General features: G+C 40.2%; 4 long non-coding RNA genes across 5 annotated transcripts; 3 read left to right on the forward strand and 1 right to left on the reverse strand.

Annotated features, from left to right (window-relative positions):
• The first annotated feature begins 39,681 nt into the window (after window positions 1-39,681).
• Window positions 39,682-60,031, forward strand: LOC111771405 (uncharacterized). The gene is made up of 3 exons (XR_002805226.2): window positions 39,682-39,995; window positions 44,048-44,215; window positions 59,550-60,031. It is a non-coding gene; the product is annotated as an uncharacterized lncRNA (long non-coding RNA).
• A 4,106-nt stretch (window positions 60,032-64,137) lies between these two features.
• Window positions 64,138-100,823, reverse strand: LOC138921671 (uncharacterized). Of its 2 annotated transcripts, XR_011434446.1 has the most exons (4): window positions 100,195-100,823; window positions 99,115-99,674; window positions 86,924-94,242; window positions 64,138-66,419 (listed from the first exon to the last, which is right to left on the reverse strand). It is a non-coding gene; the product is annotated as an uncharacterized lncRNA (long non-coding RNA). The 2 variants fall into 2 exon arrangements; XR_011434445.1 differs by lacking the exon at window positions 64,138-66,419 and having other exon boundaries at window positions 71,491-94,242.
• LOC138921672 (uncharacterized) lies at window positions 89,814-99,123 on the forward strand. The gene is made up of 3 exons (XR_011434448.1): window positions 89,814-90,054; window positions 98,360-98,504; window positions 98,624-99,123. It is a non-coding gene; the product is annotated as an uncharacterized lncRNA (long non-coding RNA).
• Window positions 100,824-108,844: 8,021 nt separating the features above from the next.
• LOC111771408 (uncharacterized) lies at window positions 108,845-124,948 on the forward strand. The gene is made up of 3 exons (XR_002805229.2): window positions 108,845-110,842; window positions 119,084-119,176; window positions 123,982-124,948. It is a non-coding gene; the product is annotated as an uncharacterized lncRNA (long non-coding RNA).
• The last annotated feature ends 19,231 nt before the right edge of the window (window positions 124,949-144,179 follow it).

Raw genomic sequence — 144,179 nt, forward strand, 5'->3', positions numbered from 1 at the left:
TGACACATTTACCTGTCATGTGACCTCCAAGAGGGCAGAGATTGTTTTGTTCACTGATATGTGCCAAATCCCTAGAATAGGACATGGCGTATGGTAGACTCTCAGTAAATAGTTTTAAATTAAAAAACAAATGTGAACATTTTCCCAAAGAAGATATACAGATGGCCAATAGGCACACGAAAAGATGTTCAACATCACTAATTATTAGGGAAATGCAAATCAAAACTACAATGAGAGATCACCTCATGCCCATCAGAATGGCCATAATTCCAAAGACAAGAAATAACAAGTGTTGGAGAGGATGCGGAGAAAAGGGAACCCTCTCTATGCTGCTGGTGGGAAAGCAAACTGGTGCAGCCACTAAGGAAAACAGTAGAGAGCTTTCTCAAAAAATTAAGAATAGGAATACCATATTATCCAGCTATTTCACTTCCGGGGATTTATCCAAAGAACATGAAAACAGGAATGCCTAAAAATATTTGCACCCCTGTGTTCATTGCAGCATTATTCACAATATCCAAGACTTGGAAGCAACCTAAGTGCCCACTGACAAATAAATGGATAAAGAAGATGTGGTGTATATACAGAACGGAATACTACTCAGCCATAAAAAAGATGAAATCTTGCCATTTGTGAAAACATGGGTGGACCTTGATAGTATTATGCTAAAAAAGATAAGTTAGATGGAGAAAGTCAAATACCATATGATCTCACTCATAAGTAGATGATAAAAATAACAACAATAATCACATAGATATAGAGATAAGATTGGTGATTACCAGAGGGGAAGAGTGGAGGCACAAGGGAGAAAGGGGTGATAGGGCACATGTGTACAGTGATGGATGGTAATTAGTCTTTGGGTGGTGAGCATGACATAGTCTACACAGAAATCAAAATGTAATGATGTACACCTGAAATTTCTATAATGCTATAAACCAATGTTCCTTAATGAAAAGAAAAAGGAAAAAAGAATACTTTCTGGACCTTTTTAACAGCTTCCTCCCATTTCATACCACCAGGCAAAAAGCACTATCTAAAACACTAGACGTGGTAATTTCCAAATGAAGTCATAAAAAATGAAAAGTCTGTCTTTTTGTTTTATACTCAAATTAGAACACAAAAGGCAACATACATTTGGCCCAACAGTGTTCAGACCAACTCACGGCCACACATAATCCTAGAATCCACACCTTAAGTCAAATGGATAGGAGACAAAAATCTAAAAGAGATCCATTAATGTGGCTATAAGAAAGAAAATTGGACACAGGAAACAAATGGTTTTTAAAAATGAGAGGATTTAGTCTAGTTGAGAGCTGACCTAGTACATGCATTAAATCTACGTGTCATCTTTGCACAGAGGTGGCTGACGACCTGAGCTTCAGCTCCAGGGGAGACAGGATATGGAGTTCTAGACTGAAATGGTGCCAGATGAGAATGGAAAACATTGATTTAAGTTAGTTGGAAGCATATGTTTTGTTGTAGAAAGTGTGGTCTTACAGAGATTTAGGCTACTAAGGTAAATTTCGGAATTTTAAGAACAGCAGAAATGCTCTTTTTTGAATTGTTTAGACACCACACAAGTTAGAGGCAAGGACTAGAGGCAGCGATCTTTCAGGTCACTCACCAGCCCATGAAGCTAGGAATAAAGCCAAGTTTTAATGAAATCTCATACAGCTTTGTTCTTGTTTCCCTGGAATTAATATGCTAAATAAGTGAAAACCTGCATATGTGTGGTGTCTTATCAATACAGAGATCTGAAATAATTTCTCCAGGGAACAAATAGCATTTCACTGAGTTCCTGGGGCAACAGGAAGTGAATACACATAAAAACAATTACCAGATTGAGAAGCCATTCCCCTAACCTCTTGCAAATCCTAAATACTACTTATGATGAGAATGTTCCTGCAATTCTCTAAAACGATGTATTATTTACCTACCAGGGAAAAAAATTAACCATATGTGAGAACAGACTCTCAATTAAAGAATTCCAACTTTTTCTCAGTTTTGTCTTTCATCCTTTGCTACTCTATAGTTGTAAAGAAATTAGTAGAAAATACAACAATGTCATCAGGATAGACCCCTAGCGTGCTTCTGTACTCAGAGTGCCCTGCAATGGGTTGTAAAACTTGAGGTAAATCACAGTGAAAAAAACCTCTTTTCCAATGGTTTTGGTTGAAGATAAATTCGGGGAAACTGGTATAATGAAAAGAGCACTGGATCTGGAGTCAAACGTCGTAGGGTCAAATGAAGGTGCCTAACACACCAGCAGCATGACTTTGGGTGAGTCACAGTCTAGACTTAATCGTCTTCATCTGCGAAATTAAAGGAATATACCAACCAGAATAAAAAGTTATTGCAATAACTTTCAAATAGGTGCGTGGATGCGCCTAGCAGAGAGGGTACTCAATGTTGTTTGAGTATTGTTGCAAATTGGCTATTTTCTTACTTCGAAAAATCACAACCTCCTTTAGCGAGAAAAGTGATAAGCAATCTGTGGTGATTTTGTGGAAGTTTATAGTGATGAGGTCGAGGAAGGAGTCAGTTTTCCAGCTAAGTACTGTATATACCCAAGTTCATGGGCCCCAAGTTCCATGTCTGTCCCCAGGGCCCTCCTGACCATCACCCATCCACCCGGTCCAAGGCAGTCTGGGCTCAGAGAGCACCATCCTGCTGTCCCCACTCCTGGAAACAGCTCTAATCCAGTTCCACCAAGGAGGCCCTAAATTCTCCTGCCTTCCGATGTAACTTTTAATCTTCAAATAAAGTGACCCAAGCCCTGATTCCTGGTGTCTTCTGTCTTGCTCCCCTAAAAAACCTCCAGCACAAAGCTGTTTTGCATAACAGACTTTATGGAAAGTTTGGGGATATTAGGAATAATTACAGCACACAGAGCTGAAAACTTCTGCACATTGAATTTCAGCTACTTTTCCTAGAAATCTCTTGGTCTCTCCTCAGTCTATAAATTTCTCACTGACTATAAGAAGTTAGGTTCTAGTCTGCTGCCAGGTTTCTGGGACCTTTTCTTCCCAAACTTTCCTAGACTTTCTTCTCCTTTCATCTTTCCAGAGCCACATCAGAGAAGCCCTACCTTCCTGCCGAATTAGAGCAGTTGATACTCTATTTCATGCTCTCCCACCTGGACTGACATGAGGGCCTTGGGCCTACTTTTCAGTCAGGAGAGCCATTAAGAGATTTTCTTAGGGAAAAAAAAATCTCCCTAAGGGGAATTCTCCTGGAACAAACAGCTCAAGCAAGGGTGACGTAAAAAAACAAACTGCTTCTTCCTACTTCCTACACTTTAGAGTAATAGTGTCCTATTATCAGATTTAGGAGACAGGATTCACTGATCAGGCACATCTGCCAGGGGAAAACATCATTGGTGGGAAGAGGAGTAGAAAGGTTGTAGGTAAATGTTTTCTTTAGCTTTTGCTTTTCACAGAAAAGATAACATTTTCCAAGATTTTCCATCACCTCCATATACACTTCAGGTTTATAACTCACAACCTGAGCCTAATCTAGGCAGAATACAGCATTACAGATCCCAGAAAATGGAAGGAGCCATCAAGTGTCCCCAGATAGTAGGGTCCATGCAGCTTCTGAAAGAACCAGATAAGCTGAAGCAGCCCCAGCGCCCTTGGCTCAAAACCCCTCATGTTTAGAAGCCAAAGTAGAGAGGGGAAAAGCAACGAACAAGGAAAGTTGTGAAGAACTCATTTTATTTCCTACCCTATCAGAAGTCCCGACATGGGAAAGGGAAAGGTTCTACTAAAGTGTAGAATTTGTCAGTAAAGTTACCTTCATGAAATATACCTAAACCTTGCCAGGTACTTGCTAGGAAAATTTGATCACTTCCTCAGCCCTGGAAATCTGGCCCCTGCTTTTCACATCCACCACCACCTTCCTAGTCCAAGTTTTTATGAACTTTCTCCTGGAGTTCTGCAACCCTCTTCTATCTAATCTACCCACATCCAAACAGGTCTCCCTCCCATCTGTTCTCCAAAGAAGCTAGTGTGATTTTTCCAAATCTTAACTGTGATAATATCAACCCCCCCAACCCCCACCCTACAAGCCACTGCATAAAAACCTCAATGACTTAGTATTCCAGTTACGATAAAGACAAATCACCATAACGTGGAATACAAGTCCGTGGATGGTCTAGCCTTCACCCACCTCTCAGGCCTTGTGCCGCCATGCTCCCCCCAGTCTACTCAGGCTGCGGAGGCCCTTGTTTGGTTCCTCTGATTCTCAGTGCTTCCACCTGCCACAGAGCCCTCTGCTAAGAAACTCTCTTCCCTCGCTCTTTCCCTCGTTAACTCCTGCTCATCCCTCAGATGTCCGCTCGTGAATCACTTTCTCAGAGAAGCCTTCCTTATTCTCCTTGCAGGATCAGATGCTGCTAACATCACAGGTGCAATTTTATGTTTGTTTGAGTGTGTATTTGATAAATATCTAACCCTCCTAAAGACCGTAAGCTTCATGAAGATGAGACTATGTCTGAAAGTTTTACCAATGTGTTCTTCTGTGGAATGAATGAACATCAGCTCATTAATCAACAGACATTTTCTCTGTACCTGAGAAATTAAGAACCTTCTCAATCAATGATCACTTTTCAAATAGCCATAATGTTTTAAAGCTCTGTTATGAACGAGTGCTGTTAGTACAGAGATTTGTTATGATCATATTTATTACTATTATCATCATCATAACCAGTTTATTGTCAATATCATTGCCTTCATAACTCAGCATTTTGTAACTATTATTACGTTCATTAATTAGATTTTATACTTCCATTATTTATAAAATGTTTTTTGCTAAAACCAAACCCCATCAGAAGGAGCACATACGTACTAAGACCCCAGAAGCACCACGTTGGGGCTACAGGGTCACCTTAGAACTACAGGCTGCCGATGGATCACTTTATTAGTATCTCCAGGAGATATACACCATTTGGAAAATTAAGGCCTTGAGAAAGATCAAAGCAACATTTATAGCCACTTAAAGAGTAACCTTTTCTAATGATAAACTCATCGCAGTAGATGTGAATGGGACCTTAGAGGTCATTTACCCACATTCCTTATTTCATACACGATAAAGCTAAGCCTGTACCTCCATAAGGTCATATAGCCAAGGCAAGTCCTGGATCTATTTTTATTCAGCTCCCCTAAGACTGAATATATATTAAATTAACTCCAAACCTATTAAAACCACAGGTCCTAACTATTCATATCCCACTATCAAAGAGCTAGCTGGGAAGTGAATAATTTCCCAGGTTCTCAGGGCTGGAATTCCATATAAATGGAGGCCCATTTTTGTTATTTAATTACAGTCTACATTTAGAAACTAGTTCTGCTTTGTAATTCTATGCGTTAAGAAAAAGACACTTCAAGATCATTTCTATAAGTCACTTTCTCAAAAAAGCCTTCCACCTTGAATAAGAATGCTCTGCCACTATGAAAAGGGTTAAGTTCCCCTTGTGACCAAAGGTCAGCTGCACACCCACCACAGTTCCTGTATCTGCTGTTGTCATCCACATCCAGATGCAGAACTCAATACCTATTTTCTCTCACTCAGAAGAATGCATTCACTCTAATGTCAATGAGCAATGCAGCCTTTACTGAAGAAACTCAAGGGGGAAGAAGATGGTATTCATCCTTACTGATCTCAGCAAACAACTTAAAAACCTCAGCAGAAATGTCTCCTCCCTCTAAGCACCTCCCCAGCCAGCTGCGCCAGAGGTTTTGAGGTTTTATTTTCCCTTTATGGGGTATAACCTCCTGTCTCCTCTCCTCCCTTCCAGATTTGCCCTTTCCTCAGGGACACCTTACTCGCGTCCCATCCACGCATCCCGTATTCTTTTTGGAGCAATGTGTCTGTGTCTTAGCTACTATCTGTAAACTTCCACATCCAACTCACCAAAGTTCACCAAAGGGATGGCAGGATAACAGGACCAACTTTCCTAGAAGATCATTTAGGCCTTTTGTTACTTGAATATATATATTTTTTTCTTTTGTTCTTTTTTTCCCCAAATACATACCTAATTCTCCCCTGGAGAAATTCTGGCAACTGAAATTTTCCTCATCCTAAAGTAAAAAGAAATCTTCTCTAGTGATCTTATCTGATTGTGCTCAGGGCATCCAGCTGTCAGAAAGGAGTTTTCTACGGTATTTTTGCTTTTAATGAAAATTTTTAAAATTTAAAAATTCCTAAGAAGGGAGTCAAAAATAGCAAAAAGTTCTCCAATTTGTTTTTTCCAGGCCTTCAAATTCCTACTGGCCCTTAAAAAAATCCGCCAGGCCTCATAATTAAAGTATGAAAAAGCAATTGCCCCTCTCAGATATCTTAGTCTTAGGAAATGATCAGAGGTGAAAGTGTAGACACACAGTGCCTGTAATACAGAGGTAGATTCATGTCTCCTTCCCTTAACATGCTTTTTCCTTAATGAAATGATAGTGAAATGATGAGTCAGTGATCTAACACCCCTTTTGTCAAGGGCACAGGTACCAGCTACCTTTGCCCCATAACGAGGTGACTGTTGGATGCCGCTGTCACCAGTGACACCACCGTCAGGCCACCAGAGAGTTCCCCACCAAGCTCTGAGGGGAAAGAGCTCACAAGCAAATGGCACACAGGCCACCTTCTCAGCTCAGGAGTCTGCTCTCATAAATGCTTGTGGAACAAGCAGAGGGAAGAAAACAGATAATATCTAGAAAAAGCTGGAAAACATGTTGTTTCTAAGTCCTCCTCTGAAATATTTCTAAAGTATGAAATTTTTGCTAAAAACACAGGTACCTTGGGGAACTCCTTTCACAAAGATGTAAACGTTGGCAGCAGTGTTACTATTTTCAAAAGTACAGGACAGGTCTTAAGAAGTTGGAAAAACTGTGGGGGAAAAAATGAGTTAGATGAATAAAAGTCACAGATGTTGTTTTATGCTTCTCTTTTTCAAGTGTAATATTAGATTATAAGGGGAAATGAACAAATATTAATAATCTATGAAGTTAAGAATAAGGCTTGTTAATACTTTACCTTCTCGTAGAATAGAATTTTATATTGGACTATATACATGTGGCCAAATTTTCTTTTTAAGATTATTGAGATTTCAAGATATAAATTCTTTTGTGTGTGTCTGCTAATAATATTTTTATTATGGTACTTCAGACATAAATGAATCTTTTTCTTATTTTTCAATATAGAAAAATATTTTTAAAACTTGTGTTTACTCATTTCTTCAAAATGCATAAGAATAAAAAGTGTAATTTTGAAAATTACAAAAATTGAAATTCCAAATAAAGTAAATATATTGCATTTCTTTATTTACAACTCTCCAAAATAATAATTATATTTTGCATATTTTGAAAAACATTTGTTTCAGTAGTCCCTTATAGTATAACATTACTTCACAGCACTAAAAAACCTGAATGGGCCAAATTCATTAATCAAGCAGAATAGCTAATTGGAAATGAGTCTTAAAGGCTTCAATATTCCACCCTCTGTAGCAGCAGAGTCATTCCTATTTAATTAGGTAAGCCAATGTATTTGCAGAACAATTAAGAATGCAATTTAATGTGAGGGCCTAGTAAACATTTAGGAATTCATTCATCATGATCTCACATTGAGTGAGTTTGTAAAGCAGCATAGAACCAATCACTTTGAACTATAAAATGCAAGGCCTTTTTTTACCCATAGGCCTTATACATTATATGTGCCTTCCATGTTTACGTTGACTCTTTGTGTTTCACTGCCTTTCAAAGCTGGTTTGAGGGTTAGTAAGTTATAGTAGCAATGGCCAGGAGTGACTGACAAGTACTGAGTGGCCGTATGGAGGGAGGTGGAGAAGATAGCAGCAACCCTGGAGCGCAGCTATCTGCATGTCCCAGCATCACGCATCTGTAACCCACCTGCTGACCTGGGGCTGGGATTTTCCTTAGGAGAAACAACCACCATGTGACTTGAGTCAAACTATTTAAACTATGTGTTGTTTTAAACCAGGGGAGGGAGTGGGAAACCAGCCGGCTACAAACATCTAATGTGCTGGACTCATTTTGAGACAGATGTTTATGTAAACTCCCAGGCTGAGATGCTGACTCCTAGGGAATTAACCTGTGATGCCACCTAGCCACTCGTATTGATTAGTCATTATTTTTACCCAAGGAAATCTGAATATGGGTCCAGAGGCCACACACTTTCATACCCTGAGAAAACTCATGTCCCCTTGTTCTCAAATGCTTTCCTGACTCCTATTAGTGTCAGAACATTGTGAATAAGAGTTGTTTTCACATGACAACTGAAATGGACATTTGAAATCAGCTCATGTCTCTGAACCAGATAACAAAGTTAGAATGACAATCCATGAAGGTGGACTTTGAATTTCAATGCAAAATAACTTGATAATGCTGTTAGACAGTAAATACCACAAGTGTAGATTATAATGTAGTACCATTCTGGATGAACGGATGTGTTTTATTTTTTTGTTTCTTTATATTAAATTTAGAGGTAAATGACGACAAACTATTTTTAGAAATAAAGAACTAGCTAAGAGGAAGAGAATAAAGACCGAGTAGCTAAAACGTCCTACTTTACCCAACACCAGTGATTAATGACAAATATGTTTAGAGTGTGCTGAATCTTAACCACTAGACCACCAGGGCTGGCTCTGAAAAATATGTTTAGAGAAGAAAGTCTTACGCTTGCCCTTCTTAACACATGTCATACACCCCTAGAGGATCAGTTTATGACCGGAAACTCTGGGTGTCACTCCTGAAGTTTTGCAAGTCAATTTTAGAAACACTGCCTATTTTACATACTAATAACAGATATTGCTCTAGTATACTTGGAAAGAAACTTAAGGCCATCAAGGAAAGATAGCTTAAATTGTTTGCTTTACTTCCAACCATTGCTTGTTTGGTTAGGCTGTAGCAAACAATCTAGGACACCGCGTGTGTCCAATGGTACAACAGCATTGTACCTTCACATGACATCATTATCCAGTCTATCAGCAATTAATGACTCATTGTCTACGGTCACACACATAGAGCTGATGCCAACATGGCTACAGACTTTGTATTTCTACATGTATGCATTGGAATGTATGTGTTTGTGTTTACAGAAATGCCTCACTCACTCAAATTGGCCTTATGAAGCAGCCTTGTCTTCTTAGAATAAAGTCAGGAACCCAAATAGATGCCACTAGATGATAAGTTACCTAAGTTCACGGATTTTGTCTTATTGGCCATGGCTGTATCTCCAGAACCCAGGATAGAGTCTGGCGTGTGGTAGGAAAATGCTAAATGTTTGTCAAATAAATGAGTGTTATATTGCCTATGCGCGAAATGTCATGCCATCTGCTCGTAAGAGAGCGCCCTAGGCCCAAATCTAGAGATTACTTGTCTCATGCAAGACTCCAGTAAGCTTAGTTTTCTGGTTTCTCAGGCCACCAAAAACAAAAAGAACAAATTACAGGGGCATGAGGGAGTAGTGCTAGAAGCATACTCAACATAATGACAAATGAAAGCTGACGTCTTATATCCAGAGAAAGAGACAGAAAAACTATAAAACTTAGCTGCCAGTCCTCAAAAAACAAAAAACCAAACAAACAAAAAAGAATGTTTATTTAACATTTGAGTTCACTGTTTCAGCACCCATATAATTTTACCAAAAGTATATGTGTGCACACATAATATATATTTATTTTGGTGTGTTTCTGAACATTATATAAATGGAATCATATTTTATGAAGTCTTCTGAGACTGGCTTTATCATTCAAAATTATTTTTGAGATTCATCTATTTTGATATGTCTAGTTTGTTCATTTTTACTATATGTGAACAGACAACAATTTATCCATTCTAATGCCAATAGACATTTAACCATTTCCAATTATTTGCTTTTACAACCAATGTTCCAATGAACATTCTTATATATGTGTGATGCACAAAAATGGTGCAAGAGGTTCCCTAAGGTTTACACCCAGAAGTGGGCCAGCTGGATTGTAGGAAGTGTATGTTTTCAGCTCTCCTAGGTATGACAAAGTTGATTCTCTAAATTCTGATACCACTTTATAACCACACAAGCGGTTGAGAGTTCCCATAATTCCACATTCTTGTCAACATTTTGTATTTATCCAATTTTTAATTTACCAATCTTGTGGGTAAGGCATAGCATCTCATTGTTTTTTGAGTTTTATTTCCTAGGTTATTAAAGATGTTGGGCATCTTTTCATATACATATTAGCCATTTTTCTTCCCTCGTTGCAATATGCCTGTTTATGTACTATGTGTACTTTTATATTGAGTTTTTAAACTCACATTGATTGACTCATAGGAGTTCTTTAATATTAATCCTTGGTCACTGATATTGTTTTTACAAACTGTGGCCTTTATTTTCATTTTCAAACGCAGCATTTATTAACAGACGTTGTTAGTTTCTCTAAAGTACGATTTATCTTATGCCTACATTCATGGAATACAATCTTTGTGTCCTGTTTAAGAAATCATTACTTACCTAAAGTCAGTAGACAATTTTTTCTTCTAAATACTTTAGGGTTTTGCCTCTTACATTTAAGACGTTGACGATCTAGAGTTGATTTTGATATATGGTATGAGAGACATTTCATAGGACTTTTTAATAAACTTTTATTTTAGAATAGCTTTAAATCTACAGACAGGCTGCGAAGAGAATGCAGAATTCTTCAGTTTCCCCTATTGTTAAAATCTTCAATTTGTAGACTTTTGTCACAGCAAGTGAATCAATGTTGATATTTGTTATTAACTAGAGTTCATATTTCATTCAGACTTATTTATTTTTTATCTGCTGTCCTTTTTCTGTTCCAGAGTCCCCTCCAGGATGCGACATTAACATTGTCTTATTTTCCTCAGGCAACTCTGGACGATGACAGTTTCTCAGAATCTTTGCTTTTGATGAACTCAACAGTTTTGACGGATATTGGGCAAATATTTTGTAGAATGTCTCGGTTTGGATTGCTGTAATGTTTTGTTGTGATTAGTCTGGGGTCATGGGTTTTGGCAGGAAGATCACAGAGGTAAAGTGCCATTGTCGTCACATCGTATCGAGAGGACACACTGCTAACACGACTTCTCACTGCTGACAACTTCATCACCTGGCTGAGGTCGTGTTTGTCAGTCTTCTCCACTGGAAAGTTCCTCTTCCTTCATCCTTTCCATACCACACTCATCAGAAGAAAGTCATGGTGGGCAGCCCACACTCAGTAGTGAGCCACACCTCCTCAGTGGAGCAGTAGCTACACAAACTATTTGGATGGGAATGTGTCTACTGTCACCTATTTGTGTATTTATTCAATATTTATATCAGTATGGATTCATGGACATTTTGTTTTATACTTTGAGTGATAATGTAATACTACATTATTAATATTTTTGCTCAAATAATTCCATATTTGGCACTTGGGAGTGCTTTCAGTTAGCTGTGGGTTGGTGTCCGTCATTAATTTTTTTGAAAGTTCTCTGCCTTTATTACTTCAGGTATTTCTTCTGTTCTTTTTTCTCTTTCTGGTATTCCAATCATGCTTATGTCACACCTTCTGATACTGCCCATAGTTCTTGAGGCTTCTATTTTCTGGGGCTTCTTCCCTCATTTTCTCTCCTTATATTTCAGTCATAACCTCTCTCCAAGCTTACTTATTCTTTCCGTAGCTGTATCTTGTATTTCCCTTTGATTCTTCTTATAGTTTCCACCTCTTTGCTTGTATTATCCACCTGCTATTACAAAGTGGGGAGCAGAAGAGAGTTCCATAACCTTCCGACTAAGTCTCAATCCTTTAATGGGCTTGTGTCAGGCCTGTGGCCCTCATCAGTATTTCTGCCCCTCCTCTGGTGCTATCACTTTCTCCCTCAGCCTTACTCCCAGTATTCCCACTTCATTTCTTTGAAGCATTGTCCCTGCTGACTGTTTTCTTTTTTCCCTCATAGGCGACACAGGAAGGCTAGGGAGGTAGGAGTGGGGATGAATTCTTTCTTCCTGCTGGATCAGTTTCAGAACTGTGCTCTGGCCAAGTCTTTTCACCTGGAGAGGAGGCCTTTGGTGTGGAAGGATTGGGGCAAGTTGTATGATGGATCGTTTTCCCGTCCTTCTGCCAGGGCCATGAGGGGATCTTTCTCAGATAATTACTTTGAGAACCTTGTGGGGTTCCTGGAGGGAAAGTATGCCCATTGCCCCAAGACTGCAGCCACAAAGGAGGTTTTCACTCTCAAGTTAGTCCACACTCAGCCTCCAGCAATTCATCAAATCTACCATTTTAGTATTCCTGCTAGCTCTTGGCTCCTGTGACTTCCGCTCCAGGTGAGCAGATCTAAATGGCTGTGTCTCTTTGGATGCATCCTTGTCTCCAGTTTTCAGGGCAGCTGTTTGCCCAACAACCTCAGTGGTCCATTTCTTTCTTGTTCTAAGGATTGGAGTGACCAGCTCTAAGCACTTTACACATTATAGCTGAAACCACAAGTCCTCCATAGGTTTTCTTTTTTATTGTGGTAGAACACACATAACATAAAATTTACCGTTTTAGCATAAAATTCACTGCTTTTAAGTGTACAGTACAGTAGAGTTAACTATATGCACATTGATGTGCAACGGATTTCTAGAACTATTTCATCTCACAAAACTAAAGTTCTACAACCATTGAACAACAACTGCCCTTTTCCCTCACCCCAGCCCCTGACAAGCACCCTTCTACTTTATGTTTCTAGGAGTTTGACTACTTTAGAGACCTCATATAAGTGGAATCATGCAGTGTTTTTTTCTTTTTGTGACTGGCTTATTTCACTTAGCATAATGTCCTCAAGGTTCATCCACATTGCAGCATATGACAGGATTTCCTTCTTTCTTAGTGTTGAACAATATTCCACTGTATGTATAGACGACATTTTCTTTATCCATTCACCTGTCAATGGACAGTTAGGTTTCTTCTACCTGTTTGCTATTGTGAATAATGCCCACAGTGAACATAGGTGTGCAAGTGTCTCTTCAAGGTCTCATCTCCAATTCTTTTGGATATATACACAGAAATGGGATTACTGGACATACGGTAATTCAATTTTTAATTTTTTGAGGAAATTCTATACTGTTTACCATAGTGGCTGCATCATTTTACATTCTCACCACCAGTGCACAAGTGTTCCAATTTCTCCACGTCCTCACCAATACCTGTAAGTTTCTGTTTTTATGATTGTGGCCATCCTAACAGGTATGAGATGATATATCATTGTGGTTTTGATCTGCATTTCTCTGATGATTAGTGATTTGAGCATCTTTTCAAATGCTTATTGGCCATTTGTCTATCCTCTTTGGAGAAATGTGTATTCAAGTCCTTTGCCCATTTTTTAATTGGACTGTTAGGAATTTTTGTTGTTCTTGTTAAATTGAAGGAGTTCTTTCTATTTTCTGGATACTAACCCCTTATCAGATATATAGTTTGCAAATATTTTCTCCCAATCCATAGGTTGCTTTTTCACTCTGTTGATTGTTTCTTTTGCTGTGCAGAAGTTTCATAGTTTGAGGTAGTCTCATTTGTCTATTTTTACTTTTGTTGCTGGAGTTTTGGGTGTCATATCCATAAAATCATTGCCAAATCCAATGTCATGAAGTTTTCCCCTATGTGTTCTCCTAAGAGTTTTATAGTTTCGGGTCTTGTATTTAGATCTTTAATCCATTTTGAGTTAGTTTTTATTTCTGTTGTAACATAAGGGTCCAACTTTATTCTTTTGCATGTGGATATCCAGTTTTCCCAAAACCACTTGTTGAAGAGATTATCCTTTTCTCATTGAGTAGCCTTGGCACCCATGTCAAAGACCATTTGATTATACGTGTGAGAGTTTATTGCTGGGCTCTCTATTCTGTTCGATTCATCTGTATATCTGTCTTTATGCCAGTACCACATTGTTTTGATTACTATAGTTTTGTAATAACTTTTAAAATCAGGAAGTGTGAGTTGTGTCTATCTCTCTCAAGATTGTTTTCACTATTCAGGGTTTCTTGAAATTTCATATTAATTTTTGGATTTTTTTTTCTTCTATTTCTCAAAGAATGCTATTGGGATTTGAAAGGCATTGCTTAAATCTGTAGCTCACTTTGAGTAGTATGGACATTTTAACAATATTAAGTCTTCCAATCTATGAACATGAGATTTTTTTCCATTTATTTGTGTCTTCCTCAATTTCTTTCAGCAGCATTTTGTAGTTTTCAATGTGCAAGTCTTTTGCCTCTTTGGTTAAGTTTATTCCTAAGTATTTTAGTCTCTTTAATATTATTATAAATGAATAGTTTTCTTAATTTCCTTTTTGGATTCTTTATTGTTAGTATATGGAAGCACAACTGATTTTCGTGTGTTGGATTTATATCCTGCAACTTTGCTGAATTTGTTTACTAGTTCTAACAGTTTCTTTGTGTATGTGGAGTCTTTAGGGTTTTCTGCATACAAGATTACATTGTTTGCAAACAGAAATAATTTTACTTCTTCCTTTCCAATTTTGAGGCCTTTTATTTCTTTTCTTTGCCAGATTTCTCTGGCTAGGACTTACAGTACTATGTTGAATAGAAGTGGTGAGACTGGGCATCCCTGCCTTGCTTCTCATCTTAGAGGGAAATCTTTCAGTTTTTCACCATTGAGTATCATGTTAGCTGTGGGCTTTTCATATGTGACCTTTATCATATTGCGGTAATTCCTTTCTATTCCTAGTTTGTTGTGTTTTTCAATCATGAAAGATGTTGAATTTTGTCAACTGCCTTTTCTGCATCAATTGAGATGATCATGTGGTTTTTGTCCTTCATTCTGTTAATGTTCTGTATTGATCAAGTTTTGTATGTTGAACCATCCTTGCGTTCCAGTGATAAATCCTGCCTGGTCAACATATGATCCTTTCAATGTACTGTTGAATTTGGTTTGCTAATATTTTGATGAGGATTTTTACATCAATATTCATCAGGGATTTTGCTCTATAATTTTCTTTTCTTCTAATGTCTTTCTCTGACTTTGGTATCACAATAATGCTGGCCTCATGGAACGAGTTTAGAAGTGTTTTCTCCTCTTCAATTTTTGGAAGAGTTTGAAAAGGATTGGTGCTAATTCTTTAAATGTTTGGTAGAATTCTCCAGTGAAGCCGTCTGGCTCTGGGCTTTTATTTGTTGGGAAGTTTTTGATTGCTGATTCAATCTCCTTACCAGTTAAAGGTCAGTGCAGGTATTGTATTTCTTCATGATTCGGTCTTCATAGATTGTACGTTTCTAGAAATTTATCCATTTCTTCTAGGCTATTCAATTTCTTAGTTTACCTTCATAGGTTTTTAAAACTAATATTCTGCTACTGGCAATATATGAAACTGTTTTTACCATGGCTTTCTCATCACCATTTTATTTTTTTTATAATTTGATAAAATTAAATAGGTGAGATAATTGTACTTTGTGGTCCTGTTTGGAGTAAGCAATGAACAGATAGAAACTAAGTGGTGAGATCCTGGAAAAGAGATAACGATTTGCAGGCTAGATAGGCTCTTGACACCATCATGGTTGACTGGGAAACCATGGACACAAGAAGGGGAAACAGAGAGCCCAGCTAGAAATGAAAATTAATGAATGTGCACTACAAATAAGAGAGGCAGTTGGAAATTTGAGAATTGAAAATATAATAATCAAAATGAAAAATACCTAAGATGGGCTCAACAGCAGATTGGAGGTGACAGAACAAAAGATCAGCAAACTGGAAGATAGATTAACAGTTACTATTCAATCTAAAGAATAGATTAAAAAATTGACTGAAGAAAAATGAATAGAGCCTCAAAGACTGGTTGGTAATGCCAAGCATAACAGTATTCACGTAATGGAATTCTTACAAGCATAGGAGAGAAAGAAAAAGGCAGAGATCTCTATTAAAATTAAAGCTGGTTTATTGAAGAAATTGACAAGCTGATCCTAAAAATTATACGGAAGTGCAAAGAAGCTAGAATTACCAAATCAGTTTTTAAGAAAGCACAATTGGAGAACTTACATTTATTTTAAAACTTTCAGTAGAGCTACAGTAATCAAGACAGTGTAGTATTGGCCTAAGGACAGACGTGTCAATCAATGCAACTGATAGACAGTCCAGAAATAAACTCTTACTTTAATAGTCCACCTATCTAAGACAAAGATACCAAGACAACTCGATAAATAAGGGGCAGTCTTTTCAACAAATGCTGTTGCAACATATGGATATCCATGTTAAAAAATGAACATAGACTATTTACTCACCTGATGTACAAAAATTAACTCAAAATATAAGAGCTAAAACTATAAATCTCTTAGAATAAAACAGTAGGTAATCTTTGCGATCTTTTGTTAGACAAAGATTTTTTAGATGTGGCACCAAAAGCATGATCCGTAAAAGAAAAATATAATAAATTGTAACATTAACACTAAAAGCTTTGTTTTCAAAAGACACCACCAAGGAAATGAAAAAACAAGGCACAGACTATGAAAAAATATTTGTAAATCATGTACTCTATAAAAGATTTGTACACAGAATACATAGAGAACTCTTCCAACTCAATAATACAAAGAGAAAAAAATCAAAAAGAAAATTGAAAAAATTTGAATAGATATTTTAACAAAGAAGATATTCAAATGGATAATTGCTCATGAAAAGATGTCCAACATCATCAGTCATTAGGGAAATGCAAATTAAAACCACAATGGATTATACTACACATTTACTAGAATGGCTATTATCCAACAGACTGATAACATTGATAAGGACGTGAAAAAATAGGATTCCACATAGACTGAAAATGTAAAAAGGCATAGACACTTCAGAAAATAGTTTGGTATTTTCTTAAATAGTTAAACACACTTAAACAATCTAGCACTTCTACTCCTGGATAGATAGATATTAAAGGATATCAAAAACATGTGTCCACACCAATAATTGTATGTCAATGTTCATAGCAGCACTATTGGTAATAGCCCCAAACTAGAAACAATCCAAATGCTCATTGTTCTGTGAGTTATTGTTTACCTCAATAACACTATATGTGTATATAAGAATATTCATATTTTATTATTGACCTTTCTCATCACATTATCTCAAGGTCAATCAAAGAAATTCTCTCTTAGGTCCTCCAATTTTCAACATTTCCCACAGTCCTACAGTTCCAATTCTATCTCTCAAGCACCTTGAAAGAATCATAACATTATCACCATACCCCTTCATTTCTCTACTGGCTGATCCACGCATCCATTTTAAAGTTGAGGCATTTCTCTTTGCAGAAGAAAAAGAGGACTCAAACACCAATTTGAGTATTAATATTTTTTCATGTACTTCTGATATTTGTAGTGTAGGAGGCTATTATCGCAGATTTGATAAGGTCCTGAAGAAGGGTTACCTACTCTAACCTCAAACATAAACACTGTCAGTGAGTCTCCAGGGTTACATTAAACCTCCAGTCTAGCTGACTATGTACCTCTTGCCCTTAACTAATGCTGCCAACCCTCACTCCACTTCCTCCTTCTTATGTTTTGCTATTGTCCCACTTGTATTCTCCCACGTCACAAGGGAGATGACAGAGGAAATGTTTACCCAGAAACCTACACGTATATACCTTCAGAACCTGCAAATAATAGAAAATACCTCTGAGCTCTTATTTTTTTAAATACAATTACATTTAAGTATAAACTATAGCTGTTTTTCTCTTGGCCAAATATTAACCTACGTGGATGAATTAATGATTCAAAGTGCTTTCCAAACACCACAAACTGATCACAACTTCAGTGAGAATTAAGAAAGAATAGGATACAGACTGAGTGGTGAACACAACGTAGTTTACCCATAAATTGAAATATAATGATGTACACCTGAAATTTATATAATGTTATAAAGCAATGTTACCTCAATACAAAATTAAACAAAAAAAAGGACTAGGATGATATTTTACAAATTTACATATTTATAATATTTTATTACTTACAAAGCAATTTCTCATGTAATTTTATTAATTTTTATTGAGTCTTATGAAGTGGGTGTCATTAGCCCTGTTTTACAGATTCTAGGAATAATAAATTTAACTATCATTCAAAGATGCACAGAAGTAAATGGTAGACTTGTCCTCTAACTCCAAATTCACTCTTCTTCAAATAAAATCATTAAATTGATTCAGCGTTTCTCATTGGAAAATTGGGTAAATCATAATGGCGCACGTCTCGACTGTAAGTGGGAAGCAGGCTGAACTATTCCTGCTCTGCACCCAACGCCTGCTCTGAGGGCAGGGGGCCTCTGAGTCCTGGGACCTGGTGGAAGCTGTGTTTGTAATCAGGCACCACAGCGTGACCAACAGAGACCCAGTGGTACCTCATCACTCCAAGTCGGTAGTGTTAACCAAATAGTATTGTTTTGGTGGATCTGTGAATATTTTTTTCTAACATAAAAATAAAGCACTATTATAAACCCAAGAGGCCTTTTAGGAATGCTGTTTATCTCCAAACTAATGAATTTAAAGGTGAAATTTAGCATGTACTGTACCTTCTCATTAAAAACAAATACAAGTCACTCTTCTAACTGAGAAAATAATCAGCAAACTTAGTAATCACAACCTGCTATGGGCTATTATTTGTTTGTATTAATATTTTAGTGTTCTTTAGAAATGCTTCCCATCAATACATAAGTGATTATTTGATAAGTACATATAGTTTTATAGCTCTTCTTCAGGTGTACGGCCAGGACACTTCTCCAGCTGTGCTTTGCAAGGACCTGTAACAATCCAGTATTCAGTTTCATCCTTTTTTTTTCTTTTCTGATTTTGTTGTATTTATTTATTTATTTTTACGTTTACTTATTTTCAGACGTACATCATAATATATTTCAAATTCTGTGCAGATTACATCATGTTCACCACCCAAAAACTAACGGTTTCGTTCTTTCAATAGGAACGGCCACGTCAGAGCGCAGCCAGAGAGATAGACATTCTCTGTGATTAGGAAACTCTGGGTCAGGAAGTCAGTTATTTGCTAAGTGCTTATATTTCTCAGAAGAGGAATGGATTATTAAAGTTCTCACATGACAGTTAAAATTAAGGAATGATGCGTTACTTAAGCTAGCAAATGATTATTCTATCAAATAAAAATCAAAGTGAGCCCTTGAATAATGAAGTGAAAACCAGTTTTCCTTGCCCTGGACATTATTTTAATCATTTACTTTGTTTACTTATTGTTATTATTAATAGCTCTATTAATTGTGCAATTGATATGTGTCAAACATTTTACTATGCTTTTCACATGTATTATTTCACGTGAACTAATCTTTCTTATGAAAGGTTATGAAGGTGTGTTGATCTCCATTTTAAATATGTTACCTAAGTTTGAGGAGGGGAGGCTTGTCCAAAATTACATGACCAGTAAAGTCAGAATTGGAATTCAGGTGTTGCAGATTCCAAAAAACTCCTAGCTAATAACTTATAACAAACACAAGATTTTAAAACACCACACACACCTATGTGCACATGGATGCATGCGTGTCTCATACACATACATTTCTGCACAGTCTGTGCACACGTATCTAAACAACACATAAGCATCATTGTAATGTACGTGAAATGCCTTTTCTTCTTGGTGTTTTATTCCCCAAACAGGCATAGCTGTTTTAGAATTATAATGGCTTTGCTCTATGAGAGCCATGGTACAAGGGATTTCCAAACCTTGAGAGGAGTTGTTTCATCCCACAGAGACCATATGATGCCTGTTATGAATGTTTAAGATAGAGTGCACGGTCTATCGAGTCAACTCTCATCTACTTCAGTGACAGATTATTTTTCTTCCAGGACTAGTGGCTTGAATATATCAGCTACCAAAAGAAGGGACATTTTTCCTGGAGTTCAAACATACACAAAAAATCATGATGATACCACAAAACAGAATGTAAGTAGCATTAAAAGTCTAACTTGAACCCACAGAAGCAAAGAAATGTAGCATTTTGCCAAACAATCAGTGAGCATCAGAGTCATTAATTCACGCTAGATAATATCAGCTACATAAAACTCACACAAACTCACATTTATTGGGTATTACTATGTGTCAGAGACTATGTTAAATGTTTTACATGAATTATCACATTTGCTCTTCACCACAACTCTCTGAGATAGAAGTGATTATTTCCTTTTCCAATATGCTGAAACTGAAGCTAAGAAAGGTCAAATTAAGTTGCTCAAAGGCACTGAGCTTCAAAGAGACAGAGCTGGGATTCCAACTCTGATTCAGACACTGAGCTCACAACATCTACAGATATGTGCACGTATAATGTATTTGCATTAGATCTCAGAAAGCAAATTTAGCACCAGGGAAATTCAAATTTACAAGGGGGCAAACATCAGAACTTCCAGAAGTCAATTTGTTTGATAAAATATGCAAAAGATGATATCCATTCATCAGACATATTTAGGCCTCTAAAAAATCTTTTCTAGACTCTCACTTGGAATAACATTTCTCTATTTCTGCTTGAGGCTCTCGCTGAGATCAACACAGCAGGGGGAAACATTTGAAAAGGGTAAAAGAAGTGCATTTTCTAATACACTTTCACCCTTTTTTAATGGAAAGCCATTTGTGTCCTAGATTTGTTCTGGCAAACAGCTCTCTCCACTTGTGCCAACTCTAACTAACCCAGGCACCTTGAGAGCAATCCTGAGGTCTGCCCAGAGAGCAGTGACTGATTAGCATGGTCTGTCAGGGCAGGGGTGTGGCTGCTTGACTTGTATTTGACAACCCTCCCTGCCTTAGACAAATAAATCCACCCACCTGAAATACACTCCAAAGTACTTTACCTACAAGCAGGCAAGGTGCAAAGGAAGGAAGGAAAGGAGGGAGGAAGAGAGGATGGGAGAGAGAAGAGAGGGAGGAAGGGAGGCAAGGAGGGAGGGAGGAGGGGAGAGGGAAGGAGGAAGAGAGGAGGAAGAAGAGAGGAAGGAAAGTCTTGGGATGACTATCTTGACACTTGGAGCAGATTTTAACCTGAAATGTCCACACTGACTAAGCTACATGGATAAGATTGATTTAATAATTGTTGAACTGTCCGCACATTTTGTTTTTCTATCTACCTGACTATCGAAAGTCCCACTCCTGGCCCTTGCCATGATAACTTTGTTCAGGCTGTCTTTCTGCACTGTATTTCCCGTCGACCTTTCCTCCATCCAGCCGCAGTCTCCCCATTCAATCCTGCCTCCTCAGTGAATCCTGGCGCAGGTGCTCTGGGGGGAAATCGTGGAGGGTCTCTCTCAAGTGGCCCCGGAGGGGCTTCCTCCTTGTTGACTTCACCACAGTCCCCAGGGGGCCTTACAGCTCCACAGACTGAACTCAGAAGGTCAACTAGCTGGTTAGAGACAGAACTGGGTATTTAAACTCCACTTTCCCACATTTCAATTGTACCAGACTATTGTCTCCTAATCAGCCAAATATAATCCTTTACTAGCAACTGGAATACTGGCTTTCAGTCTCTAAACAAATCCCTTTAATTTCTCTCTCTTGGTATTCACTGGCTCTTTCATGTGAATACATCGTCTTCCTGGTGAGACTGGAAACGTCTGTGGGCTGAATTCTTGTAGGAACAGTGTGGAGTAAGGGAAGGAAAACAAGGTTAGCCATCATAAGATCTAGCTTCTGCTTCCAGCTCTGCCACATTCTAGCCGTGGAACCTCGGTTAAGTCATTTCTCTGAAACTGAGTTTCCTCATCCATAAAAAGGGATGAATAATTACCTTGTCTATTGCCCAGGACTGTTATAAGGACCAGTAAGGTGTTGTATTGGCAAACAGCTTGTAATGTATTAAATACTAGGCTCAGTCAGGCAATCTCACGTTCCCTTTCTGCCCTCCTCAGCCTCATTCTCACTGAAGGGGCAGACTGCAGCATCCTGGAGCTGCGCCCTTTCGACTCCTAAGGACTGTTCCCACACGTTAGCCCTGAGCAGCCTGGGCTTTGCCTGGGGCCCAGTCCCAGTGTCCTCACCCACCAAAACTCTTCACAACATAAATACGACCTTTGATGCAATATCTGCGAGGGGTTTATCTTGTTTTCTGGTCTTTGTCGATGTTTACGTTCAGAAAGAAGGATCGTTTTAACACTTACTTAATACCACGTGGCATGTGATGAAACTGCATCACTGCCGTTTATGAGTTTATTCCAAAGAAAATGCAGTTCTCTACCTGCCAACATCTGAAAGCTATAAATAGTGAGAAAAATAGAGAAGCCTTAAAAGTTCATTGAAACGTATTGGATTTGGAGAGTTTTTTGGATGACCAGAGTGGAAAAATATTTTGCTAAAAAATAGGGAGTGTTGCTCCTCCTGCCATGCAGGCAGACGGTTGAGTTCGTATTTACCCAGCCTGTGGCGAGGGAACACTCAGCTGTTTATTTCAGTGGAGGGGATGTTGGGAGACGCTGTTTGTCTAGTCAGAAATGCCCTTTGAAACTGCAAGGTTACCTGTGACCAATTTTCCACTAAATTATCTTTGGACTTTATGGAAGTGATCCAGCCTTAACCAAATCCACTCGGTCTCCTATATAACCACGTCACAGAATCCTTACCAAAAGTCTCCCTGCTTTGGTCCACGTGACAGCTTCTGATTATTCAGCCAAAGCTGAACTTGAGACTTAAATGTGAGTTCTGCATAAGTAGATTGAGTTTTATTTAATGTAGGAAATAACTATCACTTATTAAGTAAAATGGACTGATATTTAACCAGTCATTTTCAAACATCTCTTCCCCTCACTCTATGGTAGAATAAATAACACATACTACTGACCATTAATCGTTGTGGCTGCCTTTATTTCATGAAGCAATTTATGTCTTATTTCACTTCTTATTTGAAAACACAGCTAAGGTTTTTAATAACTACTCTCATTGCCAACTGCCATGGTGAATACTTGAAAGATGTATTATTTTTCAATCTCAAGCATTTCAAATTTTATGCTCTTTTGATAGAATGGTGGGAATAAAGTGCAAAAATATGTTTCCTAGATGGTGGTATGTCATGGTGACTATTTGTCTTTTATTTTTATTTTTTATTAAGGAAGATTAGCTCTGAGCTAACATCTACTGCCAATCCTCCTCTTTTTGCTGAGGAAGATTGGCCCTGAGCTAACATCCGTGCCCATCTGCCTCTACTTTTTATATGTGGGACGCCTGCCACAGCATGGCTTGATAAACGGGGCGTAGGTCTGCACCTGGGATCTGAACCGGCGAACCCCAGGCCAGCGAAGCAGAACATGGGAAGTTCACTACCGTGCCACCAGGCTGGTCCCATGATGACTATTTGTTAGTCAGCCTTGTTTATTTCCATTGGCTTTAATTTTCATGTGTAATCCCACAGCTTGTGGGGGTTTTATGGTCATTAGACCAGGCTGCTCACTTTGAAAGACAGCTCTTCTGAGCCTGGCAAGATGAAGAGCTAGGACTCTGTCTCCACAATAGTTCATAAATGTTTGACCAGCATAAAAATCAAGCATAAAGATTTGTGAAGCAGAGCCTTGATTTGGGGATTTTCACTCATTGTTTTGCTTCTTTCCCTATTTATTTCCACATCCTTGTTTCTGTGTCATTAACCATTCAATCTTCTCAAAAATCCTGTTAGCAGTTATCACGACACCATTTTATAGATGATAAAGTTGCAGTCAGGGGAAATAAGATCCTAGCATAGTAAGTTGCATGGCCAGGTTTTGCTTGCACAGAGTTCGCCTTCCATGCCCAGGCTGTGTCTGCTGGCCTCAGAGTCTCATGAGGGCTAGAATCTGCAGCCCAAGCCCCCTGTCAATCAACAAATAAATCAAAGATAAAGGCCCCCATGTTAGGCTGTCAAGAAGTCAGTTTGCCAAAACCTTAACATCCTCCTTAGCTTACCTGATCTCATACAGCAGTCCTTCTTGAGCTCACTGCTGCAGCAACATAATTTAAACATGCAAGAGTTCCAACTTCCACGATTTGACTGGGCTGAAGCCCATGTAGGATGGACTCTTTTTGTGCACGTCCCAAGAGCCGTGTCTAATTTACGCCATACCCAAGGATCAAGGCATCCTGACTAAGACTACTGCCTGGCAACTAACGCACAGGGAAACCACTACTTGGGATTAACCCAAGAGGAAGAATGAGAATCCACACAAAATGGAGATGGCGTGCAAATAAGTGAAATTTGGAGACCCTATTAGAACAGCACTGAATCATGTTTCTTTACTTCTAGTTTATTGTTCAATTGTCTCCCATTAGTTTCTTACTAAAACTTTCATACTATGTGTTTCAATATTAAAAAGAGTGATCTTTAAACACTTAATCTTAAGATTTTTCTAGACACTTCCTACTGGAAGTTTTTTAATTACAATTTCTCCAACTATGTCAAAATAATAATAATGATAAGTAATGGTACTACTATCCAGGTGTCAGCCACCTATTTCCTCGCCTTTGAATGTCAATGTGAGGAATTAAACAAAAGCCAAATGTACTACCAGAAGGCCATTGTTGCCTAAGTCATGGAAAGGAAAGGAAAGTGATGAAATGAGTACAGAATCACAGTTTTGGAAAGGAGCATCACCTAACAGAAAGTTTTGGACTTTGGGGCCAAATAGATCTAAGCTTAAGTCCCAGCTCAGAAACATAAGGTCTGGGTTGTTCAGCAAATTTCTTAACCTGTCTGAGCATTAGTTTCTTCATGAATAAAAAATAATAACCATCCCATGGAGATATTATGAGTAATGAACAAGTAGGGAAACTGACAGGTTTGATAACCACAACTTCTAGCCTAGAATGAAACACTAGACGTCATCTTGGCCGGCTCCCGACCCAGGGTAGGAATCCTCTCTCCAGCACCTCTGTCAGAGAAAGGCCACGTATGATTGAGAGCTTACAGTCTAACAAAATGGCCTTCTTTCTTGGCTATACTTATTAGAAATGCAATCTTAAAATTAAACCAAAGTCTATTTTACCCTAATTCCAAAATAAGCTTCTTAAAATGTGAGACTTTGTGCCTCCATTCTGGAGGCTGGGGTCCATGTCCCAGATGCCATTGTGCTGTGACCCACAGTCAGCTCAGCTCAGCTCCTGAGTCTCTCCTCACTTGAACAGCTCACAGACCATCCCTCTTGCATCCTGTAAGTGTGCAGCTGATTTGTATAATTTTATTTTCTACTTAGGAAAGCCATGTGTTATCAAGGCAGCATAGTTTGAAAAAAACAGGAAAAAAAGCCTAAAATTTCACTACCACTATTAACATTTTGGTGTATGTCCATCCACTACTTTTTGTCCATGCATGAATATATATTTTTCATTAAAATAGTACCATGCTACAGACATCATTTTGTACTTTCTTATTCTGTTCAATTAATTAAAATAGAGAGATATTAGAGCTCAGGGCCCTTCACTCTCCAGGACAATGTGACAGAGACTGACTGACTGGGAGTGAATGAATTAGACACCCCTGCATAATCAAATCTGATTATACAGACCTGTAAATTTAGCATTCAGTCTTCCAACGATGAATCTTCATTATAATTTGTAATCATAAGAGTGCTTTTGGATCTTAGAAAATATTGGGAGTTGTTTAGGTTTATCTAAATGAATAGTCAAAGAGGCATAATCCCATGTTTACCTATACCAGTCATTAGAAATCATAAAAGGCGGTCCTATTCTATACTGAAATCCATAGATACTGAGTCTCTATGCTATACCTAGAAATTCTTGTCTAATATCTCTATCCATAAAAGGGAATTAGGTTATCTTTGTAATCTCGGGGATTGTCAATACTCCTTGGCTGTTTGTTTATTCACAGTAAGACAAGGAAATGCGGATAATCAGGACCAAGAACACTACTCAACCTGGGGAGGGTCTGGCTGTCAGAAGAGGTTCAGCAGGGCAGAGGAGGTGTGGTGTCCAAGACATGCAACACCTCGAATCCTCGTTCAGACAAAGCCACTGAGCACTTTGGGAAAAAAGACTCTGAGAATCATCTCTGTGTTCTCATGGCCTTTCTCAGAGACTAGCATATCATAATAACCCCACCTAGGAGTTATTGTGTGGTTTTTCTATTTCCTGCTCTGCTCTAGACACTTTACCTATGAAATTTCATTCAACTCTCACAAAATCTCGATGAGATGGGAATTGCTAATCACATTGTAAAGATAAGGGACTAAAGCCCACGGAGGTAATTAATCCATGGCCATGTAGTCACTAAGTACAGAACAAAGATTCATTCATTCATTCATTCATTCAAACATTTATGGAGCATCTACCATACACCAGGAACTGTCCAGGTGCTGGGAATAGGGTCCCTGCTCTCATGCAGCTTACATTCTGAGGGGTCAAGGAAAGGGAAATAAACAAGAAAACCAAGTAAATACACAAGGTAATTATAGAGTATTACATGCCAGGTAGACGAAGCAGCGTGCTATCAACAGAGACTGACTGGAGGGCGGAAGAGGGCTGATTGTGTCAAGGAAGTCAGGAAAGCTTCTCCCGAAACTTGCATGAAGAGAAAGATCCAGAAACATGAAGATCTTAGGGAAGAGAGCAAGCACGTCAAAGCCCCCGAGGCAGGAACTAGCTTGGCTTGTTTAAGAACAAAGGTGGGCAGTGGCCAGATTATGTTGGTCTTTGCAGGCCATGATAAAGAGTTGAGATTTTATTCTAAGTGTGATGAAAAATCTACAAAATTTGAAGCAAGAGAAAGATATGATCTGATTTTCATTTTTTAGAGATAAAAATCTGAGTCAGTGTTACTCTGAAGCATGGGCTTCAGAGTTATGTGTTTCAAAGAGCTGTGTCTAATTAGTATAGAATAAAGGAGTAACAACGACATGGTTCAAGAAGCAGCAATGATCCTAATGGAGGAGAATGTGAGTATCCAAAACAGGTGTAGTCCATAAAGCAGTCTGAGGGTAGACAGCTGAGAGGCTTCCTGCTCCTACCCATCCATCAAGGACGCAGATCCTAAGAATCCACTGACAAAAGCAAGCCAGAAGTCAGTTCTTGGATGGACTAAAGCCCTAGGAAGATTCTCATAACAGGAACAAGGAAAAGTGGCTAACTCAGAAGACCAGGACTGATGGGTGCTGAGAGGAGAGAAAGCAAGGAAGGAGGCGTCAGGATGAGGAACTGAAGAGTAGAAAACACAACTCCAGGGCTGACAAGGAGCACAATGGCCTACCCTGCCTGCTCTCCAGGTAGGACCAGCTTCCAGGGAACAGTGTGTAGAACGTGGAGATTGTAACTTTCCATTTGGGGGTCCGGGGGTGCTGTACCTTTGGGTGGAATGAGAGCAGAGTTCACTCTGGGGAAATGAGAAAAGACAAAGCAAAGGAAATAAGGAAGGAAGGACGTTCCAAGCTCAGCACGATTTTTTTCTGAATTGGCTTTCTCTGGTTCTTATGAGTCACCTCCTTTTTTTGTCAAGGCATCCATCATGTTTACTTAATAGCCTGTCCCGAAATTTTGCAGGATTATGGAAGTTACAATTATAGACGAATTGAGCTGTGTGCACTCTGTAAACTTAAGATAATTTTCATAAATCTAATGAACGTCTTCTCCCTTCTCAGTCTTTTCTTCTCTATTCTTTCTCTCTCTTTCTCTGTCTCAAACTCTCTCCTTCCTTCATTTTCTCTGCGCCCTTTCCTCCCTCTTTTCAGCTTTGTATGTTTGGATGTGGATAGGTAAAATAATCAAAAGAGTTTGCAGGAATCCATATCAACTTGTGTTTTCTGTGAATTTATATTTTTTTTGAGTATGAGAACAATGTTTGCCTTACTCCAGGCTTCAGGCACATTTTATATTATCCAGAATTTCTAAAAAAAATTTTAAAACACCTGAAAATAATTTCTCCTCAGTGGTTCATTGGTCATTTCTGCAAATTCTTTCACTGTTTGGGTGTAATTCACTTGGATCTGAAGACATGAAATCATTTAAATCAGCCGGGGTTCCCTTACTATCTCTTCCATTGACACGTGTTTCAGTTTCTTCTTAATGATGTTTATTTTATGCTATTGAGTTCGAAGAGCCTGGATGGAGAATGTAAAAGGAAGATGGGAGCTGAAGAGTTCTGCTTTCTGTGTGTCCTCTGTTAACATTGCACCATCTGCCCCAGGCAACTGGCCGATTCCTTCCCTGTTCTTTTCTGGGTAGTAAACAGATTTACTCAAAGGAAAAAAGAAAAAGGAGGACAAAGGGTATGCTACAAAGGGGTGGGAGGTGAGAACGGAATGACACCCATTGGTGCCAGATCACAGGCTGTTTTCCCCAGGCTACTGTCAGGCTCCAAAGCCACCTGCTTGCTCCCATGTCTGCTACAGCCTCTCTGCACAGCTCTGCCAAAAGTCACTAAGAGGAAATGGGGGTAATACTGCACAGTAGTCGGCTTTATCTGTGAATGCCACAACCGCCGTAAAGAGAGGCCAATATAAATCATCCTTAGCTTTCAAAATCCAGCTCAAGCAACTCTTGCACTATGCGACCTTCCTTAACCAGCGCCGACTTGTATACAACTCCGAAAAACTCTCAGCCAGCCCCTCCCTTCTCTGTGCTGCACCTGAATCTTGCACAGATCTCTACTCTGTCTCATCACACTGTAACATACCATTTTTATGTCTGTCCTTAGTTGACTGAGATTACTATATTAGTTTGCTAGGGCTGTCATAACAAATTACTACAAACTGAGTGGCGTAAACCACAGAAACTTATTGTCTCACAGTTCTTGAAGCTACTAGTCTGAGATCAAAGTGTCAGCAGGGTTGATTCCTTCTGAAGGCTGTGAGAAAGACTCTCTTTCCGGCCTCTCTCCCAGCTTCTGGTGACTTGCTGGCAATCTTAGGCATTCCTTGGCTTGTAGATGATTCACCCCATCTCTCCCTATGTGTTCACACTCTCCCTGTATGCGTGTCTATCTCTTCACATGGCATTGCTTTTATATGGACACCAGTCATATTGAATTAAGAGCCCACCCTACTCCAGTATGACCTCATTTTAACTCATTACATCTGCAATGACCCTATTTCCAAATAAGGTCACATTCTGAGGTACTGAGGGTTAGGACTTTGACATGAATTTATGGGAACACAATTCAATCCATAACAATGAGTTTCCACGATTCGTTCATCTTCGCATATGTGATACCTAGCGCAGCCTTTAACAATATATTTTTAATTGGTTTAAATGTCTCTGCTACTTTCAGTGTAGATGCAGGCCAAATTGAACAGGGGAGCTATATTTTTTTCTGAAAGGTAGAACTATGAGGAAGCCAGAAAATTTTCGAAAATAGAATGGATGCCTCTGATCTCAATAGACCTCAATGTGGTCATCTGTGTCTTGGATAATAGCATCCACCCCAGTCCTCCTGTGAGAGGACCACCTGTGACAATGTATGTCAAGCCCATTATCTGGCACATAGAGGAGACCAACCTTTTGCCTGGCTCCCATGACCTAACACATAAAGAATGCGCCCTTGAAGCCTGCAGGCCATGTGCATTCTGCAGATCCCTGCAAAGGCGGGTCCCTTCCCCTCCTTCATTTCACCGTGTCTTGTACTAGAGTCCAAGAATGACGAGATGCAGAAATGAACAGGGCACAGGGCTTTCTTAAAGAGGCTCACAGTCTGGTGGGAAAATAGGATGTGGCAAATATTGCAACAGCGCGAGCCCAGGGTATAGTGGGAAGCCAGAGGTCATGAAGATTGGGCTGGATCTTCAAAGGTGAATAACAATGAGGCAATGAGGAGGTGGGTGAAGGCCTTTCCAGGCCGTGGGTATAGCTTTATAGAATCTCAGAGGCCAGAGAGCAGCAAGTCATACCATCAGCTGTATGGTTGCAGCTCTAGGAGTCTGGGTTCAGGGGTCAGATCAAGAGCATCAGGCAAGTCATGGTGAGAAGCTCAGACTTCAGGCTTTAACTGAAGGTCTAAGCACTAGGCCAGCACTACCAGATTTGCAGTTTAGGAAGATCCCTGACTACTACCAGGCTTTCTTGGAGGCGACTGCGTAGATCAGAGAATGTAGGTTAGGAACTCTTTACGTAATCCGGAAGGGAACTAATCATAGGAGCATGAGCTAGAGATGGACAATGGAGGGCAGAGAGAACCAGGAAGAGGTCGTGGACATTCCTTGGTCCACCCAGATCCCCTGGCAGCCTTGCTGACGTTTTCTGTGCACCCACCTCCGGCTGGGCTGAGGCTTGAAGGCCCACAGACCCCACCCCTGTACTTCTCCTTGGAGACACTGCTTGGCCACTGGAGGGGCTTTGCCCACAGGCACAAAGAGCTCAAAGTGACTAAAAGTCCACTCCCCACACACCATCCCACCACCACTAACCCTGCAAATCCCACCATCCTCAGCTAGTGGTTATAAAATTGAAAAGTCTGGTTGCTTTGATTCTGTTGGGACGAATTCCACGGCATGAGTTACGCTTCAAAGCTCTTCACAGGCTCAGCCTGAGACCCTTTGCTGTCCCGCTTCTCTTAGTCCTCTACCTGCTTTTCCTAGAAGCACTGCCTTAATAAATAACTTACACATCAATCCTTCCCCTGAGATGTCCTTCTGGTAGACTTGTCCTAAGACAGAAGATTTGACAACTATTGAAAAACATTTTAGGGGCCATCCTAGTGGTGTAGTGGTTGAGTTCACACTCTCCACTTCTACGGCCTGGGGTTTGCGGGTTTGGATCCTAGGCACAGACCTACATACCAGCCGTCAAGCCACACTGTGGAGGCATCCACATACGAAATAGAGGAAGATTGGCATAGATGTTAGCTCAGCAACAATCTTCCTCAAGCAAAAAGAGGAAGACTGGCAACAGATGTTAGCTCAGGGACAATCTTCCCCACCAAAAAAAAAAAAAATTAATGTACAGAGCTTGGTAAGTGGTTGGCTGTGGGAAGCTCTGATATTAACTAGAAGAAAGATATTCAGTGAAACTCTAACTATGTTTATAAACAAGCATTGGGTCACCAAGAAGACAAATGCTATTCAAATAGAACGTTAATTTTATAAGTCTAATTTTTACACTTCCTTTAACTCTCTGGGGGAAGAAAAGTCTTTGGATCATTAAATTGCTCAAGCATTGTTACTCCAAATTTAGGGCATGAATAGGATGACACAGAAATATATCTTTTTTAGTAGGATTTTAACGTAATTACTTTTGTATCAAGAAGGTGAGAATGGTCGGAGATGCCCAGCAGGCCCCCTGGTTCTCTTCCTCATTGCTCTCTTCTCACTGCTCCTCCTCCCCTTCCGTGTGGTCACGGGGTTTCTCCAAACATCTCCTATTCTTCACTCCCCAGGAATGGGCGCTGTACAATGTCGTGCACTGACCATTCATTCTGGCCACAACTGCCCTATCATTAGTTCTGAGCAATGTGCTTTCTCTTCTTCTTTATCTTTTTAAATTGGTGAATGAACAAATGTGGGACATGTGCTACATTCTTTGAAGGCTGAGCTCACAAGACATGACTATAAAGCATCTAGAAGGGCTCCTGTTGTTACTTGTGGATTAAGCCTCATATTCTGTAAATGTATTTTAAGCATATGTAGAGTAGGCTATTGCAATCAAATAAAATTTACAACAAAATTAATCTGATACAAATGTAATGACAAGTACAATCAGCATTATGTTGTAGGTGTTAACAAACCATAAACAGCTCACATAAATGTCATTTAATACTTAAATTTTACATGGGCAAAGTAAATACGTAGTTTTTAAGCTCCTTTTAGAGAGTCTGTAGTCAGCATTCAGGCAAATCAACAGTTTCCCAATCATACACAGTTTAGACAAAGTTCCTAATTTAACCCTCCAGTAATTATTATTCCACTACAGTTGAGGGCCGACTGCATGTCAAACACTGTGCCAAGTGCTGAAGACACAGGGAAAATGGCAGCATGGTTTCCGCCATCATGCCGCCTGGGTTCTCTAAGTTCCACTCCCAGTCCCCAGCACCTAGGACTGACATTTCTTGGGTTCCACTCCTACCCTCTGTCTCCTCAGTTCTCTCACTGCCAGTCTTTACCCTTCCTCAGAACAGTCCCTGCCCAAGCCTTCAGCTCTCTGTCCCCAATTGTCCATTAGCCCATGTCTTCTCTGATAAAATCAAGAGGGTGTCACTGTCTTGGTAGCAGGATGGTGGTTGTTAGTGCTGTCGAATGGATTCTGACTCCTAGCACCTCTGTGTCCAGCAGAGCAGAACCCTGCCCAGTCTTTCTGCTCCATCCTTGCATCTTCCAGCACTCTATCAGACAATGCTCTGCTGCTATTCATAGGGTTTTCATGGCCAATTTTTTGGAAGTGAGTGGCCAGGTCCTTCTTCCTAGTCTGAGTCTGGGAGCTCTGCTGAAACCTGTCTACCACGGGTGACACTGCTGGTATTTGAAATACTGGTGGTATAGCTTTCAGCATCAGCAACACACAGCAACCACAGTGTGACAACCCACAGACAGACAGACAGACAGATGGTGGAGTCCCCTGACCAGGAAACAAACCGGGCCATGGTAGAGAGAGGGCTGAATCTTAACCCCTAGATCACCAGAAGTGGATGCAAAAAGAGAGCTGAGGCACAGTGAACAGGGCTTCCGATCCTTAGAGGTGGGAAATACAGGCTGAGAGAGGGTAGGGCGGGAGAATAGCAAAGAGCAAGGACAGGAAGGTAGAAGGTCAGTTGATCGTGTAGACGTGGACTTTGGTCAGTCCCTCTGGGCCCAGAAGATGTCTTCACCAGCCAAGGGTTAGCAGGGTTCTTCCCTCTGAGGACTAAACGGAATCTAAAAGTGAGGACAGAGATGATAAAATGATAATAATGGTGTGTATTGGGGATTTGTTATGAGCCAGGGACCATGCTAAGCTCTAAATTCATTATTTTGTTTAATCTTTGCAACCACACTCTGAAGTAGTTATTAATACCACTTAGCAGATGGAAAAACTGAGGCTAAAAAAATGCCACAAATCAAACAGCTAGTGAGTGGCAAAACAAGACTTTGAAACCAGCTCTTCCCGAGCTCCAGCTGATATTCTTAACTGCTTCAGTGGATTGGCTTTATGAAAGGCTGCCAGACCTGCTATCCTGCTTAAACTTGTACCAAACCATAGCATGAATTCAGACACAAAGAAATGGTCTCCCTTTCCCCTTCCTTATTGCTTGCTTTCTGGTTCCTATAGCACAATTAAAGAAAACACTCTTTTAAATAAAAGGATTTAGGGAGAAGTAAGGCATCAGTGTGAATGAGACTTGACGAAAATGAACATGGCAAGGTGAGAGGTAGTTGAAATCAGGAGGGACACCATCTCTGGGGAAAGGGACTCAGAAAGCAGAGACTGGACATGCCAGAGACACATGTCACTGAGTTGACCTTTTTGCAAGTCTGGTCATATTTGGATGCATCCAAACACAGACAAACAGAGGCTAGGTCCAGAGGCTCTCCATGCTCCATCTGGGCTCCCGGCCTTGGCCTCAGAGCCCCTGCTAGGAACCTGACTGTGAACATCAAGGCAGGCAGTCAGAGTCCTCACTTAGCTGTAGGACAAGTGGAGGCATCCCATAGAGAGAAAAACATCACCCTTTTCCTTTTATTCTCCTGTTAAGGCCTGTCCCAGGGAGGGGATTTGAAAGGACTAATGAGCCTGAGACCTGCATTTCTGAATGTGTATCCCCCAGGTTCTTTACCCTTCTCTTGTGCTGAGCTATGGGGATGGCAACCCTAACTTCACAGATACTCATCCCTTTGGGATAGAAAGATTCAGAACTTTTCATGCAGTCAAGTAGCCAACCCAGTTGACAGCAGGTGGACATTAACTCAAAAATTCAAGTGAAATTTTTGATTCAGCACTTATGCCTCCCTCCCAAGGTCTCCACTCATCATCCAGGTGAATATCCCAGAGTCTAGATCATTGCTGGGAGCCCAGCCGGCTAAGATATATGAATTGTCAGCACATCTCTCAGGGACAACTCACATTTACCAAGCTCACAGGTAGATACATAAACCTGATGCTGATTTGTTAATTATGTGTGATGAGCTAGGTAGACACATAAACCCGATGCCAACTTATTATTTATGTGTGATGAGCAATGGCCGTCACAGGGACTGAAGGACCTCAAGTCTACACCACTAGTACACCTCTTGTGGCAGGCACACTTCTACGGAAAGCCAAATCACATTGCAAAGTTTGTTTGGGGCCTGGAGAGCAGAACAAGGTGAGTTAAAGACTCAAACATTTAAAGGCATCAGGCTGTGGTGGTCAGATGCGACCATCTTGCAGAAGAGAGATCTGTTACCGTGGTTCCCTTTCCCAGGATGCACAGCACTTGGATATGTGGACAAGCACCAGCAAGTTAGCCTGTGGGCCTCTTGTTTATGTTTTCACGCTAACCAATGCATTTACTTGTCTTTTTTTTTTTTTAGACACGGTAATACATTGTATCTGTTTCAATCAAATCTTACAGGCCTAGGAGCCATTCTGTCTTTTTAAGGTAACTTCCTTTCTCAGTTTTTATCTATTACTTGTTTATCTTAAAAGTAAATTCTCTGATAATCTTATTTCCCTCTTAGAGAAAGCTTTTCCAAGCTCATAGAAAAAGCCTCATGTAAACCTCCCACACTGGCACAGGATGCATTTTAACATTATTGGTGAACAGAAGGCAGAATATTAAGACCAAAAACTTTCCCTGGCAACCCAAGAATTCGATGTTGGCAGAATGTGTGTATATTGTATCGTTCATTCCTTTACCAATCCCTTCATCCCACAAGCATTCATTGAGGACCTACCATTGGCGTGACATATTCTAGGTGCAAGAAATAGCAATGAACCAGAAAGACGAGGTTCCCACTTCCACGGACCTCATTTTCAAGTAAGAGGCAGGGAGTCAGACCGCAAACCAAACACAAAATAAAAGAAAGAATAGCAGGCAGGGGCAAGTGCTCTGATCAAAATAAAACATGTCTTACGCAGTGGCTGGGTAGGGTGGTCAGAAAAGTCCTCTCTGAGGTGGTGACATATAAACTAAAACCTACAGAACAAGAAAGAAATAGCCACATGTAAATCTGGAAGAAAAGTATTCCACACCAAGTGTACATTTGGTACAAGTCAGACATCTACCTATTATGGGACACATCTCTCACTTATGAGAATTTCACAAAGATTTCCGTAGACAGCAATTGTACTGCAGATATTCTCTAGAACATTGAGGAGATGGAGACTAAATTTTAGACGCTTGTTGGTTCTAGGATACTGTCTCTGGAACTTGTAACCGTCAAGACAGAACAAGGTCCTCACTTTATTCACCCAACCATTACATACATGGTAGACGATGACGGTGATAAAAGAGAAGCGCACATGGGTTTGAATATTTCCCCGCTGCTCAACTCCTTCCCCCACCAACAGGCTTAAAAGCCTGGCAAGATGCCAGCACAGTGCCAATGCCTCTACTAAGTGTGATACTGACCTTCAATGCTCCCAGAGATGCATTTAATTTCCTGAGAGGAGAGACATGTTTGGTTAGGTTTGTAGTCTTTCAATAAGTCTTGCTCCTCGTGACAGCACCAAAAAGATAGCAAAAGCGCTCAGGCTTTAGCACCATCCTTTAATAGGTAGTCTTTATTCAGATGCTAGACTCCGATTTTCAATAATTGGGGTCACATTTAGTTCTCTTTTCTCACATAGAATTACAGCAGATGAGGAAGAAAAACAAAAACTAGGAAGAGACAGCAGATACATTTTTACAGCCTTGAATTTTTTTTTATGTCAATATTTAGTGTTAAGCTGAAACAGCCCTTGTGAGGGGAAAGGGAGTAAGCATTCTGTCGTGGTCAGTCCACATGGTAACAATGTCTTTGCTTGTGGTTTGTGGGTTTCCTTTGGCATATTCTGTCCCTCTAGATACTTTGCTGTTGTTTCCTAATTTAAAACTCACCATTTTAAAGTGCTCTAAATGTTCCAGTTTAACAGTAATTTGTTATAAAAACATGCAAACTCACAGTTTAAGAACCTACCTCACAAACATCCAGTATCCATGTCACTTGTAGTCAGTTTTTATGACCTTGTTCCCAAAATACAATCCTGTTGTATTCCTGTGTGACGGAATTCGCCTTACTAAGCATTTCCGAGTGTCTACATAAGTAACATTCCAACCGGAAATCAGCCATCACCTTAGAATGAGAAACACTTTGTGGACCTCTTGTGTTAGCAGAAACAGGCTATGGACTTCTCCGTCTTTCCTGACACTCCTCCTTTACTCTTTCGTAGCAAGTGTAACCTTTCTTACTCTTGATTAGACCTTCAACCACAGCGAACCGGAATTTTACTAGGACTACGCTTGCATTTCCTTCGGTTATGTAAGCCATCCCTCTCTATGTATGTGCCTCTCTGACTTCTCCCTTAATAGCTAGGAATGTGGTAAGCAGTGGCCAAGGGTTTCTAAACCTGCTCTGGAGTGCTTAGGCCTGGACTTTCTATAAGAAGTGAAATGTCTTGAACATTCTTTCCCAAGAACTTCAGAGAATGTTTGTAACACTTCTTGCATAACATTGAAATAATCAGACTGGTCACTCCAGTCAAATAATTCAATTGTATATCTAACAATTAAATAAAAATGTTTAAACCTAAAATCTCCAAATGTCCATCCTCAGTAAGTCATGCTTCATCCGAATCTTCAACAACTAAACTGCTTTATAAAATATACAGATTTTCCATATAGGGCACGGATGCAAAGATTTCAGGACTAGAGAATTTTGAAATCAATGACAGAATTTTTAATAAAATGTATAAAATGAATATCCAACTTAGAATTGCAGGCATCAATTTAGAGTATGAACATGGCTTCATTATCTCCACTTAAGAAATTTAAAAACTATTTGGGGATATTGCATTAACTTTCCTATGCTTCAACGGATTCACTAAGACCTTGGGCAAGTCCATTTCCTTCAGAATGCCTCAGCTTGTTTCCATTTTTGAAACAGGGGTGGAAACAGCTCTAAACAGATCTGTCTCTAAAGTTCTGAAATTGCTTCAAATGAGGGAGTTATGTAACCAGGAAGCACCTCTATTGTTGTTTTTATTGAGTAATTCCAGAGAAGCACTTTCAACGACCACAGTTCAGTCTCCTAGAAGACACTGGCAGATGCTGCCAACGTGACTGGGTGTCAAACACCAGTCCAAGCAAGTCTATCTCATTAGCTGCCAGTTATTAGCACATTACTTGGGAAGCTCATCCACTCTTTCAAAGGGAATGATATATTGAATGGAAATTTAGTAACCCATTTGTGTAACAAGACTCTTTCAAGCATCTCAGTGAATAAAAAAAAAAAAAAACATTGGGCAGCTTATACCTGAGCTTAAGGTCTTGCTTTTGATCCTAGCTACCTACTGTGGTTCCTGCCTGGACTTTCCCCGTAATTCAGATCTTCTTGCTCCTCCCCCAAGAATGGCTCAAAACCCCTAGATGTATGAAGCATCTTTACCTACCCCAGTCCTCCCTTGATGCTGCCTTCTGGAGTTCAAGTCCCCCTACCCAGAAACTTGACGATCAAACTACCCAAATTGTGAGTCAAAAGTATTTTCTTATTTGACTAATTTAGTTTATTCTGATTAAAACAGTTCAATACATTATTGTGCTCTCAGAATATATATATTTCCCACATGTTAACAAATACTGATTGAACATCTCCCATATGCTAAGCACATACAGTAAGTTTCTCTCTCCACTACTCTGAAACATTTTATATCTTTTTAATTGATCTTATTCTGCCTTATCCATTGAGTACTGAGGTAGGCAGAATGCTAAAATGACCCACATCCCACTTCCTTTGAGTGTGGGAAGGACCTGTGAATATGGTGGGATATCGTTTCCATGCTTAGGTCATATCCTATGTCACAGTTGACCTAATCTAACCTCATCAGGGAGACCATAAAATGGCTTTTACTGATGAAAGAGATTTGAAAGCTGAGAAGGATTTGACCCAAGGGGGATTCTCTGGTGCTGGCTTTGAAGATGGAGGATGGCACATGGCGAGGACCTGAGAGTGGCCTCTGCAAGCTGAGAACAGTCCCTGGCAGCCAGCAAGAAAACGGACTTTGGCCCTACAACAGCCTGGACCTGAGTGAGCTGGGAAGGGGACTCCCAGCCTCCAGATAAGAGCTCAGCTCAGCCCACACCTTGAGTGTGAGACTCTGAGCAGAAAACTACTGAGCCCAGCCCAGACTGCTGAATTGCGGAACTGGGAGCTGACAAATGGGTGATGTTTTAAGCTGTTAAATTTGCGGCTAATTTGTTACCCAGTAATAGAAAATAAATATAAGTGCCATATCCCACTGCTAGACTGCACACTATCTTAAAAGCAAGGTTTTGTATACTTCTGTTTACATCCTAGGTATCTTTGGAAAAAAATGTCCTATATTGGCCTTTCCAGTGAGAATCACTTCCTCCTTTTCTGTAACTAGCTTACATATGGAGCACATAAAAGTCCTACTAGTATAGACTCATTACTTTTAGGCCTAGATTCTTGTTTTGGTTTCAGAGAGACATGAGTCAACTTTTTCAAGAATAAAATAAGAGGTCATTAGTGTTTCCAAGCACCACATTAAAAAAGGGACTTAAGAGGCAAGGAATTGGAAGGTTTCCTGAATGTGTTATTTCGTCCCTATGATTGTTTTATTTGCTCCTCCTGCCAGTCGTGACATTCTGTAGGGAGAAGACCTAACAGTTTTCGAAGACTCAGGAGTCAGTTGGATGGAAGAGTCAGCCAAGGGGAAGTTAGCCAGAAGGAAAGAGGGGAAGATAAGGGACATTTTGTGAAATATCTAGGGAAAGAAAAGAGCAGACCTGTTCAAGAACTCCCAGTGTTTCAGCATGACTCAAGTCTAGTGTAGAAGGGGAGAGGGCAAGTTCTGGGGCAGCAGAAATAAACAGGAGCCACAAGACCTGACTTTTCCTCTGGCTCTAACACCACCTTTTAGTGTGGGGACCCAGGGGGCCAACAGCACTCCTCCAAGCTGATGGGGTCTCCCATCTGGTGTCAGAGAAGAGCTAAGAAGCCTGAGCCCCTCCAGGGTGGGCGGTCCATGCAGGAGGCTTTCGGTACTTTAGATGGCCTCAGGACACTATCTTACTTGGGTCTAAACAGGACTGGCTGAAACTGGAAAACTACTCCTCCAAGAGCATTCCTGCCACAAGCATCTTTTAGTCTTGGCAGCAACAGGGCACACACATGGATTTGGATTCCCCAGACCTGCCAGAAACTAGAGCAGTTTGAGCTTCCAAGTCCCCAGCCTTAGATGAGCAGGAGCAGGGTGGGAACGTGAAGAACCTTCTTCGTGTCTTCTGCCTTACCCGCTATTCTACAGGATCAAGACACAGTCTGTAGATACAAACTGAACCATGCTCACTCCCCTTTATAAATCCTTCTAAATTAGCCCGTGGATTTACCTAGCTGTGTCTAACAGTCTTAGCACTTGCATTTGTCTTAAGGAAAACCTACAACTTCACTAAAGAATGATTCTTACTTCTCTGTTTACTGCAAGAGAAGTAATCTTTCTTACAACAAGTTGACATCTTCAAGGGCAATTACACTTCTCTTATCCTTCACAGAAAGAAGCTGGTTTTTCCTGTGGTGTTGGTTTCTAAATAAGTTCTGCTCCCTGCTACTGCTAACTTGGAACAGGGCTGGGAAGGAGTGAGTTAAAGTGAGTCAGGACTCCAACAAAGCAGGGAGTGGAGGAAAAAGAGGCCTTCTCTCCAGAGAGCGCTTTGACATGGAAATGCACCTCCTAGGGATACTGGGCGGGGGAGGAACCCTGCTGGTGCAGGACTTGAGGAAGAGGATACCGAAAGACAAGAGCCTATACCTCCTCAACAGTGAGGATGAAAGAATTCACTGTGTGCTCCCCGCAACCTCCTTAAAGGACACAGAATGGGACTGGGCACTTGCTCCACAACAAGGCCCACTGAGAGGAGACCGGTGGCCACACTCCAAGGACGGCACCTCACACAATTAGCACAGTGTAAAGGGCAGGTAAGCAGGATTTCTGACTTTTCACATCCAGATTGTGAATAAAGGGGGCCTTGCCAGGGGGAAAAATAGGCTTCTATCATTTTACCAATGGATAATCAGTGAACTTCTAAAGAGAGTTTCCCACACTTCACTCCACCCCACTTAGCATTTTCTGACTTCCACCAGCGCCTCATCACTGTTGTTTAAATCATGCTGCAGCCTCCTGCTCCTTTCCTTCTTCAGAAGGAGCTCAAATAATGTCAGTTGATGAGCAAACACGGGAACCAGCCCCAAGTTTCCTCACCTTCTCTTGTGTAAGTGTAACTGTTAACTTTTTCGTCAGTGTAAACATCAGCCTTGCAAAGAAAAAGTTATCACAGAAGGTACACAGGCCCTTGGTCACAGAAAGCCAAGGAAGGGAAAAGCCTGGAAGCTGACCGGACTCTGACATTATTGCTTGAAAGTGGTTGGGACAGTACATGACACACAAGAAGGACAGATCCTTCCAGCATGCACCCCTCCACCCCCTCGGCCCGTCCGAGGAAATTATGGGCCCCTTGGCAGGGAATAGGATACTTCTCCAAGTGGTAAGGTTTCAGCCATTTGTCTCTTCCTGCTAAGGGGATGTTGGCTGGAAGCTGGGGGTGGTTTGTGCAGGAAACTGATTGGTGCATGGAAGTATGGGAGGGGGTCTCCTCAACCTCTCCTTTTCTGGATTGTTCAGTCACCTACACTCCAAGATCCTTGTCAGAGAAGGAGAGGGTTGGTACTCTGTGCTTTCTGTGCAAAAAATGAAGAGACTACAAACAGAAAGCAAAGGGAAATGAGGAGTACATTATTTCCCAGACAGCGTCACATTTATATGAGCCAGCTTCTAAGGGATATCTGTGGAGGCTTCACCACTTAGCTGCTGCAGAATCTGGGGCTACTGTCTTTCTTATTTTGAAAACGAAAAATGACTCATTGATAGGAAAGAAAAAGGTAAATACACACAGACACACACACATTTATACATATATAGCTAAACCCATATTTCCTCCCCACCAGAGGTGGCTATGGTTAAACGTGGTTAAGCCTTCTGATGCACGCGTGTGATGTGTATGGTTAATTTGGTTTGGCTCACAAGTAGAGCTCATACTGTACACAATGTTTGCTACCTGCTTTTGCACTTAACAGCATTTCATGAACAAATTTTCCTGCCAGTAAATATTCTTCTACATTTACTTTTAAAGGCCACCTGTGAGTTAATCTCTTTCCAATGCTGGACCATCCCCCCTCAGCAGAGTGGAGAAGGCAGCATCAGAGGCACGGCTGAAATCCCATAATTACTTTGCCTCTGCCCTTGACTCACTTGAGTCAAGAACGTGTTCAGGATGAGCTCTCAGCCAGGTCTCTGCTGTTTCCTTCTCACCATCTGTCAGAGGCGGGAAAGGAGACAGCAGGTGTCCATGCTGAGTAGGGCCCCTGAAACAGGAAGGCCAAAGGTGCCCAGAGAAAGAGCTGAGGAGACAGGAGCCACAAGAGAACCCCACGTTCCTGTTCTTCCCTTAGAGATGCTTTGGCTAGGCTGCCATCCCACTGACAGTTACTTATGGTTCCTTTCTCAAGTCCTGGATTATTATTAAAGCCCAAAGTTGATCAAGATAAGCATTTTACAGTTAGACGTTGACTGCAAATGTCTCTGCTATCGTGACCTTCACATTTTCAGTGTGGTCTAGACTGTAGATAAGCCCACTTCAGATTGCACAGGAAGCAGTAGGGAGAATTGCTCATCTCCCCTATTTTCCTCTTTCCTAGTCCTGAACAGAGAGAGCTGCCTCTGTTTCTCTCGCCAGCCTCTTTTCTCTTTGTCTTCTTCCCAAAGTCCTGGGGTGGGGGTGGGGGTGAGGGTGGGGGGAAACGTAAAGCAGCCTGCAGGGCAGCTAGAGATGGCCTGCTCCAGCCCCTCTCACTGCTTCTTGCTGACACCTCCAGGAGAGGCGCTCCCCCAGCTCTGTAGCAATGATTTAAGGGGTGGAGGTCGAGCAGCAGGGAAGAAAGAAAAGCAAGGCAGGGATTGGTGTGACCATCACTCTAAACTGTAGTCAATGTAGCTTTCTTTGCCTCAAAAAGGTTATGAACTTTACATGATTCTATCTGCAAAAGATCTCAGGATCTTTAACTTCTCATAGGTTAGATGCAATGTAAGAAAGCACAAATAAATAAATATATTTAAGATAGATGATAGATAGATAGATAGAGATGATGAAACATCAGTTACAATAACTCGGACCACATAGCTCAAATGGCCCTACTGTATTTTCAAGCTCCTTTTTAAAACTCCCGTATGTTAGGGGCAACTCATATGTTATTTCAAAGTCTGAGACATATTGTAGAAGAAATTAGTCACAAGAAATAAATAAGATGTAATAAGTGCTATAGTAACAACTTGAATTCTTGCTTTGCTTACTAAATGACAGAATTATGTCTAATAGGCAAATAGCTGAAAATAACTCCAATATAAATAATGACATAATTATATAGTACAATAATTTTCAAATCCACTCCTTATCGTCTCTTCTTACCAATGCTCTAGTAGTAATACATAACACTATTCTCTGTGTACTATTTGCCAGACACAGATCCGAGGGCTTTACACATATTAATTCATTTAATCTTTACAACTCTATGAAACAACTACTATTCTAATCCTTGATTTACCGAGGAGGAAACTGAAGCGTAGAGAAAGTAGGAAACTTGCCCCAGTCATGGCTTGTAAGTCCAGGACTCTAAGTCAGCTCATCTAGCTTCCCTCTTGCTCAGAATTGGCTGTCATTCCTTTTCCTCTTTCCTGATTGGTCTCCCTGCCTCTACTTTCCCTAGTCCATCATTACTCAGCCACCAATGTAGCTATCCATATGCAAAATTATGTCGCACCATCATGACTATTAAAGTCCATTGGTTGCCTTTTGCCTACAGAACAAAGTCCAGCCTGCTTCATGTGGATCCCACCATGTTTCATACTCTCACCTGAAATTTTCTTTCAATTCCATCATCTTCCCACCAGTTGTTTTGCAAATGTCTTCTGCATTTTCCTATCGCTATGCTTTTACATAACATTCTCCTCCTCAATCTTTGTCACTATTTAGAATCCAGATGAAATTTCAGGTCCTCCGTGAAGCCTCCCTGCATCGCATAGCAAGAAATGGCCTCTCAACTCTCTAGTTCCCACTGTACTTTATTCCTCTCATGATCTTTATTTTTATTTTTATCTTTTTTATCTTTTTATCTTTTTGCCATCTTCACTATGGCTTTTTTGTGCTTATCTGGATTGTAGCTCCTGAAAATTAAAGACCACGGCTTGTGCAACTTTCAATTCAACCATTTCTTACGCTGTCTTGTGTGTAGCAAGTGCTCAATAGATGTTTGTTAAATTAAAATTCTGTTTTGGTTGAGGATATCATGTTTTTGCCACTTGCATCTGCCTTTGCCTACAGAGAAGGGTGGGAGAAATTTGCTGTGGGCATGTGGGAAGGAAATTTCCCAAAGATGAGGGAGACCATGACTCAAAATATAAGGTCACCGAATTATCAATTGTGGTCTCATATTTCTGCTGCATGAGTAAGAAAGGGAAACTACTCTGCAGCAGGCACAGCTTTTTTTCTTCCACCTCCTGTTTACTATTCTTTTCAACAACCCCATCATGATGAGGCCTAACCAACCACCACTGAGATGTCTCCCCATTTCATGTGGTACATGTTGGTTGCTGCAGAAAAAGCAGATATTTTCATGGCCTATTTCCTCTTCTCCTTCTGCCTGTCCAAAAATCCTCTTTGCTCCAATAAAGACATTGCCTGCAAGGGTGGCAAGTAGAATGTTATTAGAAGGAGATGGACACCACAGGTAATGGAACATTTTTTTAAAAAATGAAAAAGAAAAGACAAAGGGAAAATAAAGAGACATAAAGTATTAAAAATATTGGGCACAGAAATGAAGACATAAAAATTACAAGAAGTAATTAAAAAGCCAAAAAAAATGAAAAGGAATGAGACAACATCTGAGGACAGAAAGAAATCCTTTTTTTCTTAAAACAGTACTCTGGTCTCTGCTGGAACCTGGAGCACTTCATCCACCTTCACTGCCTCATCCTGGCTTTCTCAGACGGAGCTACAATCAAAAGTGACCTCCCTCTCCCAAAGGGGTAAAAGGCTTGCCTCCAAATCACCAAACAACCTTAATAAAGACCCTCATCTGCCACTTAGGTGAGTCCCAACTTTAAACTCCTTGCTCATGGATCAACTTTGCATTAATATTGAGCAGATTAATGGAAAGAATGACACTGCTCTCATTAAGACCGTAGACCTGGATACTATCCTTTCTCCATCCCTCTTTACCAATGTAACACATTTCTCTAATTTTGTCCTCTGCCAACCATCATAAACAGTAACTTCAAATATACAAATAAATTTTAGTTCAGTTGAATAACACTGAGATAATCATCACAGATAAAATGGGAAAAAACTCAACTCCAGTCTTCACATTTATGCAGTCTTCCTGGCACAGATTCAAAACATCAGTGGTTCTTTCTAGCAATTCTTTTTCATCACTTCACTTTTAGCCCAAGGACTCTTAATTTCAAACCCTGCAGACTAGTACATCCCAGTTCCACAAACCATACCAAAAGTGAGGTATTCCTTTAGCTATTTGAATGCCCACATCAGCTAAGTCTCTACCAGTTGAAGGCTTTTGTTTCACTTTTCTTTTTCTTTTTTTTTTCTTTTTCCCAATTATAACCATCATATGTTCCCTCTATATCATCAGCTTGATTGATCTTTCATAAGGCCTGTTCCTAAGAATATGATTTTCTCTCTACACCTTCTTCCATCCCTTGATTCTAGGTACCTCCTAAAATCTGTTCTGCTGCAAATGAGTGAGTCCTGGCTGAAATCTAACCAAGTGAAATTCAATGTAAAAAATAAATTAAAATCTGGCAACTAGAAATAGAACTGTAAATAAGATAGGAAGCACAAACACGAGATAGGGAGCAGAGCTGACAGCTACATAAGTAAGGAATATTTGGATATTTTACTTCTTTGCATGCACATCGACAGCCCACAGTATAACGAGACTTATGGCGAGGAGTGTATTCTCGTGTGCACTCATGGGAATATCAAGAATAGATTATAAGAGGGAAAGTTCTACTTTCCTCTGCATTTTTCAGAATTGACCTGGAACATTGTCTTCTGGTATAGACAATATAATTGAAAAGACAAAAACACTCGCTAAAAAATTTCTATAGCAGAGAGTGATGAGTAAGAAATAAGATAAACTGTTCTGAACAAGATGGAGTAACAAGGAGCAGATTTACCATCCTGACTGAAAACAAAAAACAAAAAACTGGATAAAATATATGACACAACAGTTTTCAAGACACTGGACCTCAGGCAACAAAGGATAGTGATTCATGAGAGATAGTAAAAATAATAATAATAATAATAAGGTGAATTCCATGATTATTTTAGGTTACTGTCTTGAGGGAGATATCAGGTAGTGGCACAGGGCAAGGAAAGTCAGATGTAACTTGGTAGACTCCTTGAGTATGTATGAGGATACAGAGCTGAGAATCCATGGAGGTCAAGGTAGCTAGAGTTCACGGAGCACAGTACTAGAGAGGAAAGTGATACACAGAGAGAAACTCCAGAGACCTTCAGAGGATCTCCCTCAAGTACTCAGCAGAGTACTGACCACAGTGTAAGTGAAGAAAATACTCGATGTTGGAGGAAGAACCATCTGAAAGGATTAAAGCAAGCAGTTCCCAGGGCTCATACTGGGCTAGGAATAGTGCCTTTTCCCACAAACCAGACTAGAAAATCTAATTCTTGCGGCAAGGATAAAATCAGAGAGCCTTGACTTAACAATAGGGAGTAATTAACCCCAGAGTAAATGCTATTCTAGCTCTGACTAACAGAATCTTAAAAGAGAGACTAAAAAGATGCTGTTTTCACATTACTTAGCAGCATCCCAGAAGAAAGCTCAAGAATATTTTTAGTGGGGCCAGCCCGGTGGCACAGTGGTTGAGTGCACACGTTCTGCTTCTCGGTGGCCCTGCGTTCGCCAGTTTGGATCCCAGGTGCAGACATGGCACTGTTTGGCACACCATGCTGTGGTAGGCGTCCCACATATAAAGTAGAGGAAGATGGGCATGGATGTTAGCTCAGGGCCAGGCTTCCTCAGCAAAAAGAGGAGGACTGGCAGTAGTTAGCTCAGGGCTAATCTTCCTCAGAAAAAAAAAAAAGAATATTTTTAGGAATACAAAAATACCCAGCACCCAGGAGGGTAAAATTCACAATGTCTGGCATTCAATCAAAGATTAACAGACATGCAAAGAAGGAAAATATGACAAGACAAGGGGAAAAGTCCATTGAAACAGACTCAGAACTGATGCAGATGTTAGAATTAGCAGATATGGACATTTTATCAGTCATTATAAATGCATTCAATATGTTAACAAATTATGTAGCAGTATAATAAAACTTTAAGAGATAAGAACTATAATGTCTTAGATAAAAATACACTGTATGAGATTGGTAAACTTGTAGAAATAACAATAGAAACTTCCTAAAATGATGCACAGAGAAAAAAAAATTTTGAAAAAGAAAAAGACTATCAGTGAACTGCACGACAATTACAAGGGACCCATTTACATGTACCTGAAGCCTGCAAAGGAAGAAGAAGAAAGAACATTTGAAGAAATAAAGGCAAAACATTTCAAACTTGATAAAAGCAGTAAACCCACAGATCCAAGAAGCTCAACAAACTCCAAGCAAAAGAAACATGAAGAAAATTACACCAAGGCACATAATAATCAAGTTATTCAAAACCAGTGATAAAGGGAAAATCTTAAATGCAGCTAGGGAAAAAAAAACAGACGTGCTACATATATCCAAAATATAGATAATGATGAAAGATTTCTTATCAGAGAAAAATGCAAGCAAGAAAATAGTAGAGCAACATCTTTAAATTAATGAAAGAAAAAACTATTAACCTTGAATTCTACACCTAGCAAAAAAAAAATTAAAAAACAATAGTGATAAAAAGACTTGTTCAGACATACAAAAATTGAAAGAAATCACTACCAGCAGACCCACATTACAAAAAAATGCTAAAGGAACTCCTTTAGGCAGAAGGAAAATGATACTAAATGGAAATACACATCTACACAAAGGAATGAAAAACAATGGAAGCAGCAGCTCCATGGATAAATATACATGATTTTTTTTTCTTATTTAAATTTCTTTATAAGACAATTTACTGTTTAAACAAAAATAATAACCATGTACTATGAGGTTAAAAACACACATAAGAATCAAAAGTATAATAACAATAGCACAAAGGTCAGGAGGAGAGAAGTCGAAGTATACTCTCTCAGGGCCGGCTCCATGGCCAAGTGGTTGGGTTTGTGTGCTCTGCCTCAGCAGCCCAGGGCTTCACTGATTCAGATCCTGGGTGCAGACATGACACCACTCATCAGTCCATGCTGAGGCAGCATCCCACATGCCACAACTAGAAGGATCCACAACTAAAATACACAGCTATGTACTGGGGGGGTTGGGGTAGAAAAAGCAGGAAAAAAAAAAAGATTGGCAACAGTTAGCTTAGGTGCCAATCTTTAAGATAAAATAAAAGTATACTATCTTAAGGTCCTTATTCTATTTATAAAATCAAATAAAATCTCTTAAAGGTAGTTTGCAGTAAGTTAAATTGTATACTATATACTATTACACAACAACTAAAATAATAAAACAAACAGTTATACTAATAAGCCAACAGGTAAGATAAAGTGAATCATAAAGAAATAATTAATACAAAAGAAGGCAAAAAAGGGAAACAAATAGCAGATGACAATATAAAAAACAAATAACAAGGTAGTCTTAAACCCAATCATATCAATAATTATATTAAATGTAAATGACCTAAACATCCCAATTAAAAGGCAGATTGTGAGATTGTACCCAAAAAAAGTTAGTCACGTGCTACCTACAAGAAACGCTCTTTAAATATAAAGATACAAATAGGTTATAAATAAAAGAATGGGAAAAGGCATACATGGTAACACTAATCCAAATGAAAACTGAAGTGGCTATATTAACATCAGACAAAATAGATATCAAATCAAAGAACATATCTAGAGATAAAAATGATCATTTCATAACGGTTAGGGTAAATTCACCCAGGGGATATAAGAATGCTAAATGTTTATACATTTATTAACAGAGCTTCAAAATATATGAAGCCAAATCTAATAGAACGGCAGGGAGAAACAGGCAAATCTGCAATTATAGTTGACCTCTCTCGATATTTGACAGAACAAGTAGACAGAAAATTATCTAGGACACAGAATACTTGAACAATACTATCAATCAACTGACCTAGTTGAAGTCTATAGAACATACCTCTTAACAACAGTAGAATACACATTCTTTCTGTTGTTGTTGAGGAAGACTGGCCCTGAGCTAACATCTGTTGCCAATTTCCCTCTTTTTCCTTGAGGAAGATTCACCCTGAGCTAACATCTGTACCAATATTCCTCTATTTTGCATGCGGGTTACCATCACAGCATGGCTTGATGAGCAGTTTAGGCTGGCACCTAGGATCCAAGCACACGAACCCAGGCTGCCAATGTGGAGTGCGCCAAACTTAACCACCAAGCCAAGGGGCCAGCCCCAGAGTACATGTTCCTTTTAAGTGCACAGAGAACATTTATCAAAATAGACCATATTCTAGGCCATAAAACAAGTCAATAAATTTAAAAGGATTTAGGTTATACAAAGTGTTTTCTGACCACAGAGGAATTAAATTAGAAATCAATAAGAGAGATCTCTGGAAACTAAATAACAAACTTCTACAAAACCCAAAGATCAGAGAAGGCAAATTAGAAAGTATTTTAAACTGAATGAAAAGAAAAATACAACATACCAAAATGTATAAGATGCCACTAAATCAGTTCTTATGGGGAAATTTATAGTACTAAAGGTCTATACTAGAAAATAACGTTTCAAATCAATTATCTCAGCTTCAACTATATGAAATCAAACCAGGCTTGGCAAAGTATGACCCTTGGGCCAAATCAAGACTACTGCCTGTTTTTGCAGAATAAAGATTTATTGGAACACAGCCAGGCTCCTTCCTTTACATTCTATGGCATCATACATGCTACAAGGGCAGAGTTGAGTAGTTGCACAGAGACTGCATGGCTCATAAAACCTATTATATTGCCATTTGGTTCTTTGCATAAAAAGTCTGCTAACCTCCAAACTAGAAACAGAAGAGTAAATTAAACCCAAAGTAGACAGAAGGAAATAAATAATAAAGATCACAAAGAATTCAGTGAAATTTAGAAAATGTAAAAGGAACAGAGAAAAAATACAGTTCTTGGAGAATATCTATAAGAGTGACTATTAGCCAGATTGATAAGAAAAATGAGAAAAGACAAACTGTAAAATAAGAAGTGATAGAAGTTACATCACTCCAGAGTCTACAGACAAAAAGGGAAAATAAAATATTATGAACTTTGTGCTAATAAATTCAACAACAGATGAAACTGACAAATTTCTTAAAAGACATAAATAACTAAAGCTCCCTGAAGAGTAGGTAATCTGAATAATGCTATATTTATTAAAGAAAATGAATTTGTAATTAAAAATCTTCTCACAAAGAAAATTCCACGCCCACATGGCTTCACTAAAGAATTCTCCCTAAATTTAAGGAAAAAATAACAACAATTCTATACAAACTCATCCAGAAAACTGAAGCGGAGGGATTCTTCTGACCTCAATCTGTGAAGCTAGCATTAGCCTGAAACCAAAACAAAGACGTTAAGACCAGAAAACTCCTTACCAATATCCCTCATGAACAAAAATTCAAATATTCTTTTAAAAAATTTTAGCAAATCAAGTCTAACAATATATAAAAAGTTTAATACATCATGAAAGAGTAGAGTTTACCCCACAAAAGCAATGTTGATGAGCAATTTTGGTTTAACATTTGAAAATTATCAACTTTATTGTTTTAACGCACTGGAAAAGAAAAGCCATATGATCATCTCAATGGAAACAAAAAAAATTTTTGACAAAATCCAACATACATTTTTGATAAAAACTCTCAGCAAACTGTAAATAGAAGAGAACTTTCTCAACTTGATAAAAGGCATCTATGCAAATCTACAGCTAACATCTGACTTAACAATGAAAGACTGAATATTTTCCTCTTAAGGTCAGGAAAAATACGAGGATGTCTGAACTTGTCATATCTACTTTACATCGTACTGAAGGTTCTAACTAGTGCAGTTAGGACTGAAAAAGGAAGAAAAGAGACCAGAGTAGAGGAAGAAGTAAGTCGTCTCTTTATTGTCAAATGCAACTGTAATAAACCCCATGGAACCTACAAAAAAGCTGCTAGACCTAGCAGTCAGCTTACCAAGTTTGCAAAACACGAAATGGAAAATCAATTATGTCTCTACATACTGGCAAAGAACAACAGCAAATTAAAATTTTAAAAATTCCTTTTAAAATAATTTAAAAATACAAATTTCTTAGGAATAAATCTCAATAGATGTGCAAGATTGATATGTGGCTATCAAAACGAAACATCGATAATGGAAAATTGAAGAAGATGTAGGTAAATGGAATAATGCCAATCCTCACTAGAGCATCAATTCTCTCCACATTCACGTACAAACGCAATGCAATCCCAACCAAAATCCCAGCAGGCTGTTTTTGTAGATTTTGACAAGCTAATTCCAAAATCCATATGAAAAGGTAAAGGACCCAAAATAGCCAAGACAACTCGAAAAATGCAGAGTAAAGTTGGAGGACTAATTCTACCTGATTTCAAGACTTATAAAACTACAGTAATCAAGATAATGAGATAGCCGTGTAAAGATAGACAAGCAAATCAGTGAGATAGAGAGTTAAGAAATAGAGCTATCCGTACACAAATAACTGATTTTTAATCAAGTTGCAAGGGCAATTTAGTAGCAAAAGGAGATATTCTTTCAACAAATTGTGCTGGAATAATTGAATATCTATACACAAAATACATGAACTTTTGTCTTACCTAAAGGAATATACAAAAGCTAATTCAAAATCGATTATAGATATAAATGCAACATCTAAAAGTGTAAAACCTTTTAAAGAAATTATAGCAAAATTTCTTCGTGAGCTTAGATTAAGCAAAGATTTCATAGATACAATACCAAAACATGATCCATGAAAAAAATGATAAATTGAATTTCATTAAAATTAAAAATTACTTTCAAAAGACACTGTTACAAGGATGAAAAGACAGGCCACAGACTGAGAGAAAATATTTTCAAATCCTAAGTCTGATAATGGAATTGTGTCCAGAGGAGAAAAAGAACTCTGAAAACAAACAACCCCATTTAAAAAGATTGGAACAGATGTTCACCAAAGGAGGTGTACAAAATGGCAAATAAGCACATGAAAGATGCTCAACCCTATTAGTCATCAGAGAAATGTAAGTTAAAACCACAGTGAAATGCCACTAAATATCGATTACAATGAGCAAAGACTGATCCACTCCAGCGCCCGCGAGGATGCAGAGGAAGTGAAGCTTTCATCCACTGCGGCTCGGACTGTGAAAGGTGCCCCCACTTTGGAAAGTAGTTTGGCAGTTTGGCAGTTTGTTTTTTTAAGTTAAACGCATATCTACCATATGACCCAAACATTCCAATGCTAGTTATTTACCCAAGAAAAATTAACTCTTATGTCTAAATAAAGACCTGTACATGAATGTTCATAACAGCTTTATTTGCAATATCCCAAAACTGACAAAATCCAACATGTCATCAACAGATGAATGAATAAACATACTGAGGTATTTCCATACAATGAACATTGTTCAACAGTACAAGTGAATAAACTACTGATATACCCAACAACATGAATAGATCTCAAAATAATTATTCTGAGTGAAAGAAGCCAGAACTGCGCCCCCCCCCCCAAAAAATAGTATATACTGTATGATTCTACTTATATGAAACTCTAGAAAATACAAAGTAATCTCTAGTGATAGAAAGCAAATCAGGGAGAGAGTAGAAGGAAGGGGGAAGGTATCAACAAGAGTCACGAGGAAACTCTTGAGGGTGATGGATATGTCCACTACCTCGACTGTGCTGATGGTTTGTGGTGATATACATGCATCAAAACTAATCCAATTGTACACTTTAAATATGTTTGGTGTATTGTGTGTCAATTATACCTCAATAAACTGTTCTTTAAAAGGAAAAAAGAAATAACTGATAGAGTTAGAAATGTTTAATTAAAAAGAGAAAAGTTGGGGCCTGCCCAGTGGTGTAGTGGTCAAGTTCGCACGCTCCGCTTTGGCTTTGCAGGTTTGGATCCTGGGCACAGACCTAGCACCACTCATCAAGCCACACAGTGGCAGCATGCTACATTAAAAAATAGAGGAAGATTGGCACAGATATTAGCTCAGCAACAATCTTCCTCACCAAAAAAAATAAGAAGAAGAAAAGAGAGAGAGAGAAAATAAGAATAGCATTAGCATCTTTAAATACTTAGAAGGCTATCTCTAGGCCAGATGGCTCTAGAGAACTTAACAGGAAGAAAGATTTGGGTTATACACAAGTATATGTAACCCTGCTAAATCCGTTCTCCATGTAGTCCAGTGTTAGAATGGTGTGGTAATCAAGACACAACAACAAAAGTAGCATAAGGATAATGGAGTCTCGTCCCTTGCATTTCTTGCATGCCATGAACTTGATAATCTCTAGTGATGCTTCTTAAAATTTCCTTTTTCCAACATTTTTCTCATACTATGTTGGCACCATGCCACATTTCCCAGAAATGTCTTCCCCCGGCCCATCTGCTTTTTAGTCTTTTCCTAATTCTTCCTGATTCTGCATCAGAAAAGTCTAAACAAATAATGTGTCGAGAGCGGATCTGTCCATGGAAGTCAAAGAAGGGAAAAAACGGAGTGGGTAACACTCGATTCTTCTTGATGGATCGAAAGGTGAGGAAAGTCTTGAAACATTCATGCAGTGAAAGGAAGAACACTGATGTGGTTGAAAGCATGGGCTCCTGAGCTAGGATTTTGGAGTGCTATGTCTTGCTCTATTACTTACTAGCCGTGAGACAGTGATAAATTTATCTAGCCTCTCTGAGCTTCATTCGGCTCATCTATAAAATGAGGAAAATAATAACTTCCTAAGATGACTCTTCGAACATTAAATGATTTAATATACGTAAGATACTTAGAGCTATACCTGGAACATAGAAAGTTCTCTATAAGTACTAGCTATTCATATTGTACATTAATAATTTTGCCCCTTTCACACAACGATATTTTGGGGGATCAGAGTTTACCCAAAATGGAATGGGCAGTGAGATTCCTATCTCTAGAAGTAATCAAACCAATGCTAAACGAGTGCTCCACAGGGAAGTTGCACATCGGATTAATTCATTGGGTATGGATTAGACCAGGAACCATTGAAGACTCTTTTATATATGAGAATATAGGTTTCTATGTGTATTTTTCTGTCTTGGTTATTTTTTTCCTGCTTCTCCAATTCATCTGCCCCAGGTCATAGCATCTTGAATTCTCTTGATCCTTGATATATTTTTTTTAGCTTGAAGGTGTTTCATAAAAAGCCTTCTTTCAGATGACAAAACTGACAATCCATAAAAGTGGAAAATAAAAATATGAAAAACGTTAACCTCACAGGAAATCAAATATTTGATAATATGAAGAATGTCTCTACCTTGTGTATACACAAGTTTTTAAACTACTTAGAATTTTATAAAAAATGTAAAATGGTTTCCAGCAACTGACACCGACACAAACAAATTTTTCTGCAAGACAGATGAAAAAGGAAAACTAACCTGGTTAATATCTTCCAAATAGAGAATTAACAGAGGTTTAACTATAAAATTCATTTCCATGTTTTGTTTCTTCTCTACTTCTTTTGCATTCAGGAAAATTCTAAGTAAACAAATAGTTTTTTACCCTTATATTCGAAGGAAAATCCATTTTCTAATCAAAGTGAAATCAATCATATTTATCAGAGTTTGTCCCCACAAGATGACCTCTTCTCTAGCCTCAGAATGTGGGGTGTTCTACCTTCAATTAAAGTCCAGCACCACCTCCTCTGAGAACTTGTACCTCTTCTCTTACACCTGTAACCTTTCTCTCCGATTTTCCTCCTTCAACCTGCAAACATTCCCACATTCCTCACATTCACTAAAAACTCTCCTTTGACCTTGGATCCATCCCCAGCTGCCAACCAATCTATCACTTCTGTATCTTTGCACATCTCGTTCTCTCTACTACCTCTCTCCTCTCCCCTTTAACTCTGTTGATACTTACCCTTCTTTCTAGAATTAGCTCAGATGTGATTTCCTAGCTGTGATGCCAGCCACCACCACCACCTCACCAAGAGTGGCAACTGTCCCCTAGGGGCTCCCATATTACCCCAAAATACTCTATGAGAATTATCAGTTTACTTCAATGGCTTGAAAGTAGGGCTACTAAGCTTGACCCACAGTAAATAAAGAGATATACATTGACTCTATATGGAATGAATGAATGTCCTAATTCTAGACAAAATGCATATGAAAAGGAACTGATATGGACATACTCTATACCTTTGATAGATACACTTGGTCATTGAAGTTGTCCACTTTTTTGGATCGTAGGGTAAGTAGTCAGTAGTCTCTTCGGCCATGAATGCTATCTCTAAATGCAGCAATGTGTAAGCTCTAATGTGGAAACACTCATCATTTTCTCGATGTCCTCCAATCGGTAATACAGTAGTGTGTACGTATTTTTCCCTGGGCCATTTGGTCTAATCTCTCTATGATCTACATAACTTCTCTTGACCTTTCCTCCACATTCATAGACCAGCATATGCCATGGGCATCCCAAGCTCGTCAGTTACTCCCTAGCTGGCGTAGATAGACCAGACTTTGCTAATACACACTTTCATACTCAATAGCATAGAATTTGAGACATAGAACAATCTGGAGAAATAATTTAAGCTTTATTTATCCAATGTCATAGTTTGGCATTTTTTTCTTTTTCTTTTCTTTTTTTTATTACTTTCGGGATTTTTTGAAAGTTAACATGTTTTTGTTCTGTATATCTTATTTTTTAAACTCCCCTCCACTGAAGCTTATTGTGGGATAGAAGTATATTAAGGGCTTCACTTATATTTTCTCCTTCAATCTTTATAACAACCTTACCAAATTTACATTATAATGTAAATTTTACCCCCCATTTTACAGTTAAGAAAACTGAGGAATAGAGAGATTAGGAAAATTAATCTAAGCCAGATAGCTCGTCAGGTCTGGAGTCAGGACAGGCTGTTTCCAGAGCCCACACTCCTAACCAATGCTCTACACTGTCTCACGGCAAATCTGGAAGAGGTGCTCGGAGGAAAACCTGACCATGAGACTCAAGTGTGTAGCTAAAAAGAGGGTGAAGATTGGGAGTATATTTCTTTATTATTAATAGAGTGGATAAGTTTTTTAAAAGGTAGAATGACGTGGGGAAAGGAAGAAAATAACCTAAAGATTTCAAAAATAACACTTTGGTCTAAAGAGACTCCTCTACGCAAGCAGGAAACTCGGGGCCATTAGTCGTGGGTTTAGATTTTCTTTTTATTGATAGTGAAATGGCACTTTACAGATTTAGTTAATCATTGTTCTCTTGGTGAGCAAATTTTCCAATCTGTTCTAAAAATAGTCACGTAATAGAACTAAAACATATTAAGCCAACTTGGACGGAAGAGGAGAGAAGTAAAACATTTGCACTGACATCATTGCTTACCTAGAGACCCTCCTAACATTCTAGGAAAAATAATTCCTTGAGGAAAGATTTCTGTTCTCAGAAAACATTCCACAACCCTTTATAATTAAGGAGAAAATGCAAGGCCTAAGAGATTTTTCCCTACCAAAGAAAATCATCCTAAAAGCACATAAATTTATTATCTAAAATAATGGATAAAAATAAGATAGTTTAAATATAAATAAATAGAGGGGAATTTTGAGTTGTTTGTTTTCTTATTCCGTGAACCCATCTCTGTCTTCTCTTTGAGTTAATCATCATGAAATTGCTCTAAACCGGAGGCGGCAGGGGCTGCGGCTGGCTGGACACCAATGCTTCTCATTGTTTGGTTACACTGGAAATGTCTTTGGAACGAGCTTAATCTGAAAGACCTTTAACCAGCAATTCTCTTAGACTTCCGAACAGCAGAAGTTTGGTTTTCTTGTTTGTTTTGTTCCATTTTTTCTTTTTTTGGGTGGAGGGGAGATGAAGGGAGGAGTGTGTATGTGTGCAATATATTTTTTTAAATTATAAATAAGACAATATCAAGCCTCTTTCTCTCCCTCCGACCCCCCACCTCCCCCTGTACACACACTCTCCTCTCCTCACAGAATTTCTGTTCTTAGGAAGTCCGAGAGAATTGGGGAACGGTGAGGGTGTGGAGACGGAGACATTTGATTTTATTTCATACATTTCTGTATTGTTTGCTTTTTTAGCCACATTCGTGTGATGTCTTCAGTTGAAATCATAACTCTTCTGAACCCTGAGCAAAGAGAAAAAGCAAAGCAACACAACACACACTTACACACACACACATCTGCGTAGTAAAGAAGACGGAAAGGAAGCACAAGCAAAATACTCCAACACGGCCGTGTCGTGTGGAGCCTTCTTCTTCGGCTGAAAGGCAGCTTCTCCTGAGGGTTTAGGCTGTTCTCCTGAGCTAAGGGTGGAGTGAGGGAGAAGGAAGGCAGATCTGCGTCTGTGGCTGATTGGCAAGTTCTGTGAGAAGTTATCCACTCCCATAAGTTTTGTTACTGTGGCAATTTCTTTCTCAGCGTTGATGGTGCCCCTTACTTTCAGGCGGGGGTGGTGTGGGGAATGGGGTGTTGTTTCTAGTGGCTGCTGGGCAGCCGTCTGACTGAGCCTGGAAAGGTTCTGGGAAAATGAAATGCTGTTGTTTCTCTGTTTTTGAAGACACTCTTTTTTCGATCATGTTTATACTTTGAAATTTCACACTGTGGTCAAAGAAGGCAAGGTAAAATTTTATATCCCCATCAACACCGGAGAACTGTGCTTGTCCTGTGTTCACACAGACACGTGATCTTTATAGACGTCTAAGATGAGTACCTGTGGGGGAGACAAATCACATTTTAATAACCAAATCATGATATTCAAATATTTTAAATGTAGCCGCTTTTCCCTTTTCCTATAGAGTTTTCCTATCTTCTTAACAGAGGTAACATATAAATCCAAGTAATGTCCTTCTCAACTATAATTTAGAGTTGCACTGAAAACGAAAGTTATAGATAAGATAAAGTTAAAATATAAATTTCAGATCAAGCATTCTACTGTGACATAAAAAAGCAAGCTTTAAGTTCACTGAAACGGAATATTCCAGCAATTACCAAAAGATTCCACAGCTGTTAAACTAGAAAAACTGTTTTTCTTTCTTTGCGTGTAACTCATCATCTCTCACAATCACCTCGTAACTAATCAAAGCTTTTATGAAAACGTTAGTGGCCAAAAAGCCACTTTGATTGCCTTCGTTCCATTGGCTATTTATAGGCCTGTTTATTGCCACTAATCACTTTTTTTTTTAATTTTAAAATTTGTTCTTTTGAAATCAGCTTTAACAACAGCAATAAAATATGTTCTAAAATATTAACACAGTATGTGGATAGAGCATCAATTTTCTCAAGCATTTCTTTACAACATGCAATAAAAAGGTACTCAGCGAAAGGGTCTGGTTGTCGATCTTGATGACGCTGTATCTGGGCTTGGCAGAACCTTGCTATTTGAGGAAACACTGCTTGGAACAGCTGCTATAAGAGTATATGTGTGTGACTTACGGACATCCATGACAGATAAACAGCCATGCCTAATTAGAGTGTGATCCAATGCGTGCATTCACCAGATAGTAGACCAAGCCTTTATGCTAGCTTTTGCTAGTACAACCATGTATCAGACATAAATACCACTCTTAAAATATATGTAGAGCCAGCTCTGATGGCCTAGTGGTTAAAGTTAGGCACACTCTGCTTCAGTGGCCCGGGTTCAGTTCCTGGGGTGGAACCACACGACTCGTCTGTCAGCAGCCATGCTAAGGCAGCTGCTCACATAGAAGAACTAGAAGGACTTAAACTAGAACATACAACTGTGTACTGGGGCTTTGGGGAGAGAAAAAACAGAGAGAGGAAGATTGGCAACAGATGTTAGCTCAGAGCAAGTCTTTCCCAGCAAAAAAGAACCGCAAATATATGTAGCCCAGCAAGGACTTTAAAGAATAGTATTCCTTGCTACTAGATCCGAGGCCCTTGTATCAGTCAGCTATTACCAAAATAATGCTGCATAACAGAAACAAGTAAAAATCTTCACATTTTAGTGGCTTACAAAAATAAGCATTTTTTTCTTTCTCATATAGCTGTAAATTGGGCAAAGCTGATGTAGGCTGGGCTTGGTTGAGTTTGGCCTCAAACTTTGGGTTGGGTTCGGGTCAGCTATTCCCTCCGTGAAGCAGGGGCTATCTAAAGCGTGTTCTTTTTGAAGCAAAAGGAAAGAGCACAGAAAGAGAAGCCCCACTGCACATTTCAAGCACCTGCTCCTGTCACACCTGCTGATACCTCATTGGTGTTACACGGCCAAGGCCAGCACCACAGGACGGGAGAGGGTACTGCTCCCCTAGGAGAAAAGAAAGAGAGAGGAGATCGAACACTTACTGGACAAAAATCTAGTCTTCCAAACCCTCTTCTCTGTGTATCATTTTTTTCTTTCTCTAGGAGTTCTCATCAAACCCTGAGATTTCCTTCCTTTCTTTGCATGAATAATTCATTAATTTATGTCTCTAGCTCAGAACTCTAATCTTAGTTCCAGAGTTTTATGACCAAGGAACTATGTGGTAACTGTGCTTGGATATTTCAAAGACACTTCAAGCTTAACATGTCTTAAATAAAACTCATGATCACCCCCATTAGCTCCGATAGACTGATTGGTATTCTCCTAGCATTCTCCACGTCACTAAATGCCACAATATTCATCTATACAAACCAGAAATCTAAGAATCTATAATACTTCCTCTCCTTCAACTGCCAAGTCCACTTGATCCCTAAGACTCATTTCACCTTTTAAATGTATCTTCTTCTCTTCTCTTCATCTTCACCAGCATCCTATTTCACCCTACCAGCAATCCACACCTGAATCACTCTAATGTCTATTAACCAATACTGACCCTATTTAATTTGCCTCCTATTTAGAGTAATAATTTTGAAAAGCGTATCTGATCATATCACCATTCCTGCTTAACACCCTTTAATGGTTTGGTGGTTATAAAATATATTCCAAATTCTTTGACACTACTTCTTTCAAAAAGTGGAGCCTAATTCTCCTCCCTTTGAATGTTCGTAGAACTAGTGACTGACTCCTAACAAATAGAAGGTGATGGAACCGGTATGTGACTTCTGAGGCTAGGTCTTAAAAAGGATAGCTCACTCTCTCTTTCTGTCTCATCACTTGCTCTAGGGGAAGACAGCTGCTGTGCATGAGGATACTCAAGCAGGCCTGTAGAGACGTTGACATGAAGAGGAGCTAAGACCTCCCACCAACAACCATACCAATTTGCCAGCTATGTAGGTGAGCCACTTTGGAAGTAGACCACAGCTCCAGTCAAGACTTCAGACGACAGCAGAGTTTTAGCCAACATCTTGACTGCAACCTCATGAGAGACCCAAGCCAGAACTGCCCAGCTAAGCTGCTCCTGGACTCCTGATCCACAGAAACTGTGAGATACTAAATGTTTCTTTATTTATTATTTTTTATATCTCGTTTAGCACCCAAAGTCTAATTGCCGTCTGTAACCATACACATGTGCCCTATTACCACTTTGGCCTCCCCCTCCCTCCTTCCACTCTGGTAACTACCAATCTATTTTCTGTGTCTATGTGTTTGTTTGTTTGTTGTTGCTTTTAACTTTCACATATGCGTGAAATCATGCAGTATTTGGCTTTTTCCCTCTGGCTTATTTTGCTTAGCTCAGTGCCCTCAAGGTCCATCCATGTTGTTGCAAATGGCAAGATTTTATCTTTTTTTATGGTTGACTAATGTTCCATTGTATATATTTCCACATCTTCTTTCCACATTCATCCACTGATGGGCACTTAGGTTGTTTCAAGTCTTGGCTATTGTGAACAATGCTACAATGAACATAGGGGTGCAAATATCTTCTCGAATTAGTGTTTTAGTGTCCTTTGAATAAATACCCAAGGAGAAATAGCTGGATCATATGGTATTTCTATTCTTAATTTTTTGAACAATCTCCATGTTGTTTTTCATAGTGGCTGCACCAGTTTGCACTCCCACCAGGAGTGTACTAGGGTTCCTTTCCCTCCACGTCCTCTCCAACACTTGTTTCTTGTCTTGTTAATTACAGCCATTCTGATGGGAGTGAGGTGATATCTCATTGTAGTTTTGACTTGCATTTCCCTGATAGCTAATGATATTGAATATCTTTTCATGTCCCTGTGGCGATCGGTATATCCTCTTTGGAAAAATGTCTTTTTGGGTCTTCTGCCCATTTTTCAATTGGGTTGTTTGTTTCTATGTTGTTGAGTTGTATGAGTTCTTTTTTATTATTATTTTTCATTATGCTGAGTTCGTGGTAAATTGTTACACAACAATAGATAACTTCCCGTTGCTCTTAGGACAAGAACAAAATGTTTAAGATGCTCATAAGAGCCTCTACCCAGCTCTCCAGCCCCAGCCCATGACATTTCCCATCTCTCTTTGTCTCCCAGACACTCAGGCCTTCTTGTAGTTTTTTGAACACACTATGCTCCTTTCCACCACAGGCTTTTGTTCATACTCTTTCCCAGTAAAGTTAGTTCTTTCTATAGTCACTGAGTTACGTCCTATATTTCCACTAAATCTCGGCAACCCGGTCACTTCTCCAAGTGTATTTTTCCAGATGTCACTAACCTAGTCAAATTCCCCTGTTATAACCCCTCTCTGCCACATGTATCTCCCCAACCCCATATACATATTTATCATGTGATAATTTGATTCCTGTAGCTTCCCCATTAGACTTCATGAGAGTTCAGTTTACTCGCCATTGTATCCCTGGTGCCTAGAATGTGACTGACACAGAGTTGGCAATTCAGAACAATTTGGTGCATGAGGAAATGAACAAAAGTAGATGTTCACAGGGACAAGGCAGGCGAGAGTGATCAGAGCTGGCAGGCTGTGCAAATAAGCATAAAGACATTGCAGCAGAAAATTGTGCTTTTATCTCCACAATATCTCCTGCCTGTGTCTTTCCACTCCTCTTCAAAAATAGTTTTCCCCTTTCTCCATGCTTCACCTTAAAAGTTTCCAAAACACTTATCGCTGTTTTCCTTATTTCTCCATATCAGCTGTCAACAAAGGGTCAAATAAAACTATTTACACGAAGGTGCTGACTGTGGGCAGTCAATCCCGCTGTGCTGGGAGGCACTTGGGAGAAGCAGGAGTAAAGGAAGTGAGCAGGCTGCTGCGGCAAACCCGCCCACGGAAGGGAGGCCAGGTAAGAGCTGGCAGCCCCGAGTCAGTCCTGGGCAGGGGACGTGTGAGGAAAAAGGAACGGGCAGTGGGGCTAGTTCAGACCATGGCCCGGCAGCACTGCTAACCCAAAAGGATTTGATCTAAGAAGCAAGAAAGAGATACCGCCTACAAACTGTAGGGTGAAATCAGAAGTGTCTGTTGCAGAGCTGGAGTCCACGTGGGTAAATGGGCCGAGAACCAGGGGACTAGGTGTAGTACGAAGAAAAGAGGCCTGCAGAAATAAGGCAGGAACGCAAAACCTCCAAATTGCAAGTGTTTGGAGAGACCAGGTACTCCTCTGGGCACCAGAAAATGGGAAGAAATAGAGAAGCCTCTGACGATGAAGACGAAAAGGGACCCTCCCATCAAGGGCACTGCAGTCCATTTCCAGGGCCTTCCTCTCCACCAGAGGGCACAGAGGGCTCTCGGCGCCTCCTGCTCAGCGGCAGAACTGGTGGCCCTGTTCAGGAGTCCCTGCAGGCCTCCTGGGCAACAATGGACAGCAAGTGTTCACTGTCTGTTGATGGACTGAAGCTCAGCGTATAGACACTTAAATGACTAAGGAGGCTCAATTTGTTGGTTGTTTTTTTCACTTGAAAAATATATTTAAGTTAAATGAATAGATATTAATTATGGACTTACGAAAGTAAAGGAGCCGTGAAGAACACTGTGGCGCGTCAGGGACACGCATGGGCTCAGGGACTGGCTGGTCCTTCCAGGTCCGCTTTCTTGGGCAGCTCTGAGTGTGGTCACATGCCAAGCCATCGAGCACCCCCTAACTGGAGTTGCGGTGACTATGGTGAGCCTCAGACGACATGCAGTGAACATTCTGAGATGGATGGCAAGTAGATTTAAAGACTCACATTTGGAGAGATTCTCAACAGATTCATTCCCTGCCTTTCATTTCAGTGGACGCTAAAACTTCTTAATAGCTTTAGTATAGTGTGTTTAGCAGAAATATCAGTGACATCTCAGTGACTAAAAGGAGTGGACCAAGGTACCACTGATCTAGGATTTTTAATTTGCTGACTTAGTGACTGAAAAAGATCAGCAAACGGTCCCCTCAATCAATTGTTATTGAATGGATTATGCAAACATAAAAAGGAAAAATTCTGAATTATTAGTTGGTTTTGCAACAGTTTTGTCATGTGTACAGACACAGCCCTTTAATATTTAATATAAAGAGAATGTTGCCTTGTCCAGCATATCCTCAAATCTTTATGTCACCTGGGCTTACAGATTCCAGGATAAGCAATTCCCCACCCTAACCACCACCGCCCCTGACTAATGGATAAGTTACTCAGCTGCACCCTTTGACGTGTTCTGATGGGACTCAAAGGCCTTCAGAAGAACTGCCAGAAGACCATCAGGTTTGCCTTCTGAATTTCCCTTTGGGGCCCTACTAAAGTGCTGTGTGGCAGAGTCACTTCCCCAGCATAAACAAATGTTGAGTCCAACCACCCTTTCTCATTCGTATTGTCATTAAGGCAGGAGGGGTTCTGGTTATTGCAGCTTATGTGGCTGATGACATCCGGAGGCATCAAAATAAAATTATAAGATCGAAGTTATTTTTTATAATTTGTTCCCAAAGTGACGCATTAAAAAACCAACCATCTAATCTTGGGAGAATGTAAACTCCTTGAGATGTCTTTGGAAAGCATTTGAAACAAGTCCTTGTTAACTGCAACAAAACAACCTAATAGTCACAATCTATTTGAAATCTGTCACACAAAAGTTGTAACTACATTTGAGAGTTTTCAAAACATTTGCTTTTGGGGCCGGCCCAGTGGTGAAGTGGTTAAGTTTGCCCACTCCACTGCAGCAGCCCAGCGTTCACAGGTTTGGATCCCCAGCTCGGAGCTATACATAGCTCATCAAGCCATGCTGCGGACGTGTCCCACATACAAAAAAGAGGAAGATTGGCACAGATGTTAGCTAGGCAATAATCTTCCTCAAGCAAAAAGAGGAAGATTGGCCACAGATGGTAGCTCCAGGTCAATCCTCCTCACCAAAATTAATTAATTAATTAATTAATTAAAAATTGCTTTTAAGGAAGTTAGATCAGATTTAGATTGTCCTTTGCAATAAGGTCACTCTCACTCATTTGCATCCTCATTAGTTTCCTTGAAAGGGAAGAAAAATATGTAGATAAAGCTAGTGAGGGACAACCCGCCAATCAATCTTCTATCGAAAGAGAAGAACCAAATATCCTCCTTCTCCTCCTCCACCTTCTTCAGGAAAGCTCCCTCTTCTGAGAATTGTGTTTGAACACCTTATATGTGTATCCCATAGTGGTGGGTCCCCTGTGACAGTGTCATCAATTGTGTGCATCTCAAGAGAAAAAATGAGGTGATCTCAGACACTAAGTGTTCTATGAATGTTAAAGAGTATCTGAAAAGAACGGTCTGGCTTCAGCTTAGCTCCCAGAGTGCCCTGGGCAAAAGCAGTTAAGACTTGCTTCCCACCGCTCTGCCTGTCCGCCACAGTGGTCATTTTATTTAACTATCACAATTTATTCCTGTCTGTCTTCTCACTAGGACTACTAGCTTTGAGAATATGGATGTGTCTTTTTATCTCTGTGTTCAGGGTCCAGCACAGTGCCTGACACACAATAAGAGTTCAATAATACTTGTTGGATGAATGGATGGACAGACACAGATGACTTGATAGATGCTACGTAAAATAAATACAGAGGATAATATACACCTAAACCATAAATACTGCTTTCTTTTATTGAGCTTTGAAAGTTCTGACAATGTTTTGAGAAACAAGGTTATGTTTTGACAAAACTAATTTAGTGTTTTGCGAAGCATAATTTTGGAGCCCAAATGACTATGTTTGACAGCATCTCTTTAAGCAAAACTGCATTTTGTTTGGACCAGGGCATCATGACTGACAAGTTATATTTTCTCTTTGTTTGAAAGTCTTGCAGGGACGTCTGACTGCGCCAGCTATGGGTTCTTTCTGGTCTCTGCTGCGTCAGACCCTGACAGAGGCCTCCTTCAGGGTTGCGGCGTCTTCGTGGGTTTCCCAGAACCCTTACAAGGGGCACCCGAATTCTGCTAATGTGATTTCAGAAAATGTTTTTTTAAAATATGTTTCTTTAAGGGACGAGACCAGAAATAACGCCATGGACGCCCCGATGTGCCCCAGTGACAGGGCCGTGGGTATGCTTCTTTGAGGAAGAGCTTCATTCATGGGATTCTACTAACCGCGACACGGGCAGGCTAGAGGATTGCAAATCCACCTGTGAACGGAATCATTTGTTCCAATTTGGTGTTTCAGACTTTCTGAGAATAGCATTTCCAAGAAGAACACCCAGGAGAATATAAAGTGTGAATAATCCCGGATTTCTCTCTCTCCTTTTAAACTAAAAATTTAGATAATAAATTACACATTAAAACATTTGCATTTTACGGTTTAACATAGTTTACACAAATTGATTTGTTTGTGGCAAGTTCTGACCTGAAACATTAAAACCAGCGACCAGCGGCTCTGCAGAGCGTGCAGCAGGAGCAGGGAAGGCGGCCTCGGCTGTGGTCTGGCTTTGCTCTCTGTCACCAGTGCTCTTTACAAGGCCATAAGCCGCAGCTTAGAGATGCTGGAAAGAGTTTTAATCTTTCTTTCTCTTTTCAAAAAGTGAATTTGGCCAGAAACTTTATTATTTGCATACAGTAGGATCTTCACCTAGCTTGTGCTGTATCTTGTCCACATGGTAAAATGTGAATATGGACTTTAGGATTGAAAACACAAACCAGCAGGTAGTGAATACTGCACTGAAAACGTATTCATTCCAAACTGAATTATCGTCTCTGGTGACGTTCTCCTCTATCAACCTTAAAAAGTTCAGAAATGATGATACCAACCATGTGGTCGCCTCTTTCCTGCACCACTCTGGGAAGAGCGGGTGCCGCCTGGCTCCCTCGCTGTCAGCCGGGCCTGTGGGACTCAGCGCTCTTGCCCTGTAGTTAAATCGGATGCTTTCTTTCCGAGAACTCATCAGTGGATGCTTCTTCTTCTTATCAGTCTTCTCAGTAACATTTGAAAAGGGCTTCTGTGGGTGAGGTGAACACATCCTCATAGAGGAAGCTGCTGAAATACTGAAAAACAATCAAGTATTCCAGCGACTCTGCAAGAAGCCTGCAAGGACAGCCTGATGACGGCTTGGGTCCTATCTCTTCCCTAGGCCCTGTGGAAACTCAGACAGCAAGGATCCAATGTATGGAATTAAGAAATTAGGATCCTAAGACTTAAAACACAAATGTGGCCTTCTTGTCTTTGGCTCTGGAAACAACAACACTATGTTAGTTCCAACCTACTTAGGGGAAAATATTTATTTGGAACTAAACTGTTAATGACAACATCCCTTCAAATAGGCCTGATTATGACTGAGATGACACAAATTTGCTATGATAATTGCCTGTGTGAAAAGTGAAACTTCCAGGAAAGAGAGATCACCTGAGCAGCCATGGCCACAAGGAGGGTGTCCAATGCGATGTGAAAGTCAATAGGAAATTGCATTCACCCGGCAGAATTTTGCTTTACTTTATAGCCAAATTACATAAACAAAGACATTATTCAACTCTTCCTATTCCCTGCTAATTAGACAAAATGATAACATATTAAGTTACTAGTAGAGTTCCTGCACATTATTGGCACTTAATAAATGTGAGTTTGTTCCTCTCCAGAAAGGCAGATTTCCTTTGAGACTCCATGGTCCGGCACTCCTCAAAGGCACGTGATGCTCGTGAGGGCTCCGCAGAGCTTCCTCCCTTCACAAGCCTCTCATTGCTCCTTCCTTCCTGAGACCTACAATGACTAAAAGAAAGAGGAATAATCTGAATAGGAATTGGTGAATCCAGCCCAGTTCCAGCTACTCATTTGAGTAAGCCCTCTGAAAGCGGGCTCTTTCTGTGCCCTTCATCTTGGGATCCTCGAATCCAAGACCCTGGATGGACTTTATTCTGAGGCTGAGAATACTATGCCCCAGAGGGAGTAAGTGAACGATCGATCTCGTGGCCAGGCGAGTAGGCCAATTCTTGTTAGCTCGCTTGCTATGATGGTGTGAGGTGTTTGGTGAACAGACAAGAAATTATACCTGCATCTGGAGCCAAGAGGATGTACACATAGGAGGTTGCACCATAATTAAAAATATCCACATATTTTAGATTTCCATTATAATAGGCCAAAAAGAATTTGGGCTTTCTTTAATGTTCCCATTCCAGCCTTTCCTTTCACAGGCCTAGGTCCTGAAATACTAAAAATATAGCTACTGAGAAGGCTTGCACCCCTGGGGACACATGTGCTCTGGCTGCCTCTGTTGCCCCGTCCCCTCACCCAGCCAACAGGGAGAGTAAATCTTGCCTCTCTGTGTGTTAAGTGAACTGATTTAACTTTCAGAGTGGTCGTTTGCCATTCAAATAATAAATGAAATTGCTTCTATTTGCATATGTTCTAGAATTTCCCAAGTGTTTTACATCTGTTATCTTGTTTGATCGTCACTTCTTTGAAGCAGGCAGGGGTAGGTATTATTGCCCTTATTCTAGTGATAAGGAGTCTGATAGAGAGGTGAAGAAGTATCTCAGGGAAATGTATTTGAAGTACAGTGTCACTAGGTGGTGGAGGGCAAGAAGATGATGTGTTGGTTCTTTTTTTTAACTGAAATTCCTATGATGGACACAAGTAGGCAAAAGTCAATGAAATTTAAAATATATATCTCGTGATTTCAGTTATGGTGCATTTGAACAACTTGTAAATAGCATAAAATTGTATTTTGTATAAGTACCTTTCTCAAAAATCTGTGTCTCTTTATCACCACTTAATCTAACCACCGTCTTCCCCCTAGACCTGATCAGGCTGTTTTTAATCCACGTCGTATCCACTACTTTAAGCCAGATTCCTCCCAGGCTGAACTCCAGGTGCCTCTCTCTCTATCTGTATGCAATCTTTTCCCTCACTGGCCTTCCAGAGACAGGTAAATGCACAGCTTTCAGCTCCCGTCCAGCCCTGCATCAGCTGCCGGGCTCGGTTGTGTCTTGAACTCTCCCCACGTGAATGAAGCACACGTCCCTCTGTTTCTGCAGGTCCCCTCCCCACTACCAACTCTTCTCAGCCCAGGAAAGCTTTCTCCTGGCGTTGTTCTTTTCAGAATATGAAGGGAAGTTCTCTCTCCTCTTCTTAATTCCCTCTCTGATCAGCAGCTGCAAGCAAGGCATGATGCCTTTCAAGTACAAAGCATCTCTGAAGCCTGTTGCTGCCAGTAACACAACATACAACTTTTAAACGACCCTGTCGGATACAAACTGTTCCAGCTGAAGAGTTCCTCTGAACTGATTTCTAAAATGGGTGATATTCTTCCAGAACAAAACATTTTCTGCTAGATTTTTTCCAAAGGTGATTTAAATCATCACGTGATTCATTTATCCTTAAAAGCTCAACTTCTTTCCTGTGTGCAGCTCAGTTAAGTAATGATTTCTAGTACCATGATAGTGTGAGGGTCTCCTGTGACTTCCGGAAAGCTCTGAGTGCTTGTGTGTTTGGTATTAGAAACCCTCCCAGGTCCTTTTCAAGGGGAAGGTGACGGGTAGGTGCATCTGTGTGGATTTGGAGAAGAGCCGGTGAATGGTCAAACATGTTTTTAGTGGATTTTAGCTTTATTAAGGTTTTTTAACTTATTTCCCTAGAAGATTGTGTGAATGTCATTCACCCCACATTTCTCCTACTTCAATATCAATTTTATGGAACTCGGTTACTTCTTCCTTTAGTTGTAAAATGTGTAAGTAGTTAATTACCTTCCCAGGCTCCACCTGTTTGCCTTCTTTATATCTCACTAGGCCCACTCCTCACACCCCTAGACCTGTACTACCCAATACAGTGACCACGGGTGACTACTTAAAGTTAAATTAATTTTAAAAACTAAAAATTTAGATCTTTAGTTATACTGGCCACATTTTCAGTGCTCAAGGACCACATGTGGCTAGAGGCTGCTATATTGGACAGCGTAGCCATCACACATTTCCATCATCACAGAACGTTCTACCGGACAGCAGTGCTGTAGATTGCATGACCTATAAGGACAGACTCTAGATGTGTTTTTCCTATGGTAGCATAGGGCCTTGAGTGTTAGCATATAGTAAGCACACAGCAATATTTGTTAAATAAATAATCCATCAGGAAGATCCCTCCCTACTCCCAATTTGGGAAGACAGAGAATAGGGCTTTAAAAAGAATCCCTCGTTGGAAAAAAATAAAATAAAATGAGAGCCTAGCTAAAGTGACAGCTGATAAATGTGGGCAGGAAGAGTAACCATAACCCAACACAAGTGTGTGCCTTATTCAGTAACTGCAAAACGATTAATAGTTCACAATGAGTTAGCTATCCTTTCAGCACTTACATTTAAAAATTTTTCAAATCTGGCTGCTTTATCAAAACTGGCAATTCAAATCATTGATCTAACCAGCTTCTAGCCAGAGTTGTAGCAAAAAAACCTATCATTGGAGCTAAAGAGTTCTCTAGTCAATTCTTCATTAATTCAACACATGATTGTGTTCAATATGCAAAGACAGAAAACAAGAAAGTGGGGGAGCTATCAGTAAGGTACCCTCCACACAAAAACTTCTTTGCATAAAAGCAGTCCCCAGTGGGAAAATGCATTTGACTTCAGGAGCTTACTCATAAGTTATTTGTTAAAATAATCTTTCCCATAGAAACTGTGTCCCATAATGTTAGGCTCCAAGAGCAGCCTTCTAAAACCAATGTCATCCATCCCATAGGTAAGGTAGACTCTTAAGACTGTGTGTGCCACCAATTCTATGGGGAAATACATTCGAAGTTCGAAGTCAGGGTGTCTGAATAGATGTCTCACCAGTTATCCCTTCCTGCCTTAACTCTCTGGGGGTTTGTGGCCTTAGGCCAAGAGGGCAAGCGGTCTAATGGGGGAGAAACCAAGATGGGAACAAGCAGAGACACAGAAGGAAGAGGTGGTAGGAGCTCTGGAATAGGGAGTAGGATGAGCAGAGAGGGTGGCTCAGAAACAGATGTAGGGCGTCTGAGAGATGGAAAGGTAAGGGAACAGTGGTGGGAAGGAAGCAGTACGGAGGAATGACAGGGGACAGGCTTCCCCCTTCGATACCCCTAACAATCTGCTGCTCCCCCTCTTCCTCACCGCCACCCAGCATTGTGATCAAACCCTTAAATGACTTCCCAGGTCTTTTAAGACAAAGACAAGAATCCTACTTTGACCTCAAGACTCATTTGTCTCCTCTCATGCCTCAGCTGTCACCAGGCTGCCCTTGACCCCTTCTCCCCAGCCACACTGGCCCTCTCTCTATCATTCCCATGCCCCGTATCACCTCAGATATTCAAAAATACTACTTAACCTGGAAGCTTCATTTCCTTCTGGGTTGAGTTAACTCCTATTCAACCTTCACATTTCAGCTTTTATCACTTCCCCAAGAAAATCCTCCTTGAACCTCGGGATCAGGTTTAATTTCTCCTTTTTCCTAAACTTGTAGCATCATGTACTTTTCCCTCATTGCCTTTATCAGAGTGGTGATTTTATATCTATTCATGTCATTGTTTGATTAAAGGCTATTTTTCCCTCTTGAGTCTAGCCTGTAAATTCCAGGAGGCCTATTTCCAGAGTCGCTGTGTCCTCTGCCTTGTCTAGTGCCTGGCACATAAAACATTCACTAAATATGGCCTGAGTCAATGCATGACCAAACAAATGAAATGCGCTGCGGAGGGGGTCACGGGCTTTAGATGAGGGACAGCAGGGTTAGCCCTCCCTGCTTATGGAGGGAGCAGCAAAGAGGGGTGAAGTTTATGTGCACACCCAACTGTTCATAAATAAGGAGTGACCACAAGTGAGGACTTGCCTGTCTTCATGAGGAAGTTAAGATGTTTATGCAATTCAGTATGTTTTCCCATTCTTTCTCTCATCCTCTTTTTGTGACTTATCCTAAGAGGCTTGGACTGAATTTGAGTGGAATTGGGAAGACAGGAGGCTCTGTCCTCCAATAGAATAACACACTTCCTCTCCTTAAAAGAGAGAAATACTGTAGAAAGAGAAACTGTTCACAGAACGCTTGATTTAGAATTGTCAGGGAAAAAAAGAATCAAATCAGAAAGCAGCGTCTTTGCCTTCCTTTTATGGTCACAATTGAGTAACGGCAGATCAAGAAAACAAATGTGCCTAATTGTCTGCTTTGTAGTACCTTGAGGGGCTTCATGACAGGGAGCACTTGTCTCCCTAAATGAGTTTACTCTAATGAGGTTAGCCTCCTAAGAACATACTAGTATTTACACTTTGTGCTTCTGACCCTAAGGGGTTAAAATGGAATGGGGCCACCTTTTCAGCACTCATTTTATTGTGTCCTGCTAAAGTAAAAAAGAATTGCTTGTAAAGGCAGAAAATGTCATCGTTTTTGCACTTGCCCTGACCCCAGCATCTAAAAATACAAAATGTTGGAATTTCTAGAGCAGGTGACTTGGAAAAGAAAAAAAAAAACACTTAAAGAGAGCTAATTGTTTAAGGTCTAAATGTAGTCCACAGAAGAAGACAGAAATAGGCGGGCATCTCTCCATGTGGCCAGCCCGCCTACAACTGGGCACACAACTCTTTCGGAAGACTTTGTGTCTCTGCATTTTTCCTCTCGGTTTAAAGAGAAGCATTTCGTTTTCCACATGATGGATAAAAGTATCATCTTGGCTACCTTCTGTCTACAAGTGGGGTTAATTTTAGGCTGATCCTCATTTTGAGTGCACAGAGGAATTTATACTACTCATCAACCTTTGCTAGAAGCCTAAGAAAGCCTTTAAGTCTTAGAGAAAGTCTCTCCTGTTTGAAGAGATTTTCCCGCCACGTGTCAAAGCCAGAAAGGGTGGGTGTGGATTTAGAAGAGTTTGCACCTGGTCCTGTGTATGCCAGTGCCGCTGTCTTGGGCTACCTCTCAGTTTAACTTTCCTTTTTCCTTTAATATGTACTCTACTTCTTAGTTTAAATACACATTTCAAAACACTTCCTTTGGGTTCTAGTGTGAAGGAAATTGATCACTCTTCAACTGTGTGTTTTTCATTGACTTCCTCCTTCCTGCCTTAGGAAATTAACTTTCAGTCCTCTCTGATTTGACCTGTTAAACAGGGTTTGTGACACATTTCCATACAACAAGATTTAATGAATCCTAAATGCTGCAGACTTCACCTGATAGAGGCTACACATTCCCGTGTAACTTTTAAAGATATAACAATCAAACTTAAATTTAATTGTAGCTGCAAAGCATATTGACTGACATCATTGTCCATAATATATTGAAATAGCCAGCTATTGTCTTAATTCTCTGCTCCAGTTGCAAGGCACTCTTCAAAAATCAATTGCCTTCTCCCTGTGCAGAGTTGCTAGAAGTGTGTATCTGACTCATAAACTCTAAAAGTATTTATTTCCAGGTTCATATCAGTTGTTTTTATTCCCATTAAAATTGAAATTTAATGTTTGAACTGAGAAGGATCAATAACATCTGAGGGCAACTCGGCCTGAATATTTCACAGTCCATTGCAAAATGTTGTTCGTACTGGTTCTTTGCCAAACTGCCACCTGAGCAACCAGATCGGTGACCAAACAGGTGACAACGTTCTCATTTCCCACAGAAACACACCCAGCACTCCTGTCGCCACACTGCAATTCCTGACTTCAAGCGCTTGGTAGATTGTCCTGTTGTTCGAGTGGTTATACTCCGCCGATTAGAAAAATCAGCTCCAGAATCCCCTATCTCAGCCTCCAAAAGTCATGTTTACTTCTCAGAAGTAAACCTTCCTCCAAATCCCAGAATGTAGCAGAGTGACAACTTCCAGAGAATTCCATTGCCTATAACAGCCTCTTTTCCAAAGAAGGAAACTTCTTGGATCTTCTTTGGAGACATCCTTCACCAGGGGGAAATTTTCTGACTCTGACCTTCTGGATTTCTCCATAATGTTGTCTCAACCAATCACAGAAATACATTTGGTGACACCACATGCTCACACACATACTGTGTACACATCTAATACAACCTCCCCCAAATATGATTTTTCATGAAATAAAATTTTTCACAGTAATCGATTTTCCTAGAATGAATTAAATTAATTAGCATTCTCTTCCTCGAATATTGTTTCCTTCGATTGCTCCTCTTTCTCCTGCCAGTATTCTGTCCTATTATCCATTTTTAAGACACAAAATTTTGCACCTTTGACTTTTATATTTTTTGCTCTCCTACCATCTTTTACCATAATTTCTTTCTTGTTTCCTTCTTCCAAATCACGTATTCAGCTTGGTTTTTAAATAATCTTTTAACATCTTGGAAATAAAGGGTCAGTTGGAGAACAGAAACAGGAGAAAACAGAGCCTTGTCATGTTTGTAAAAAGAAAAGATGAAGCCAAATGAAAATTGCAAGATCTGTTACTTTCGTCCATCCGTAACTTTCCCGCCCAAGTGTAATACTTCAAACCTTCTTCCTCTCTGGTTCTCACTGGGCTGAGACACTGCAGGTGCCACAGTTTAGATTCAACAATGAAAAAAGTCCATTTCTTTTCTAGTTCCGCAGCAAAGACATCACAGAAGATAGTTATCATGAGCTAATTGCAGTCCTTGAAAATTACCTTTGTGCTTTGCAAATATGCATTTTTTTTTCTTTGCTGGTGATGAAGAAGTTGGCAGTTTAAATACAAAACACTATTTAAAGTAACAGAGTACAGTTATATAACCTTTTCACATAAATCACACAATAACTCTTTGTGCTTTGTAAGAAAAAAAAGAACTGCAGTGCTTGTTAAGAAGATTTATTTATATAATAATCTATGCAAAGGACTTTTTTTCCTTTTATAAAAGTGGGCTGTTCTTTTTTTAACCTCTGGAAGTTGCAGACTAGAGGGCAGGGGTGTCCTCCAGTCACCAAGTTGAGCTGCACACGCTCCAGCTACTAAAGACTCTAATTCGAGTCGTATTTTGGCATTACCACATGTCTTTATTTCCAAGCACATGGGAAACTTAAGGAATAGTCTGTGCCTACTAAATAAATAAAAATATAGAGTCAAAATTCAGTACAACATAAGGATTCCTTTGCATCCACAAATCCCACCATGACTTGAGATCATTTTTCTCAGTTTTTCAGGAATTCTATTTCTTCAAGTATGTTTGATTAGTGAGGGGGCAGTGAAATCCACAGGACCAGTGAAGCCCTATAGTTTCTCCACTGATTCTCCGTGGAATTCTTCCATTAGGTCCTTCTTACCCCACTCACCTTCCTGCTCATCCCTCATTTACCCCCTCTAACCTTATTTCCTGATTTAAACTTAGAAGCAGTAGTCTTTCATTATTTAAACATTGTCCCTACCATTTAAAAATATCCCCCAACTAAGATGTCCTGACACAAAATTGATCTTATGACTGACCAGTCCACCCTGAAGAGCCAGGGCTGTACATAAATTGCTAAATGCTAAGCTTGGTTCAAACTGACCCACTTAATCCTCAGTCCAGAGGATCAGTCCAGGAAGAGTGCTCCTTTCACGGAGATAAACCTAGTAGAGGCATTTCATTGGTCAAATATATCTATTCTAACTCTTGCTGAACAGTGGGGCTTCTGAAGACAGGGAAACCCACAAGGACCTCTTGTGTGTCCTTATCTTTCATAGAGATGCTGACCTAACTCTTAAAAGCTATCTCCATGGGAAATTCTGGGCTCCACTCCAAAACCAACCAGTAGGAGGTGGCTCTCTTAATCAGTGGCTGTGTTCCCTCTTTATATAAACAGGTTAAGCCAGCTGCCAGAGCCTCTGCAACCAATTCCAGCTCACATTACCCGCGGCTGGAAAGATGGGCCTGAACCAAAGCAATGTTATGAATGCAGAGAACTCTACCTCTCCCAGGTGATAGCAAGCGACCTGTTGCCTTATATGGTGACCAGAGTCATCAGTAATCTTACCTTTATTCCTCAAGAAAGTGAATAAAATGTGGCACATGTTCATTGCCAGAATGGGTAAGATTTTACTAACTTGCCAATTGGAGGAAATGACTCAATAAGAAAAGAGGAAATTTGATCATTCTGATTGATGTGTATTTGTCAAGCTACCCATTTTCCTAGCATAGTGGGAAAATAATAAAAGTAGAGAAAACTCTTTGGTTATACACAGAATGGAGGTGATTGTTAGGGTGGGATTTGATTAACTGTAGGGACATCCTCCCAAGCAGCTACTCCACCAGAGGTTATCGTTGCCCAGGGTGGAACTCAGAGTGTCAGTCTGAAGAATCACAGGCATGGCAGACACTGAAGAGACTCTGCTGACAGAGTCTGCTACTGTCCTCAGGGGGCCACTCCTCACTTTGACCCTAAGGATGTTTCTCAAAATTATGAGTTGCCCCAAATAAAAACAGACCCTGTGAAATAAAACCTAAGTAACTGGAAAAATAAGACAGGCTTCTGAGCTACACTTATGGATGCTGGCCAGTAATCAAGGAAAAAAAGATGAACCATCATGTCCATCGGCCTAAAAAAATTTGAAACTTGATTATGGTTTAGTCATTATTCCAGAGCATTAAAAAAAACAAAGCCAACAAATGTGCAAAAGCCTTCCCGTGCAGTGTGCTCTAGCGGTGTCTCAGTGAAGAATATTCTGCTCCATTACTCACAATCACGGTAATCCTCAGGAATTCCAGACCTCGCTTCTGAAAGAGATGCTTTCCCAGAGAAGGTACTTTAACATGCTATCACATTGATTTAAAATCACTGAATTAAGGCCGCTGGTTTATAGGTCAAGCCATATTTGAATGGCTTAAAATAACTTTTTGCTCTTTGCTACCGGAATTGAATGCAAAGTGTGTAAGGCCCTTATGCTGATCTTGTTTTCAAACACATGCAATAACTACTGCAATCCCAGGAGGATTCCTCTGTTTTTATTTTGATAACATAACGTTACACCCATGGGAGCTGAGCTTTTCAGGTGTTAAGGAGGATTTGTTATAAGAAAATGATTATAATAGGACTTAATGTAATTGAAAGTCAAGGGGCACTAGCCATACAGTGTATCAGAGAGAGTGTCAAAACCTGCAGTGAGGGTGGAGTGCCTTCTGCTAAGTAAACAACAAAAGTGGAGGGAGAAGAAAATATTCTATGCACAACAGGATCTACAAGTTTGGCCGACCTGACAAGCCCGCGCCACCACGGTGGGATGAAACCCAGGGGGCGGCAGGGCTTCCCCGCGAGAAGGGCCATAAATGGCTGCACCCTTCCCGCCCCACAGGAACGTTTTGAAAACAAGTTGCATAATCCCCTGAATTCTAGTCTCCAACTTGACAGGCAGTAACCATAGGCCCGCCGAGGCTGCAGGAGGGAAAGGCCTACCCTGAGTCCTTGCCCTGGCCCTTCCAGTCCCAGGAACCCGGGGCGAGCATCACTCTCAGTCCTTCGGTGCCTCTGCTGGCCTCACTGATGTGGGCGGACGTGAGTGCATGTTGGCACGCGCCCAGTCCGGGCCTGTCCAGCTCCTCAGCTGTCTTTCACCTCTTTCCTTGACAATGCTGTTCTCTCTCTAAGAACAATAAGTTTATGGAACACTACAGCACTTTTCCGTGGAGATAGGCCCATGAAGAATGGAGGAATCCTCACCAATTCAGGCCTCATGAAGTAGTTCTAAACTCCCAAGCTCAGAACTTGGTGGCAGCAAGCACAAGTGGGAGACTCAGAGCTGCAGGCTCGTCCTCCTCTGTATCGCCATAGGGCTTTTTTCTTCCCCAAAATTTGCTTTCCTGCCATTTTAGGATGTCACTAGGCCATCTTGATCATAGCTACTCTTAGGAGCTATATTTTGGTTGGCTCTTCGTTGCTACCCATGATTCTGTAGATGGACAGAAGCAGGACCTGAAGTGTAAGACCAACAGCCAGTGAACATTCCTTCCAACCATGACTGCTAGTCCTTTACTGCTGCAGCATCCCATAAGCCTTGGGAGAAGAGAGACATTGGTGCAGGCAAGACTGGGAACTTAGTATTGCTGCTATTAGCATTAATATTATGCATGTATACGTTGCATTTCTCAAGCATGAACATGATTTATGAAATCACACATGACAGCAAATGACACCCGTGGACTTGTGAGGTGTTGTTTCTCCACACCAGTGCATTGCTACCAGAATTCCCAGTATCTGTTAGAAATGTAAGCGTCACCATGTGATTTTTTTTAAATATGAAGTTTTCTCTTCTAATTGTTGCTGCCTCCAAATCATGAACAGGCATTTCAGAAGATTCATATCACACTTAAGGAATTTTCTCTTCTCCTTTCTGCCTAGGTCCTTTGTATTTTTAAATTTTTTTTGGCACCAACATGTGTTGTCTTTTCCCCTCTATAAGATTTTACTTTTATTTCTATGCGAGACACACCAATATAAAGGACAATAATGAAAAATAGTCTAAAATGTGAATAAATGCAAACATCACTAGTCAGCCAGCACTGGGCAGCTTATATATGTTTTTATATTTATATGTGAATATATGTTTTCTGTGATTTGGGAATTAATAATATTTTACCCTAAATCGTGATGTCATTCTAAGAACACTGTATTCCAAGGAGCTGTAAAGCCATTCTACATAGAACTCCTCCCTCGCAGACTGATGGCAGAATACCACATTAAAGCAAGTTGTTGTTACCTCTATGAAGCAGGTGATCAACTAATTACACGTTTTGATTAAAATATCCGTCTCTTTTAGAATTTCCTTTTTTTTCTGCTTGGTTAGAGTGAGCTGTGTAGTGACAATCTCAGAAAGTACTAAATGTTTTTTTAGTACTAAAAGTACTAAATGTAGATCCACCAGCAAAACTAATTTGGGTGACCTAACATAGAAATTCGAACATTCATTGTACTTTCTCTACAGATTTTCCTGTTGTTTGTTACATCTCTTCCAATCTGAACACATTTCTTTCATTCCAAACCTACTTCCCCATGCCCCACATAGGATTATTCTAATTAAGCACAAATGTGACTTCCACTTCAGAATCCTTAATAAAGTTCTGTCATAAACCACTTGTTCCTTTGATCACAGTTCTACCTTTGTTCTTTCATGCTCCATGAACTTTAACCTCAGTTAATTTTGCTTCGTTCTTTTTGCACATTCTTATTGCTAAGAATCCTTGCCTGCCAGTTCCTCTGTCATGGGCAACCCACCAACCAACAGCTGCCAAGCATCCTCCTTCTCTTCCTTCACCCTCCGCAGGAAAGTGCCGTCTTCTGAGAAAGGCGTGTGGTCAAATTGAAAATCAATTTGAGTTTGTTCATTGTTTTGCATTTTTAGAATGATCGCTACCTTGAATTATAATATGGATTTTAATCTTCAAATTTAAAAATAAGCATATTAATGATGTTACATTTGTGAAGATCTAGTATCATCATTTCACAAATGAATTCAAGATACCCTCCTTTTGGTCAAGAGTGGAATTGCTGTCCTCCACGCCTTGAATTTAGGCATATCCATGTGACTTGTGTTAGCCAATTAAATGATAAAGAGACAGTGTATAGTTTGCCCTACTCCCTTCTCTCTCCTCCAGTGATATGGGGAGCATGAGTCTATATGGAACTCCCAGCAACCTAGATGCCTCAGTGATTATGATAAGCAGAGACCCCACCAACTTGCATTGATTTGTACCACAAATAAATCTTTAGGGTTGTTGGCTGCCACAGCATAACCTATGTCATCCTGACTAATTAACTTAGAAGGAGTAATTTGTCCTTTCACTTAATGTCACTGCAGGGCTCATCTTCATAATAACCTTGCTGCTGTATTCCAAGCTCTCAAGCATGTTTTATCACTTATTTTCAGTATTTTTTTTTAGCTTACCATTTTCAAGTCTCAGATAGAAAGTCTAAGACATAAAGAAGGAAAATGATTCCATCAGTGTTTTCCTAGCAATCATTTCTAAAGGCAGAAATAGAACAGATCTGATGTCCAGCCAGTGCTGTCTCCTCTGAAGTAGAAATTACAAAGAAATTCAGGTTAAAATCCAGCTGGAGGAATAGTCAGAGAGGCATGGACTATTAAAGCTGAAAGAGCTTCAGAGATCACCTTATCCAGACACCTTACTTTAAGAGGAAGGCCCTGGCCCAGTGAATTTAAAGGAGTGTCTTGGCTAAGGCCACACACCACCTACTTAGAGATTGTGGAGTACAAAAGCTCAGATCCCTTATGCCAGTGTTTTTCTTTGATAATATATGTACCCTGAATGAAAAGAAACTTCTTGAAGATTCTGAGAACAGGTAGGCATTTTCCTAAATATCAGATTAGAAACTAAATCCATAATCTTTGGATATATCTTTCAGATCTGAGTTATTGTTATAAAAAAGTTATACCTGGAAAACTGGATAACCACATGCAGGAAAATGAGATTGAGCCCCTGTTTTACACCAAACTCACAAAAATTAACTTGAAATGGATCAAAAACTTAAATTTAAAACCTGAGGTCATGAAACTCCTAGAAGGAAATATGGAAAAAAGTTCTTGACGTAAGTCTTAGGCAATGATCTTTTTTGGATATGACACCAAAAGCACAAGAAACTAAGGCAAAAATAAACAAGTGGACCTACATCAAATTAAAAAGCTTCTGCACAGCAAAGGAAGCCATCAACAAAATGAAAAGGCCACCCACAGAATGGGAGAAAATATTTGCAAAATGTATATCTGATAAGAGGTTAATATCCAAAATATATAAAGAACTCATACAACTCAATAGCGTAAAAAAATCCAATTAGAGAATGGGTAGAGGAACTGAATAAACATTTTTTTGTAGTACACATACAAATGGCCAATAGGTACGTGAAAAGATGGTCAACATCACTAATCATGAGGGAAATACAAGTCAATACCACAACGAGATATCACCCTCCCACCTCTTAGAACAGCTATCATCCAAATGATAAGAGATAACAAGTGTTGGTGAGGATGTGGAGAAAAGGGAACCCTGTACACTGTTGGTGGGAATGTAAATTGGTGCAGCCGTTGTGGAAAACAGTATGGAAGTTCCTCGAAGAATTAAAAATAGAACTACCATGTGATCCAGCAATATATGTGGTGGTTAGCAGGGCTTAGGGGGATGAAGCAAATGGGGAGATGTTGGTACAAACTTCCAGTTAGAAGATGAATAAGCTCTGGGTATCTAGTGCACAGCATTGTGATTATGGATAACCCTACTGTAGAATATATGTGAAAGTTGCTGAAAGAGTAGATCTTAAATGTTCTCATCCAAAAAAATAAATAGTAATTATGTGCTGTGATGGAGGTGTTAGCTAACACCATGGTGTTGATCATACTGCAATATATAAGTGTATCAAACCAACACAATGTGCGCCTTAAAGTTACACAATGTTATATGTCAATTATATCTCAGCAAAGTTGGGGGAAAAGTTTTGCCTTTATAACTAATAAAATAAACATTGAGATTTATTATTGAAACAAAAGCAAAAAACAGAGTTTTCTGGAACTTTCAATCGCCGAGAATCTTTGGATTCTAATTGAGAAATACTGCACTGAGACTCACTGAGACTCATTCTGGGACAGAGTAGGTGTTAATATGTATTTGTGAAATAGATAGTTCTCCTTGTAGCACCCAGTTCAATTCTTTTTCCAGCATATTATGCTGAAGTGAGTAAAAAGTAGATGATGACTCTATTAACTAATCACCTGGGTGAGAAAGGTGATAAGCTGGCACTGTACCAGCCTAACTGGTTGATTTCTAAACACTCTTATGAGACATTGAGAAAAAGAAGAGAGGAAAGGCCCTAGCATATTTTTAACAGGTTAGAGGAAAAGTTCATATCTTCAATGGGTACAAACACGACCTCCCAACATAAACACGACCTCCCAACATACTTGTACTCTAATTCCAAACCTGCCATTTCCATTAACTCTGGACTTTAAGTCATCATCCAGAAGCCATGTTCTCTTCCTCCACTACAGGTAGTCGCTACCCAGGATGAAGCTCCCTGTCCCAAGGTGAGGAAATAGATGCTATGTGCCAGACACCTATGTGGACTGGTTCCATCAATGGCTCTGTGCCCTCAGTTACAGAAAAAGAAACAAAAATTCACAAAGCTAAAAGTAAGTAATTTGCCCAATCTCCTTAGGTAATATATTGTAAAAGAGGGCTTTGAACCCAAGTCTGTCTAAGAACAGAGAGAATGACAGAATGGCCTTGCCAAAACAGGTTGCCTCCCACTGCGGAGCAGCCTCACTTTATGTCCCCTCAGATGGCAGCTCTTTGGGGAACTGTCACGTGACCACTATCCCTACCAAGAGCGAGGCTTGCTTTCTAAGATGGTCGCTTGCACTTCACTTTCATTCCTACCAGGTCAGTAGCAAAGGACAGTACAGAAAAGGATAACTGTCTCTAATCTTAAAGCATTGGAAAGCCAGAAACTCGCTCTCCTGGCTCTCGTCATCTAATTCTTGGTGTGAGTGAAGTTAAACGCAGTAGTTAGCCTAATGAGAATGCAGACTTTTGCTGGTCTGGAACCATTTAAAAGTTGCTTTCTGGTTTCTGTGGTAAAGTACCTTGAAGTCCTACTTTAAAGCGTAAGTGGGTGGGAGTTGAATTTGCACAAAAAACCGAGAGAGATTATCAATCTGCTGATCCACCTTCGTCAGGTAGGAGGGAAGCTTTGAGGCTTACATCGAATTGTCTCTGTAGACTCAGTTTCTAAAACTTTGTATAATTCACAGCGCACCAGTCCCCAGGAGAACATCCAACACTCTAAACAATGGACAACTTGAGTCAGAAGGAGGGTGATGTGAGCAGGTTCCTCTCTGCTCGGGATTTTAACATCCTCCTCCTCCTGAGGCTGCTGTTCTGTTTCTCAACACAGATTTGAAGCGATCAGGGCACAGGGGGAGGGAGAGAGGGACTCGTTAGAAGTTGCAAGTAATTTAAGTACATCAACCGGAGAACACTGATATTAAAAACAGAAGTTTTCCAAACTAAAAGTTAGATTTTGAAAAAATAATCTGTATAAAGGAAACAAGCCATTTTTTCCTGCTATTATTAAAGGGAAGAAGTAATAATACGGGCTCAAAACCATTCTTGCAGACCTACTATTTCTTCCTGTTCTACTGTTTGATCTCTACTACAGTAAGGAAGCACTTCACAGGCGTACTCTTTTCTCAAGCAATCTAATTTTCCTAGTACTTCCTTCTAATGGATTTCTGCACCACAAATTTATCAAGACATTTTAACACAGGCTGCCTTTCATGTGGTGAGATGGAGAGACCCTTAAGGGAAGGAGAATGGCCAGGAAGCAAATCGATTTAGGCTGGAAGCAAGCAAAAGACAAAGCACTAGGAAGAAATTCAGGAGACCTGGATCTGGGGCAGCCCATCAGCTGGCAACCACAGAGCCCTGAGCTCCTGAGGGAGGTCAACATCAACCACGACCAAGACAGCACGGCCTTGCCCTGCCCCCCTGCCAGGCTTTCTGGAAATTCGAGTTCCATGAGCCCATGATCACATTTCATCTTCATGATACCTGCGCATAGCTACTATCATTACATCTGTTTCATATGTCAGGAAACTGAGGCTCAGAAACATTGTTCAAATAGCTGGTAAGTGGAAAGGAGGAACTTAAAACCTAGTCTGCCTGAACATTATTTACATGTTTATTTTATTTACGTGCTTAGTCAATAATAATAGTATAATGAAAAGTCCATCAGACCCCCAGGTTCATGAGTGAAATTGAGTCCAGAAATTCTTTGAAATTGTGCAGGAAATATTCTGTGTAGTTTTTTTCTTCAGGGGAAAGTGTCTGTATGCTTTATCTGATTCTCAAATGGGTTTTGTGGTCCAAAACGTGGTCTGTGCTGTATTGAAAGCTTTCAGAGGCCAGCTCCCAGAGCTTCTCTCTAACTGTATGCTTTTGTGCTGGACCTGTATTTCAGATTTCCAAGGCCTCTCCCATCTTTAAAATGTAATAGTTCTGTTATCTTAAAAGGAATAGTCAAGAAGTATGACAAACTTTCCTTCTGCCTTTTGTAAGCCCTTCCCACCCTACATGCACCCCCCAACTTTACACTCCCACCCCCTAGCAATTTTTATCACTCCCAAAATCAGACAAAATATATCCAGTTGCCATGTGCATTCTTCATAGCCTTTCCAAACACTGATTATGTGACGCATGGAGCATGAGTCAGGCCAGGGAGAAAGGGGGCCCCTTTTTAAAGTTTATATGTAACTGTGAGAGCATTCAAGCATGTGCTGGCATGCCAGCCTAGTGTTTAAAAAAAAGAAAACTGTTGGCAGTAATGTTTTCCTGCTCAAAAGTGGTTCAGGAACATCAGAACCCTTGCAAGTGGTATCTGGAGCAGGGAAGGCTGCACATGCTCCTGGGGCCCTGGGAGCACTGTAACCCACAACCATTTCTCCACCTTAAACTTCTGCTACAGAAAGCTTCTCTAGCCTCATCCCTCTGAAGTTAAAAGCTCTGGTTCAAATTCCTCCCTTGGAAGGTCATTCATTCTCCCATAGCCACAAAGACCTGTTTGCCTTTGTCTTCCTACTCACTTCAAATGAAAATATCAGACCATAGACCCTCTTGCTTCCCTGATGCAAAAATTAATTACATCATGTCCAGAAGAGAAGGTTGTTGAAAGTTATTAATGTATTAGTTGGGAGCGCACTGCATTCTGATAGCTTTTACATGAAGGCACAGATGCTTGTTCTCAGCCTGACCTCATCAGTCATTCTGGATGGTGGGGGCAAAAACTGTGCTCACATATCGTCTACTTCAGTCTTCACTGTGCTCATGCAAAGCACATTGTCAAGCACTTCTCTATTATCATAAAGTGTTTTTATTTCCCAGCATTTGTTGATGTCTCCTAGAAGCTTTTAGAATAGGACTTCTTAACCTGACAATTCTGAACATTTCCATCTATCGACCATTATTTCTGTGCCTTGTGTTTCACACAGACCTTGAAGTTAGTGGTGTGCTCCTGTTTGTTAAGTGCACACACTGGCCAGCAGTGGCACACCGAGTATGTCAGCTGGATGACAGACTGCACGTCCATGTGACCTGGGTACCTACTCCAGTCACCCTGGGCAGGGCTGCAGTGCTGGACCCGGGAATCGTGTGTGAGCAAGCTGTTGCTCTGGAAACAAGAAATAAAGGCCCAACTGTCTGGGACAGCACTTTGCTCATGGAGGGGCAACAGTGAGAACTAAAACACTTATAGGTAATTTTTTAGGAATAGATTTAGAGATTATTTTTTCACTGAATTGAGGCCCCAGTTTGAATGCATAATCCCGCAATATTTAGGATGAGGCAGGAAATGACTAGGCGTGAACCCAGGATTGCTCAAGATTCTCAGTGCTCCTAGAGCCCATCCAGACACAGGGGCAAGCTCAGGAGCTGAGACTTTGGGGAAGGGGTGGCGGTTGATTCTCCCGTGGAAAATAAGAACAAAAGAATTAGAACATAGTGTGACAGATTGAAAATTTTAAAACTTGGCCCTTCACCACCCTTCAGAAGGTCAAAGAAGCCCTGCTTTGGACACTTCAGGGAGGAGAACTTCCCACAGGCATGGAGGGAAGCAGGACTGGAGATCAATAAGCATCACCAGGAGCCGTGGTGGTAAGAGGAGCCCAGCTGTGGCGTCAATGGAGCAGTGGTGACTTTGGGGGCAGATGGATCTGGTTTGAGTTCACGACCTGTCCTTTGAAGTTGATCTCTAGCCAAGGATTTAACTCCCACACAAGATCTGGCATACTTGCCCCTCATTACGTGCCCCCTGCACCTGTCTTTCTTCATGGTCCAGGCACAACTGCCTCCTTTGGATCCTTCTAACACTCCATGTGTGTGTGCGCGTGTATGGGACTGCTTCCGGCCACACTCGCCCCATGTGGTTGCCTCATGTGGTTGCCTCATGGAGCTCTTCTACGGAAATGTGCAGTCAGTCTGCTTCATGGGATTCCCAGCTTGATGGGGGCAGGCACGGTGCCCATTTCTTACATTGTGGTATCCTAAGCACCTAGCATCTTGCCTGGCATCAGTCAGTATTTAAGAAATAGTGTTAAGTAAACACATGTTCTTTAAACATCACTGTTTTTTCTGTAAAATGGAGATAAGAACGGAACCTGCTTCCAGTGTTGCAGGAATTAAATGATGTGGTACATGTAAAGTCCTCAGCGTAGGGCCTGGAACAGAGCAAGCAACCAATAAACGTGAGCTGACGTGAATATTTAGAACATCAGTTCATGGCCTCTGGGCCTATCCTCAAATCAAGGAGCTATGTGAATCACTTGGATTTGTGTGCAAATTGTGTGTGTACATTTTTCTGGCAAGAAGATCTTTGATATTCTTCAGACTCTAAAATGGAGACCATTAGTCCATCTTCCAAAAGAAATTTAGAATCATTGCCATAGAGACTGATAGCAAACATCAGACTATAGAGAACAGCACATGGGTTCATTTTACCCGAGAGTCAAGGGATCACAATACTACTCCCCATTCCCACTTAGTTTGCTTTAATGCTCAATTAAATTACAGAGCACTCAGCTAAGAACCAGGACACATGGACTCCCATCTGAGTCTTTTTCACTTTGCTAGTTCTGTGGCCCTGGTTAATTCACCCACCTTCTTATTGTATAAACATTTTTGCCCCAAATCAGGCAGAGATAATACAAGGAGGAATAACTTAAAAAAAAAAAGCCTAAAAGTATAAAAATATAGAACCATACGAAGAATATAGGGTCTGCAAATCACATCTCTTACTCAGAGCATTCTATTTCCTAATCTGTAAAATAAGTGAGTTAAATTAGATGACATTTAAGATGTCTTCCAACTGCTCTCCATAATCCAAGGATTTGAAATATAAATAGCCTCTGTTCTGGGGATTTTTCTATTTGAGTTTTCATTGTACTAATTTACACTCTTGCCCACATCAAGGACACTATTTTTATTGACCCATTTGCAAAACTGGAGTAGGGATGGGAGAGAGAGGCATGTTCTTCTCTTTGCTGATTTTGATTTCCTGTATTTAACACTGTGTTGGGCTTCCTGGACTTGAGCTAAGTAAAGATAGCAAGAGCAACCTAAGAATTGGTGAAGCCAAGAGCATCAAAATTCCAGCTCAAAATATCTTACCCATAAAGCCCAGAAGACCACTAATGAGACATGAATTTAACTCTTCTTTGGAGCTATAAATTCTGTGCCCTCCTCACCCATCTTCTATGAATCTATGAGTTTTGCACACTGAGGTATCAATGTCTTTCATTGCAGTGAAGATCCATCTCAGCAAATGTCAGTTTGGGAAGAGGAGAAGGAAAAAGAGCCAAGTGGAGGGTATTACTTTCAATAATAGGACACTTGGAAAAGCTCCACACAAGAGGGATCAAAGGCTCTGACTGCCAGGAGACAGAGAACATGACCCTGCAGGTCCATTGGAAGGTAAGGGATCTTAAAAGGGAATTGGAACTGTAGAGCGAACTGGTTTTCTGGGAAACCACCTCTGTTGATCAGCCCTGGAAAGCCCACCTAGGCAAGTCCTTCAGGGCAGAAAACATAAGCTCACTCTGTCCAGCTGGACTTTCCTGATAAAATCCAGACTAATGAATCTAGTCACATCCAGATCACTCTCTGGAGTTCTGCTCATTGTCTGTCCATCCAGCTCCTTCTTCAAAGCCCATTATTTGGAGGCACATGGATAAATTTAATATCATCTCAGGTAATGACACACCTTAACTTCTCAACCAGGAAGACAATTTTCTGTATTCTGTTCTGATTTGATTCCTATACCATTTCTTTGCTGACAGCCCAATTCCTCAGTGAGGAAGATTCTACTGTGAAAGATAGCTGAGCTTGGAGTACAATGAAATCACATTGCCTATAACTCACACAGTCTCACTGACCTGATTTCTATAAATAGATAAATTCATCAAGGAAAAACAGAGGATCACAATCTAAAAGCGGACTCAGGAAATTATTCATTTCAGTCTTTTACCTCAGGTCAAATTAAAATTTCAATCACCCCTAAAGCCCGTGTCTGCCTGTATTTTTTAATAGAGATTCAGATTAAATAAGCTTCCTTGATATCTGCTAATGTATGATCAATTTTTCTGTCATAAGAGTTCTTTTTTTGTGAATGTTATAGAATAGATGAGAACTGGATAAATCTCCTAGACTATAGTGGATATCATTTTACAAATGATAACACTTAGGACTAGAAAAAAATAGATGACTTTCTTGAGGTAACAAATATTCATTCATTCATCCATTTAGTCATTCATTCAACATCCACTCAAAACACACTTGTTGAATGCCCGCTTTACCTAGTCACCATTGTAGAGACAGTCACACAGCAGTACCTTCATTTGTTAGGGCTGCCATGACAAAGTACCACCAACTGGGTGGCTTAAACAACGGAACTTTATAGTCTCACAATTCTGGAGTCTAGAAGTCTAAGACCCAGGTGTCAGCAGAATTGATTCCTTCTGAGAGCTGTGAGGGAGAGCTGTTCCGTGTCTCTCTCCTGGTTGTGCTGGTGTTTTGCTGGCAATCCTTGGCATTCCTTGGTTTGTAGATGCGTCACCAGATCTCTGCCTTCGTCTTCACGTGGTGTTCTCCCTGTGTGCATGTCTCTGTGTCCAAATTTCGCCTTTTATAAGGGCACCTGTCGATTTGGATTAGGGCCTTCCCTACTTCAGTATGGCCTCATCTTAACTAATTACATCACAACAAGCTTAGAGCAGCATAGGGATACTGCACAGTGACGGAGTGTAAGGGGTGGCTATGTCAGGGGGAAAATCCACAAGGCAGCATGCTCCCAGCAAAGGGCACAGTGGGTGCAAAGGCTCCAGACAGGAGCCGTCCCTGCCACCTCTCCCTGCAAAATGGCCCGTGGAGCATTAATTATGTCAAGAATGATGTCTCTGGTGGGTAGTTTACTACAGTCCCTTGTCCTTCCCTCTCCCTTTTGAAGATTCATTTCAATAAATGATTGTGGAGCTATGGAGTTATTGAATAACTACTCAATAAATAGTTGGAACTAGGTGGAAATCGAAATAGGAATCATTTCTTTGCCCTCCCAGAGTAGGTTTATAAACAATCACATGATATTAGATTGGACATTAGATATTTGATTGTTAATAATTCATTATTTTACTTTTCACTTGACTCTATGAGCAAGAAAGACCATGCAGCCCCTGAGGAAACTCTTCCCGTGACAGAGCAACAAGGCTCAGTCCACTGGGAAATGCTCACAACTGTCCTTTATAGTGAGCCAAATCTGACTTTCTGATACTTACACCTGTTAGACCTGGACCAACACAGAACAAATATTATTTTTTCCTCTACTATGTGATAATTCTTAGAATTTGGGGGCAAATGAGACTTTCTATTCATTTCCTCACTCCCTTCCACCGCCATATGTAGCCCAAGGTCTTTGAAGTAGTTACCGCATTAGGTGATCTCTACCCAGCCAAGCTTTAATAAACACTGGGCCCCGGAAATACGGCTCCCATGTATGTTCTGAACAGTTCCATAATCAGCAGGAGTATTGCTTATCATGATGTAGACCTTATGCTTCCATTAATCCAGACCAAGATTAAATTAGCATTATTAGTAATCAGAATGAAACGTTGGCTTGCACTAAACATTCAACTAAAACATACTTTTTCCATCACTGTCAGACTTTACGTTCACCACCTTCATATTTCATCTTAATGGTTTTGATCTGGCATTTGCATGTCTTGATATTATTTCTAATCATGACTCTGTATCTGTTTCAGTGTGACAGAAAACAGAAGTCTCCAGCTTATTCACCCTATGACTCTGATTGAGTCATTTAATTTTCCTGAACCTCCATTCTGCTCACTGTAAAAAAACAAAACAAAGGGCTGGGGGAGAGGAGTTTTGGAACTGGTAGTAAGTCTTTTTTATAGAGTTGTGAGAATCAAGTGGGACAAGTGAAGCGAAAGTATTCCATAAAATGGGGCACACTATGCCAATGTTAATTAGCAGTGATAAGATCGCCTTTTCTTCTTGGTTTTGAGTCATTAAGTCAAAAGCTAAGCAGACTAAGGCCAAATATTAATCAACATGCTTTAGGTTTGTTTTTGACTTGTGAATCTATTTGAAGGGATTGTGACCCAACCTTTACATCCTTGGTTTACCTTAGCCTCAAAGACCTCATGAGCCCGCTGTGTGCCAGCACAACGCGGTGGAGGAGTTACCGTCAACAGCTTTGAATCAGACAGATCTGGCTTCAGATGCAGCTTGGTCACTACTAGCAAGGTGACTTTGAGTCAGTTCCCTGTGCTCCCTGATCCTGTGTTTCTTACCTGTAACGAGGGAGATAACAGATTACCTACCGACTAAGGTTATTGTGGGAGTAAATGAAACAAGACAAACAGGGTCTGGCATGTTGGAACTGTTCAACAGGTGGTTGCTATTTTTATGATATTATTGTGAAAATTAAATTTTTCTAGTCAATCCTCTGATCTTTTAAAGTAGCTCTCTTTCAAAAGCAAGAAAATAAATTAAGCTAGCATAACATGACATTCCTTATAAACCTATGTTCACTCCTAGGAACCACCACATTCCTTAGTTAATACTCACAATCTATTAGCTTAAAAATCCATTCTTGAATTTTTCTGGGATCACCTCTGAGAATAGCTCACCTGTTTATAGATTGTGGAATCTATCCCTCTTTTTGAAAAATGCATTGACATTTCCCAGATTCAGTCATCTGTCGGTCTCTGCAATATCTCAGTAATCACTGAGATCAATCCTCAGTTCCTACTCACTCATTCAAAAGGACTATTTTGAGCATCTGCTATCTGCCCAGCACCCCAGAGTCCTCAACAGTCTGGCAGAGCTTGCACCTAGAAGTCACTGAAAGTGAGCAGGCTTTGCCTGACTGTCTGCTCATTTACATAGAGTTGCAGTCAACTCCCTCTTCACGTTGTTTGTGAATGTGTACAAGTCATCCAGTGCTGAGTCATAATTTCCTCCTCAGTCAAGTAGGATAATAATAACTACTGTGATAATAATAACTGCCTCGCAGGGTGAAAATACAATGAGACAAGGTGCAAAGAAAACATGTTCTAAAAAACAAAGAACCCAACAAAATAATTCAAGGTATTGTTTGTTCTCATCCTCCCAATCTGCAGACCACTTTCCTTGCTGCAGAATTTGAAAGCAAAATATGAATTTGTTGGTTTTGTTATCTGTTATCATTACACCATCAGCCCCAGGCTGCTTGCTGATCACTTCCTTGTTCTTCTAAGTTTCAAACACAGATGAAAACGTCCTTTTATGGTCTTTAACATTTTCAACAAGCTCAGATTTTATTATTTATTTGTTATTTATGCTCCTATGGTGTTCTAGATTAAACAAATATAACCAAATACAGCAAAACCAGAAAAAAATGAAGAGGCTAAGCATGAAAAATAAGAGATGGGTGAGTAAGAAAACTTCAGCAAAATATAATCTGGGCAGTGGAACATACATTTACTTATACTCTTTAGAAACAGCTAAAAACCTGTACTGGTGGGGGTGGGTAGTATAGAGGAGTTATGTTGCCCTCTTGGTTAATAACAGGAAGCAGAACAAGAGACACACTTCTGTCCTCCCTCCACACTCCAGGAGGAATCACAGACAGAGTTTTACGTAAAAGACACAAAACAATCTAATGGAAAATGTCTTCAACAGTGATTTTACAAAAGAGGAAATATATTCTCCAGAAGGTCACTTTTATGCACAATTCTGAAAAAAAGATGAAGGAATGGTATCAAACTGTCATCTGTGAGTGTACTTCTAGAAGAGGAAAGATAACATTGTACACGTATAAATGCTCTATAACCTGGCTTGATACAAAGCTGAAATTTTTAAAATCAAGAGTAATGAATCATGAGTGTGACCATTATCTTATCTCCCTACCTGTGTTGCAACCAGACCTTCACAAGTGGCTAGGCTGCTGATACAGAGGTTGTGGCTAGACTGGAAGCCAAGATATAATTTTTCTGTCTTACTGATGTAATGGAGAGCTCTAAGCTTTATTTAAAAAATTAAAGCCTTCTTGCCTAAGAGGGGGACCTTCCCATCATCTTCAGGGAGATAGGCTGTTAAACCAAAATTTCTCCTTGAAAGCAGTTTAGAATATAGTAAGAACTTTATTAAAGACTTAAAACCCTACAGTTCTACATCGTAGAACATGGATAGGCAAATTAGAACATGCGGGCCAAATTCCCCTGCCACCTGCTTTTGTAAATAAAGTTTTAATGGAATATAGCTACACTCATTACCTTACGGATTGTCTATGGCTGCTTTTGCACTGCAGTGGCACAGCTGTATAGTCTCAATGGAGAACACGTGGCCCACAAAGTCTAAAATATTTACTACCTAGTTCTTTACAGCAAAAGTCTACCAACCCCTGCCAGAGGATGTGAGAGAGAATTCAGGTATAAAGGAGCATTAGGGCCATAGTTACTTACCCACCATCAATTTTCACTATAAAATGGTTTAACGTAGCCCTTGCACATGCTTTTATTCTAAGCATCACAACATCATGAAAGGCTCCCCCCAAGAACTAGCTGCACAATTCACTCCCAAAAACCTTACCGAATTCATCCTCAGTGGGGTAAAAACAGAGGCATGTTCTCCAACTGCTCTTTTCTTTTTAGTGTGGATCTTAATACTTTAATGACACTCTTCTACGAGCTAGATGCATTTCCCCCTGTTCTCGAGAATAGAGAATAGACGTTCTCTTATAAGCAGACACTGGGTTTATTGCAACAACAAAGAATGGCTACAGATCAAGCTTGCCCTGATTAGTTCCAAAAGGAAGCCTACAGATGAGCAGTGTTGAGAACAGAGTCATCCCCTTTCCTACACATTCCCTTTCACCTACCCAATTTATAGACTCAAATTACATCCTAAAAAGAATGTTGTTGGGGACCTTGACTTAGAGACCTTTTTTGTATTAAGAGCAAGACAGCTTAGAGGCACACTCATGGCCGACCCTGGCGAGGGGAAAGACCTTATGGAACACAGTGAGTCTAACTCCTGGTTTCATTTATTTTTCTGAGTTTCATTTTCCTCTTGTCCTACTTTCCTTTCCACTTTATTTTATCTTGTGTGGTATTAATAGGTAATCCACCTTAAATCCTTTTTGGAACAAGGCAGGGTGTAAGTACACAAGTAAAAATGAACTGGCCTGTTGAATAGAGTTACTTAGTATTATCCATCTGAATACTGAAAAAGGTATCTTCCAAAAACAACTATTTTGTTTTGGCACAGTAGCTGATGAGGTTCTCTTTCAAATAGAAATTGCACAACAGGTTTGGGGTTTCTTGTTGCTCCTACAGGCACGTGATATTAGGACTGTGCATCCAAAGACAGAGGATGCTCATCTTGCCACTTGTTATGGCAAGAAAGTGGGCAACTCAGTCCTATTGCAGCTACAACAGGTAATTAGATATTGAATGGAAAGGGTACTGCCAACATCATCGCTTCAGTCTCTTTGGGGAAAAAAATGTCTTAGTAATTAGCGTTTGAATAATGCTTTACAATTTGCAAAGAAGTTTCCACACATGGTATTGTACTCAGTCTTCACAATAATGCTGTTAATTTGGTTTATGACACCTGGTTTTCAGTTGAGGCAACTGAGACTTTGAGAAGACAAGTAGAATGAGTAGAGGAACCAGGATTCGAACCTTGTATCCGAGGCCACATGATTCACTCTTCATTTCTCTTTGCCCTCCCTATCCTTTCGATATGTCTCTAATCATTGGAATCAGGCATTCCGAAGTCTGGAAGGCTGCTATGTGGTAGTAAAAGTCTTTGGAGTTAGTCCTGAGGTTAAATATCAGATTTTTCCATCTTCTGGAAGTGACTTTATGTCACTGTATTAGGTTCCTAAGACTGCTGTAACAAATTACCACAAACTGGGTGACTTAAAGCAACAAATGTCTACAGTGTCTGCAGGGCCACAATCCCTCCAAAGCCTCCAGAGAGAAGTCTGTCCTTACCTCTTGCAGTTTCCAGTGGTTGCAGGCCCTCCGTGGCTTGTAGCCGCATCCCTCCCCTCTCCTCTCCTGTAGCCACATGGCCTCCTCCTCTCTGTGTCTTCTCCTTTGTGTGTCTGTCTCATGAGGATACGTGTGACCACATCTAGGATCCACTGAGGATCAGCTCCTCCTCTCGAGATCCTGAACTTTATCACATCTTTTGCCATAAAGGTAACATTCACAGATCCTGGGGGTGAGGATGTGGACGTATCTTTTTGGGGCCACCATGCAACTCCCTAAAGTCACTGAACCTCATGCCCCTAAATTAGAATAATATCACTTATCTGAAGTGAGAAGATTAAATAAGATAATCTAAATAAATTGCTAATATATAACAGATGCTCAATAAAAGGGTTTCACCCCTTTTTCTCATCAAGAGAGCTGCTAATATAATCACACTACTTTTTAGATGATTTTCCTCGTTTGTTCCGTTGGAATAATTCCCAAGTGTATACTCAGATTCCCTCGTTCCGTCATTTTCTCTTTGGATTCCTTTTCCTAACAAGCTGTATTCTTTTTCAGGACAAGAAGCACTACACATTTTGAATTCTATTTTACCATAAATTAGGACAATGCTTCTCAAAGCATCTGTAGTGAGAGATCAGTTTAATTTCGTAAAATAAAATAAAAATGTTGTGGTGATGAAAACAGCTATAAAATTTTCCAAATGCTCACATGATCTTGTTGCAGTCCAGCAACAATCTGTGGAAATGCCACTATCCAGGGACCTCATTTTGAGGAACACTGGGCTAGGGGACATATGTGACTTTTACAGTGGTCTGAACTCCGAGATTCTGTTTACTCGTAACCTCACTACTATAATCCGTTAGAATTTCCATATTGACAATTACCGTTCTTGTATTCTCCCTTTTTTAGAGATTAAAAGTGTCAACATTAAAAGCTAAGCACTTATGAAATAAATTAATTTTATCAAAATTAATTTTCCAAAAGATAGTCAAATCCTCCCATTAGAGCAAATGGTTACTCCATACCAAGATTTAACACCAAAAACAGAATCTCCATACTTTTCCTCACCCTAAGTGGTCTGAAGTACATCCTTATGGCAGGATAATTGGTTATTTCTCATGTGCCTTCTTTACTTTACTTTCGGTTCCATCCAGGCGTATACGTACTTACACATAGCGCTATTCTATTTTCCTCCTACTAGGTACATTTTTGAATAAAGTATGTCTTCCTCTGGATATTTTTTGGGCTGAGTTTTGTCCCCTCACATCTCAATGCTCTCAATAACATTATATTTATTTTTTGCTTTAAAGCTTTGAGTTATTTTGTCACTCCCTGCTCTGTGTTAACATATATAGTTTCCTAAGGTCATAACTATTATTCTTGGTGAACTTATCTGTTACTTGTTGAATGAATGAAAGAATAATTACCAGGGACCACCTCCACTATACGAATTCTTTCCCTGCCACGTGCACTGTCCTTATATCTCGTTGGCAGTTGGTCTATAGGTATCTTCCCTCCTCTTCATCCATCGTTCTCGTTAAATATGTTCTCCACTTTGATCAGTGCCCTTTTTCATTTTCGGTGGTACATCTTCTTGACATTCCCTTCATGATCTGGAAGACAAATTCTTTCATTTGGACACCTTCTATGGAGCCAGGTATTACCCTCCTTTCTCTTCCAGAGTCAAGACCACAAATCAAAAAAACAGGAAAAAATCCCACCCACCCTCTAAGTTTTTTCAACTTTTCTACCTAGCCCTAGAACCGCATTGAAGATTCCTTATGACTGCAGCATCGTTCCCACCTCAGAGTAGCGGGGATCAATGAGTTTGGTGCTCTTGGCAGGCTCTCTGTCATGTCAAGAGGCCTGCTCCAAGAAGGTATGGCACATGGACCCATGACTGTGCAAGTTTATACATGGCCCCCGCCTCCTAGTCAGGCGAGAGTTCATTATCCAATCGTTATGATGTGTGTTTTTATTTGGTGGAGATAACACAGTTCTGCCATTTTTTGAATGCTTCTGAAGCTCTTGGAGGCTAGGATGAAGTCTTCTTGAGTATGACTGGAATTGCCCTCTGGGAGGAGAAGCTAACAAAGCCTCCACACAGCCTAATTTCCTCTTGCTTGTCCTCAGCTGTCACAGTCCTCCAAGCCACTCCCTGTGACAGCCCTAAGACTGCAGTCACTTTACAGTTTCAAACAGCTTCCTCCTTATAGGCTTCAGATATTTGACCTTCTTTTTTAAAACAAAAAGCTGTCCCCTCCTACTCTATACCCTACGATCCATTTCTCTCCAAGAGGGGCTCTCCCCAGGGTAGACAACAAAGCACAATGTGACTCTCCCACCTCCTCTCTTTCTTGTTACACCCCAGAATAAGCACCCAGGCCCTTCCATTTTAAGACAGTGTTATTAATCGCTATGGATAATGAGATAGAGATAATGACAACAAGTGTGAAAAGGTTACCAAAAATTCAAGAAATCCAAGAGTTGTCCTAGTTATTTTCCTTGGTATATAATTATTGATTCTCTTTTTTATCTAGTATACTCAGAAACTAGGGTGAGGTCTTTTGGACTTTTAGTGTCTTCTGCAACTTATGTTTTAATATTAGTCCCTGGTGTGGGGCTTTCCAGGTTGACCAATCTGGCATTCCTATGAGGGCCCTATTTGGGGACAAAGATTAGGAATACCTACAGTTTCCTTCTCTGCTCTTCAGGCTATTCCACTCTGAATTCGCAGGTATGTCCTCACTCTTCCTGAGACTATCGCAGTCTGCCAACCCCACAAGTCTTTCTTTTTTTCCCTCCAATAACCACAAAGGGAAAAAGATTTTCCTTATTTGCTTCCTGAAAACTCTTCCCCAGGAAAGTGCCTGTCCTCTCCAGACCAGCAGTCCTATTAATCACTGTTCTGGGAAATCAGCTATCATGTCTGCAGCACACTCACCAGTCAGGTAAGATGAGTTCTGCTTGCAGCCAATGCTTGCTTCTTCAGCTGCTGTTCTCAGATAGTATCTGGGTGCAGCTTCTGTGATCTTGGTCCTTGTGGCTGCCATCATCTTACAGAGCCAGGACTAGCTACCTAACATGCAGGGCCCAGTACAAAATGAAATTGTGGGGCTCCTTATTCAAAAAACATTAAGAATTTCAAAACTGCAACAGAAGAGCATTAAACCAAATGCAGGGCCCTCAGTGACTACACAGGTTGCACTCCCACGAAGCCAGCCCTGCTGGGAGAATGTCTTTCTGGAATCTTATTCTCGTGATAGGCTTCCATCTCAAATGATCTTCCTTACCTCAAGGTATCTTCTTTGGCTAACTGCCCCATATTCATGTTTCAGATTCAGTCAGTTTGCAGTAATAATGGTTGACATCTCTTTGCTAGTCAATAATCTAGTCCCACTCAAGTCAGGCTGTTGGTTCCACACACCCCCTAAGTTCTCTGAGATGACCCACAGGGATATCCCCAGGGAAGTGATTGTTTTAGAATGAAAATTCTTTAATTTAAAAGAAATTTCAGTCATTCATTAGTCACTTGTTAGAACCCACTCTGTACCCAGCTTGATGCTAGGGATACAAAAACAAAGAATGGCATGCCCTCATGTGGCTCATAACCTAGTGGACGCAGGCAGACTTAGAGAAATCCTTACAGAGCAACTAGAGCAGTGCTCTCATAGAAGCATGCAAATGTAAAAACAAGAACTAAGAGAACCATGAATATGCCTAATTTCTACCACCTACTTTTTGACATAACTTTTCCTTCTCTTTCGTCTTTTTTCACCTGGCTGATTTTCTGTGTTCGTTCTCCAAATCATCCTCCCCACCATGTGGAATATACAGAGATGTGCCTCAAGCCCTTTCACCTTCTCCTTTAGGAGAGAAACAAGTTTAATTACTGCAAACATCATTGACCAATCCCTCAAGCACAAAAAAACACGTCATCTACCTACCCTGCCACAGATTGCAACAGTCCCTTTGCTTTCAGTCTTTCTTGACTGTCTAGATAAGACAGCAGTGCTTCTGAACTGACTGTGGAAGAAACCTCCTTCCTATAAAATGTTTTTTTACAACATGGATCAGGTTATAAACTGGCAATGTCCTTCTTCCCTAGATATCTACAATAAGTAGGGGTATAGGTAAATTGCTAACTCTCCAGGAAACTTCCTCAACTGCAAAACCGAAAGTTTGGGCCTTAAAAAAGCTTCCGATAAACAATAGGTGTGGAAATAGCTTTAGGAAAACTTCATCAGATTCTATTGGCACTGCAGCCGATCAATGGACTACTTTTTTAAAAATGTGGTGCATTTTTACGCTACGTTGCCTAGGCTGTTGGTCTTCACAATCACTCTTTCTTCTGTAGGAAATATCTCTGACCAAGTTACAATGGTTAAAAGAATCATCTTGGCCTCCTCTAAAGAGGCTGAGCACGCAGCTGCAGAAAAGAAAATGCTCCCCATTCCCATTCCCATCAGCCTCAATCTAAACCACAGAGGTCACAGTAGAGCAACTTGAAGGTGACAGAGAGACAGCATGCCAGCAAAAGATCTCTTGTTTTTTTCCAGAGGCACACTCTCATCAAGTACCCTTCAGCCATCTACACTAGTCTTCTTCCATCACCCTCCAGGATCAGCCTTACCCATGAATGGCCCATGAATGGGTGGTCACCTATGTCCTATACATTGAAAGGTGTTAAGAAAGCTCTGCTGCTGTGAAATTTCATCCTCACTTGCTTGCTTTGATTCCTGAAATTCCACCATGAGAGTCATTCCTGCAAGTGATGATGCAATTGATTAGATTCTTTCCAAGTGATAGCTCACCAGAGCAGATTGTGTTGAGGGGAAAGTGGAAAGAGTATGAAGGTCCAGGGTACCTGAAGGAAAAGGAATTTCCATAATAGAGACAAAAGCTCTGAAGGGGAAGCCTGTATCCCAGAAAATAAGTGTGCCTATTTTACAGTTGCACCTAGAACCAGAACCACCGCTATCCCACTCAAAACTTGTTCTGACCTTGCCAACTCGACTCAATGCCCCGTGAAAGGAAACTACTGAAGATCATAAGAAAGCTCAGGCTAATTTGGGCTTATTTCAGTACACCTGATACAACAGTGCTTGTACGTGCTTGGTCTTCTCCTCACTGTGAACACTTTGCCATTGACTGAACTCTGGAGTGGCTTCTCTGAGTTTCCCATTTCCCCTGGGCAATAATGGTGAGGAGGAGAAGATACTCTGCTCGTCCTCAAGAGTCCTGAAGAGGTGGGTTGGCCAAAGGCAGTGGCCTCCCCCAGCTCCGGTTGGCAGGCCGTGGGAGGAGTTGATATTCTCTGTGAAATTTACCCATCTAGGTAGGCAGTAGTGGTGGATATCAAATTAGCCTTCTCACCTCTATGAGGCAAGGTGTTATAAGGAAAAAGAGCACGGATTTGGAGTCACATAGAACTTCTGAGCGCTGTGACTTGTTATGTTTTTGACATTGGTTAGGTCACCTAACCCCTCTGAGCCTCTGTTTCTTCATCTGTGAAATGGGATAATGCCACCCACAGGGCTGTGGGGCAAATACATCTGGAGCCTGGCACACTGCAGGCTGTCAATAAAGACAGTTGTCTTCCTCCATTATTTCCCTGTTTGAATGGAGCATATAAAATCACAGTGTTCTGCACTATTAAAGTTGTTAGTTTCAACCCAGAAAATGAAGAATCTTTCTTTTAAATTCTCTTTTGCATCTTCAATATTCTAGTTAACCTGCAGTCCAGCTATCCCAAGAGGTTACGTCCCCCAAGAGAAGAGAATGGATTTGGAGCCCCTACTGCTCAACACAAGCTTTTGATGTAATTTCTGCCCGTGAAGGAACATGCAGCTCTCTTCCACACGAAATTAGAAATGTGAGTTTGTTCTGATAAATATTTACTTAAGTTCCCCAAATCAATTATTCTAATTTCCTCCAAGAATGAGCAACAAATGAATTTACAATATTCTTTCAAACACTTATTTACTGCACTAGGAACGTCAGAAAAGAAGAACGAAAGAACGAATCACCCTATGAGCTTACTGCGTGAACACCCAAATAACACTGAATATTTCAGGGAGACGGTAGAAAGTGTTCCTGACAGTGCGACTGCGCAAGTCCCTCTCCAAAAATGGTCTAATTTATCTATGCAGCTCAAAGAATAAAAATTTGTGCCATACCATAAGCCTCTAAGGCTTTCTCAAAACAAAAATCTATAGCCTGGACTGAACAAAATAAAAAGACTTAACACAAGCCTTCAAATTCCTGAGGTGGGAGTTTTCCATAGATCACAGCAAACTGATCATGCATGGAAGGGCTGACACAGCAAAACAGTCACTAAGAAAGAAAGAGAAACATGAGGGAGGAACGAAAAACAAAGGAAGAGAAGAAAAAGCATTACTTTCTCCTTTTTGGCATATATAATTCCTACGAAAGAATTTCCAAACGGCTAGCCTTTTTAAGCGAATATTCCATCAGATAATTACCTTTGAAAAGCTTTCCAAATCCCAGATAGTAATGAAGGTGGGCAGAACGGTGTTCGTTTGGGGCCCTCAGTGAGAAATAAATTCTTGGTGATCGATGGCACTTACGTGCTCTTGGCCATTAAACATTTTCTGCTCTTGAGTCACAACGGAAGCTACAGCTCTAATTTTATTGTTTAATTTGCTTTTTTCTTTCCTGGGGGAGCCAGCACTGGATTTAGGAGTTGAAAGTTTATAGTGTCAGCAGGACCCCCAGGGGCTGAAAGCTAAGCTGAGCCAGTGAGGAGAATGCCAAAGATTATCTAGCCTCTGAGAAAACGCAGGATTCAGAAGAGAAAAGGAACCAAGAGGGGTATAAAGACTGACAGTCTGTAACTTAGACAAAATTCTTGGCCAGGTTGGCAAATTTCCTTTTTAAAACAAACAAACAAACAATTTCCTGGTTGACAGTTGCTTAAACTCTTCCTTTTTCCATTTTTGGCACACTGTCTAAAGGACAAACGGGTGTCCTCCCGGAGGCCTGGAGAATGAATGAGTCTTCAGAGAGGGTGCAGCCGTGCCAGCTGTTAAAAGCAGAGGGTTGAGAGTTAAGGCGCTTTAGGGGGTAGAAAGGAGGTGATCTTGCTCAGTAAATGGTTGGTTTTATTGGTGTTGATATTTTTTTCCCCTGTATCCTTTAAAGAAGTCCTCTAACTTAGGCCTTGAGCTTTACCTAAACAGGACAGTATTTTTGTGATGTTTTTCAAGCACATTTTAGTTACACTTTAAAAAAACCATACTTGTCGTTTTGCCCAGTCTTGTCAGTGACTGAAAAAGTAGAACAAAATATGACTTTCACTGGAATAGTTGACCGTACTGAAATCTAATAGGATTTTTGCCAATCCCGTGCATGATTTTCTTTGCCTTAGTTTTCCACCTGTAAAATGGAGAGGACTTCAAGATTCATAAAGACAACAGGTACAAGGTATCAGATTTACACAGACCAGGAGCTAAGATTTTTCAGCAATCTGATAGGAACAAAAACAAAAAAACAAACAAAAAATATCTCAAGGGAATATTGGATTACAGTCCCATCTCTCCCACCTTTGGGATGGCCGCAATCTCAGGGTTTCTGCCGAGTCCATGAGTGAAGGTGGATCTTCTCCCATTGAGCAGTTCCACTGAAAACTTGGGTAGATTTCTCTCTATTTTTCTCTGTCCCAATTTCCTGTAAACGATAAAACTGTACAACAAAAAGTAATAAGAACACAATCTTCCTGCAGAGGTCTTGATGAAGATGAATTAGACCCTGACAGTCAGGAGAAGATGGAAGGCTCTCCATGACAGAGGCCAAACTAATTCAAAATGAAAATCGTCAATTTGAGTGTGCTCACATGTTACTTAAAAATCAATGAAGAAACAAAGTGAGGGAACCCTGAAGCCATTTTAGCACCCCTGCTTTTGCACGCAGCTCTAACTTAGCAGCCTTGAAATATCTTGGCTCTGAAAACCCAGTCAATCATCATTAATAATGATATTTTTATAGCACTTTAAAAATTGGAATTTCCAGAGCCACTTTGATAAATGCTCTGTCACTACCTTGCCATTTGCGTAATTTTTTTCGGGGTTGGTTTTTCCCCCCTCTGAAGAATTTTTTTAACATAAAAGGAAAAGAGGAGGAATTTCTTTTGATTGAAAAATTCGTAAGAGATAGCACAGCTTGCCCTTGCTGTGAGTCCTTGCTAATGAGGAGGGTAATTCAGCGAATTGTATAAGCACTTTCAACTTGAACGATTCTAAAACTCGAGTTTACTTAAGGAGTTAAAACAAATGCCTGCCTGTTGCCTGCAGATCTGGAACAAGAGTTCAGTGAGTTTGTGTGAAGATGAAAAAGATTAGAAGCAAAGGCTGAGTTGTTGTTTTCTCTGATACACAAACATCTTAGCAATTTATCTGCTGGTTTATCTCACCATGACCCTTAGAAATTACTTAGTCCCTCTAGGGTTGCCTTCCCAGAAAATTCAGAAATATTCCTGCAAAATATGTCAACTCATTAAGTCATAAGTAAATTGGTTGAATTCTCATCTGCTTCTTGCTCTATTTATCTGTCTGTCTCTTTCTCTCTCTCTCACTCTCTTTCTGTCTCTCTCATTCTCTCTCCCTCTCTCACACACACATACATTACTGAGTCTTCCTTGCCTTTGAAAATGCAGATGAAATTTCTTATTTCTGTTGTAAGTTTCACAGAACTATCCAAGCTTATGAGAGACCTTGGCAGACTCCAATTTTGAAAGGGAACTCTAACAATTCATGTTTGACCTCTGAGCCAAAAAAAGCCTGAATTTTTCAGAAGTTTATTTGTTTGGGTTTCTTTTTCCTTATAGCCTCTTTTTTTTCCTCCCTTCCAAAAGACTGCAAAAAAATTTCTGTCACCATTGGGGACCTGGTACTGGTGGTGAAAAAGCTAGTTCCTGTTCTGATGCTGAACTAAAAAGGAACGAAGGTCCTGGATGTGTCAGGTTTCTTTGTCAAGCAAACAAAAATAAAGAGATCTCGTTTACTGGAATAGTTGCAGTGCTCATTAAAATTGATGACTTCGAAGATTCTGTGCCTCTCTTCCTTTACCCAGGGCCATCGGCCAAGAATCTGCTGTGCTGTTAAAAACATCATGTTATTGGGGTGTTGTAAAACAGACCACTGCTGTTGCCTTTGCTCACCCTTCAGGTTTCAGTGTCACAGCGAGAGAGGCCTAGGGTGACCAGAGGAGGATGGACCTGGCCATTTAACCAAGGGATGTCATGGTATGGGACCTAAGATGTAACCTGGTATTTTCTATCCATGAACATCAAGTTTAAAAAAGAAAGAAAAGGAGCTAGATTAGCATGAAGCAGAGTTCAGTTTTTCTTAGAAATGTGCAACTCTGCAAAAGTATGTCTTTATTTTTGGCACAAATTGCTGGAGCAAATTACATAGCTTATCAGATGTGGTTTTTGGGCTCAGTGGAGCAGCCACTGCAGGGACTTGTTCTCTGTGTTGTTCGCTTCCAGTGGGAATGTGGGATGTATCAGGATCCTCTTACAGCTCGGGAACAGGCCTGAATAATAAATGCTAACCATATTTGTGATCCAACTAAACTCACATTACTCCAACTCCACCAAGCAGACATTGGTCCTAAAAGAAATATCTATTCTGTCTGAAGGGATGTAAGATAGCAAGTTTGAACCTCCGTGTCACAGATTAGCAAACATGCCCACGTGAACCTTGTGGGAGTGAAGAGGACAGGGCGAGGCAAGAGGTCAACCCCAGCGAATAGGGAGTTTCAGAGAGAACACGCTGAGCCCTTCTCACTGATCCTCTCCCTGATTGTTGGACCAGCTACGTGGACTCACTCTCACATGGCGGGAAAACCCAAAAAGAATGTCGCTTTTGATATACTGATTATTTCTATCTATTTTGTTGCTGAAAATGGAGAAAGATAAATTAGAAACATAATTTTATAAACAGAAATTTTCTACTAGCTAAAAGAACGATAGAGTATTCATAGAGTGTTTACTGATTTATTCATTTATACAAGGTAAAGCTCTTATGAGAATGCAAAGGAAGTAAAAACTGGGGCTCAAAGAGGCAAATTTATTAAGAGTATAGTGCAAGGCAATAGATAAGCAAGTGCCTTACACCTCAGGGCCCAGCGTCAAAGGGAAAGAGAAAAGCCAGCATGGAGGGGATGGCGTGGTAAGGAACGACTTCTGAGGGAAGACAAATCTTAATTGGAAACGCCAATGATCCACAGATTTTCAAGCATTTTTTCACCTCAGGCTCCTTTCTTCAAATGGAATCTTGCACGAAATCCAATGCAGAAAGCACTAAGAATAGAGACCACCTCTCACCCACCTCTACTCCCCATATTCCTCCTGTTATTCTCCTCTCTTCAAGGGTTTGAAAATCACTGAAATATAGAAGTTTCAAGATACAGACAGGGAAGGAAAGCTGCTCTCTGGGTGTGGAGAGAAACATGAGTAAAGCTGAATCAGGAGGTGATGATAGAAATGTTTTGTATTAGCACAACGAAAGCATTTAGGCAAAGTCATCTGCCTGAGGTCAATTCAATGGACTCTAGGGGACGATTGAAGATTGTCAAGTTGGGGAGTGACGTGAGGAAAATGAAAATTTAAGAATATTAGCATGGCAACCATGTGCTGATGGTCTGCAATAGAGAGAGTCCAGTGAGGATCCAGTTGGAGTAATCTGATCATCAGAAATAGAGGGGCCCCAGCGGGCTTGCAACTGTAAAAATGGAACTGCAGCCAGCAGGTGTTCGTGATTGAGTGGATACGGGAGTTAAAGGAGATACAGCCTAGAAAGTCGTGGACTAACTGAGGTCTTTATCTTACGCACTTGTAGGAATCTGTAATTTTCCCATGGCCATTATCTTCATTAGTCCTTATACATTTATGTGATGATTTTACTAATACATTTCTACCCCCAGACTATAATGCTCCATGAGATCAGGATTCTGCCTGTTTGGTCACTAGGACTTAGCATGATAGGTATAGAATAGGCACCCAAATATTTGTGAAATTAAGAAACTCAGTAAATGATGATGCCATTGATTTTATTAAGGGAGCTAGAGAAAAGCAATTAAATTCAATTTTTATGATTTTTTTTTTGCTGGGAAAAGAAACCTAAATGCAGATTTCTCACCCTTGCTTGAGACATGGGGCTGACAAGTAGTTCAAATGTCAGTGATGGGTATAAAAACTAGGCCACCAGTAGCAATGGAAGCCATAAGAATGAATTTGTTCACCCGAGAGAGTGAGTTTAAAGACAGAAGAACAGAGTGAGCTAAGCATACTCCTGCAAAAGTCAAACGGAGAACCAGAACGCTCAGAGCTAAAGAACGCTTCTCCCAGAGTAAATTTGGAATGGTTCGCCATACACCCACACTTTGAGACATTTATAAACTGTGACAGGAAGAAATCCTCTTTCAAAAAAGTTTAAAACATTAGGAATTTTGGAAGTGGGAATAAAATGTACAATTAATCAAGAGGAGTTTAACCCAATTTTAAGTCCCTCTCAAAATTCTTCATTTTATTTGTAAAATACGATTGATCACCTTATTCAGAATGCTAATAGCATCCCTGCTGAGAAACACTGACCCGGACATAGAACTTTTTCTTTTTTCTTCTCCTTTCTTCTTTTTTTCTCTATCGTCCACTTTCCTTTGATAGCCACACATAAAACATCTCTTTCCTGGAATTATAGAAGCCACATGAAATTCCAGAATCTCATTTACTGGTCTAATTTTGGTACTATTCCACCTAAAGCCTCTTGTTCATTGTTATTTTGGTTGTTGCTGCTGCTACTGTTGTGAGTTGTTTTGTTTTTAGAGTTTTTGTTTTGTTCTATTCTTTTCTTTGGTTAGTAAAAAAAAAAGAGAGACAAAAAAACGCTTGAATGACAAAGTTACAGTGTGGATTTTCTTCTACATAATACATTTTTTTCTATTTAGTCCTGCGAGAAATATGCATATTTAATTTAGAAAGTAAATAAATATGGATTTGTGTGTGTGTGAGGAAGACTGGCTCTGAGCTAACATCTGTTGCCAATCTTCCTCTACTTTATGTGTGATACCTGCCACAGCATGCCTTGACCAGCAGTGCTAGATCTGTGCCTGGGATCTAAACCTGCAAACCCCTGGGTGCCAAAGCAGAGAGCACCAACTCAAGCACTGTGCCACTGGGGTGGCTCCTGGATCTTTAATGCTCATATGCTAAATGCTATAATTTATGTATAAAGTTTAAATGTTAAAATTCTAAACGTGTTTTAAAATTAAGTCTAATATTAATGGCAAGGAGTCTGAGAGAAGAAAACTCTGGGAATAAAAAGAACCTGCACCCATCAATAGTATTTCTTGAGCAAAAGCTGTGCAGGTACTTTTTGGTCTCAGGCCTCAAACAGTGGTTTTATTCCAAAGGAAACATCAAATTACCAAAACTTGAGATCAGTCCAGGGACAATACAGAGTCACAATGATTCTCTGCTAAATCTGGAAGTTAGGCTTCAGAAGACTGGGGCCAGCCCAGTGGCACAGCAGTTAAGTTCACACACTCCATTTTGGTGACCCAGGGTTCACCAGTTCAGATCCCGGGTGCGGACACGGCACCGCTTGGCAAGCCATGCTGGGATAGGCATCCCACATATAAAGTGGAGGAAGATGGGCACGGAAGTTAGCTCAGGGCCAGTCTTCCTCAGCAAAAAGAGGAGGATTGGCGGCAGATTTGAGCTCAGGGTAATCCTTCTCAAAAAAAAAGAGAAGACTGTGGATCTGCTTGAAGCTACTTCCAATCCATCAGACCTTTGTAGAGTTTTCTCATTTACCCAAGCTCTAAATGGGCATCTATGATGTGTCCAGCACTATTGAGACCAAAGGAATAAAAGAGACACAGTCTCTGCCCCTAGGAGCTCAAGCTGGTGGGAGCTCCTCCGCCAGCCGCCCTCAGCACCTCTCCCTCCTCACCTTCCTGAAGATTTGACAGGTAGCTGGCTGGAAGCAGGTGGCTCTCTTTGTTTCTCCCAGTCATGTTTACGAACATATAAAAACCTCATGTAACTATGATTTCATCTCATTCTCCGAGATTGAAACTGTTGTTTTGTATCCACATTTATATTTTCTCTCCTTCTAATTTTAAATTGCACGTGCAACCAGCTTCCCTCTCAGGGCTTTGTGTGCCCTGACACTTGGTGAGAAGTAGGGATCATCCAGGAGCCCTGCTCCGGAACAGGACGAACGTTCTGAGGAATGGGGAGAATCAGCAGCAGCTGAGGGGAGAAATTAAGTTTATACCAAGAGTCAGGTTGAGGAGGAGTAAGTGGAGACACATAATCCATGAATACAAAAGAAGATGAGCAAGAGGATTTTAAAAAAAATCATTGAACACATCATCCTTGCTTTGATGGAGCAAGATCGAAATATGATGGGTAAGCTGCCATGCAAACCGGAAACATTGTGGCATGCTGACTGCTCCCCCATACGCACACATACACAGCTGATGTGACAGGCAAAGCACAGCCACCTCATGACAACCCCGCCTTTGCTGACAGTTTTCTATTTTTATTATGCTGTTTTTTATGAAAAGGTGCTCCTTCTTAAAACATGCAACTATCCTATTCTATAAAGATTCATTCTCTTTACAGATATGTTTTATCCTCTGTCCATAATTAGAAAGATCTTCTGGCCAGGTATGTTACACGCTATCTACTTTCCTCATAACCTGTCTTGATGCCTAGCACACCAAACCACCCAGTAGTTGCTCCTGATCAAAGAGAGAGGCCAGGCGATACTGTAACTCATGTGTTAATGAGTTCCCAGGCATTGCACATTGAAGCTGCTCACTTAGGAAGCAATTCATGAGCAATGACCGGTAGACTCCACTGATATTGGAGCCAATGGAAGCATCCATGAAAAGGACACCTGACCCTATCTTGCTATCCAGCCAGTGCCCACTGGTTGGCCATTCTAGCCAGTCTGGTTTCTTTCTATGTCCTCAGCACTCTTGCTCCTGTTGCTTCTACGCCTGGTTTGTCTTACCCATTTAAAGACATAGTCATTCTCCATGATCCTGCTTCTGTGCATCTGTCAGGTCTTGAGAAACTCATACTATTCTCAGCATCTACAGCCAATGATGGTCTGTGTTTAGCATCTGAATTTATTTACTTTTCATCTATATTCTTGTTTTCTGTGCCCTTGACTTCTCTATTTTTTGTCTAGATTCTGAGCACCCGAAGAGTCCATTGCCCTTGAGCATGGTACTGTGATAGATAAGTGATCAATAAGTGATCAGGTAAATGTGTGGCTCCTCAGTAAACCAGAAACTTGGTAACAGGCTTTCATGCACACACATGCTTGCACACACACATACACACATGCACACCATACACGTACACACACATACGCATATGCACACACACAGCATGATCATCATCACCATGTGCTAGTTACTTTGTGCATTATCTTACTCAGGACTCACAGAAACCCTGTGAGGTAGGTACCATTCCCATTTCCATTTCATTGTTGGGGAAAATTTAGCTGAGGGAAGTTACATATTTTTCCCAGCATCATCAAATTAGTGACAATTGTAGACTATACATTTTATTGTCTTCTGATTCAGGACACTGTCTGTGTCTCACAGATGTAATCATAACAATGTAATATCTAGTGTTCTTACCAAAAAAATCTCGATAAAATCTAACCTGTCTCTCCTACCCACCCTTTCGTTTCTTCTGAATCTTTTCCCTCTCTCCCTTGAATATTGAATATTCTTACCATATGGACATTACCCAGCATGCCAGGTATAAGTCAGGAAATGTTGCTGTAAAAAATAATAACAGGATCTGCTTCTCCATGTTTGTTAGTGTAAAAACAATCCCACACTCTATATTTTCCAGCGAATGTGTCATATGGGTCATTCCACTCATTGGCATGTGGACTTGTTATTCTTGCCTACTGAGTCAGTCAGAATTAGAACATTTGGGTGGATGTGTGTCAACCTCCTAAGAAGTAAAAATATCAACATAAACGACACAATTTGTAAATATTGAGAATCATAAGGTTCAGAGCCTATCCACAAGGATTATGTCACTTGATTCTGACAACATCTTTGAGATGTAGATAATACACGTAGTATGACTGTCCCTGATTTACAGGTGAAGAAATCAAGGTTGAGAGAAGTTAAGTAGTTTACTGAAAGTTAATAAGTTAGTAAGTAGCTGAGTCTTCACTAGAGTCCAGGTTTTGTTTATTTTCTTCAAATCATGATCTTTCCCCCGCATGCCAGGAGAGGAGGAGTCGAATGGAATGAAACCAGTCACATGATGGGGCCTGGACAAGGGGAAGTGTGCCAGAGAAGCTAAGAGCCCTCCACAGTGTGAGGAGAAGCCCCTCTGTTTAAGCAAAGGAGACTCCACACCATCCGGGAGAGGGAGGAAGGGAAGTGAGGGCGGGAGAGCGTGCACCTGCAGCCTGGGAGTCGGCAGGAGAGACCGTTCTCCAATGTTCTTGTTCAGAAAGTAAATGTATTTGAAATGAGGACTCCACACATATACTGTTAATAATTTACCAGCTGAAACCATTAAAGATGTTGACAAAAGCTTTTCCATTTACTATGGGTGTCTGTGGGTGATTTGAAACCACTCATTGCCTTTGTAAGCTCTGGGGTGATTTCTGAGTGTCCTGGCTAATTGGCAACAGCCCAGGCAACTTGACCAGCAGTGAATGGAGTTTCAGTTTGAACACACAACTACCCTGATTCCACACTCAGGTATTTTACCACTAATTCACTGAGACACTGTTGGCCCAGGCCTCTGTAGGCAAATTATATTCGCCAATAGAAGAAATTGAGAGTATAACTGGATATCCCTGCATGAGAAGCTCAATATGAAAAAGTAAATACATTTCCCAGAAGAACACCATCAAGATGTCACCAGAGTCGAACATCCAATGGAAACAAAGAAGCAGAACCTTCTTATAATCAATTTTATTCTTTCAGAACCTTCGAAGTGCACAGGGACTCAAGCTCCTGAAGTGAAAGGAACAAACTGCCCTTATTGCGTAGGATGAATGAATTCTTTTCAGCTATTATTTGTAAATAAAAACCAAGCAGTGTACTACTTGCCATTTTAAAGTTCTGGATTTTTGTTCCATTTCTGCCGTCTCCCACCTGATTTTCATAAATGTATCAGTTAGGATGCATTTGGCTACAAAGAACAGAAAATGCAACTAGCAGTGGTTTAACCAATGAGTGCATTTATCATTTTTCTTGGCATGAAGCCCAGAGTTACGGAAGTTCCAGTATGGTGAAGCTGACAACTCCTTCCATGACTGCTGACCATCTCTCGACTCTGCCATGCATCCTGGACAGGCTGTCCCTGTAGGCCAGCTCTTTCCACCTCAGGTGGCTGCTCAGGTGTCCACACCACACGCAGATGATGAGATCCGGAGGTAACAAGGGAATGTCTGCCAGCTGTGTCTCTTTTTTAGAGACAAGGAAGCTTCCCCAGAAGTGTGGTCAGGCCACGTCATGTGCCCAAGCGTAAATCCAGGCACGTCGCAGGGCTCACGGACGGACTCTCCATAAGTGACCTACCCTAAGCAAGATGCACACCCGGGGATGGAGAGGGGCCGGGCCTACCTTGGAGCATGTGGGTACTCAGAGGAGGGTAAACAAAATTAGAGGAAAGGAGGAAAGGCCAATCTTGCGGGTGATGGGGATTATCTGCCATATCAGGGAAACTACCGACTTTTCTACAGCTCAGTTTTCTCATTTCACTGAGTAAAAACTAGACTAGAGTTCACCACTAAGACTCCTCCACCTACTAAAATCCCACTATTCAAAGGTGAAGACAACTCCATTAACCCCCACCTAATGGAAGAATCAACGTGATTCAATGAAATAAGATTTTCCCAGAACACTGTAGAGGTTAGAAGGAATAAATATACAATATACCAGACGAATGACCTCACTCTTACAGTCAAGTGTACCGTCCATTGATCTCTATGTTTCTGTGAGATAAATGAGGCTATCTCATCAGGAGAGGTAAACTGAGGCAGAAGGAAGCATAATGAGGAGCCCACTCACGTGCTCTGACTCTGTGCAAATCATGAAGCCATGGTAGGAGAAGTGGGAGAAGTCACCCTAGAGTGGTGAGCTCTGAACCAGGCGTGCCGTCCACATGAGGAGCAGCCAGGGTCCACTCGGCCTGGAAGAGACGCTGGGACTTCTGTTCATATTTTCATCTCATCTTCTTTTAAGTCATATGTGTAATGTTTTACAATGTGCATGATACATTAGCATAGTAGCAGTGCATGCATATAGTTGAGAGCTACGTAGAAAGGAAAGATGTGGGCTAAGAAATGCTTTTCTTTCAGAATGCTCAGCTAAAGCTTCTGGAGGTGATTGGTATAGATCACACTAGCATTTTGATGGCTTCAACTAAACCACAGAACTGGAAGGGAAAAATACATGCAGAAGGAGACACAACTGGATTTGTGATTGCCCCACACTGATAAAGCAAGGCAGCCTTGAATCTGGGTTTAGAATACTCGATTTGCCGTGAAACAGAGATTCCCAGTTTATTTTCTTTGTTCATCCTGTCAAAGGCTCTTACTTCATTTAAAACCATTCTGTCATTGTCCCCTCCTCCCCTTCCTGCAGTCTTTCCTCTTTTAGGAAGTGCTAGGCTTGGTCTCTGGCTCAGTCAGCATGGCTTACTGGCACAGTCAGGAAGTCAGAAGAGCTCTGTGGGCTCCCACAGTTTGTTTGCTTATTCAATTAACAATTATGCATCTACTGAGTGCTAGACAGGAGGCCACAAGGATTCGCCAAGACTCTTGGAGTCCAGTGTCTAGAAGGAGCACTCCCCAGTCCGCGGAGAGACCGACAAGGAAGTGATCAGATAGCGCATTCGCCAGCTGCAGAGGAGAGGATAAAAGCAGACTGAGCGGGGAGGTCAGAAACCGGAGGTGGGAGGAGTGGGTGTCAGGAACACTCTAGGAAGAAATGGCTCTTAAGCCTTAATGAGTCTTGAGGAAGAGAGGAGCAGGTCAAGAGCCGCATTCCTTTCAGCAGAGGAAACAGAATGGCCAAGCCATGGACTCTGCACCTGGGGAAGAAGGCGAACGCGGAGGAGAGAAGAGGAAGCTCTTTTTCCCTTCAGGAACCGGATCTGCCTCTCCTCCAGCCTCACTGACTCTGAAGGTGAGGCCTGGGTGTGGGCCTTGCACTCGGTGGAGAGCGGCATTCCCTGGACGCCCTGAGCTGCCCATCCCAGGGCGGCTCAGGGCACGTGGCTCCCACAGCGGCCCAGGGGCTCAGGACACTAAGGCCAATGTGTTTCCAGGGGCCCTTTGCAAGAAGGAATCACGTAGTAATGGTTTCGATACTTGTGGAGGTGGGGGTGAGACGGTGCAGCATTTAGTCTCTATGAATACGCCATGTAACGGATTTATAAGGGTTTATTCAATGTCTTTGATCACAAAATCTGCTATCAGAAAGCTGCCAGCTGAAGCTCAGGTTCATTCGAATGAGTCAACACTTTTGAGCTCCACACTGGAAGAAAGATGGGACTTTTTATTCAGAAAACGTTCTTTCCCTTCGAGGCTCTTGCCTTCTTTTACGCTTCTGTCTTTCCTGGCGTCCTTTGACAGTGGCTTAGAATCAGGCTTCGTGCCTTAGCTCACACTGTTCAGGGCGATCTGGAGAGAGCACCTCTGTCATGGCTCTGGAAGCCACCGTTTTTGCTTATTTCAGAAGAAACGTGGCAGGATTGCTTAATTGCTCCTTCCTGAAACACGGGGGTGGGAGTCGGGGAGGAGGAGTCAGAGGGCAAGATGAGAGTTTGGTTAGAAGCAAAGAAAATCTTTTTGTAAGGAAAAAAAGGGTTTTTACCACCAAAATAGGAAATCCATCAAAGCACAAAGGTGCATATTCGCTTAGTTGGGGCAGTCAAAACAGTCGGGACTGGGGGTGGGGTGGAGGGGAGAGAAGTTAATCTATATCCAGAATTCTTTAATTAGAGGTTAAAAACAAGGCAAAACAAAACAAAAAAGAGGGGGAAAGCCTTTATGGTCAGCTTTTGAGTGTTGTTCAAGTTGAGCAAGGAAACTGGAATTTGAACTTAACTTGCATACCATCCCAAAGTAGCTGCCCTCTGAAGGAAGCAGCCAGCGGCCTTTCTGGAAGTTTCCTTCACTGCTGGAGAACATATTAACAACTTTACCTACTCTGTCTGAATAGGTAATCCGTCTGAAATTTATGGTAATTTTTAAAAATATATGTAAAAATTTTGAAACAAATGCTCAGACATTTTTGCCTCAATTTACAAAGGTTTCATCCACAATGTAGTACCTACATCATTTACAAAAACCCAGATTCAGCATCTCTGAATGGAGACCCCTTATTCCTTTTTGTCCATTTTCCCCTCTTTCTCATTGCTGGATGTGAAGGGTACCAAATATGCTTTAAAACCAGTCTCAAAAAGACAAGGGAATGCAGGGAAAAGAGTGCAAAAGGGTAACCTTGGCAGTTTTTTTTGGTAATTGTGAAGAACAAGGAAAAAAATAATTGTATGCATTGGGTAACGCGGAGCTGTCTGAAGTCTTATTAACTTAATATGGACATTTCAGTCCCAATCATTTCTCTCCCTCTCTCTCTCCATGTCTCTCTCAAAATATACTTTAATTTGTAGCTGAAATTCTCTGTGATACAGTTACCTGGTTGGTTAAAAACATCCTATGTTTTCAATCTAAAGCAAATATGGATGTTGAGTGCCTTCTGAGTGGATTCCGTCTCGGAAACCATCTGAGAGGTGCACAGAAGCAGAGCTCCCAGGAGCCTCCGGGGGCAGTCCCGGCTCCAGGCAGATACAACTAAAACGTGCAAAGAGCTTTTAAAGACTGTATGACTCCATGTTGTTTTTCATTGACTTTTCATTTCTTTTTGTGACTGTAGCCAGAAAATTTGAAGCCAAGGTAAAAATAAAGGCAGAATGGGGTGAGCAAGCTTTATTGTCAATGTGTTTTCAATTTCATACATTTTTCCACAGTTGTGTCTTTAAGGTGGATGTCAGTTTACAAAAACAACAAAGTAATTGTCATAATCTCAGATTCTAATCAAATATTTGCTTTCCACTGTAAATTTTTGTTGGCCAGTGCTGCCTTTTTAAAATTATTTCTCTATTTATTTCTCTGAAACTATAAATATGATGGAAGTAGAACTATATAATTTCAAAGTTCTGGACAATTTCTTTCTTCCTGTTTCTCTCTTAGGTCAGCCCTTACTGCTGTCACTGAAAAAGAGTCATCTACGTGAAAGGCAAACAGAAAAAATAAGATTTTAAAAAAATAACATTGCCCGGGAATGAGAAATGTTGTTGAAATTTAGGAAATAATTTCCTCAATTATAATTTTCTGGGCAACTGTCACAGCTGAATTCCCCAGGGTGTAGCTCTCCAGCTCTGACTGCTGACCTTGTTTCAGCAAAATGCACATCAATGTCACACTCAGTCCTTGTGGCCAGATCACCTGACATATTTGATTTAAACAAAATGGGGCAGGGACTCTGAAGTTCTAGGCAACATGTGAGTCATAACAAACACGTTCTACTTTGTGTTTTATTCAGCTTGTCATTTGCATTGCAGAAGGCTTATTTGGGAGTAGTTGTTGCTAATTACAGCTACAGCGTGTTTGGTCCCTGGACTCAGGGGTTCTCAATCTAGGAGATAAGAAAGGGCAAACTAGAGGAAGCCACTCTCCCAAGAAAGGCAAACAATGTCGTTTTCCTGTAGCCTTGTAGACCTAAAACGATTGTCAGAAACAAACCAAGCACTCAGAACACAAAATTCAAGAAAGCCATAGGAGGTCACTGTATAATTGTGAGCTATTAAGGAAAGGTAATCAGGAAATAACATGGAAGCTGCTTTAATTTACTAGAGAATGCCACAAAAGTCTGTATCTTCCCAAGAGTAAGAGAAGTCACAGCAATTCCCCACCACATCTGTAGAGACAGGAAGAGAGTTCAGAGTCGAGCCTGAGACGCTCAGCTCAGGTAAAAATAAAATTGAAACCCTCAACATCCTTCGGCCAAACGGAAGAGAGAGGCTTTTTTGAGCGCATCACACAGACATACATGGGGTCATCTTAATCACAATAACAGCCAACAGTTTTTCAGTGCCAATTATGTGCCAGGCCCGATTGTCCAGTGAAGGATGATTGTTGGCAGTTGGCAGGTGATGAAACTGAGGCTCAGAGGGATTAAATAACTTCTCGTTGAACTGTGGAGTCAGAACTCAAACCTAGGTCTGTCTGCCTTAGAAACCATCATTGACCACTTCCGTACAACCTTGCTCTTTTCTTCTTGAGAAACACTTGGCTGGGTAAGGCCCATGGTTACCCTCCTGGCATCACTCTTATAGGCTGAATCCGACTCCATTTTCAGGAGTTGTTTATAATTACTCTTAGTAGTATGTTAAACACAGCAATAGATAAAATATATTCTTCCCACAGTAACTCTTGGGATAACATCATGGGTTTGTTACTAAAGGAGTGGAGTACAACATCCTTTTTTTGTCCTAGATTTACTTGAACAGCTATTTCATGAATAATTTCTGTATTTAGTCATATCAGTTATGATTTCATAGATATTAATCTGGGCCTTTTCTCAATCTTTATCCTTAAAATAAAGTCTTTCTCCCAGACTCCCGTTTTCATCTGTTCATCATCTATTACCAATCTTCTTCTATTGATTGGTTCCCTCTTAAATTAATGTGACCAGAACTGCCCACAAAAATGCAGGTGTAAATGCATCCTAATTATAACCCAATAGGACAGTATTTGGTTTGCTTTTTACCACTCTTCCCGATGCCCTGCTTTTCTTCTTTCTTTCTTTCTGGAAGAGTCTCCCCATTGGACAATGCTCTGGATTCTCAGTCTCTTTCCTGGTTTCTATCCCTTCATCTTCTAGGTGTTTCATGAGATCCCTTGGAGTGGTGGTAAGGCACTCAAGTTTTGAGTCGGGCTCCCTGGGTTTAAATCAAGCTCCACCGTCTGCTATTTGTATGATCTTGGAAAAGTTCGTTACCTGAGTCCATGATGAATGAAGTGAGGATAATAACAGTACCAATGTTACACAGTCATTATAAGGCTAAGCAAAATAATAGATGCTAAATGCTTACAACAGTAGTCAGTACATGGTAAGCTCTTGATAAATACTATTTTTTGCTATTACCTAAAACCTCTCAAATATTCTAGTTGCTTTTTTTCTTTTTCTTTTATTTTTTTGGTGAAGAAGATTGGCCCTGAGCTAACAACTATTGCCAATCTTCCTCTTTTTGCTTGAAGAAGAGTGGCCCCAAGCTAACATCTTGTGCCCCTCTTCCTCTATTTTGTCTGTGGGACACCACCACAGCATGGCTTGATGAGTGGTTTATGTCCACACCCGGGGTCCAAACCTGTAAAGCCTGGGCCACTGAAGTGGAACATGCTGAGCTCAATCACTGTGCCACCAAGCTGGCCCCATCTAGTTGCCATTTTTATTCTCATTTACACAGATTTATGAACTTTCTGCATTTATCTCTTTTTTAGCTTGCCTTTCAACCCAAAAAAGTTTTCTGTCATTTACAAATATAACAACTAAAATTCATTTATTAAGAATTTGGTTAAAACAAGGGCTTGAATATTGCTCCCTTTATATTTCCTCATGTGAAACTGTCTGTTTACCATACCCTCATTTCCTGTTTTTAGGCTGGCTCCCCTATTGTGACCAGTCATCCTATTTCCTCCAGTGAGAGAATCGTGGGATACTCCACTGAAAATTGAATTATCAACTACATCATGAAAATTGACATGCACTCCACCCACAGCTTTCCCCTTATCTGCGTGCAAATGTACATCATAATACAAGGTCATTATTTAGGGCACATAATCACCTATTGGAGAAATCTTTCCTCCCTCTTTTCTCTATGAAAGTGTTCAACCATCCTCACTTTACAGTCAGCCTAAAACAGAGGAGAATCAGAGATCATAATCTTCCGGGTTTGTGCTAGCTGTCTTCTTGGTTCAGAGCATAAATTATAATTTGCTTGAAATTACAGATCTCAGCTCCCTCCATGAACTCCTGGAGAGCTCTGGGCATCCCTTTTGCGTGTTCTGTCTTCCTGTCGCAGGTCAACTTAGAATGATCGGTTTAAAGCAAAGCAAGGAAGTGAGTTTACAGTATCCAGACGAGGAGTCGACAGGGCAATGGAAAGAAACACCCTGGGGAAAACGTCATCCAAAGAATCCTTAGCTCTTTTCAGGCACCAAGTTAGCACTGAATCCAAGGTGCTTTCACCCAGCGCCCTTCCTCACACACAGCAATGCAGCTTACTCAGGCATCCACTCAGCAGCTGTTGGGCCTGGGTGCTGTGCTAGCTGCTGACAATTCAGAAGAACAAAAGAGAACAAGTCCTGACCTTCACAGAGCTCAGATTCTAGTGGACAAGCCCAGACAGAGAGAAGAAATGAAATAATTTTAACACGATGTTGGTGATTAAATGCTATGAATGAATTATCAAGGAAATGTAATAAAGCAAAGGAAATAGCTGCTTAGGGATATCCACCACCAGTCTCTGGATGTGGAGACATTGGAGGAGTGGCTGTCTCCACTGAACAGCCTGAGGACCTTTGACCTGACAGGCTGTCTAGGTCACACGCGAGACCTGGCACAGATCAAAGCAAACAGCAACACTGCGTAAAAGGCAAAAATGGTAAGTCAAAATTTCAATGTCAGAGCAGCATTAAAGCGTGCAGGAGTCAGCTCAGGCTACCATAACAGAATGCCATCGACTGGGTGGCTTAAACAAGAGAAATTTATTTAGTTAGTTTGTTACTTAGTTTAGTTCTAGGCTAGAAATGCCCAGATCAAGGTGCCCCTGAGTCAGCTCCCCTGTAGGGCCTCTTCCTGGCTTGCAGACGGACACCACTGTGTCCTCACATGGAAGGGACAGAGAGAGAGCTCTAGTCTCTCTTTCTCTTCTTATAAGGGCATCTAGGGTCCTACCTTCACTACTTCATCTAAGCCTAACTACCTCCCAAAGGCGCTACTTGCAAACACCTTCATACTGGGGCTTAGGGCTTCAAAATACAAATTTGTCCATAACAGCAGGTGTGAACATCCTACCAGAGCATGCTGGCAGGTGCTTTGTCCCGTGTGCTGAGACCAGAGCTTTCACACCACAGTCAATGCTCTGGCTCCAATGGGGATGGGGGTTTTTGCCTCTCCCTAAGTTGACCCCACGCAGAGGGCTCTCCAGTGTTGCTCAGCCTCAACTACCATTGAATTTTGGTCCCAAGTCTCTGTGACAAATCCCTTGTTATGTTCAGGCATGTTTCCTGCGGGGAGAATTAAGATACCACATACAATTTATCTTTTAATATTCAAATGAGGAATATTACTCTCAAGAATGTTCTCTCTCACATGACTGAGAAAAGAAAAAATTAGTAGTGTATTTTAATAGACTTTGAAATAGTTACAAAGCAATTTAAAAGCCTATTCATTCTAATCTTGAGAAATGCTAATCTGGGTCAGACATGTTTTTGTGCTTCTAATATAACAAGGAAAAAATAGTATATCTTCTATACATTGTTAGTTCTGGGCTGTGATTTTTAGGCACTCATTAGAGCTATAAGGAATGTCTCAGTGTTGCAGGATCAGAAATAAATGGCAGAACACTTCACTCTCTGTAAACACAGATGATGCTCAGAAAGAATCTCCTTTAAAAGAGCATTCCTCCCTCCTTGGTCATTTTCAGCACTCTGTACATGGACTAAAATTAATGCCAAAATTATTACCCTTGGAGAGTGGGAGATAGTAGCATAATGTAGCATAGGAATAGTGCAAGCCAACTATCAATGACAATCCAAAGTGACACGGTGATACAAAATGGGGAAGAACCCACCCTCCTGTTAATGATTCAGAATCTACTTATGATCACTATTCAAAAACCGATTCTAGAATAAATACTATATGTTCATCAGGGCTAAATGTGCAGAAGGCTTTAAAGAAATTGGGCTATGTATAACCAAGCCAGGATGTGCACACGTAAGAAAGCTCAAACCCGTGAAACCCACTGGAAACTGATAGAGCCCCTGACAACCTCAGACACCTTGTGGTTGTTGCTGCCAGAGTGGCTACCTCAAGGGTGAATGTGGTGCACTGGTGGGGGGGGGGGGCAGGGACGAAGATGGCAAGTCTGCAGATAGAAACCACCACCAACGACGAACAGTGGCCTGGTACTTGCAGCAAGTCTGCCTTGAAGCATCTCCTTTCTTAATATGTTCTACTGTGGCTAAGAAGAAGAGACAAGCCCAGCCTCCCTTCCCGAGAGCATCTGTGAATCATGGTGACCACTCAACCTGCCACGAGAGTCGGGCAGGGAGACATGAGGAGGTCATGAGGGTCATAGGCCTGTGTGTATCTGCATCCACTGTTTTGTTGGAACTCTGCATATTGCTAGTACAATATTGAAATTTTCTTACAAGCTATTTTGGAGCATGATTTCAAAAGAGGAAAATCAATTTGCACCCACACTAGAGAAGTCTAACTGGTGCCAAAGAGACCTCTGGGTTGATTGAGCTCTGCTGCATGGTGGAAAGAACAAGGCCAAGGACTCAGACTGTCTGGGTGGGAAGCCTGCTTCCACCAGTAACAATCTGTTTGACAGGGCCAATCACACAATTTCCTGGAATCACAGCTTTCCTCATGTGGAAAACGGGGCTGGCTGTACCCACCTTCCAGGGTGGTTGTGAGGTACCGCCACCTTCTACAGAAAATCTGAGGTTACACCCATCCATCTTGCAAAAAGGTGCCAAAACACCTTTCTTGGTGGGAAACATTTGAGCCTCAGAATCTGACCTTACCAGAAGGATTAAAAGCGTATTTTTATAAGAAGCCTCTAATAGACTATCTCCAGACAAAAAAATAAAAGAAAAACGGTGCTTGTCTTTGGGGAGAAGCATTAGATGGTTGTGGGGTGGGAGTTGAAGGGAAATTGACTTCTCACTAGACTCTTCTGTGTATCATGTGTATGTTTAACCTAATCTAGGAAAAATAAACTGTAATTTGTTTAAGTACCCTTTGAAACCCATCCTGTTTTGTGCATTTGTCTTTACTGTGGGGATAAAAGTGACTTCCGACTGTACTCTGCTCCTCGGACACCATCCAGTGTGAAAGGCATCCCCTGAGAAGAGTAGAAGGTTAGAGGTTCCTGCTTGAGAGAAGGAATCAAGTACAACAATTATTACAATTTTTCTTAAAAAGAGACATGAAATGTGTTAACATGGAAACCCTGATATTTTATAATTGGTTCATCCTACCCCAAACAAAAATACCTTCTGAATTTTTCTTTCCTCCTCCTCCAATCAGCCTTGTTTTCTCTAATCAACTGCCTGGTTTTCTCCACAGTGAAATTACGGTGCTCACCCCCTCAGCCTTCCTCACCACAAAACACCACCTTCCAACAGAAAGAATCGCTGTCACGGGGTGGAGGATAAAAAGGTAAGGTCTTTTAATTTCTTTCATTTGAAAAAGAAAAATAAAAGTTACTATTCAGGCTGCCAGGCATGTTGTTTTTTAGACTTTAAGTTCTCCAAGGGAAGAGCATTTTAATTTTCTTCAGCATCTTAAGCATTATGTTTAAAAATCAACATTGTTTGAAAATAATATGCTTTATTCTTTATGTGACTCAGAAGCAGTATTGTATAACAATTGATTCCACAGCAAAACAAAGCTCTCACTGATATTTCACTAAACCCTCTCACTCTCAACTCACCTCTGTGCCCACCACAGCCGTATGCACCCCTCTGCAGTCCTGTTTAGAAAAAGAGGGCCTGGTACACTTTCTAAGCTCCTATCCCTGCAAGTCACCCAGCCACAGTGCCCTCCGCGGTAAACAATAGCATCCCCGTGCTCCTCATGCGCTTTCTGAAAAATCTCCCTCAGGGGAACTGACATTCTTCAACTTTTCCCTTCTTTCACCTGTGGTAGATTTACTTACTCGTGCCTTAATCGGTTTATTGAGACTCTGGAAGCCTGAGAAGATCTCTCCAGAAAGATAATGAGAAGGAATGCATCCCTATTCTATGTTTTAGAGAAAAGAAATTTTGTTAAAACAATTTCTGTGCTATAGTGCCTAGACCTCCAGACTGGAAGTCTGCGTAAGGCAGAGAGAGTGTGAAGGAAATCTCTTAATTCTAAGGATAAGGGCTGCTTTGAGTTAATTGTGTTAAGGAAGCAGTATTTAGTGATTCATGTTTAAATGAAACCATTGTTTTCTAGATCCTGCCAAAAACTTACCACAACTTATTCATTTGATTTTATTACAAATTAAGATTCCCATAATTTTGGAAAAGAGGCATACATTTTAAAGTCTCTTGGGAAGAGAAGACCTGTGCTTCAGGGCAATGAATTGCCCTGAAAAGCAGAACAAAGAGAACCTTGTTATAATGTGAGTGAGCAGGGGACTTGGGTTGGTCTGCGTCACTTCAGCAGGTCGGCAGAGACGCGAAAGAGGGGCCCTGTGCACCGCAGTGCGCAGGGGACACAGGCAAGGCCTAGTGGGACCTACTCAAAGGGAGGTACAGAGAGAAAGAGGGAGAGTTTACAAGATGTTTAGGGGTTTTTCGTCTGGTTATTTGTTTTTACTTTATAGACGGGTCAACCATCTCCATAGCCCAGTCCTTCCAAGAAATAAGATAAGAAATAAAAGATGATGCATGATATTTTTTTTATTTTAAATTTTCCTTTCAGGAAGAGAGAGAATATCTCTTCCCCTAGATGGGAGACAGGAACTTCTGGAACTCTCTTGATGGGTAGGGGGAAGAATAAGAGAATAAAAGAAAAAGAAGGGGCCCCCTCTTTCTGCCAAGGAGCCCAGAGCTGCTGGAATCACAGGGCCTAGAAAAATCCCAGCAAGATGAAGACCTGTCCTCCCTCCACCCTCTTGCATCCGCAGCCCTCCTTCCCTACACCAAATATTTGCTGTCGCCATACTGAATTTTCTTTATTCACTGAGTCCTACAGACCGGGGTAGTGATGGTTCAGCATTATTTGGAACAAAAGTTTTCCTCACAGTGTCTCATTACTTTACGTACCAGGTATGTGTGTTCCATACACACAGGCACATATGGATTATGTCCACAGTAACACCTCTGCAAAAATTGAAGACATCAATGAAGCACCCTGAAGACTTCTGTATAAATAGGCAAAACTTGGAGCAATTTCTCAGTACCTACAAGTTCTGCCCAATTTTCGGTGCCAAGCGCTCAGAGAGGCAGCGCTAGCCTGGGAATCCAGTCGTGTGAGTTTGCAATGCCAGCCATCTGATTTTAAACGTCACCTCTCTAAGGATCAGTTTCCTTATTTAGAAAACAAAAGGGCTCTTGGGTCCCTTCTGGTTCTCAACTGAAATTTCCTCACGCTTGCATTCCTATGCATAAGTCTGGAAATATGAACCCGTAACTCAACAGTGCTGCAAATTACCACCAGGGCTGACAGCAACAAAGTGACCAAAATATGACTGCGCTCATCTTTCCTCCCTGTGAAGTTAGTGATTACAGCAACATCTCCAAAATTTAGTGGTGGATTTTCTCTACCATGTATGTCAAAAGAACAGATGCATACAAAGAAAAACCTGGTGCCCTCACTGGAAAAAAAAAAATTAGTCTATCTGACCTTAGTGTGGAGGGGTGACTTCTCTGAAGGCTGGAAGAATCCTGGCATTTTAGAAATTTCTTTGTCTTTATCCAAAGTCCGTGATCCATGATGAAAACTGTGGATTTATTTTCACTCCCAGACCATTACCATAGCTGGTTTGCTATATATAAAGAAATTGTTTTAGGGGCCGGCCCTGTGGCCGAGTGGTTAAGTTCGTGTGCTTCGGCAGCCCAGGGTTCGTGGATTTGGATCCTGGGCACTGACGTACTCCTTGCTCCTCAAGCCATGCTGTGGTGATGTCCCAAATAGAAGAACTAGAATGACCTACAACTAGGATATACAACTATGCACTAGGGCTTTGGGGAAGGAAAAAAAAATAAAGAGGAAGATTGGCAACAGATGTTAGCTCAGGGCCAATCTTCCTCAAAAAAAAAAAAAGAAAAAGAAAGAAATTGCTTTAAATTATATCCAAGTTTTCAGTTTGTTAATAACAAGATATGACTCCAGATTTCATCAGCTTTAACATCCCATTATTGTTCCCCATGATATGTGGGACCTGGATTACAGGAAGGCACAGTCTGTGACTACGAAAGAACATTTCATCATCACCAACGAAAAGTACTTAGGAAGTCGTAATTATACTTGGTGCTTCACTGATCACCTAAAAAAACTTAAAAGAAAGAAAGAAAGTACCATGGCCCTTCCATTCTAACTGTGCACAGTGTATTACTGGAATAATGCCCGAGCCAGTGTGATAGGAACATACAGATGACAAAACAAAGCAGCACACTTAATCAAGGAGGCATAGACTCACATACAAGGGTGACTCGTAACAGAAGGAGCATGGGCAGTATTCGGTGCAGAGCTGAGATGGGAAAAATCAGTATAAAGATCTAGAACAGTTGAGATGAGATAGAACATCTGTGCTGTTATCAATCTGGACAGACTTCCTGGAACTGGTAGGGTTTTCCAGGGGAGAAATGTACATTGATTGGTGGGCTGGGGGCTCGGGGAATGCTCATAAAAACAAATGAGGTAACCGGTCTAGAGGGCTCTCACCTTGGGATCTGCTTATGGATGTCTGCTCCCCCTGCAAGGCCTGCAAGGAAGGCTCAACAGCTGACAACCTCTTGGCAAGGACTCACAAGAAGTCTGGCAAGGACAGCGACACAGCGGTCCTGATAAATGAGGACAAAATTCTGCATCCAGGCAGAGAAAATAGTGAAGATAGAAAGCAGTCTCTTCAGAAGATATTGGAAAGGACAGCTTTCTCTTCAGCAGCAGAGAGCTTCTGTTGTGTCTCACCTGCACCACATACCATTGGTTTCAAACGGCATTTTGCTACCGAGTCCCTTAGTCTTCAATATCTGAGAGCAGTGACCCATTTACCTCTAGTATCTTAACATGCTGAAACTTACCAGAAGCGTGAGCTGTCTGTGGGAGACTATTGTGAAATGGCTCACATCCCTAAATCATACCTTCTCGGCTGCTCCTCAAAGGCTTAAAAATAGAACTTAACTCTCAGAGTGATTCAAATGGCTGAAAATAATTCACAAACATCTTCCCCAAAGGAAGTAGGGGAAAGATAGGATGTGGAATGCAAATGAACCGATGGGCTTTGTCAGCACTGAGAGAGGTGGTCAGATTGGACTAACAAATCTGATGGAGTCTGGAGTCAGCGGCAGAACTGATCTCATCTTGATCAGATTACTGCAGCCAGGAGTTGTTTGTTGGATCTAAAGAGAGTTTAGAGGTTAACAAAACTAAGGGAGACTGGTTCCTGGACAATAAACAGGTAGATTAAGGAGGTGATGATCAAGGTAGAAAATTCTTCTCAACTCTGTTAAGCCACATCTACATGGAATTAACAGTCAATAGGCTTTCTTTCCTATATGGTAGCCATGATTTTCCCAAGGAAAGATAGTACCTAAAGATGGGCACCAGACAGGTTATTTGGGGAAAGAAATGAGAAGGAGAATTGCATGGGATTGTTGCTGAGCCTATAAACACTACAAAATGTTTAGTTTAAAGCTATATTCTGTAAGCTTATAAACTAACTCATTAATTCACCAGAAATTTATTTTGTGCCCATCCTGCATCAGGGAATAATGCCAGGCCCTGAGGATACAAAAGTAAATAAATAACATAATTGATCATTACAATAGCTTCCATGATTCGGTATCTACTACACGCCAGGCACTCTACTACCATTATGCAATGGAAATGCCCCCCACAAACCTCTAATGCGGCGTCATGTTCCCACTTGACCGATGAAAACTAAGATGAAGAAATGAAGGCTCTGAGATATTAAATAAAAGTGGTAGATCTCTCAAGGAACTCCAGTGCAGGAGCAAGATAAGTAAACTAATGTTTACAATATTCTATGGTAAAAGCCGAAACAGAGATTAAAAAAAAAAATAAAGGAGGAGCTCCTAACTCAGCATAAGGGAAGGCAGATAGGAGAGGATAGGGAAGGTGTGAAGGGGGGCTGGGGGTGTGTGGGTGGGTGTAGGGGTGTGTGTGTGTGTGTGGCCTGGATGGTAGAGCGGAGCACAGCCCACAAGGAGGATAAACAGTCCAGGAGGAGAGATAGGGATGTGAGCTGTCTTTCACCCATACCCACAAATCTTCCCTCTACGTTTCTGCAGGATGAAGAATGTTGCTAAGAGAAAGCCGCAAGGCTCCTGTATGGTGTTTCTGGGATGACACAAGAGGCTCTAACAAGACACCTTTTATCAGCCTGAAGAAGAGGGGGCATTTATCATGACAGACTAATTACTCACTTTGAGTTAGTGTTATATCTGTGTATGTACCCAATGTGGCTATATAGTAACGAGAGGTTTTTAAACAAATAATCCATACCTTACATGTCCACATAAATGCTCCACAGTAGTTAGTCACCTTAAATTTAAATGCTGATTTCGGTGTGTCCGACCGCCCCCCTACCTCCTCATTGCTCACAGCATTTCAGGTACATCCCTTTTGAAATTACCTTCACAGCTTGCAATATATTCTTTTGAATATCCTTAATGGTGACAATGGTTCACCAGTTACAGTGTCATATTTTTGGTTTTGTTTTAAGTCAAAAATCATTTTGAGCTAAATCCATGATGAAGGATTAAATTGGGTAAAAATAATTGAAAATGCCAACTAAATGCCAGTCACTAAGCTAAGTGTATTTTATAAATCATCTCACCTAATTTAATTCCCACCAGAAACCTATAGAGTGGATCTTAGTGTCCCATTTAATGCTTCTTTAATAATAATAAAATATGTACATATTCATTGAAAAAAGTTTGGAAAATCTAGAAGAGTAGAAAGAGGAAAACAAACCTCCTTCAAGGTCTCACCACTATTGACATCACCAAGTTTATCGGTCGAGTCTTTCTACTACCAGTGACTATGTAAATATGCTCTTCCCCCCAAATTAATCATACTGTGCATAACTTTATAATTTTTCACTTAATATTATATTCTGAATAGTTTTGTATGTCACTAAATTTCTTTTACAAAATCATCTTTACTCACTGTTTTGTATTCCTGTATGTGGATATGTCATAATCAAAGAATTCCAGTATTTCAATGCTTTCAATGAACATTCTTCACAGATCAATATTTGTGGATTTCTATGATCATTTCCTTCAGATAATTCCCTAGAAGTAGAATTGCTGGATTCAAGGCACACATATATTTAGAGGCTATTAAAATTTCACCAATTTTTAGATGAGTAAATGAAAGCTCAAAGAAGGATTTTCCAAGGTCATAAACCCAGAACGTAGCACAGGTTGGGTTTGACCTCAGTCTGCGACTCTTTAAAGACTATGATTTTTTCCCCACTATGATAAATGAATTTTGATTAAAAGTGAGAAATATCAATTAAAAAAGAATTTTCACATGTGCAAGAAAAACTATTCCTGAAAGAATTTTTTAAAGGAGTTTTAAAAGTCCTTCATTGTTTCTGTAATGATTCTTTGAAGGACCAAGCTCATCTCTGAGTTCATGTTTTTGTTAGATTCTGTTTTAAAGCCCTCACTGTACTTCATGGCTACATTCTTAGAAGATGCCAGTTCTGTCCTTCATGAATTTACAATACTACTAATATTCTGGCCTAAGCACTGGACTTCTGGTTGAACAGCCAAAAAGCACAATCCCTCCAGCATTTAGGCAATCTCATTGGGACAAACTTGGTTACAATTCAGGCAAGCCATGACCAGGTGGGGAGTCCACATCCGAGTGTTTAGAATACCAAATGACTAATTGATAACTGGTCTTCTTTCAGTCTGGCTACATTCTGATAACAGGGAAAAAAACATTTCCATTTCCCACCCAAAGTTCTACTGGTTTGTTATGAACGTATAGCCTGTTCTCCTGGAAGGATGAGTGGAATGAGCAATACAAGTACAACCAGCTCTCTTCCTTGCACATTTGTCACTGGAATGTAGTTCAAAATAGATTAGAGAAAACCAGACTGGTGGGAGAGGTGCAGTGGAACGGATGGGTGGGGATATTGTGCTGAAGTTGTATTTTTATAGAAGAGTCTATAAACATTTCCAAATTGTCCTTAATTCATTAGTCCCAAGCACTCTTCCCTCCTGGGGGACCAAGTAGATTTTAAAGGTAAGGCAGAGGAGAGGATTTTAAAGGTAAGGCAGAGGAGAGGATTTTAAAGGTAAGGCAGAGGAGGAAGTTGATTTAGGAATTCTGACTTCAGGCTTTCAAAGCTGTGAAAGGGTGCTTTCAACCTTTTGGGGAGCTCCTCTAGCTTTCCCCAGTGCTCTGTTTATTGATCAGATGATCAACAAACAGCCCTGCTTTCTCACCCTGATCACTAACCTCACCATGAGTGTTTCAACATCTCAAATGTAACTCAACCAACAGAACTCTGCGCTTCCGCCCGGCCTATGATCCATCCCTTCTTCTCTCACCCTAACCTACTCCTTCTCCAAATTACCGGGTTAGTAATCAGCACCACTATGCACCATGCATGGGTGCACCACGTTCAAGCCGTCTGAGATTCTGCTTTTTCCCTGAACCCAACATCCTTTAGCCTTTACCCTCAACACACATCCCCATTCCCTCCATTGATCCTTCTCTCCACCTCCACTGCTGTCCCCCAGTGTAAACCTCCATAGACACTCATCTAAATTCTTGTTTCTACTCCTGTTCCTTAACAATATTTTCTCCAAGAATAATCAGTGATCTTTCAAACATGAATCAAGCCAGTGGCCTACTTAAAATACTCCAATGACTTTCGGTCACAGAAGGCCAGACTCCTCACCATCATATAGAAAGTCAAGTCCCTGCCCACCTCTCTACCCTCATCCTCTCCCCACTGCCCCGCCTGGCTCTCCACTTAGGCCTGAAACTTTCTCTTCCTACTGCCTGGAATACTCACCCTCTCAGACCTTCACCAAGCTGGTTTACTTTTATCATTCAGAGCTCAGTTCATTTATTATTTACTCAGAAGGCTTCCCAACTCCCCTCCACAAAAAGTTGCCCCACTTTATTTTCTTTACATCACTGATCACTAGCAGAAATCATCTCCTATTTATCTATGCAATTGTCTATTACTCTGTCTCCCTCATTAAAACATAGGCTCCAAAAAGTTGGGCATGTCTAACTTACTCAACATTCTATTCCAGCAAACACAATAGAGCCTACCTCAGAGGAAGCACTCAAAAGAAGCGTCAAATGAAAGAATCGATGAATGACTGAGAGATGGGTATGTGGAACCCATTCCCCCATTACTGCCTTAAATTCCTCAAGAAAACAATTATGTGATTCTTTTGAGATTCAGGCAATGACACCATATTGAGTGAGATTCAGCCACTAGATAATTTACTCCAAGTTGTAAGTTAGGCACTTTTAATAGTCACAACAATTCTTAAGCTGTTAGTACACGAAAGTGTTAGTGGCCCAAAAGAAATGACGAGCCTTCCAAAGTCCATTTCCCATGACGAGCAATTTGGTGACGATAGAAAGGATATGGCACATTGTATTTTATGCAATTTACTCCTGTTGTCTTCTTGAATGTTAAGCCTAACTCTCTTTGCCTAAAGAATTCTGGATTTGAAAAGTAAATTCTTAAGACATCAACTATAATGTTAAATCAAAATGCATAAATAATTGATGATATTCAGATTATTTATCTTGCAATATAGAGAAAGTATGCATTTCAACAAAAAAATATGTGTGTATATATACTTAAACACATAAATGCACAGGAATAAGAATATATCAAGTAAAAATGAGTTTGCTGTATGGATGAAACTTTCTCAGCATATCATGCATGAGCTGCAAACAGTGGGAATCTCCACATATTTGAAATCTTTATAGATACAATGCTGTCCCCACATCACATCTTGCCTAAGAGCTTCAGAAGGAACCTTGTGAGGAATGTGAAGCAAAATAAAAATCTTAGCTCTTGTGTGGCAAATTAAAGCAGAGCTGAAGTCTGGGTCTCTGGAGTCATATTCACAGGAACACATTCTTGTGACTAAAACAGTGCTTCCAGGTTGTCTGCTCTGAATGAAAAAGGACTTTCCATATGTGTTTTCATAATGAGTGTTAGGATTTGGTTACATATTTTATCCAAACTGTGAAAAGGCAATGGTAGCAATTCAATGTTCTAGCAACGATCTAAATGGCATACTTACTTTTTTCATAGAAACATTATGGGAGAACACTCTTTAAGCCACTTTCTTAATGCCAGGCTTATTTTTTATTTCACCATTTATCTCAGTATACCTTCCCCCTGTGTGAGGCACAGCTCCTTCTCTCTCCTCCCATCATTTCAGTAAAGCTGTGTCCAGTCAGATTACAAGAAAACTGCACTATTTAGAAGCAAGGCCTAGAGAGGTTTTGTGCAGGAATAATTGTGGTGGCTCGAATGTTCCCCAAGTTACTCTTGAGGGGTGAACATTTATTTCCTATAGGTCTCTAATAAAAATGTTACCAACCACAGGGCTCATCTTTCTCAGATTTAGCTCCTCGTTCCCAGGTCATTTGTGCTTTCAGAAAGCTGACTTCTCTGGCCATGTCTAAAGCAGGTGCCGCTTGATTGTTTGCAGCATTATGCTAACACTGCACTTACAAAACAGTCTGCGAGCCTGACTTCTGTCAACACAGGCTATGGGTCACAGCACAAGCTGGAGGACTGCTCCCTGCTCTAGTCAATGACTCCCTCTAGGCAAGTTGCTTAACGTCATCAGTTTCCACAGGTACAAATCGGGATCCATGATAATATACAGCTGAAGTCAGTGGAGGACAGGCCACATTCCTTGTTTCTCAAACATTCTCCTTGCAGACATATTAAAAGTCTTCTGACCTTTCAGACAAGAAAAAGACCCATCACTAACAATGACCTTCTCTTGCTTAGCGGGTCAAGCATTTTTTAGACTCTTGCTTTTTAAATATGTCTTTATCACTGAAGTACACAGCTGTCTCTTTTTAAATATTTTCCAAAACTTGAATGTATGTATACTCAAAGATTATCAAGGTATAATTTTGAAGGTAGAATATATTACCAATTTATTTTACTAATACAAATATAACATTGTTATACAAGAATCATGCTTGTCAAGCTGAGCAAAATGAATGGTTTATTCTTTGCTTTACGGCTGGTGAGGTTCAAGTCAACAGTCTTTAAGCACAATCCAGTGCCAAGAACAGTGGAGAAATAACTCTAAATGAGGCATGGGCTCTCCCCTTAAGGAAGTGGTGACCCAAGACAATCAGGGACTTGTAATGGACTGCAGTCTACGGCCACAGCCATAAGGACTAAGTCGAAATGCAAACTTCCTCGGAGCCAGGCACTGAGACTCTTGAGACAGACGAAGGCTTCAAGAAGACGATGACTTTTAAGGTGGATCTTGAATGAAGAACTGAATTTCAATACTGAAAGCAATGACTAAAGACTTAGAACCTGGAAGGAAGTACTGATTCTTGGTTTTATTAGGAATTCTGTTTTTTGTCATGTTGGGCTATTTTTAAGTGCTAAATGTTGCCATTTTTTATGGTATACTACTTGTAATTCAAATCATTTACATCCTGAAATTATTGCTGCAGTTAAAGTTCAAACCAAACAAAAGTAGCTTTATTTAGAAAGGCTTTTGACCACATTCCCTCACCTATTTGAAATCCTTCCAAGATATTTTATTGTTGCTTTAATTTCCATTTCTGGGGTTTATGTTTATTAGTCTCTTGCATTTCCTTCCAGAAGATAGGAGAAGTTAGAGGAAAAGTAAAAATGTCTGATGGAGGGTTAGGAGAGGAAAGAAAGGTGAGCCCCAGGCCTGAGTCCAAGCTTCACCTGTCCCGCACCCCCCCCCCAACCCCACCCCACACCCCCGGCCTAACCTCTGTTTTCTTCAGAGTTGGATTTTCTCGGTCAGAGTCCCTGTCTGAGGCTCTAACTCTTCCCACTAGGAGAATTATGTCAGCCTACATCTTCTTCCCCAATCACAGCGCCTAGGGAGACTCCGCAGAAGGAGGGGGAGATCTCAGGCCTGGAGACTGGTGAAAGAGCATTTGATTAGAAAGAAATGTAATCAGAGCTCAGTGTTCTATAAATGTATCCCATGAACTAAATACCAAAATTTCCATATCTTTGTTTCGCTCCAGAATTACAATCACTACGAGGGAATTATTAATATAAATTCTTGAGGCATTGATAGTACTTCGTGCTCAACTGAATATGCTTCGAGGAGGGGGGATGAGGGGCAAATATTTGGGACATTTGGGAAATATTTATGCAGAAAAGATATTCTTTGCTTATCTGAAATTCAAATTTAACTGCGAATTCTGTATTTTTATTTGCTAAATCCAGCAACTCTAAATAAGAGGCCCTTCGATTGGGAAATTACAAGATCACTGCAGTCTTTGAAAGGTCAGGTTCCAGGCAAGTCCCAGAGAGGTCAGATCACCAGAGGGTCAGGAATGAGTGATTATGAGGCAGGGGAGATGAGGATTGACTACTTTTCCCAGAAATTGGATGCTGGAAGGAAAGAGAGAGATGTGTTGCTACTTGATTTTTTTACAGATTTTTTTGGCTATGCCTGAAATGATGACAGGATTCAGTTAAATAGAGAAAGGAATCCATTTGGTTAAGACCAGATATCATCTTCCCAATAGATTGTGCTGGAGAGTCTGTCAGGAAACATATTTCTGCCATTTTGCCTTTTAAAATAATGAACACAAATGTATCATTTCCAATTCTTATATTTAAATAAAAATTCTGAGTATGATTAATCCAATTTTACCTCTTTAAATATTAAGCAGAAAATACTTGTTTGCCTTAGTAAAAATTTTAAGGAAATAACAGACTGTGTCAAAATAAATTGAAAAGATAACAATAACCTGGGAGAAAATGTTTGCAACATCCATGCAAAACCAAAAAAAAATTTGTGTCCAGAATATATAAAAAAATCCTAAAAACAGGGGCTGGCCCCGTGGCCGAGTGGTTAAGTTTGCGCGCTCCGCTGCAGGCGGCCCAGTGTTTCGTTGGTTCGAATCCTGGGCGCGGACATGGCACTGCTCATCAGACCACACTGAGGCAGTGTCCCACATGCCACAACTGGAAGAACCCACAGCGGAGAATGCACAACTATGTACCGGGGGACTTTGGGGAGAAAAAAGGAAAAAATAAAATCTTTAAAAAAAAAAAAATTCCTAAAAACAGACAAGAAAAAGTCAACAACTCAATGATAAAAGGGGCATACAAGATGAGCAGACATTTAACCAGAGCAGAAACATTAAAGTGGAAGCTCAGCCTTTTTAGAAACAAGGGAAATAATACTAACTCCACCACAAGACATCAGTTCACACCCACTAAATTGGCAAGAATTTGAAAGTCTAACTACTCCAAAGACTGGAGAAAATGTGGAACAATGGGAACTATGAGCCACTGTTGGTGGGGGTGTGAATTGATATGCTAATTTCAGAAAACAATTTGGCATTACGTAGCAATGTTGCAGACATGCGTCTTCCACTAATCAGCAATTCCACTTTTTATACCCTAGAGAAAATCTTGCTTGTGAACACCAGGAGACACATATAAAAATATTCTTGTCAGGCTGAAACAACCTGGCTGGAAGTCAAAAGGGGAGTAAATAGATAACTTGTGGTATATTTATGCAATTGAATACAACAGAGAAAATTAATGAGCTACATGCATATGCATGAATCTCACAAACAAAATTCGGAACAAATAAGCAAATCACAAAGAAAGCATAAATTATACCTTTCATATAAAGTTAGAAAACTTGTAAAACTAACACTATTTTGTTAGGGATCTATGCATATTTATATAATATTATAAATATTTAACCATATTTATATAATATTATATATATCCTTTTCCTTATAGTTTTGTCATACATATACATTTTACCATATAGATGTTACCACATACATATATGGTCTTACTGTATGTATATAATATTACAGTTTTACACACATATATATATAACCTATAAGTAAAAAAATGAGAATGGTAAACACAAAATTCAAGATAGTAGTTACCTCTAGAATGAAGAATAATTATAGAGAGCTTCAAAATGATTAGAAAAGTTTTCTTTCTTAAACTAGATGGTAAACATAGGGGTATAAATTTTATGGTTAAATAATTTATATTTTATATTTCTCTCTTTTATATGTACAAAATATTGTATAGTTTTCTAAAAGAGAAATACACATAAATTCTCATTATCAAATAACTTTTGCAGAAACTGAGTTTACTTGGATAAAGGTGATTGTGTGGCACACACACCAGCGAGCCCTTCCCTCAGCGTGGAGTGAGAGCGGCATGGTCGGAGCTTGGTCAGCATCGCTGGGAAGTCGGCGCCTGAGTACTAAGCACCGGTCTTACAGCTCTTCATTGTCTTTAAGATTGAGCCCTTTAGAAACCACCCCACCCAGGATGTTACACAGAATCTCCAAAGCATGTTTTTCAAGTGCTCTGAGAGCCAAAAACTATTTGGCGTAATGACAAATGATCCAATGAACACCGGGTCGAAAATATTCTGTGATTTTAAAGACTTAGTTGCAGGACTGCAGAAAGGATGCAATCATATTTTCTCCTTAGAATATGTTTATGTGTAGGTATAAAGGAGATAGTCAAACTGAACCCTTTTTCATCTTTATTCCATGCCAAGTAGAATCCATAAAATCTAGAGCCAGGCACTTGCTAAAGGTCAGAGGATGGGGCTCCGGCTGGCGCCCTTCCTCCTGTTCTCCACCAGCCCCACAGCAGCTCAGTGAGGCCCCCAGGGACTCTTATCTAGTGAAACTCACCTCTGTTGCCATCACCAGGTGTTTCTATTGACAGATCACTAGCAGCAATGTCAAGAACCCTGACAACTGTCAGAGGGCCAGTGTGTATCTCACTGACTGGTTGGCTACGACTCCAGACTTACCTTGGATAAAACATAACCCATTCTCTTTTGGAGGGAAGGAGGAGCTCTTCATTTTCTGATATGTATTATCACAGGATTTTTTTTTTTTCTTTTTAACCATTTCTGATATTAGTTTTTAAAATAGAATTACAGACGCCTTACCTTTTGGATATACAGAATACAACTTAATTCTCATTGAATCTCACTAAGAACTACCAGCACATCAAATTAACTTTGCGTATTTGTCTCTGCTATTTTGTTCACGTCTCAGAGCTTTGTAAGGCAGAGAACACTCATAAACTACTGCGATGAGGGACAAGAAATAAGATTCAATGACTAGGCTGTTGACGTTTAAACAGCCTTTTTTCTGAGAATATTCAAAATCCCTCCAATAACCTCACCATCCATAGCTGACAACTCCTTAGAACTCCAGTCCTTTCAGCTGTCACTTCTTATTGAAGGTAAGCATATGGTGTCCTGTTTTCATCTGCTTCACTCTATATGCATTGCTTGGGTGATCGAACTGGTCCTATCTCCTCCACAGCAAGACTCACGGGCTTTGTGACAGCAACTCCCCACCTAGAGACCGTTTTACTGCAAGTCTGGGAATGGTGGCTGTGTTCCTGGTGGCTAAGTCAACTGAAATGTAACCTCTAGGTAAAGGGGGTTAAACAAAGCCCTGTTACAGTAGGATTACCAGGCTAGCAGAAGTTTAAAGATGATACCTCATAATGCAGAATATTTATGAAAGTTTCTGTGTCACAATTTTTAAACAGTCTAATACAGAAGCAAAGAAAAGTGGCAATAGCATAGAATCAGAACAGGGATATATCACTTACACAAGTACAGTTATAGCCAAGAATCGAAACACTACGTGGGTCATATTCATATGGTTACTGGTGAATATGAAGTTCAAGCCCTCTCTTTTCTAATGTTTCTATTAGTTAAATGGAAACAATAACTCCATTCACCTCTTGAGGATGTTAGAAGGATTCATGAGGCAATGCTTATAAAGCACTCAAAGTTCTTTCAATGAAAGATTCCACGTAAATGCAACCTTGTGCTGTTCTACTCAACCATAACTACACTCCGCTTGTTGAAAATTCAACCTCTATACTCCAAAAAGGAGATATTAACAATTCTAGTACTATACTATTTGAAGTCGGCTTACTCTGAGGAATAGGATGACATAAATAGACGGATAAAATTAAAAATGCATCTTGAGTTATATGATATCTCATTCAGTTTTATTTCTTTCTCTCTACAGATTGCCTACATAAATATTATTCCTATCACCAAAAGCTTCTTTTTAATTACTGCCCTACTTATACCATCTATAATTGTAGTGTTATGAACAATATCAAATATTGCTCAAGAGTGCTTTGGAAAACATCACTATTTTCATTTGGTTGAGAAAGAGATGTTAGTGAATCAAATGAGGCTAAAGTGCATGGAAAAGGAAAAGCTACATCTTGATATGCGTGAAACTGCCTGTATAGAATAAAGAAACAAAACCCATATCACCTCGATTGCAGGATGGAAACAGGAGAGAAAGAGACTTAAGGTTGGTTCCAGATTCCTGCCCCACAGCTGTGTTTTGAATTGCACCATGTTACATCATTTGATTACATGGTCTCATGGTTCTCCGGTCCACCCTCTGGAATTCCTGACAGTTCTTGCCTGTGTCTGACAGGAAAAAGCCATTACTCTATGGGGGTGCCATTCTGTCTTTAGTTTTAGAAACTTTTTTAAGGAAAATTCAAGAATCTTCTTCCAATGAAAATTGCACTAAGAAAGATAATGTAAATATGATTTCATAGAAAAAAAAACCTTAGTTAACTATTGCCCAAATATCAAGCCCTTCTCCCCCAAACTGGAGAAGCTGGAAAGATAAAAAGCATTTGTGCAAATCTCAAACAAATTGGCAGCTCATATTCAATTGAATTTATTAATAATTTATTGAACTTCAGTATTAAGCCTTGTGCTTGTTTCTTCAAGTAATACAAAGACGATTTAGCTAAAGCCATGCTCTGAAGATTATATTCTATCAGTGCAGGGGACAGGTTGGAGAGGACAGATAGGAAGGTGAAATAAGCACACAAGTAAATATAATCAGGTAGACATCAAGGAGGGGGGCCTAATGCGTGGGGTAACCAGTGGAGAAGAGATGACATCTGATTGAGATACAGGAAAATCTTCCTAGAGAATGCAGTGTTTGAAATGAGCCTTGAAATACCGTTGGAATTTTATAAAGAAGGAACAACAGCAGAGAGAAAAATTGAGGCAAAGGTAGGAAGGAGAAATTTTTATGATAGATTTGGAGGACAGCAAGTAGTCAAGTTTAAATGGAGAATGGGATACTTATACTGGAGTAGAAGATGATAGATGAACATAGTGGAGGCTAAATTAGGAAGGGCCTTGGAGGTCACAATCAGGAGTAAGAACCTAATTAAATGGACTGGGGAGCCACCAAGGTTTTTGAGCAGCAAAACAGTGTGATTTGAGCTATGCTCTAGGATAAATAATTTGTCTACAGTCATATAGATTTATTATAGAAGGGGACCCAGTGAGAAGAGGGACCAGTTATTAAGCTTTTGCAATATTCTAAGCAAGAAATAGTGGGGGGGGGGGGGGGTCTAACCTGGGTGTAGCAGTAGGCATGAAAAGAAGATGTCACAGGTGGGACTCCCCAGGAATCAGGCTGAGACTCTGAGATGTTTACGTAGGAAGTGCATTGAGGAGTGCTCTCAGAATTATGTCCTAGGCAGTGAGGAAGTTAGGACTGGGCAAAGAGAAAAGTTGAACTGAAATGCAGTGACAGCAGAGGACTGAGCCCATCCCAGATGAATTCTGACGCCAAGATGGCCCTTTGAGGTCTCCAACTGAAGCCATGAGTCTGGGTCTTTGTACTCATCAAGTGGATCAGCTATTAGATGTCAAAAGGAAAAAAGTTTGCTGAAGTGAGATCTGCATGGATTGGCAGGTGATATGACATTAGGATGGAAGGAGAAAGAAAAGTCAGAGCTAAAGCCAAGGTTTAGGAACGCCCAGGAAATACCTAGAAATGTGGTGGAAGACCTGGTTTGAAGGCGAAGGCAACAACTTAGTTGGGGACATACTGGCATGCTCCTTGTTACAGGTGTGCTGTCACTGGGATCCTGCCTAGGAGGCTATAGAGCTTGCAGTATATCATACTTGTGTTCATTCGGGTGCATCACTGGAAACGAAAAGACAAAGATAACTTGAGTTCACATTAACAGCAAGGACAACACTGGAGAGTACAAAAAGGTCAGAAGCAGATTCCACATAGACAAGACATAAGAATTGGAAAATAAAAATTAAATTGTCTCTATTTGTAGGTAATATGACAGAATCCCTGAGAAACCTTAGCCATTCAGTGATAAGATGAAACAATAAATTAATTCTGTAAGATACCAGGACATAAAATTAGCTTATAAAAATCAATGGCCTTCAAATATACAAACCATAACCAATTAGAAAACATAATGCAGCAGCCACAAAAAAACATACAATAATTAGGACTAAATTTAACAAGTAATATTTGAAATCTACATAAGGCAAATTTTAAAGCTTTAAACTACTCCTGAAAGACACTAACATAGACTTCAAAAAAATGGAAAGATTTTCCTTTCTCTTGGATAGGATGACTCAACATTACAAAGATAGTGATGATTTCTCCACAAGTTAATATACAAATTTAATGTAATTTCAATAAAAATACCAATAAACCTTTGCTAGAGTTATTCAAGCTGGTTCTAAAATTCATATAAAGAGTTTGCAAGAATTGCTAGGAAAACCCTGAAGAGCAACGTGGGGGGTGGGGTCGGGGGGTGCTAGTGATACTAAATTTAGAGCACACTATAAAGCCTCTGTAATTAAAACATGTGGTACTCCAATATGGATAGAGAGACAGACTATGGAATAAAACCGAAAACAGACTCAAATATATGATAAAGGTGATGTCACAAGTCAATGGCAAAAAGAAAGAGTCCCTACTAAATGGTGTTGAGGAAAATATGACCCTATATGCAAAAAGCTAGATCCATACACCAGAATAAACTTCAAACACATTCAAGATATTTAAATGGAAAACGTGAAATAATTCAAGAAGTAGAAGAAAACATGGGTGAACATCTTTATAATCTGGTGTGAGAGAAACCTTTTAATTATGATTCAAATCCAGATGAAAAAATACATTGATAAGGATATCTAAATAATTTTTTTAAAACTTGCCATGGGAAAAAAAAAAAGTCATAAGTAAAATCAAAAGACAAATGACAAATCGAGAGAAAATATTTGAAACGTATCACAAAGACCTAATCTACCTAATATATTGATATCTTAAATGTCTAAAAATGTCAGGAAAGAAATAACCAAAAACCTAGTGAGCAATGAGCAAAAGATGTATAGACAGTTCACTAACACACACACACAAAGATATAAAAGGACACAAACGTGTAAAGGTGTTCAACTTTACTCATATTAAAAGAAATATGTCTATACTATATTAACTTTGTACTGAGATACTTTCTTATCTATCAGATTGGTCCGAATTTAAGCTTGATGACACATTCTCTCACATCTTGCTGGTGGGAGTGCAAGATGGTACAAACCCCATGGAGGAAAATTTAGTAATATCTACTAACAAAACTACGGATGCATTTACCATTTGATCCAACAATTCCTTTTCTAGGAATTATCTCAAAGACGCACCTTCACGATTCAAAAACAATATATGCACAAGGTTATTCATTGTGGAATTATTTATATTATCAAAATCCTGGAAACAACCTAAATGCCTATTCTTAAGAGACACGGGATAAGCTACAGAACAGCCACACGATGGAGTACTGACCAGCCGTAAAAAAGTGAGGAAGATCTCTATGAACTGTTTTGGAGTAATATGCAGGATATATTTTTAAGTAGAGAAATCAATGTGCAAGTAGAATATATAGTATTGTCCACTCTGAGCAAGAACGATAAGCCAGAAATTACTGAGAATCGTTACCTGGTGACGGCGGGCGGAAACAGAGCGGCAGGGACAGAGACAGCGGCGGGAGGGCTTTACTGCATAGACAGTCTTTTTAACAAGCTTTTGCTTGTTTTGTTTATTCAGAAAATAAAATTTAACCTAAAAGATGATAAAAGAAAAGCAAATCCTAAGCTCGAAAACAAATAGAAATAAGTCAATATCAAACTGATAATATAATGCATATCAAGTTGACCACCCCCCACAAAGAAGAATTATCCTGACCAAAATGTTAACGGCCTCAAGCTTGAGAACTCCTTTGTTAGTCAGAGACAGTCTAAGCCCCAAAAACCAAAAAATTATGAAAAAATTTTTGAGTTTTACTATAGGTTTGTTGTTGGGAGAGGTAGTGATGTAATAATTCTGAAAAACTTTTGTGAATATTATGGGACAGAAAGAATGAACAAATTTATTAATATAGTTGAGAAGCAATGTTCTCACTGTGGTAGAAGGAAGATGCAAGTATGGAGTAGGGGAAGACAAAGAACGCTGTGATGGTAGAGTATGGACTCCTGACTTAACAAAAGGAAAAAATATCTCCTTGCTTTTCCCACTGAAACGGCCTGAAGTAATGACATCTCCGTAGCAATAAGCACACTTAGCACTTGGATTATAATTTCTAAAGCTCATTATTCACAGAATAGAACCAGGACTCCTTGGAGAAGCTGCTGACTCAAGTGCTGAGGGACAAAGTAAGCCAAAATACCTACCTGTGGTAGAAAACAAGGAAGTGCTTGAAGACTCATGAGGATATATTTAAAGAACACAGGAGGCATCTTGAAGGAGCTCATATAGGCCAAATTTGGAATAATTTGAACATGAGAAATAATAACAATGATAATACGTTATAATACGTTGAATCAGAAAACAATCCATGAGTCCATAGTGTTACTCAAAAAATGGGGGAGTAGAGAAACTCCTCTTCACGGAAGAAGATCAGCTGCAGAAGACATATTAACATTAAAAATCACCATTTTGCAATCACCAATGTAATAATTGATTCAGGCAAGATCAGAAGTGGATGCTAACACCTTTGAGGAAGGCAGAAGGTCCAAACAATCTTAAAATACTACCTCACATATCCCTTATTAGTTACAGAAGGGAAAAGTTCCCCTTGCTATTGTGAAATCTGGCACACTTCAACTTAACCAAAGAATCAGGCTGTACATCACCAGTGCTGAACCCACTGACATCACCTGCCTCCTGATGTGATGCCGTGAGGAGTGAAGAGCATCACCTATGAGGACACATGCACAACCCCTCAGGCAGCATAATGCAGGATAATGGGCTCTGTCTGGGTCAGGAAAAATTTGGTTCCCATCCTAGCAAGAGGAAATAACCAAAAGAATAAAAAAGACGACAGGGACATGATATAATATTATACATTGTCTGTCATTGGATCCCAGATTTTTAAAAACTAGTTTTAAAGAACATTATTGGGCTAACAGGCAATTTGAATATGAATTAATCATTGAATACCATATTTATGTTAAATTTCTTTCTTATGATAAGAGTATTGTAGTTATGTAGAAAAGTATCCTTGTTCTTAGGAAATATATGCTAATGTATTTAGGGATGACCTCTCAAGATGTCTGCAACTTACTTTCAAGAAGTTCTACACACACACACACACACACACATATATATATAAAGAAAGTAGATGTGCAAAATTTTAACAGCTGGTGCATCTATGGAGGTGGCATACTCTGTCAACTTTTCTACAAGCTTGAAGTGTTTGTTTCTTTTAAAAAAAAGTGATGGAAAAAGACTGGTTGAATCCATGTGTTATCAGGAACCAATACATTATATGAAAACTGGTAAAGGGAAGAAATCAAGCGGTTATTCTGTCTTCCCTGAAAGAATTGTAGCTTAGAGCAATCAAATATTTAATTGGAGAAGTTTCTCTACATACAAGTCTTCTGTATGATAAATGAAGTAGAGTAGCACCATTTGAAGCCCCTAATGAATTAGTGGATCTAGCCATAATTATCAATGACAGCTAACATACTGAAGAGAGAAGAATGAGAAAGTTTGTACCTCCTGAGAGAGGTAGACAGCACCACCTATGAGGTAGCCTTGCTGACAACAACAACAACAACAAAACTCAAAAAACCTGAATCTGACCAAGCTTCTGTATTTATCGACACAGAGGGAAAGCAAGGGACAGAGGAACAGGGAAAACATCACTGTGGGATGCAGGCATCCACATCAGAGGAGAATTTCCTGGGAAACCGACAGGACAAACAACCCGGTCCTTTCCCATCTAAATCACTAGAGGGAAAGTTGTGGATAAGGAGGGCTATAGGCTAAAAGAAACTCAAAATCAATACAAACTTATTGAATTTACGGACTTTATTTATAATTCTAATCCATAGAAGCCTGTGGGGAAAAAGAGCGTATGAGAAATGTTGGGAAACGAAAACATTGCTGGGGTATTCAATGATGTTAAGAAATTATTTTTAGTTACTTTTAGATATGATAATGCTATTTTATGTGTTTTTAAAGAGTTCTTATCTTTTAGAGAAATACTCTGAAATATTTATGGATAAAATAATATGATGCGGAATTTTATTTCAAAATAACATAGGAAGAGTTGTAGGTGGAACAGGAGAATCTGTGAGTTAACACTGACTGAAGCTGAGTGAAGAATACATGGGGCTTCCTTATATTAATCACTTTACTTTTGAAAACAATTAGATATTTAAACTTCTCTGAAATAAAAGATTAACTGAAAAGAAAAGAAAACAAAGACAGCCTTGGAGGAAAAAAAGGAGCAGGAGGCAAACGCTCTGCCTTTTTCTCCTGCACTTATTGAACTCCCGTCATGGGCCACCTTCTGCTGAGTGAAGCCTTCTTTCTATGATTCCACTTAGTCCCTAGGGGTCACACCATCGCACAGTGGGTGCTGCAGAGATTAAGCACGTATCCTGCGGTGTCAAGTCCCCCAGGTTCAAACCTCAGTTCTGCCGCCACCTGCTGAGCCCATTAGCCTCCATTTCCTTCTCTCTAAAATGGAGACAACAAGGCTCTTACCTGCTTCATAGAGCTGTAGCGACGGATAACAATGAATTACTTTGTAAGTGCTAAGGACACTCCCTGGCACATGGTGACACACTGTAAATATTAGTGCTTATTATTAAAAAGTGATAGAACTGGGGTAGAATCCAAGGTTTGGCTGACCCAGAGCCCATTATCCTGCACGATGCTGTCTTGAGGATGGAACATGCAAAGTTATATGTGCATTGGGTTTTTAGTTTTCTCTGCCAAAGCCACTTTGTCCACTCTGTTGGGCACATTCTAAATTATGTTTAACGTCAGCAGCAGAGTTTTAGACATGCCAAGTCAGAACTATGAGTGTTAATAGAGTCTTATACAATAACTTAGGTAAATATTCATCCATTCAATACTTATTTACTAAAATGGGCTTTGCAATAGATGCTAGGGATTCAATGGTTAAAACTGATAACAGCTGCTGTCCACACAAGTTTACTAATGAGGGGCCATGGACAGAGTTCTACCCTTCAGCTGGCTGGGAGATAGAGGATGCCAAGTGAGGCAGGGTGGGGAGCTAAGTAGAGAGACTGTCCTCTGAGACTGGCCCAGCAATGGCCACCATGCAGTATGTCCAGGCTCTCACCAACTCAAGCATGATTCTGGAAAACATCATCACTAGTATGTCCAAATCAAGAAGCAGTTTCCAGCCATGGTGACTCCAGGCCATGATCAATTATATGGGAACCAGCCAAGAGTAGAAGGATTTCCCTGAACTCTGTCCATTCATGGAGGAATTTTCCTAGAAATGACACCATCTAGTCTACCAGTACTGCCGAGATTCCAGAGTCAGAACCACGGTGGTCAGTCATGCTGCTTCTCGAAAACACTGTGGTCATAATATAACATCCCTGAAAATGCGAACTGAGTTTATCTGTTTTTATAGACTCATTGTTCCAGAAGTATATTCAGTAAATCATTTATAGCTATCCTTTGTCTTTCAGGCTTAAATAATTAAATTATTTAAGGCAAGACGGTTATATATTATGGATCTACTGGTAGACATGTGTAATATTACACATGGTCAAAAAAAAAGAGCCTTATTGTGATCAAGTCTCTGATCTAACTACCACTTTATCGAAAACTCAAAGTTCAAAGGAGCATGTTAATTGATGTTCCTGAAATTGCATCTATTGCATCTGTGTGGTGGAAACACTATACAATTATGTGCAGTGAATGAAGACAAGAATCGCTCCTGATTTATTCTGAGCATAAGAGACTCAGGGCATGCACAGGTAGATGGAGAAATAAGATTTTGCACCCATTCCTATCATAATGTCTGAGAGTTAAAGGCTGTTCTCAGTAGAAGTCATTCTTCTTGTTTCATAAATAAATGTGGATTGAACCTTTGGACTGATAGATTCCCAATTAACCCAAATATTAGAAAAACTAGACAACTGAAAAAGCCATCTTGGAGCTTTTTCCCTGGAAGGAAAAGAGAAAATGGAGGGATAAACGTCTACGAGAAACCACTGCAGTGTGAGAGAGTCACCTGGGAACAAGGTCCAGGTGATGTTGGATCAATGTTTTTACCACCACAGACCTGACTGGCATGTTTTGCAATCATCAACCAAAAAGGCCCTACAGCAACAATTTGCCCTCGAAAGTCAATTTGTATACTATATTACAGAACAGAAATTAGGAATCTTCAAATGAGGTTTACACGGTAACATAAATCTATGCCTGGTTAATGGGCACGAAATTGAACCATATTTCTTTTCCAAGAACATTTGTTTTCTTAAACAGGCAAAATTTGTCTTAAAAAGAAGTTTCCATGGCATTATTGATCCTTCAACATGAACATTTATATTAAAGGTTAAGAATAAAATTTGAGCATTTAAGGAAAGAAGAAAATTACTATGCAAGCTAATCTTATGCCAAGCCTACAGCAAAGCTACCTGAATTTTAAGTACAGTGGTGAGTTCCTCCATCTCCCCACCTCTACTATATTTCACTGAATGTAGAAATAATTTTTCACTGTATATTTAAAAAACACATGAATAAACAAGGCTGTGGCTCACAGATGGACTAAGGAAAGCCTTAAGAAGGAAAGGCTCTTAGGATTTTTGTTCTCCGTCTATCTTCATAAGACTGCAAGAAAGGAGAAAAGGTGGACCTTAATTAGAACCTAGCCTTATCCATTTTTAGGGCCGGTAAATTTTGGGGAATTTTCTAGAAGGTATCACTAACAGTCAGTAAAACAAACACATTTTAAGAGCTCAGAGTTAACTTCCTCTAATGAGCTGATAATGAATTTTTTTTTTCTAGGACTGTTTGCCCGAGGAATTTAGGCTTTGTTATTGGAAAATGAGAAATTCTAGACTCTGAGAGAGGCCACCTGGCTCAGCATGGTTGATACTTTCAAATTCCCTGATTCCAGCTCCCTATAGTTTCTCAATTTACAAATTCATCTATTCATCTCTTTGAAAAAATAAAATATTGCTTCTAGCTTCTCTGGAATTTTTTTGGCAACTGCTTATTGGTGACATTCATCTTCCAGGTGAGAGCATTTTTGGCAATAGCATCTTTTTACTCCTACTGCCCTATTTGTGTAAGGTCAGATTGGCCTCTATACTGTGTGCATGAAGAGCTTAATTGGAACAATATTATTATCCTTCACAATTTACAGAAATATACTTGGCCTCTGTGAAGTGTCATTTTCCTCAGAGAGAAGAAGCTGCTTCCTTATTAAGCCCTTTGGAAAAACAGAAATAGCTCTTCTGAACCGTTTGGTGCTGGCAAGGCATTCTATCGTGTGGCTCTTAAAGCGAAAGAACGGAAGAAACACAATGGCCTTGAAATTTTCTTCTAAAACAACCTCCAAAGTGAAAATCTGAAAACTCGCTGAGTCAGTCTTGGGATTAGGAGATTCAGAGGAAGAACACCATTGAGCCAGGAGGAAGGGATGTGGTTTATAAGCACACATGTGTTCTCCATGTGTCCCTTTTCTTTGAAAACCCAATCTCAACCATTGCTATGACTTCAGCTTCCTTTTATGCAAGGATAGCACCGGTTCTAGGCGACTACATTTTTCGGCTATCTTTCCCTCAGAATTTTAGCCAGAAAAGCTACAACAAGAAATTCCACCTTCTCAAGGTCAAAATTAATGAAAGCATTGGCTTTTTTTTATTCCACTTCATATTCTTCTCAACTGTTTACACATCTATTACTTATCTTCACTTCAAAGTCAGAATTTATCACCATGTGCCCAAGAACTACATCTTCCTCAGTTTCCCCATTTTTTTCCTCAATGGTATACCTTTCTCTTAGCCTTTTGGTCTTCAGACCATCTGCTGTTTATCACTGCCTCTTCTCTTGTCTTCCATATTCAGTATCATGTCAATTCTTCCTC

The sequence above is a fragment of the Equus caballus genome, chromosome 31, assembly GCF_041296265.1.
Source record: "Equus caballus isolate H_3958 breed thoroughbred chromosome 31, TB-T2T, whole genome shotgun sequence".
Classification (NCBI taxonomy): Eukaryota; Metazoa; Chordata; class Mammalia; order Perissodactyla; family Equidae; genus Equus; species Equus caballus.